The sequence below is a fragment of the Myxocyprinus asiaticus genome, chromosome 12 (genome assembly GCF_019703515.2).
Source record: "Myxocyprinus asiaticus isolate MX2 ecotype Aquarium Trade chromosome 12, UBuf_Myxa_2, whole genome shotgun sequence".
Classification (NCBI taxonomy): domain Eukaryota; kingdom Metazoa; phylum Chordata; class Actinopteri; order Cypriniformes; family Catostomidae; genus Myxocyprinus; species Myxocyprinus asiaticus.
Window position 1 is genome coordinate 402,761 of NC_059355.1, and position 143,911 is coordinate 546,671.

The 143,911-nt window shown below is 39.2% G+C and overlaps 5 protein-coding genes across 6 annotated transcripts; 3 read left to right on the forward strand and 2 right to left on the reverse strand.

Annotated features, from left to right (window-relative positions):
• Positions 1 to 2,713: 2,713 nt before the first annotated feature.
• Positions 2,714 to 18,420, reverse strand: rae1 (ribonucleic acid export 1). 2 transcript variants are annotated; one of them, XM_051712581.1, is made up of 13 exons: positions 18,335 to 18,420; positions 18,051 to 18,156; positions 17,864 to 17,968; positions 14,630 to 14,722; positions 11,614 to 11,700; positions 11,376 to 11,462; positions 9,049 to 9,120; positions 8,814 to 8,921; positions 7,362 to 7,468; positions 7,087 to 7,162; positions 6,657 to 6,851; positions 3,714 to 3,799; positions 2,714 to 3,093 (listed from the first exon to the last, which is right to left on the reverse strand). In XM_051712581.1, coding segments are annotated over exons 2-13 (1,107 nt in total). In that variant the 5' UTR covers positions 18,141 to 18,156; positions 18,335 to 18,420; the 3' UTR covers positions 2,714 to 3,092. The 2 variants fall into 2 exon arrangements, with proteins under 2 accessions (XP_051568541.1, XP_051568540.1); XM_051712580.1 differs by lacking the exon at positions 2,714 to 3,093 and having other exon boundaries at positions 3,710 to 3,799.
• A 1,943-nt stretch (positions 18,421 to 20,363) lies between these two features.
• Positions 20,364 to 42,665, forward strand: nprl2 (NPR2 like, GATOR1 complex subunit). The gene is made up of 11 exons (XM_051712579.1): positions 20,364 to 20,455; positions 20,572 to 20,663; positions 21,802 to 21,970; positions 22,064 to 22,172; positions 30,602 to 30,738; positions 36,292 to 36,389; positions 39,971 to 40,007; positions 40,088 to 40,181; positions 40,353 to 40,467; positions 40,702 to 40,844; positions 40,933 to 42,665. Exons 1-11 carry the CDS (start codon positions 20,378 to 20,380, stop codon positions 40,998 to 41,000), a joined length of 1,140 nt encoding a protein of 379 aa, XP_051568539.1. The 5' UTR covers positions 20,364 to 20,377; the 3' UTR covers positions 41,001 to 42,665.
• A 945-nt stretch (positions 42,666 to 43,610) lies between these two features.
• On the forward strand, positions 43,611 to 66,885 carry cidec (cell death inducing DFFA like effector c). The gene is made up of 6 exons (XM_051712585.1): positions 43,611 to 43,687; positions 48,302 to 48,381; positions 48,831 to 48,972; positions 51,796 to 51,945; positions 55,055 to 55,245; positions 64,577 to 66,885. Exons 2-6 carry the CDS (start codon positions 48,329 to 48,331, stop codon positions 64,713 to 64,715), a joined length of 675 nt encoding a protein of 224 aa, XP_051568545.1. The 5' UTR covers positions 43,611 to 43,687; positions 48,302 to 48,328; the 3' UTR covers positions 64,716 to 66,885.
• Positions 66,886 to 71,262: 4,377 nt separating this feature from the next.
• Positions 71,263 to 88,766, reverse strand: LOC127449265 (GTP-binding protein Rheb-like). Its single transcript, XM_051712586.1, has 8 exons — positions 88,264 to 88,766; positions 87,589 to 87,660; positions 83,617 to 83,684; positions 83,444 to 83,526; positions 78,928 to 78,984; positions 78,778 to 78,825; positions 73,967 to 74,048; positions 71,263 to 73,801 (listed from the first exon to the last, which is right to left on the reverse strand). The coding sequence occupies exons 1-8, from the start codon at positions 88,313 to 88,315 to the stop codon at positions 73,709 to 73,711; spliced, it is 555 nt and encodes a 184-aa protein (XP_051568546.1). The 5' UTR covers positions 88,316 to 88,766; the 3' UTR covers positions 71,263 to 73,708.
• Positions 88,767 to 119,471: 30,705 nt separating this feature from the next.
• LOC127449261 (potassium voltage-gated channel subfamily S member 2-like) lies at positions 119,472 to 122,425 on the forward strand. Its single transcript, XM_051712583.1, has 2 exons — positions 119,472 to 120,443; positions 121,943 to 122,425. The coding sequence occupies exons 1-2, from the start codon at positions 119,478 to 119,480 to the stop codon at positions 122,423 to 122,425; spliced, it is 1,449 nt and encodes a 482-aa protein (XP_051568543.1). The 5' UTR covers positions 119,472 to 119,477.
• The last annotated feature ends 21,486 nt before the right edge of the window (positions 122,426 to 143,911 follow it).

The window sequence follows — 143,911 nt, forward strand, 5'->3', positions numbered from 1 at the left end:
TTAAAAAAATACCTCAGAATGTCCTCCGGGTCAATTTGTGTCTGCTAAACTTTTGTCACCCACACCCCAATAAACCCACAAGTACACACAAACATACTCGCATACAAACAAACAAACAAACACACATAAGTTGTGCCTCGAGCTTGCGATAGCAGATCCCTCCTCAAGAAATTTCCCATGGGGGAGCATCCATAAGCTCCACCAACTCTGGCAACCAAAGGCTATTGGATAAGCAACATGGGTTTCCCTGTCCTCCCGAACCTTGCACACCACTTGGTGTGGTAAGCAGAAAGGAGGGAACACATATTAGCGTTTCACTGGCCATTTGTGTGCTAGGGCGACCAAGCCTAGCTGAGCCTGCCCTGCACATCTAAGTGAAAAGCTTTAAGAGCCAGGAGGACTGCAAGCAGTTCTAGGCAATTTAATGTATGTGCCAAGTAGTTTGCGCACCTGTCCAGGTGCCAAAGGCCGGATGACCATCTCATAAAGCTCCTCAGCAGTGTTGGATGCGTCCATCGTGACAACTTTGCATCTGGCCACTTGGCTGTGCCCAATGTCTTTCTGATAGAACACAGGCGTTTTCCCTCATAGCTAGCACGATTAAATAACGGCGAGTCTCTAGGGGACATAAACTACCATGTCGCCATATGAGATGGACTTTCAGTTCACCCAACATTGGAGAGGCCTCATATGTAACAAGATGAGAGGGGTAACGGCCGCTGCAGAGGCCATCAAACCCAAAGCCCACTGGAACGGTCACAATGGTAAGGAAACCCCCAACTTGAAACTCATCAAGCACCGGAGGACAGATTGAGTGTGTTCAGTCAGATGCGCCGTCAAGGCCATAAAGTTGTGTTTCATTCCCAAGAAGGAAACTTGACGACTGGGCACCAACATGCTTTTTGCCCAATTGACTTTGAGGCTCAAATGCTCCAGATGTTCAAGCAGCAGATCCAGGTGTTTGTACATTTGTTCCTCGGATTGAGCTAAAAGCAACCAATCACCAAGGGAGTTCAATACAGACACCACTCAGCCTCAGCGGAGTGATTTTTTTTAAATGGGCAGGGAGCCAGGGAGAAACTGCAGGGCAGGGCTTTTAACTGGTATGCAGTCCCCTCAAAGGCAAATCTCAAGAATGGCCTGTGGCAAGGGGCTATTTGCATATACAAATTTACAATCAGAGAGATTGACACGAATCAGTCCAACGACTGTGCGCAAGACAAAATCTGTATCTGAGTGACAATCTTGAACAGAGACTTCCTGTCCAAAATCGGCACGTCTCGCACTGTGATGGGGAGGACAAGACGTCACTGAAGAGACTGCCTTGCAAACTGAAGCACATAGCTGTGTATGAATGTTGTGGCGGAACGACCCGACCCTCACTCTCTTCATCATCGCCCCACCTCTAAGGGCTGTCCTTCAGCCAGGCTCATGATGGAAATGGGCAGGATAGAGAAGAGGTACATAGTTAGTAAACCTCGTTTGGGCAGCGGGGTGGAACGAGGCACACCTGATGTGTGATTGTCCTTATCACCGCTGCCAAAAAACATAAGAGCGAACCTCTTCTCGGGGAGCCGGCTTCTGTACACACTGGCGTCCTCACAGATCCAGGAGCAGGGAGTTAGATGCATGCCGGACCCGGACCCCTAGCGTGAATTAGATGTGACACCGGGGGATTGGATCGCGCGTAGTGGCCGATGGGAATGGATGCCGGACCGCCTTCCCTTCACACTCACCACGGCTCAAGGGAAGACAGGCCACCAATGGAGCCACCACCCCTTGCGCCACGGTCCACGAAGGGGAGCGAGTGTGGCCGTCGGACCCCGGCCACGTCCTCGATCCTCTTTTGGACACTCCCCATTCTACACGACGTCCCCTTTCACCATGCGGACGCCAGATTCCTCTTTTATTTTGGACAATTTCCCCTGGACAATATTTTCCCCATTTTTTAACATTTTATGTGTATCATTAATTTCAATACCTCTTTGGAGGCTTGACACCACACCCACTGTGTCTGTCTCTTGCTCACCCCGCCACACTGTCTTTAGTACCCATCTGGAGATCCTCCAAAGACAACACCATGCCTCCCCATAGCAGGTATGAGGACACAGGGTTCCTGTTGTTGTTTTTTGTTTTCAGAGGCTCAAGCGAAAAACTTCAAACAACTCAGGCTGCTTTGTCATTTTCTTGCCTGAATTTATGGTAAGTGCCTTATCTCAGCAACACAAGTTAATTAACACAGAAGTGTTCAAAGGATACGCTGTTCGTCTGAGCACAAATAGGGAGAATACACTATCAGCTCACTGTTGAGGGCAGAAATTCCAAACGACGAAGCAACAAGTCTGGTTTCCAGACTTTGCTCTAGTTTATAAGTTTGCGATGACGCAAATCGGGGCAGAGTGCCAAGCGCAATCTGCCAATGAGATTCACATGATTGTAAAGGGTTTCAGTGATCAGCACTCCTGCAAGAAGCTCCCATAGGGTCAGCTACTGACGCAGCACCGAAGTGACCGACTAAAAAGGGAACCCTAGGTGATCATCATATGGCCTGCCTCATGTTTTACAATATACCAGTTAGACCAACTCATTTTTCTTAAGATAAAAGATTTCTCCATAATGGAAACTAGTTTCTAAGCGCAATATGTTTATATTCCTTTTTAAAATAAAACTTTTTTTTTCTGCCTTTAAGATAATAAGACGAGAAATGTCAATATGCAGTGAAAGCTTTGGATACATTTATTATAATTGTTTTCACAAGCAATCTGATTCTAGACCAAGCAGAGAAAGCAAAATCGAGGTGAAAATGCATTTTGTTTGGAAGGTGGTATAAAAAAAACAGCTGCAAGTAATAACTTCAAGAAGAAAGAAAAAGGTACATTAAATTACAACAAGAACACCAAAGCATAGTTTCCTTAGTCATCTGAAAAGCCACTGCTCACGTCACCATTGCTTATTAGCAGTTGGCCCCTTCTGATTGGTCCATAAAATATATTCATTGCCACGCCATTGGTCCAGGTGTTAGCCAAATGGGGTCTCTCTTTCTTTTTTACCCACTAATGCAGGTCTTCCAAGATGTGATGAAGCTTGACGGTTCTAAAGACAGGAGGGTCAGGAGTCAGTCAATATGATTTATTTTATGTTTTCCCATGAGCAAAAGTATACACATAACAGATGCATGATGGTTAACATTAATGAAATCTTTATTCTCTAACATTTTTCCGTAGGCTTATTCCAATACTCCAAGTTTTTAAGGTGATTTTCCTGTATTGGAGATTTATCTAAGAGATCGAATTATGAAACTGAATGGAAACTTATCTAAATTTATTAACATAACAGCTACTAAAAGCACTTTAAACAGAAACATTCATTCCTAGCAAAGAGTGACTTATTGAAAGCTGACTATTCATAATATGGTGTTTTTTCACCAGTTCAAAAGTTAAAACATTTACTTTTTAACTGAATCTGAGTCACCTTATCCTAACCCTTTCTATATATCATTTTAGAAACGTAGTTTATTTGATCTTCCATAATATAATCCCTGCAAGCTATCTAAGAGCAAAAACAACCAGCCTCCCTGCATTATGAGATACCAAAAAAGGCCTCAGACAGAATCAAAATTGCACAAGGAGGAAAGTCAGGGCAAGGCAGGCAGCACACCTGCCCCTGCCCGATGTAAGACACCATCTTCACCGTAATGGATAGCCCGATCTCACCATTTCTTATTTCGTGGCTTCAGCTCCTCAGCCGCGTTCCTCAAGAAGATGTAATTCTTTTTCTGGGAATTGTAGTACTCGTGTCCCTGTTACCAAAGAAGAAAAGATAAAAGTGAGCACTAACCAGACTGTCAATGTGTTCACTAGGAAGATACAAATACAATTCCACTAGAGATTAACTTCATGAACTTCAGCCAAATATTTTTACTACCAAAGATTAAACGTTTTAATCCTCTAAAGCTGGCGTTACACTAGCAGACTCTAAACAACTGGATTTTGGCTGAGGGTGTCAGACATACAGACTGTTTTGCTGAGATCTCGGTCTCTTCAGTCGGAGGTATGACACACTTGCCGATACTAAATGGTGGGGTGGTGACAGACATACCAACTCACCGAAATACACTCTCTCTCTCTCTCTCTCTCTCTCTCTCTCTCTCTCTCTCTCTCTTAATTCCTGTCACATGGAGCTTGCCGAAATAACATGAGTACCACGTGAGCATAAACAGAGTGATTTAGGGCATTTTCAGACCTGTGCCTTGTTTGATTTCTTCCGAAACAGGGGATAAAATAGTTACAATGTTGCATTTTCTTCATGGTTCAGTGTGCTTTCAAAAGGTTATATTTTAAATTTAAATTTTTTAATTTTTTTTTTTTTTTTTTAAAGTTACTGAGATTGGGGGGCTTGGGTAGCTCAGCGAGTATTGATGCTGACTACCATCCCTGGAGCCGTGAGTTCGAATCCAGGGTGTGCTGAGTGACTCCAGCCAGGTCTCCTAAGCAACCAAATTGGCCCAGTTGCTAGGGAGGGTAGAGTCACATGGGGTAACCTCCTCGTGGTCGTGATTAGTGGTTCTCGCTCTCAATGGGGCGTGTGGTGAGTTGTGTGTGGATCGTGGAGAGTAGTGTGAGTCTCCACATGCTGTGAGTCTCCGCGGTGTCATGCACAATGAGTCACGTGATAAGATGCACGGATTGACGGTCTCAGAAGCGGAGGCAACTGAGACTTGTCCTCCGCCACCCGGATTGAGGTGAGTAACCGCGCCACCACGAGGACCTACTAAGAAGTGGAAATTGGGCATTCCAAATTGGGAGAAAAGGGGATAAAAATAATTTAAAAAAAAAAAAGTTACTGAGACTACTCATGTGAATGATTTTATACATATGTTTGAACATTAGAATTGATTTCTTTAGGAGCAAAACTTTTTAATGAGGAAAAAAAAATGACTGATTGCACCTTTAACCATGATATTTGTAGTAAACCACAGTAACCACAAACTTAACCATAGTTACTACAGACATGGTTACTTCAACTCTACTGCAGAGCGATGACATCTCAGATTATTACCTCATCTCTTGTATGCTGCGCTTAGCAAGTCATTCAATGTACACCACACTGTCGTTCAGGTAGAACTTTACTTTCGACCACTAAAGATAGCTTCACTAATAATCTTCCAGACTTGTCTCAAATACTCAGTATGCCAAAAAGTTCAGAAGAACTTCATTTAGTCACAGAAAATATGGATACATTTTCTCTAGCACTCTAGATAGTGTCGCCCCCTTCAATTTAAAGTTTAAGAGAAAAGCCCCACACCGTGGTACACTGATCACACTCATGATCTCAAGAGAGCAGCACGGAAAATGGAGCGCAATTGAAAGAATACAAAATAAGAGGTATTTTGTGGTGCATGGAAGGATGGTATCTCTAGCTACACATAGGCAATAAAATCTGTCAGGTCAGCATATGAGCAAACTCATACTGTAGGTGTTTATTCAGTACAGTGGCTAAATTGACAAGAAACAAAGCTTCTACTGAACCAGATATTCGATCGCAGCACAGTAGTAATGACTTCATGAATTTCTTTACTGATAAAATTAAAACCATCAGAAACAAAATTACAATTATGCAACTGTCTGCCACAGCACCTCAGAAGAGTGTCTCATATTATTCCCTATGAGCAAATTCAGTCCTTTGCGGTCATAGGTCAGGAAGAGCTAACAAAACTTAAAGCATCAAAAGTAACAACATGTACGTTAGACCACATATCTACTAAGCTCTTAAAAGAGGTGTTTCCTGTAATCTTAGAACCTCTTCTTCCACCTCAGAAATATTGCTAAATTATGACACATGCACTCTGTTGCTGATGCTGAAAAACTAATTCATGCGTTCATGACCTCAAGACTAGATTATTGTAATGCATTACTGGGAGGATGTCCAGCAAGATCAATAAATTAACTTCAATTAGTTAAAAATGCTGCAGCCAGAGTGCTGACTAGAACTAAGAAATATGATCATATCAGTTCCATTTTATCATCATTGGATACCTGTTGATTTTCGTATTCATTTAAAATTCAGTTAATTACTAACAAAGCTTTGGATGGTCTAGCTCCACAGTGCTTAAGTGATCTTCTAACACACTATAATCCATCACTTTCACTAAGACCGCAAAATTCCGGCCTGATATTACAAACTAGAATATCAAAATCCACAAAAAGAGGTAGATCCTGGCTCGATCCTAGATTTGGCTCTTAAACTATGGAATAGTCTCCCTAACACTGTTCGGGATGCAGACACACTCAGTTTAAGTCTAGACTAAAGACTCATCTATTTAGCCAGACATACATCTAATTTATCCTTCAACTCACAGTTATGCTGCTTTGATTAGGTCTGCCGAAACCGGAAACACTTCTCATATTTTATAACTCAGCTATAAAGTTATACGCTAATACAGTGGTTCCCAACCCTGTTTCCTGGAGGCCTACTAACTCTGCACATTTTGCATATCTCCCTTATCTGACAGACCCAGTTCAGGTCGTGGAGTCTCCACTAACGAGCTGATGAGTTGAACCAGGTGTGTTTGATTAGGGAGATATCCAAAATGTGTAGTGTCGCTATTTTATTCTATTAAACAAAATTCTCTAAGCTAAATGTATTCAAAATTGTACCTTAGACCAGTCATAACTGGAGGCATAGGCAAATATGTTCCCATTGTTATTGAAGCAACATGCTGTTATTGGTTGATCCAATTGTTCAGAGGTCTTCAGCTTAGTGCGAGCATCTTTATCCCAGAAACTAAAGCGCCCATCAGAGCCTACTGTCGCCAGAGTGCCATGGACAGGGTGGAAGGAGATAGCGTTTACCTAAAAGAGACAAGACAAATTCTGTGAAACAAACACAGAGAAGACTGTAAATTCTGCTTATTCGACTGTTAACTCTGGTTATTGGAGAACAGGTAGAGAATGCACAGAGTTCGTCTCCCCTTCTTTGACAATGAAACACTGGCCAAATTTAGACCAGACTAGATGTTATAGATGATATGCAATCAATTGCATTTAAAAAATATGAACATTTCTCCACAGTAACAAGAACACTCACAGCATAAATATCTTGGGGTGTGGCAGTGTTGGTTCCATTGGACCTGTGGCACTTAAAGGTGAAATTGTCCTTGGCTCTGGGTTAAAAAAAAATTGCATATTATATATATATATATATATATATATATATATATATATATATATATATATATATATACACACACCATGTTACTTCATTAGACATAATGACTTTAAAATTAGCAACAAAAAGAAACAACAACAAAAAAACAGCTGAACTAACTGTGGATCGGATAAAGTGATCGAAGAGAGACTCACGGGTTAGGTGGGTTTATGTAGTGAATGGCAACTCGTCCTTCAATGCTGCCCAGTGCAAAACCAGTAGGTTTACTCTGCTTGTCCTTAAAGATAGCCACACAGCGGTGCTGTTAAACAGAAGACACACAAGTTAAAACACACCAAGAGTGTTTGCAATAGTATCTGCAAATGAAAAAAACAACAACTGATTAACAAGAGGTGAAATGGACCATCTCTCACAAGTTCATGCAGGGCAAATACATAAGTCCCTTTCCGACATGTAGTTTGGGTACTCCCAAAGAGGGATTTTATGAAAGGAGACCTTTTAAGAGGATCTACAACAGGGTATGATATTAGCACTTGCCACCCGCAAAATGTGGGTGTTTCATGCGCAGTGGCGGGTAATGTTGCTAATGTATATGCCACTGTTGCAGATGACCTGTGAGACGTCTCTGAGTGACAAATGACAAGAAATGCTGTTAGACACAAAGACGTGCATTTGAGGAAACACACTTGATTATATTTTGAAGAACAGACGAAAGAAAAGCCATCGGTGCACGTGTCTTATTCGCTGTATGTTCAGAGGTTTATTGGTACTTTGGCACTCACGCACATACGACGATCTCTCACTATTTCTTCTCTGTCAGTCATCTGGGAACAATTTGCAAGAATAGTGTTGTCTATGAGAATGCTGCATATTGGGACTAAAAGTGAATTGTAATATGTGTCAGAGTAATTGAGTACAACCTCAGAAATGGTTCTTGAACAAGAAGTTTCTCTTCTGTGCATGTGTACTCTTTAGCCTCCATTAGAATGTTGCAAAATTATCACTATGATAATAATAATAGCCTGTTAATATATGTTATACTGTATTTTATTCTAAAACAACATTGTTAAAATAAACATTACACGGCTGTCTGGAATACTCTATTTTGATTGGTCACTGGTGCTATCCAGTGGTCAGATATTGCTCTGTAACAACTGCACATCTGGGGAATTTAGACGTATCTGATGCTCATCTGGGTTCTGTGAGCCGTCTCTCCTGCTTCTCGGATCACTGTGCAATCTCTACAAGTAAGCTAATAAAATAATTTCAACTCAAATCAATGTTTCATGTGCATTTATTTGTTTATTTGGCAAGCAGTCTTGTAATAGGTGGAATAACGAGAAGTCAGACAGTCCTATTTACAAAATAAACACCAACAGAACTCTGTTGATTCCAGGTTGATTCCAGCTGTTCTGCGATTTCTATCTTCTCAAATTACATAATTTCAACGCAAACCAATATTTTATGTCCATGTATTTATTTATTTGGTTAGTAGACTTGTAATAAGCAGGATAATGTACAGTCAGCCGGTTGTTATCGCAAAATAAATCTATAATATCTTCCCGTGACAAAAATGATGCAGTTTGGTAAATTCTTGAATTTATTTACTTCGAAGAGGGAGTGTTAAGAAATGAACCAACACCGACCTGATGCTTCAGTGGCGAATCTATGCGGCGAAACTCTGAGGGCTGATTTTCCAACTGGTAAACGATAAGGCCTCGTTCTGCAGTGGCCACTACAGCCATAGGATATACCTATAAAATTGAGAAAACATATTTCTATATTTTTTTAACCACTCTCCTCTACCTACACAATTGTCAATTACACTTTGCGAAAGAGAGGGGCAGTCAACCCTTCAATATAATCACACTCCTCCTTTACCACATCTGCACAGTAACACCTCTCTGGCATCTGCAGTGACATCATTGGGTTTGGGGAACGCGTATCCCAAAACTGTCAAAACAAGAAAATGAAAGGAAGACACACTGTGATAATCTAGACTCCATACATTATGTGGAAAGCAGCAGTGCAGGTACAGTCTTAAAAGCAGTAATTAACCCGAAAATAGAAAAAAAGAAAATCATTATTTACTCACCCTCATGTTGTTCCAAACCCAGATAATCCAAACAATGGCAATGGATAGTGACACACTTTAAAGCTAAAGGCATGATAAAAGTAGTGCATATGACTCATGTGTCATATTCCAAACAGTGAAAATCTGGAGCTCCCCTGCGCGTTACCTTGAGTGTATGAGAGCAGCTATGGCGGGTGTATGCTGTATGCCTTCAGAGACTTGGAATTTTTTTATTATTATTATTTATTTTAATATTCTATTTCATAATGATTGTAAATTTTAGCACTCAGTTTCTCAATGTGGAGTGCAAACCACATCTCCCAATGGGTTCAATAAAGTATATCTATTCCACTTACAGTACTGTTCAAATGTTTTTGTGAAAAAGTTGTGAAAAATGTTTTATAGTGAGGATTCTCTCAAAAATAATGGCATGAATAGTTTTAATTTATCAATTAATTTCATACAAACCTTCATATAAAACCTTAATATTTGGTGTGACCACCCTTAGCATTTAAAACAGCAACAATTCTCCTATGTACATTTGCGCACAGTTTTTCAACGTTGTTGGCAAATACATTGTTCCTGGCATCTTGGATAACTTGCCACAGTTCTAAGTATTTTAGGCTGTCTCCATTGAGTCAGTCTGGGTTTACATAAAGAGACAGAAGCAATGATGTTGAGATCCGGGCTCTGTGGGGGCCAAACCATCTGTTGCAGGACTCCTTGTTTTACTTCTATTCTATTCCATTTGCATAAGGAATGATTTAAATAAAATTTATATTTCCTAACAACAAACTAAAGCAGAAGATAAAAAAAAAGAACAATCTTAAAGGGATAGTTCTCAAAAATGAAAATTCTCTCATCATTTACTCACCCTCATGCTATCCCAGATGTGTATGACTTACTTTCTTCTGCAGAACACAGATGAAGATTTTTAGAAGAATATTTCAGCTCTGTAGGTCCATACAATGCAAGTGAATGGGTGCCAACATTTTGACGCTGCATAAAGCACATAAGGGCAGCATAAAAGTAATCCATATGACTCCAGTGGTTTAATCCATGTCTTCCGAAGTATTATGATAGGTGTGGGTGAGAAACAGATCACTTTCATATTCTTCTTTTTTTTTTTTGGTGATTCACATTCTTTGTGCATATCGCCCCCTACTGGGAAGGGAGAACAATTTCTAGCAAAAAGTGACTTAAATATTGATCTGTTTCTCACCCACACCTATCATATCTCTTCTGAAGACATGGATTAAACCACTGGAGTCTTATGGATTACTTTTATGCTGCCCTTATGTGCTTTTTGGAGCTTCAAAGTTCTGGTCACCATTCACTTGCATTGTATGGACCTACAGAGCTGAAATATTCTTCTAAAAATCTTCATTTGTGTTCTGCAGAAGAAAGAAAGTCATATACATCTGGGATGGCATGAGAGTGAGTAAATGATGAGAGAATTTTCATTTTTGAGAACTATCCCTTTAAGACAAATGTTTTTGTGAAACATCCAATGTGCCTAAGAATTTTGCACAGTACTGTATATTGACCTGTTTCAGTGACGTCACTTTTTCCCTGCAGCCGCCATATTTGTGACCATCAGTGAGAGGAAACAATTGCAAGTTCCAGGAAAAGTTTATATAGGTCTAAAGACAGCACAAATATAGCCAAATTAGACCCTCAGGGACATTTAAATATATTTAATCCATGATTCATCTCGTACACTAGTGAGTCTGATATGTGACCAGTGAGTACACACCCTGTAAACATCTCTCACTCAGAAGTTACAAATGTTTTGTTGTTTTCATGTCTGATTTGGTCACAATATTACAAAACATCTGTGATGATCCTGTCTGTATGAATGTAAGAGCTGCTTTTAACTCCTGATGAAGGCTTTTGTCACATCACACAGTGCAGCACATTGAAGTTATATTGAAATTTTGGACACAAACATGGCAGCGTGGTCATACAGTAATGTCACATGAAACAGGTCAATAGAGATTCTTTTCTTTCCATCCCCACTTTTGCGTTCCACAGAAGTCAGTCATATGTGTTTGGAACAACAGGAGGGTGAGTAAATGACAATTTTTACTCACTATGAACTATTCCTATATGGGTAGTTAAGATGTTTCGGTACCTTCAGTGTTTTGTCCCAGCTGCCACTCATTATACAGCTGTAGTTTGGGGCTTTTATCCAGTGAATTGTCCTGATTGGGCCATCATGCTGGTAGAAGAAAAAGGTTGTGGGACCAGTTTATCATATTGAAACTCAATACAAATGGTACTAAAATCAGCATGTTTTGCATATGATCTAATACATTAATCGTCATGCTATACTGAATGGAAGCACATGAACTTAAAAATGATCAGCTTACCTGTGCTATCTGGATAGCCTGATTGCTGTTCAGATCCCACATCTTAGCAGTTTTATCACATGAGGCTGTAAAGACTTTACTTCCATCCTGTTTATACAAAACACCAACACCACACGCTAGGTAAGACAATGTATCACAATTTGAACAGGTAAATTACATGCAGATCTCTTTTTTATCATGAACATTACTAATGGAATATAAGCACCTATGTGCCTAAGACTTATCCAAGGAAATTAGAACTATTAAATGAGGCAGCTTCACTTCAAAGTGCCCTTCAGAGGGGGATTTATGCCATTTAGGACACAGGGTCTGATGTCCCATTTCAGAATTTATACAAATATGAGAGATTAAATATTATATATTTTTTTAATTAAGTAATGCCCTAGAGAAGCTACATAACAGATATTTACATATATCCCAAGTAGGGCTGCCCCCTAATAGTCGACCAAATGTTAGTCGATGAGAAGAGTCTTGGTCGACCAAGTTTTGATTGGTCGGTTGGTCGCAGAAAAAACTCCACAGGAAACCGACGAACACCGGTATTTCCGCTGGTTGGATGCTAGGTGGTACTATGGGGTAATTTTTGTTAAGCAGGGTTAGGGTTAAGCCTACACAATAAAGCAAGACACCTTGATTTCAAACTTTGAACTTTTATTTTTTATTTATTTTAACTAAAAATTCAAATGAAACTGGAAAAAACAAAGTGCAATTAAAATGTGTGTTTTACAACAGTAGTGAAGGGCAACATCTCTATGGCAATGAACCTACTTCATCTGTGCATTCTCTACTGGACGGGTATTTCGTTATCTGGGAAAATACATCATGTGTGTGAATACATTTCTTTTGTTCCCTCCTTCACATTATATATATATCTATCACAATATCCAATTACATCGGCAACCCCCGGGCTGAGGGATCGGTGAATATTCTTGCTTTGGTGATTTTGCATTGAAAACTAAATTATTTAAAAAATGAAAAACTTAAATCAAATACATTTCTAAATTCAAATTGCTCTCCAAACAAAACAAAATGCAATTAAAATAATGAAGTGATAAAAGAATAATATATATATAAGTAACCACCTTTCCATTTACCGTCAGGCAAGTATCCGTCTAAACACACAGGTGGAAAATTACTTACACAAATGAAGACATAAAAACAATTCTGAATGTAAAAATAACAATTATAATGATGATAATAATCACTGAAATATAAATCATGGTTGGAGGTGTTTTTGTATTATTTTATGTTTAATCACAGATGTATAGGCTGCAGAGTTGCGTTCACAATGAACTGTTCTGTGGAAATAAAGTGAACTGAACTCAAAGCACCTCCTGAGATGAGATGTCTGAGGTCATTTACAGCTCTCGTAGACGATACTGTTCTTGCAAAAAAAATAAAAATTCAGAAGACAGAAACAAAGAAAGAGTGAGAACCTTTTACATGCGTGTTCCACGAGACTGCACGCCTCTGTATCAGCGTGTCATACATGCACATAGATGGCTTTCTGTCATCTGTTCTTAATAATATAATAAAGTGTGTTTCTTCAAGAGCATGTTTGTGTGTCTACGGGTAAATTATTTGTAATATTAATTTGATAATAATAATAGCCTAATAATAATAATAATAACTGTATACATGTGAAAACGAGCCAAATATCGTCTTGACATCATCAAAGGCATCAGCTATTGATCACTCTGACCATCATCGATCCCCGAGATCATCGTCTGTCGGCACAATCCTAATGTGCATTTCTCTCTATAAATTAAGGAAATGTTCAGACAGTCTCCTTGCTGGTTTTTCGGACACATTCAGGATCATTACCGCTTTTGCCGGTGTCGCTGCGGCTCACTTCGTGCGTGCACTTGTAAAATGTGTATTTTAAAGGCTCATTATTACGGTTTAGTATTTCTCTGTAATGTAGAACAGTGTTAGCAATGTTACTGATAACATTCTCAGCACTGGAACTCAAACCATTTTCTGATGCCCCCCAAAATATATATATTTAAGTAATTAAATTAATATCTTAAACGTGCAACTAGTCAACTAATGGCTTAAATTAACACCTACAGGTCGACTAGGAAAATCTTTGGTCAGGGGCAGCCCTATTCCCAAGACAAAATAATAATGTATGCAAATCAACCTGTTTAAAATTTACTTCCCTTTGGTTCTTTATATAGTTTGTTGCCTTTTTGAGCATCAATGATCTTTTGCACTTTTTGCAATTTTTGTGTATGAGTCCCTAAATTGTCCTAAGTGTCAAAAGCTGGATGTCAACATCATATAGTTGGGAAGAAATCAAATGTGCAGGAAATGTTGAGAAATAAAAGAACGTGGGGTTCTCTTAAGAACAGTGGACCACTGCACTACTCAGGATAAAACAGAGACTCGTGCATTTGTCATCACAAAAGACAAAAACAAGGAAGCAAAACACCATATTAAGAATCAAGGGGATGTAGACCTTTGAACAGGATGTGTGTAAATTAAGTTATTATTTTGTCTTGTGGAATAAACTCATTGACCACTTTATAAAGAACACCTGTACATCTACTTATTCATGTGATTATCTAATCAGCCAATCATGTGGCAGCAGTGCAGTGCATAAAATCATACAGATACGGGTCAGGAGCTTCAGTTAATGTTCATGTCAACCATCAGAATGGGAAAAAATAGATGGGCTACAACAGTAGAAGACCATGTCGGATTCCACTTCTGTCAGCCAAGAACAGAAAGCTGAAGCTGTAAAAGTGTACAGGTATACCTAATAACATGGTCGATGAGTGTATATATACACCAGTGAAATGTATGGTATACCAGTAACAATACATCCCATTTTAAATCATTTGAAGCCATCTTGAGGACCCCTTGGAAGTTTGAGCCCCCTTAATTGAGAACCACTGGCGTTCATAACAGCTACAGAAACAATGGATTGCCTTTGGATCCTTTCATTCCAGGCCAAACAAAAAAAATCTCATTATTTTTGTTTTTACACTGCGTGTCTGAGATGATTACTTACATCACTCCAGCACACATCCAGCACTGGGCCTGTGTGCATCTGCTGGGCTTTTGGGACAGTTTGCCCATTATCTTGAACCTCCCAGCACCGCACCTGTGTTCAGACAGAAACAATACTTTACATGCAAATGTATCTGTTAAAGCGGGGGTCGGCAACCTATGGCACGCATATATTTTATTCATATGAAGTCCCTTGTACCTGCATGCCAATCTACCTCTTTATGTAATCCTCATTCACAAAGCGTGTTTTCTGTTCTAATGTGAAGCTAAACAATTAATTCAAAGCCATTAAGCCAGACTACATTACATGGAAGGCCAACTGACAAATAAAAATGCCTCAAAAACATTAAGAAAACAACGTCCTTATCAATAATCGATGTATCGACATTTTATGACATTCCTAGGCAGCGCTTTAATTGCAGTGAATCGCCAAGTAAACGTGCCTGCTTTTGGTCAGTGGCGATGCGAGGTTAAGTGGATGATAGGCTACATTTCTGTGGTTTATTTGTTGCTCACATAACACTTGATGTAAATAACAAGTCATCACTATCACTGCTTGAGATTTTCAACCCAGCATATTCCCTCTTAAACCACAATGGTTTGAAGTCAGCACAACCGTTCACAAGGAAAATAAAAATGACACTCAGTGTCAAAAAGGTTACCAAACAGCCTGGGTAGCTTAGTGGTAAAACATGCTGGCTACCACCCCTGGAGTTCACTAGTTTGCATCCCAGGGTGTGCTGAGTGACTCCAGCCAGGTCTCCTGAGCAACCAAATTGGCCCGGTTGCTAGGGAGGGTAGAGTCACATGAGGTAATCTCCTCATGGTCGCTATAATGTGGTTCGTTCTCGGTGGGGCGCGTGGTGAGTTGAGCGTGGTTGCCACAGTGGATGGTGTGAAGCCTCCAAACGTGCTATGTCTCTGCAGTAATGCGCTCAACAAGCCACGTGATAAGATGCGCGGGTTGATGGTCTCAGACGTGGAGGAAACCGAGATTCATCCTCCTCCACCCAGATTGAGGCGTGTTCCTACACGACCACGAGGACTTAAAAGCGCATTGGGAATTGGGCATTCCAAATTGGGAGAAAAAATTTTTTTTTTTAAATTACCGACCCCTGTGTTAAAGGAACAGTTCACCCAAAAATATAAATTAGGGCAGGGTATCGCCAGCCACCTCACGACACTATACATATTGCGACAGATACACACCACGATTCGATACATCACAATATCATGATTTGATTCTGATTCACAAGCTTTCAATTCAAATTAATTTGGGTATATTTCAGTTATAATGTCCATTTTGCTTATAGCGTGAAATAGGGGCGGGCGATACTGGTAGACACTTTTAACCGGTATACTTTTTGGATTATTGTCTTTTTCATGTTAATGCAAAATCACCACCGCGTGGCAAGAAATGTGCACCTCATTTTATTAATGTAACACGTCTGTGGTACACATTCTGTCGGATAAATGGAGGAGGAAGGCGGAGAGGCTTCAAGTGAGACAGAGAATTGATGAAACAGAATTTTCAGATACTGACAATGTTGTTTCAGCAGCTTCTCATCTGACACACAGCTGTGTTTCACGTGATTGTCATGCGAGGTATCACTGAAAGATGAAAGTGCACGCGAGACAAGCAGGCTTCCCACAGAGACAGGAGAACGCAGAACGGGATCACTCTCGCGCAGCTCAACCCAGTTTCTCTATCACGGCACAAAATTCTGAACTTGCGTGACCCATTCGAATTCTACTGTGTTGTGAGTTTAAACTTAAAGCACTATGGAGGAAGTAAAACATCTCAAACCGCGAGAGACTTGACATTCTGATCAACACTGACGAGGAAAACAGCAACAATGTGTCATGAGCCAACAATATTGTCATCTGTCATGCAGATTTTTTAAACTACACTTCATCACCCTTAATAAAATTCAGTTCAAATGATGTTAGACATTAGAAAACAAACTGGCTTTGCTTTCAGATGGCATGAGGGTGAGTAAATGATGAGAGAATTTACAGTTTTGGGTGTACTATCCCTTTAATACCAGCGGCAGTGTCTATGACAGAAGTGTTTGTTTGGTCGAATGGCTTCTTGACAGCATCCGTGCTGATTATTAATAAATGTTTCTTTTGTTGTTTTTGATCAACACCTGACTGCTGAGAACAGAAAGGATATTAAAAGATACATTCAATGACAAATAGATTGTGTGGATTTCATCTCTGGACTAACATTGCACGGAAAGAGTCAAAACTTTTACTCACAGCACGCAGTGAATAGATCACACTACTCAATGAGTGGTGAGTGAAATCTACAAAATTACCAGCCAGTGGCTAAACAGACATTTGTAGTCACATTTGGGATGAATTCATGCACATATGATTGTAGAGGGTTGCTGATAGAAAGAACGATCTTGATATTTTAAAAATCTACATCGGAATTGTTCAAATTAAGATCACAATTAAGCAGAAAACCAATATTTTTTGCCCGGCACTAGATCCAAACGTGTGAGTGTCAGTCACTCTCATGCCTCATAGAAGTGTCTCTGACTGCACTGAGGAACACCGCTTTCAGAGTTTGCACTTACATAGACGACCTGATTCTTTTTTTATTGAAATGCTGGACATACACTGATCAGCCACAACATTAAAACCACCTGCCTAATATTGTGTAGGTCCCCCTCGTGCCACCAAAATAGCGCCAACCCGCATCTCAGAATAGCATTCTGAGATGATATTCTTCTCAACACAATTGTACAGAGTGGTTATCTGAGTTACCGTAGACTTTGTCAGTTCGAACCTGTCTGGCCATTCTCTGTTGACCTCTCTCATCAACAAGATGTTTCCATCCACAGAACTGTCGCTCACTGAATGTTTTTTGTTTTTGGCACCATTCTGAGTAAATTCTAGAGACTGTTGTGTGTGAAAATCCCAAGAGATCAGCAGTTACAGAAATACTCAAACCAGCCTGTCTGGCACCAACAATCATCCATGTGATTAATCAGCCAATTGTGTGGCAGCAGTGCATATAATCATGCAGATACAGGTCAGGAGCTTCAGTTAATGTTCATATCAACCATCAGAATGGGGAAAAAATGTGATCTCAGTGATTTGGACCTTGGCATGATTGGGATGAGAGTAAGAGAGAGATTGTGTGTGTGTGTGTGTGTGTGTGTGTGTGAGAGAGAGAGAGAGAGAGAGAGAGAGAAAGAAGAGTAATTGTGATATCAACGCTTACGTCATTGGCCCAAGAGCCTCCGATGAGAAAGTTTCCAGGCATTGTAGGAGGACTGAACGCCAAACAGCTAATGCTGTCATCGGGTGGTGATGTTACTTCAACATCCTGTTGTGGAAGATGACATCTCTAATTGATTATCAGGCACAGAGTCTCATATGGAAGGACATAATATTAGTGTTCATAATACCTTCATTGGGTTATGACTATCTGTGGTGGTGCTGCCAAATACACCTGTTCCCCCGGGCCCAAAACCCGTATTCGTCCCGAATAAACTCATGTCCGTCAGTTAAGAGCTGAATAAACAACAATAAAATCACCACAAACACCAACAAATGGCCTTACGGTCTTTCTTTCACGTTAATTTATTTAATAGACATATTAAACTTATATTTTAAAATCGTTCAACAATAATTACGTAATGATTACAATAATCACATTATGTAACGGAATACTTTAATCAGATAAACTCACTATTGTCGTGCAGATATTTGATTTGCTCCCGCTGTAGCAAAAGCGGATCACGCTGAGGAAAAGCACTTCCGGCGCTCAGTTCATCCGGACGCGCTTTCATGACGTAAATTTCCGTTATCATGACAAATATTTTTATTTTTGTTAGCAACACAAATAATGACCCTTCACGCAAATAATACTATTTTCAAGGCATGCAAACTTTAAAAAATAATAATAATAAAAATAAATAAAAAGAATTGTGTCAAATTGCTGATGACAACCTTATTCTTCAAAGATAGGATTACTACAGTACGAAGCCCCTTAGAGGACACGCGGGATTTTTTTTCAATAAAGTATATGGTTTTAAATGTCATTTTAATAACACCATACTGCCATTATTTGTAAGGAATTGGGTTCGGGAGCATGCGTGAGAATTATTATTATTATTATTATTATTATTATTATATTTGAATACTGTATACATATTATTAGACTTATTGCAAAATGAGATCTTGAAGGGATAGTTCACCCAAAAAAGACAATTCTCTCATCATTTACTCACCCTCATACCATCCCAGATGTGTATGACTTTCTTTCTTCTGAAGAACACAAATTAAGATTTTTAGAAGAATATTTTAGCTCTGTAGGTCCATACAATGCAAGTGAATGGTGACCAAAACTTTGAGCTCACAAAAGCACATAAAGGAAACATAAAAGTACTCCAAAAACTTTAGTGGTTAAATCCATGTCTTTAGAAGCGATGTGATAGGTGTGGGTGAGAAACAGATCAATATTTAAGTCTTTGTTTACTATAAATTCTCCTCCCTGCCCAGGCGATATGCATAAGGAATGTGAATTGCTAAAAATAAATGAAAGTGTGAAAGTGAAAATGGAGATTTATAGTAAAAATTGACTTAAACATTGGTCTGTTTCTCACCCACACCTATCATATCACTTTTGAAGACATGGATTAAACCACTGGAGTCTTATAGATGCTGCATTTGCTGAATTTATGCTGCATTTATGTGATTTGTTGAGCTAAAAAATTCTAGTCACCATTCACTTGCATGGTATGGATCTACAGAGCTGAAATATTCTTCTAAAAATCTTCATTTGTGTTCTGCTGAAGAAAGAAAGTCATACACATCTGGGATATCATGAGGGTGAGTAAATGAGAGAATTTCATTTTTGGGTGAACGATCGCTTTAACCATGAGTGGAAGAGACGCCCCCTTTTGGAGTAACCCCGCCCTATTTTGGAGACTCCGCTCCCATTTGTAGGTCTCCGGCCTCCAGCTATACCTATTTGGAGAGTGTGGAGTCCAACACGATCAGTTATATGCCCTTCGCCAAGGCGAGGCTAACGTCAGGGACTTTGTGTGTGTTCCTCATCGCCGCTGATGGGCTTGACTATAATGAATACATTTTAAAGGACATTTTTAACACCTGCCTTAAAGGGGTCATGACATGAGGAATCAAATATTCCTTGATCTTTTGACATATAAGAGTTCATTGTACTATAAAAACATACTGTACATTTCAGAACAGAAAACTTCCTTCATAATAGAAAAAATAACATTTATTTAAACCAGACTCCAGAAACGGGCCGTTTGGAATTAGTGAAACTTGTGATGTCACAAGAACCGAATACATCTGCATATGACTCCCTCTTCAGCAAGACATCAACACCTTTGGTGCTCAGTCAGTCACACAGATAAAGAGGAGAGAGATAAGCCTGTCATGACTGTTTGAACGTTGCTGTGCTTTAGGGCCAGATAGCTTTAAACCGAGCTTTTAGACAGAGGGCCAGAGACAGGGTGGTTTTGGTGCAAAAAAAAAAAAAAAAAACTTTACTGACATTATAAGTGGAAAGATAATAAAATTATAAAAAAGAGTATGTCATGACCCCTTTAAATAGGCCATCAACCACTGTGAGATGAGAGGAGTGAGATTTGTCCTTTGCCATGCAACATTCATGTTTTTAATCCCCGCCCCCCCCGCAGGTGGCGCTATGTGCTTCTGGTGCTGTCCCGCATTAACCTATAGAAGAAGAACACAGCTCGACATGGGGACATACAGAAGAATCGAATGTATATTTTTTAGTGAATTCCACCCTACGTTGGGCCCAAAGATCACATATCAGGTAAGAACATACAGAACAGAGAACTTAATAAGTCATGTTTTTATGTCGTTATAACCAGTGGGACAGAAGACCGAAACAAACTGTGTCTAAAGTCGATTTATTGTTTTTGATTTAAGGTTCCGGAAGAATATATTTCGAGGGAGTTGTTTGATACTGTGCAAGTGTACATCATCACCAAACCGGAACTGCAGAACAAGCTCATAACAGTGTACGTACTGAACTTTACCTTACTAATGATTCATTGCTGCTGTGTTTTCTGTATTTGTGTGTATTTGCACTGCTGTACTCCTTACAGTTCCTATTTGCACATGTTTACATACTCTTTCCAAAACTATTTAATCCTTGTGCACCAAGTTACTCGGAGGACCTTAGAGGACAAAAAAGTCCACGTCAAAAAGCTGTCATAAAATATCATATATGAATATTAATAATATTTTCCCCTTTCTGTGACTTAGATTTTTTAACCAACATCAGTCCTGATCATAACAACCAAATATTCATTCATTTTCAGGATTTTAACCCTTTAAATGCCAGTTTTTTTTACATAATGCCACACACACACACACACACACACACACACACACACAGACATACACACATACAAAACACACTCTGACATCCATACCAACACACACAATTTCAGCTTTATCATTTATTCAATTGTCCTGCAGTGCTCTATAATACAGTGAATAACAGAGAATAGGGGAAAAGCATGTATTTGCTCCATAGGCTAAACATGAGAAAAATGGCGCCATCTGGTGGAAAATATTAAAAATGTAAATTTTGAAGCCAGGGCTCCGGAATGAAAGCATAATATCATAGAATTCATGATTTTATGCTTTAATGGCACTGGGATCAAATATTGCAGTTTTAATGGGTTTCAATGGGGACATTTTTGTCCTAAAGGTCCTGAGTGTAACTATTTTGTGTATTATAGATGTATTATAGATGTATTATAGATGTATTATAGGAACTGAGCTTGAAATATCAAAATTCCCCCCAAAAATACACACCTTTGGCAAAAATGTATGCTGTTGACATTAACAGCCAAAATGATCGAAAAAACAAAAATGAAAAAGACAAAAATGTTCCGAAGGTCACACAAGGGTTAGGGTTAGGGTAAGTCAGTGTGACAATATTTCACCTAGGGTTGTCTTGTCATGATTATGAAATTTGGCTGATGGTCATTTGTCGTAATTTGGAGATGCTGTTTCCAGTAAATGTGAAGAGAGTTTACAGATGACGCCTGTCGAACGCACATACTTTTGCACGTAAATGTATTTTTTTCTGTGTATTAAATCATAGTTTGATGATGAAGTTGTGTTTTATCTGTGTAATTGTTTAAGGACTGCCATGGAGAAGAAACTGATTGGCTGTCCAGTGTGCATTGAGCATAAAAAGTACAGCCGGAATGCTTTACTCTTCAACTTGGGTTTAGTCTGTGATGCCAGAACAAAAACATGTGCTTTAGAACCTATTGTCAAAAAACTGTCTGGCTACCTCACAACTCTGGAGGTAAACATTCCTCTATTCAGTCTTGGAACTTAAAAATAGGTATCAAATACATAAGAACATTTTTCATAAAATGAATATGTTTGTGTTTAATAGCTTGAGAGTGGATTCATATCAAATGAGGAGAGCAAACAGAAGCTCTTGCCGATCCTATCCACACTTCTGGAAGAACTTAATGTTACAGGAGCCTGCACCCTACCTATTGGTGTGTATCTCTCTGTCTCCTCTGTCAGTAGCCTAGTTTCCATCCACTTTTCGCACTATTTTGTTATCGACAAAGTGAAAATGTGTAAAACAAATTTTGCGAAATTTGCCGTCTTCTGCCTGTTTCCATTCAAATGGCCTTTTATCGATAAAAATGGTGTGCGTGATGACGTCATGCCTAAAAAAAACACATTGTCGCATATGTTTTGGTTTATCGCAAAAGAAATGTGCCCTGAAGCCATTTCCAAACAGAAACGTGTGTTTATCGCTAATTCGCCTCCCAGATGTCCCTAATGTTTTTCCTCTGAAGTTTTAGTAAAATGGGGAGAGTATTGAGACAATTCATTGAAATTATCCAGTTTACTGTCATTTTAATTTCACAAATAAAAGCAATCAGAAGAGGAGGAACTGCAATCAAAAGGGAGCAGTTGCCCTTCTGATAGGACTGTAATATCGGTCCTGATGTTGCGTCTATCGCAGGTTGCCACCGGTTCCGACCCGAAAGTGAATCGTCATGACCCTGTTCAAGCTGGTAACCTGCACCAAGTAGTGGAGAAACTTTCAGTCTTAGTATAAGGAGCATCCATCGACGTGTATATGCGGTGTGCACAACTATTAAAGAAACATTGATGCTGTGTAATATCAGTGTTTACATATATGATACATTCCTGATATTCAATAGGTTATTTTGAACAATCATCTAATCTAAAGCATCGCCATCACAACTGCATTATGTCCCGCATATTGTCCAGCAACTTCTAACGACCAACTGAACTTGATTATCATCTAAAATTAATTTTAGTGTCATAATTCAATTTACATTTTCTGAAGAAGCTCAGCAAATGCGATCTGAGGTAAACAAGGTTAGATTTAAAATATTTAAAAGTTTTAAAATGTTCAAAAACTCATTTTCTGAAAGTGAACTCAGCATTGGACAAATAGTTCAGATGGTTTATTCTTGATAAAAGTCTAGAACATTCTGAGAATGTCATTCAGATGACTTTATTCATCTACAGAACAGGGTACGGCTCATTTAAGTTTGTGTAAAGAAAAGGCATATATAGGTCTAAAAATATTATTTTTTAAAAATATGTATTTTTTTTTTATTTAATGCTTTTTTCATTTGGTAATTTATTTAATTTAATACAGGGAATTTTGCCAGCATTTTTTCAAAAGCTAAACAATAATTTAATAGAATTGGGCTGTTCATGTTCCAAAAAGACACACTGAAGCTTTTCTCCTAGTATTGTGTATTTATTTTTAATTTAAAACATCTTTGTGCACAGAAATTATATGTTTTTTGTATTGTGGGCTAATTTCTTGACTGCCGTCTATTATTTTGAACAGTGTGGAAAAGCAACTTTAATAAATAAACGGATGTCTACCGCGATTAAATTAAGTGCACTTGTCAATGTGCATGATACGAGATATTTGTGTTGGCACTCCTGGAAGTGTCATGTTATGATATTAGGTTATGTTAGGGTTATAGGGTTAGGTTATGTTAGGGTTATAGGGTTAGGGTTATAGGGTTAGGGTGTGTTAGGGTTATAGGGTTAGGGTCATAGGGTTATAGGGTTATAGGGTTAGGGTGTGTTAGGGTTATAGGGTTAGGGTGTGTTAGGGTTATAGGGTTAGGGTTATAGGGTTATGTTATGTTAGTGTTATAGGGTTAGGGTATGTTAGGGTTATAGGGTTAGGATTATAGGGTTAGGTTATGTTAGGGTTATAGGGTTAGGGTTATGTTATTTTAGGGTTAGGGTTATGTTATTTTAGGGTTATAGGGTTAGGGTGTGTTAGGGTTATAGGGTTAGGTTATAGGGTTAGGTTATGTTAGGGTTTTAGGGTTAGGGTTATAGGGTTAGGTTATGTTAGGGTTATAGGGTTAGGGTTATGTTATGTTAGGGTTATAGGGTTAGGGTGTGTTAGGGTTATAGGGTTAGGTTATAGGGTTAGGTTATGTTAGGGTTATAGGGTTAGGGTGTGTTAGGGTTATAGGTTTAGGGTGTGTTAGTGTTATAGGGTTAGGGTGTGTTAGGGTTATAGGGTTATGGTATGTTAGGGTTATATGGTTAGGATTATAGGGTTAGGTTATGTTAGGGTTATAGGGTTAGAGTGTGTTAGTGTTATAGGGTTAGGGTGTGTTAGGGTTATAGGGTTAGGATTATAGGGTTAGGGTGTGTTAGTGTTATAGGGTTAGGGTGTGTTAGGGTTATAGGGTTAGGGTATGTTAGGGTTATAGGGTTAGGGTTATAGGGTTAGGGTGTGTTAGCGTTATAGTGTTAGGGTGTGTTAGTGTTATAGGGTTAGGGTGTGTTAGGGTTATAGGGTTAGGGTATGTTAGGGTTATAGGGTTAGGGTGTGTTAGGGTGTGTTAGTGTTATAGGGTTAGGGTGTGTTAGTGTTATAGGGTTAGGGTGTGTTAGGGTTATAGGGTTAGGTTATGTTAGGGTTATAGGGTTAGGGTTATGTTATGTTAGTGTTATAGGGTTAGGGTATGTTAGGGTTATAGGGTTAGGGTATGTTAGGGTTATAGGGTTAGGATTATAGGGTTAGGTTATGTTAGGGTTATAGGGTTAGGGTTATGTTATGTTAGGGTTATAGGGTTAGGGTGTGTTAGGGTTATAGGGTTAGGGTGTGTTAGTGTTATAGGGTTAGGGTGTGTTAGGGTTATAGGGTTAGGTTATGTTAGGGTTATAGGGTTAGGGTTATGTTAGGGTTATAGGGTTAGGGTGTGTTAGGGTTATAGGGTTAGGGTGTGTTAGTGTTATAGGGTTAGGGTGTGTTAGGGTTATAGGGTTAGGTTATGTTAGGGTTATAGGGTTAGGGTTATGTTAGGGTTATAGGGTTAGGGTGTGTTAGGGTTATAGGGTTAGGGTGTGTTAGTGTTATAGGGTTAGGGTGTGTTAGGGTTATAGGGTTAGGTTATGTTAGGGTTATAGGGTTAGTGTTATGTTATGTTAGTGTTATAGGGTTAGGGTATGTTAGGGTTATAGGGTTAGGATTATAGGGTTAGGTTATGTTAGGGTTATAGGGTTAGGGTTATGTTATGTTAGGGTTATAGGGTTAGGGTGTGTTAGGGTTATAGGGTTAGGGTATGTTAGTGTTATAGGGTTAGGGTATGTTAGGGTTATAGGGTTAGGTTATGTTAGGGTTATAGGGTTAGGGTTATAGGGTTAGGTTATGTTAGGGTTTTAGGGTTAGGGTTATAGGGTTAGGGTGTGTTAGTGTTATAGGGTTAGGGTATGTTAGGGTTATAGGGTTAGGGTATGTTAGGGTTATAGGGTTAGGATTATAGGGTTAGGTTATGTTAGGGTTATAGGGTTAGGGTTATGTTATGTTAGGGTTATAGGGTTAGGGTGTGTTAGGGTTATAGGGTTAGGGTATGTTAGTGTTATAGGGTTAGGGTATGTTAGGGTTATAGGGTTAGGTTATGTTAGGGTTATAGGGTTAGGGTTATAGGGTGAGGTTATGTTAGGGTTTTAGGGTTAGGGTTATAGGGTTAGGGTGTGTTAGGGTTATAGGGTTAGGGTTATAGGGTTAGGGTGTGTTAGGGTTATAGGGTTAGGGTCATAGGGTTATAGGGTTATAGGGTTAGGGTGTGTTAGGGTTATAGGGTTAGGGTGTGTTAGGGTTATAGGGTTAGGGTTATAGGGTTATGTTATGTTAGTGTTATAGGGTTAGGGTATGTTAGGGTTATAGGGTTAGGATTATAGGGTTAGGTTATGTTAGGGTTATAGGGTTAGGGTTATGTTATTTTAGGGTTAGGGTTATGTTATTTTAGGGTTATAGGGTTAGGGTGTGTTAGGGTTATAGGGTTAGGTTATAGGGTTAGGTTATGTTAGGGTTTTAGGGTTAGGGTTATAGGGTTAGGTTATGTTAGGGTTATAGGGTTAGGGTTATGTTATGTTAGGGTTATAGGGTTAGGGTGTGTTAGGGTTATAGGGTTAGGTTATAGGGTTAGGTTATGTTAGGGTTATAGGGTTAGGGTGTGTTAGGGTTATAGGTTTAGGGTGTGTTAGTGTTATAGGGTTAGGGTGTGTTAGGGTTATAGGGTTATGGTATGTTAGGGTTATATGGTTAGGATTATAGGGTTAGGTTATGTTAGGGTTATAGGGTTAGAGTGTGTTAGTGTTATAGGGTTAGGGTGTGTTAGGGTTATAGGGTTAGGATTATAGGGTTAGGGTGTGTTAGTGTTATAGGGTTAGGGTGTGTTAGGGTTATAGGGTTAGGGTATGTTAGGGTTATAGGGTTAGGGTTATAGGGTTAGGGTGTGTTAGCGTTATAGTGTTAGGGTGTGTTAGTGTTATAGGGTTAGGGTGTGTTAGGGTTATAGGGTTAGGGTATGTTAGGGTTATAGGGTTAGGGTGTGTTAGGGTGTGTTAGTGTTATAGGGTTAGGGTGTGTTAGTGTTATAGGGTTAGGGTGTGTTAGGGTTATAGGGTTAGGTTATGTTAGGGTTATAGGGTTAGGGTTATGTTATGTTAGTGTTATAGGGTTAGGGTATGTTAGGGTTATAGGGTTAGGGTATGTTAGGGTTATAGGGTTAGGATTATAGGGTTAGGTTATGTTAGGGTTATAGGGTTAGGGTTATGTTATGTTAGGGTTATAGGGTTAGGGTGTGTTAGGGTTATAGGGTTAGGGTGTGTTAGTGTTATAGGGTTAGGGTGTGTTAGGGTTATAGGGTTAGGTTATGTTAGGGTTATAGGGTTAGGGTTATGTTAGGGTTATAGGGTTAGGGTGTGTTAGGGTTATAGGGTTAGGGTGTGTTAGTGTTATAGGGTTAGGGTGTGTTAGGGTTATAGGGTTAGGTTATGTTAGGGTTATAGGGTTAGGGTTATGTTAGGGTTATAGGGTTAGGGTGTGTTAGGGTTATAGGGTTAGGGTGTGTTAGTGTTATAGGGTTAGGGTGTGTTAGGGTTATAGGGTTAGGTTATGTTAGGGTTATAGGGTTAGTGTTATGTTATGTTAGTGTTATAGGGTTAGGGTATGTTAGGGTTATAGGGTTAGGATTATAGGGTTAGGTTATGTTAGGGTTATAGGGTTAGGGTTATGTTATGTTAGGGTTATAGGGTTAGGGTGTGTTAGGGTTATAGGGTTAGGGTATGTTAGTGTTATAGGGTTAGGGTATGTTAGGGTTATAGGGTTAGGTTATGTTAGGGTTATAGGGTTAGGGTTATAGGGTTAGGTTATGTTAGGGTTTTAGGGTTAGGGTTATAGGGTTAGGGTGTGTTAGTGTTATAGGGTTAGGGTATGTTAGGGTTATAGGGTTAGGGTATGTTAGGGTTATAGGGTTAGGATTATAGGGTTAGGTTATGTTAGGGTTATAGGGTTAGGGTTATGTTATGTTAGGGTTATAGGGTTAGGGTGTGTTAGGGTTATAGGGTTAGGGTATGTTAGTGTTATAGGGTTAGGGTATGTTAGGGTTATAGGGTTAGGTTATGTTAGGGTTATAGGGTTAGGGTTATAGGGTGAGGTTATGTTAGGGTTTTAGGGTTAGGGTTATAGGGTTAGGGTGTGTTAGTGTTATAGGGTTAGGGTATGTTAGGGTTATAGGGTTAGGTTATGTTAGGGTTATAGGGTTAGGGTTATAGGGTTAGGTTATGTTAGGGTTATAGGGTTAGGGTTATAGGGTTAGGTTATGTTAGGGTTATAGGTTTAGGTTATGTTAGGGTTTTAGGGTTAGGGTTATAGGGTTAGGGTATGTTAGGGTTATAGGGTTAGGTTATGTTAGGGTTATAGGGTTAGGGTTATAGGGTTAGGTTATGTTAGGGTTATAGGGTTAGGGTTATAGGGTTAGGTTATGTTAGGGTTATAGGGTTAGGTTATGTTAGGGTTATAGGGTTAGGGTGTGTTAGGGTTATAGGGTTAGGGTGTGTTAGTGTTATAGGGTTAGGGTGTGTTAGGGTTATAGGGTTAGGTTATGTTAGGGTTATAGGGTTAGGGTTAGGTTATGTTAGGGTTATAGGGTTAGGGTATGTTAGGGTTATAGGGTTAGGGTATGTTAGGGTTATAGGGTTAGGATTATAGGGTTAGGTTATGTTAGGGTTATAGGGTTAGGGTTATGTTATGTTAGGGTTATAGGGTTAGGGTGTGTTAGGGTTATAGGGTTAGGGTATGTTAGTGTTATAGGGTTAGGGTATGTTAGGGTTATAGGGTTAGGTTATGTTAGGGTTATAGGGTTAGGGTTATAGGGTTAGGTTATGTTAGGGTTTTAGGGTTAGGGTTATAGGGTTAGGGTGTGTTAGTGTTATAGGGTTAGGGTGTGTTAGGGTTATAGGGTTAGGGTATGTTAGGGTTATAGGGTTAGGATTATAGGGTTAGGTTATGTTAGGGTTATAGGGTTAGGGTTATGTTATGTTAGGGTTATAGGGTTAGGGTGTGTTAGGGTTATAGGGTTAGGTTATGTTAGGGTTTTAGGGTTAGGGTTATAGGGTTAGGGTGTGTTAGGGTTATAGCGTTAGGGTGTGTTAGGGTTATAGGGTTAGGTTATGTTAGGGTTTTAGGGTTACGTTATAATGTTAGGGTGTGTTAGGGTTATAGGGTTATAGGGTTAGGTTTATAGGGTTAGGGTTATAGGGTTAGGGTTATAGGGTTAGGGTGTGTTAGGGTTATAGGGTTAGGTTATGTTAGGGTTTTAGGGTTACGTTATAATGTTAGGGTGTGTTAGGGTTATAGGGTTATAGGGTTAGGGTTATAGGGTTAGGTTATGTTAGGGTTATAGGGTTAGGGTTATAGGGTTAGGTTATGTTAGGGTTATAGGGTTAGGTTATGTTAGGGTTATAGGGTTAGGGTGTGTTAGGGTTATAGGGTTAGGGTGTGTTAGTGTTATAGGGTTAGGGTGTGTTAGGGTTATAGGGTTAGGTTATGTTAGGGTTATAGGGTTAGGGTTATGTTATGTTAGTGTTATAGGGTTAGGGTATGTTAGGGTTATAGGGTTAGGGTATGTTAGGGTTATAGGGTTAGGATTATAGGGTTAGGTTATGTTAGGTTTATAGGGTTAGGGTTATGTTATGTTAGGGTTATAGGTTTAGGGTGTGTTAGGGTTATAGGGTTAGGGTATGTTAGTGTTATAGGGTTAGGGTATGTTAGGGTTATAGGGTTAGGTTATGTTAGGGTTATAGGGTTAGGGTTATAGGGTTAGGTAATGTTAGGGTTTTAGGGTTAGGGTTATAGGGTTAGGGTGTGTTAGTGTTATAGGGTTAGGGTATGTTAGGGTTATAGGGTTAGGGTGTGTTAGTGTTATAGGGTTAGGGTGTGTTATGGTTATAGGGTTAGGGTATGTTAGGGTTATAGGGTTAGGATTATAGGGTTTGGTTATGTTAGGGTTATAGGGTTAGGGTTATGTTATGTTAGGGTTATAGGGTTAGGGTGTGTTAGGGTTATAGGGTTAGGTTATGTTAGGGTTTTAGGGTTAGGGTTATAGGGTTAGGGTGTGTTAGGGTTATAGCGTTAGGGTGTGTTAGGGTTATAGGGTTAGGTTATGTTAGGGTTTTAGGGTTACGTTATAATGTTAGGGTGTGTTAGGGTTATAGGGTTATAGGGTTAGGTTTATAGGGTTAGGGTTATAGGGTTAGGGTGTGTTAGGGTTATAGGGTTAGGGTGTGTTAGGGTTATAGGGTTAGGTTATGTTAGGGTTTTAGGGTTACGTTATAATGTTAGGGTGTGTTAGGGTTATAGGGTTATAGGGTTAGGGTTATAGGGTTAGGTTATGTTAGGGTTATAGGGTTAGGTTATGTTAGGGTTTTAGGGTTAGGGTTATAGGGTTATGTTATTCTAGGGTTATAGGGTTATGTTATGTTAGGGTTATAAGGTTAGGTTATGTTAGGGTTATAGGGTTAGGGTGTGTTAGGGTTATAGGGTTAGGTTATGTTAGGGTTATAGAGTTAGGATGTGTTAGGGTTATAGGGTTAGGTTAGGGTTATATGGTTAGGGTTTTAGGGTGGGGGTTTTAGGGTTAGGGTCATAGGGTTAGGGTTATGTTATTTTAGTGTTATAGGGTTAGGGTTATAGGGTCATTTGGCACTCCTGGAAGTGTCATGTTTGCAATTATCGGATAGATATGCTGTAAAGATCAATCAATAATCACGTACAATCAATTGTTTTTCCGGGATGTATACTTTCATCATGATTAACACAGGCTAATGATTGGGGTAAATTCTGTCATGTGACACTACTTTTTTGCGTTAATGTCAATTTTCTCAACAAAAAGTGTTTCCAAACCAGTTTTTCGCGACATTTGAAGTTTCGACAGAGTTAATGCTCTAGAGTTAAACAGAGAAATATTATATCGAAACTTGTGAAATTTTAGTTATAATTGCCGTTTCCATCCGCTTTATTCTGATGCTCTAAAACTTTTTTAGCAAAAAATCCTTGTTTGAAAATGTAGTTAGTGTTTCTCAATGTTTTTAAAATCTCCCTCTCTCATGACAGATGACTCCAACACCATCCACCTGAAGCTGATTGAACAAAGGAAAGATCCTCTTGTTGTTCAGGAGTATGATGTGCCAGTATTTACACAGAATAAGGACTACTATATAAAGTCACAGTGGGACCTCACCACACAGCAGGTCTGCAAATGTCTAACAGTTTCCTTATTCTGTTTTCAGTTATTTTACATTTTATTAGCTTGGAATTGGCAAGTCATTTATGTTTACTGCATTTTTCCTGGATGTGATTCAGAGAAAAATAAAATAATTTCTCCAAACTATTCGATATTAAAATGATTTGATATGTACTGCAATTTTTAAAGTATTGCGATTCGGTAAGTATTGTGATTTGATGTTTTGAAATATTTAGCTGTTAACTTGTTGTTCTCAGAAAGAAATAACTATTGAAGAACAGTTGTGTCTGAAATGACAATTGTTTTTCTCTGTAATACAGAATTTGCAGGTAGGGATGTGCAAAACTACCAATGTAAAACGACCTATTGTTCTCTGAGCTATTAGTGGACTAGTCAATGTTAAGAATATATAATGGGCTGCATTATGTCTGTTACCCAATCAGATGTGTTTCAAAGGGATATATGGATGCTATGCTCAGCCCTTTAAAAGGGTATAAAATGGATATTCTACAGATAAATAGGCGAATAACTATAAACTCTTACCTCACAAAACTATGAAAGTAAGAAACACGAAAAGCTAAAATACAGAGCGCCACAAAACCATTTATGTGTAACCTGGATGCAATATGTGTGTTCAGTGTGCTTCAGTGGGCAGGGCTTCACATGAGACTGAGAGAATTTAATTCAATTACATTCATCTCGTTTTGCGTTTCGTTAGCGCTTTATATGCTTCTGATGTGACGCACCCATCTGTGTTTCATGTGAATATCTCTGGAGCACGCAAGTGTGCACGAGTCCGGCATGCTTCCTGATGTTTACCGGAGAGTGCAGAGCGGGATCACTCATGCTACTCAATCATTTCTGACCCAGGAAAAACCCTGAGAAAAACATCTCCACAGAACGGGACAACTCCCAAACAAGTCAAGAAAATGAAGAGGAGCTTGTTATTAAAACAGATGCGACATCTGTGGATCACAAAACCCAACACAGAGCAGAAAAATATAATATACAAACGGTGTCGCACGATGATAATCACTCGTAATAAATGCAATCTGTTTTACCTCAAAATGAATCAAGCAAAAGAATATTATAAAAGCCAAAAGATGCACTCCACATTAAATCGGCTATAATTGAAAGAATTTTTTTATATTTATTTGAAATAAATTTTCTGCAAGAAGTGTTTATTTTCGTTGCATTATTTATTTTCTTTTTTACTTTTGTATTCTCTATATTGTATTGCTTTGGGAAGATCTCGAGTTTATTGAGGAAAGTTTATAATAATATTGGTCAACAACATATCTGAAATGTGGCATAATGTGAAATTAAGCAATATGGTAAGAATGATTTAAAACCAAACTTTTTTTTTATTACTTTTGAGTTTTGTCAAGCTCCAAATAAAGAGAAAATGATATAAGAGGAAATATTTGAAAGAATTTCATTCACTGACAGAATTACCCAAAAATAGACATTACAGTATGATAATTTAAAACATTTACAATAAACATAATAAACATTTTCTTGATTTCCCCCCCCAAAAATCCTATATCGTGATATATATATTATTATCGTGATATAAAATTACTCCTGTCATAATATAAGATTTTGGTCATATCGACACACAGTTCACGGCATTCAACAGTTTGATGAGCCTTTTTACAGATAAACTATTTATTGAAGCAGTGTCAGACAGAATCTGCAGAATGATTCCTGACAAATACTCTCCACAACACCTCACAAATAAACCTGTGTATAATGCATAATAACAGGAACATTGATCACAGCAGAGGATTTTGACGTCCGTCAGTGAACCAATGGCGCTTTGATGGCTGTAGCAGTGGTGCATTAAAGGACTAAATGTAAAGAATTAAATCGACGAATCAGCTGAGCATCTGTATACTGTGCATGGCTCGACAGTAAGGACTGCCTGATGGCCCGGTGTCAGTATGAGAGAGAGATTCGGGCCAGTTGCTAGAACTGTCACTTGCCTGATCGGGTCAGTGCTGCATTTATAACATTAGTGCTAGCAGACAACAAGCAAGAGAGCACAAAAATTACGAACAAAGTCTTCTAACCGACCACTCAGAGACAGGCGAGCGTGATTTATTTAGCTCGCAAAGACGTGCAAGTGCATAATATGGATGTGGTGAGGCACTGTCGCATGAGTGCACGAGCGTGTTCTCCGGGAACTGCCCTCACTCTGAACCAAGTGTCTTAGTAGCAGCCATTACAAAGGAGAAAAAAAACACTTCATGAATTTCAGAGCGGGATTGCACGTCTTGCACAATATTTTAAGGATCCCTGCACATTTCATGTTCACAGTGCGCAAAAGTACCAAATTTTTTCATTTTAACATGTTGGTGAAAATTTGTGATCCACACATTGGAACACAAGAAATCAATAGTTTCTATCAGATTTTAAATCCATCTCTCTCTGTGCATCTATCTCATGTCTTCATGCCGCACAGACTCTTTTTAACGTTCATGTGCTGAATGAAACGTAATACATTTGTTAAACCCCGGTTATACACGTGGCTGGAAATCACGAGCTGCTCAGTATCCAGAATGCAAGTATACATTTAATTAAGTAAAGTTTAAAAGGTAAACATTAATTCAACATGATAATAGCAATTGATATGAAAAGAAGCAAAGTCACTTTGTCTATTATTATAATTATTATTATCAGAACTGATGAGCTGCAGGGTGAAGATGACTTCTGTATTTAAAGCGGTCTTCTTCATCATCCTCATGACACCTGTTACATTTCTCATTTCTGGACTGTACAGGTACTTTTGTTTTTGTGCTTTGTGTATCAATCAGTGTTGGTCTTGTTTGGGTTGTCTGATTTCATGTTTTTATGCGCATTCTTAATTTACAGATTAGGACAAATATCTACCTACTGGACAGTATATTACGATTTAGTAGCAAGCTCTTCTCTCACATGGGTCCTAATGTTTATTACATTCAGCCAATAATCAGATCTTTATCTCAGTGACTAAATCTTTTTTTTCTCCCCTTTTTCTCCCAATTTGGAATGCCCAATTCGCAATGCACTCTTAAGTCCTCGTGGTGGCGTAGTGACTCGCCTCAATCCGGGTGGTGGAGGACGAATCTCAGTTGCCTCTGCGTCTGAGACCGTCAATCCACGCATCTTATCACGTGACTTGTTGAGCGCGTTACCGTGGAGACCTAGCGTGTGGAGGCTTCACGCTATTCTCCGTGGCATCCACACACAACTCACCACACGCCCCACCGAGAGCGAGAACCACATTATAGCGACCACGAGGAGGTTACCCCATGTGACTCTACCCTCCCTAGCAACCACGCCAATTTGGTTGCTTAGGAGACCTGGCTGGAGTCACTCAGCACGCCCTGGATTCAAACTAGCGACTCCAGGTGTGATAGTCAGCGTCTTTACTTGCTGAGATACCCAGGCCTCCGCAGTGTCTAAATCTTTGATCCTTCTTGTGAAAACACTACACATGACCCAAGTTGACTGCATGACTAAACGGGTGACCAAAAACCGATCATTTGCTCCACAGAACACTTCGCTTAAAAACACGTGTAAATGGCAGGCCAGCTGAGGTTTTATGATGTATTTATGAATTTATCTGTAAAGCGCTTTTATGGGATTAATTAATCAATGACTTCATGCCTCATTCTATGAGTAGAATTGACTTGAGATCAGTAAAAGAAGCTGTTTTAACAAGTCGATGATGATTTCAAGTAATGTATTCAGTAGATAATGTGTAATTTGTCATGTTTACATTCTGCATTCATATTGCTAACGTTCTATACGTGCCCATGATATGCACCAGTTACACTGTTATTGTAATTTTTGATGACACTGATACTACTGCAAGTATGGGTTTATAATAGAGTGTTAATGGCTAGAATACAGAGAAATGATTGGCATATTTTACTTTGGGCAGATGTGTGAATGGCTTTCGGCTGCAGACGGCACATGAGTGAAGCAGCATATCTAACAACAGGGTGAATGGGCACTTAAGAGTATTTGAGTATATTTGATTTCTTTTGTAGACTAATTAAACAAAAAAAAAAAAAATCATGTTACATGTTCTTGGAAAATATCTCTATGCTTACAATCATACAGATTAGGGGTGGGTAAAAATATAGATTTTCCGATGCATCGCGATCTTCATTTGAATGATCTCGATATCGATTCTTAAATCCCAAGATCGATCTTTCACTCAGTGTGCAACCCTCGACTACAACGAGAGGAAATCACTCACATTTGCAACCAAATTTCGTGCTATGTGACTAAAATGTAAATGTATGTGGCAACTGGCTGGTAAATGTTCAGATTTCACTCATCAGTAATTGTGTAGTTTAGTGGTGAAGCTTGTACTGCATGTTGAGAGTTTAAAGTTGTTCCATGTAATGCGTGTCCAAAGACAAGATCCACGCGACCCATTTATCATTGAATAATGTCTCTTTTAATACCCTTTCTGTTCTTTACAGTCAGTTGTTGATCAAAAACAACAAACAATAAACATTTAATTCTAATCACGCTTCACACAGATGAGATAAAGCCGTTCGAGTCCTCTCTCCTTAACATGCGCTCATTTAAAGGTGCTGTTTACAGAAGTATTTTTCTTAAAGAGACAGTACCGGTTTTAGCACCTGATCAACAAAGTAATGTAAATAGTACGAATTATACAATTAAACAAAACATGTAACAAAAAATAGATGCAGTATAATATATTTATTGATTGAATACATGGATTTGTTCATTTAAAAAAAGCTCAAATGTGACCCAAAATTATGAAAAACGAATAAAATATAATTAGTAAAATTAATATTTTTGTGATGTACCTAGTCAGTAGGTCCCCTGTATCAGAGTGCGAAATACACTGTGATCATCAGGGCGGGGTGGGGGTTGGTCGCATACGTAACTTCCACGTGCGCTCATGTTTCAGTTTCGGTGTTACTGTAATTTTTTGGTAATTTTTTTTTATTTTAGCTTTAGATGGCTTGTTTCAAGTATGTGATTGATTGATTTGGTTTATCATTCAATTGAACAGTTCACTTACATTTTAGGCACCGCCTACACTAAAACTGTTCTGTGTTCTGTCCATTTTTAGTGCATTACCTTGAACCGCTCAGGCAATGTGTCAATGGAATTACCCATTTCAGGGGTGGCTAAAATTACAACTTAAAATCAAGCAGTGCTATAGAAATATATCTTCATATTTACAATTAAAACTTCATATTACAAGTACTTTCTATGACCCCCCCCCCCCAAGCCTTAATTAAGAGGGTCAGATCCCCTCAAAATTTCACGCTGGCGAGCAGTTACGTAAACTAAAAAGCACCTTCTTTTGGACAGATTTTTTTAGTAACTGGGGCCTTTCTGCACACCGCCATTAAGTTACAGTATGTGCTGTTGTTTGCGTTTAGCTTGATAATTATTTTATTGCAGTCTACACTACTGCAGGAATGATGATTTGGTAAAGTATAAGAATGAGCAGTGTTAGCATTAAACAGTGTCCTCTTTAGGTCATTGTAAATAATTCCAGTATGTTTTGATACATTTTTTGCAGATCCTGCCTTTTGTAGACGGGTATCGACACATTCAGAAGATTTCTGCTGAGGCTGATGTTGAGCTTAATTTGGTGCGGATTGCTGTTCAGAATTTATTGTAAGTATGATTTATCCCTGTTTTGAACTGCTACAGTAATCTCAATATCACGTTCATTTAAAGGAATATTCTGGGTTAAAAATAACTTAACCTTCTACTGTATATGGTTTCCATGAAGCAACACATCATTTTGTCATTTCTTCCACCCCAATTTATAAGGGTGTAAATCTTTGTGTTCAAAGCGAATCAATTCGATTCATAGGTTTTAGATTCAAAACATTTTTTGCAAATTCAGAATGATTCGATGAACAATGAAATTCGATTCTGGATTTTTTAAATGCATTTATAGGATTCTCTAAATACTCCCCTTAATGTGTCTCAGGCAAGACAAAGAAAGAAAAATACTTGAGATAGTTATACTTAATTTATACTTGATTAAAATTTCTTTTCTGTCATTTTTTTTATTGATCGCTGATTAGAGAGTATGTTAATTCATAGAATAAACTCATCAGGGAAGTAGAGATAAATAATCCATTTATTTAACACCTTTACCTTTGCAGAGCAGTACTTCAGGTAACTGCAGAATGGTTCCATCAGTTACGTACCGTACACTTCAGGAAATTGTCTTATGTATTTGAATGAATACACATATTTCTGGCCGTACAAGAAATGAGAAACAGTCATTAGGATCACTGCATTTTAAAAAGAATACAATGTGGCCCCCATGTATTATTTAAAGCCCGATGTATCCCCCGTGCTTAAAGCTTTGCACACAACTGCACTAGGGTTGTAATGAATGAGTCACATTATCTGAATGGAGAAAATGTAAAGTAGTTGCTAATCTTTTATTGTGCCACCCTGCCAAAATCTCTCCAAGAGCAAAGTACAGTAACGTATTTACAGGCGAAATCAGACATTTGGCATCAGGACCAACAAATATACCTCCATAGCATATTCAGTATTTTATATTGTTTAATATACAACTATCATTAAAGGGATAGTTCACCCAAAAAAGAAAATTCTCTCATTATTTACTCATCCTCATGTCATCCCAGATGTGTATGACTTACTTTCTTCTGCAGAACACAAATGAAGATTATTAGAAGAATTTTCAAGTGCTGGATAGCCTATTTTATTTATTTATCCCCTTTTCTCCCAATTTGGAATGCCCAATTCCCACTACTTAGTAGGTCCTCGCGGTGTGGAGGACGAATCTCATTTGCCTCTGCTTCTGAGACCGTCAATCCGTGCATCTTATCACGTGACTCGTTGTGCATGACACCGCGGAGACTCACAGCATGTGGAGGCTCATGCTACTCTCCACAATCCACGCACAATTTACCACACGCCCCATTGAGAGCAAGAACCACTAATCACGACCACGAGGAGGTTACCCCATGTGACTCTACCCTCCCTAGCAACCGGGCCAATTTGGTTGCTTAGGAGACCTGGCTGGAGTCACTCAGCACACCCTGGATTCAAACTCGCGACTCCAGGTGTGGTAGTCAGCGTTAATATTCGCTGAGATACCCAGACCCCTGTTAATTTTGCTCATTAAATAATTTATGCTTTGAGTAACCTAGAAAATGACTGTTTTAGGCAAGGAATGCCAATTTCTTTAATCTGCTGATTAAGAATGCTATTTTCAATGAGGTGCCGACTGCCTAACGGATTAAAAAGTATTTTATTCTGTGTGCACATCATGTTTAGAATACATTAGGTTTATTGTACATTTCTCACAGGCCTATTTTTTTCTATACTATAGTGATTTTCACGACTGCAAGTGGATTTTTTTTCTCTCCCATTGATTTGTCTTGGCTTCATTATTTTCAACTATGTCCTGACTGTTTTAATATATTAAGTAACTTTTACTTGGTGAATTCCTTTTAAAACAGGGTTAGGGATGCTCTATTAGTCCTGCACTATTCATGCAATTGTTTTCAGTAAATAAACCTGTATTCACTGAAGGTGAATGCGTGTCATGTTCTATATTTAATGTACAATGATGATAATGCAGGCGAGCACGTTGCAGATAAACGCCCCTTTTCAGCGGAATTTAGTGTCGGATTTGGAATAGATTAAGTATTTTAAATGGGTCACACAATTTTTTTTTTTTGTGACTTTTTTCTGATGGTTGTTTTTTTTTTATTATTTTTTTTTAGACTAGTCGACTCCAAAAGTTTCGTTTAAATGTCAGTGAAATTAGTTGTTCCGCACGTCCCTAAAGTTAACCAGTTCCAGTGATTCCTTCAAGTCTTCAGCTGTCACTCCTTTTTACTTCATTGAGCATTCTGCGGTGTGCCCTTTGAGTCATCTTGGCTGGATGGCCACTTCTAGAGAGAGTACCCACAGTACTAAATTGTCAGCAGATGCTTCTTTTGAAAAGAAAACTCAACATTTGAGTGCTTTTATAAATCAAAGTAGCTCTAACCCACACCTCCAATCTCGTTTCATTCATTGGATGCCAGGTTTGCCAACTCCTGACTCTAATTAGCTTTTGTTGACGTCATTAGCCTTAGGGTTTACATACTTTTTCCCAACCTACACTGTGAATATTTTAATGATGTATTCAATATGTACAAGAACAATGCAATAATTTGTGTTATTAGTTAAAACAGATTGTGTTTGTTCATTATTGTAACTTAGATGAAGATCAAACCAGATTTTAAGACAAATTTACACATAAATGCAGGTAATTCCAAAGGGTTCACATACTTTTTCTTCCACTGTAAAATAAGATCGTGAACGCTATTGCCGGCTATGCATGCCGCCATATTGTTTACATTGCAGTGCAGCATGGGATTCTGAGTTTGTCACAGCATAGAAGCGGAGAAGGTTGTAAAAACTAGCCCTCCCACTTTCTCAGCCCCGGAAGTGGTGAGAATGAGTGACGGACGGAATGGGAGAAGGCTCAAGTGGACTAACTAGTTTATATTCTTTTCCATAATATTATTTGTTCAGGTAGAAACAGACTGTGTCAGCATCACACAATAAACGTGACTTTAAATTGTGACAATCTCCTTATGAAAAAATCTGCAAACAGTATTTTTCCAAGGTTCTCAGCATGACACGCATTGGTACAGTATGTAAAGAAATACATTTTAAATGTGCTATAGAATAAATTCTTTATATAAATATACAGTATATCTATTAATATCCATGTGAACCATGCTTTCATTTGTAGCGAGAGATACAGGGGGAGATCTGTCACTTTGCTTACAGCTGATTGGTTCAGTATCTGTTTGCGATTGGTTACCTAGAACAAAACCTGGCCCGGAGAAGGCTAGCTGTGTTGTGTTAGTTACTATGGCAATGAACACTGGTAAATAAAATGAGCCACCTTCTTAAATTTGCTAAAACTAAACTCAAACTTGCCTGGTTACCACTTAAACCCGCTTTATGAGACAGGACTCTGGCATAGCAGAATTGGCCAGAGGTGTGTGTTTGGGGTGGCGGGACTATCTGTTTGTGTGACCAATGGAAGACGGGGGAGTGTTCGGGGAACCTGTTTGAAAACGGTCATTATTTTTGCGATTCTGTTTGATGACACTAATGGCACAGAAATGACACACTTCATACATACAATGAATAGAAACAAAAGAGTCACAGGTAATGGACTGAACAACGCTACTTTTTCACAGGTATTATGAAGTTGTAACACTGGTATCCATATTTCAGGTAAAACTGTTTTCTTTTTCCTTGATTCTATTATAGCAAATTTGTTTTCTTACATTGATGTTGTTTTTCATGTTCTACAGTACTCCAATGTTTACTGCACAACACCTAAAGTCCAAAACTTAATAGATAATAAATGCCTTCAGGAAGAGTGTCTGTATTTTGTCAGTAAGCCAGGTAAGCAATTACACAGAGATTCAAAATGCTTTTCTTGCTGCAACAATGATTATGGCATCTTGAATTTACATAGTTGAGGCCATTAGAATATATGCATACGAGCACAAGTGTAAACACAAGTGTTTCGAGTTCATAGTAGACAATTTACTGTCTGTAAACATGTTTCATCAGGCCAGAGGACGAGTCTCAGGGATGTGTTCCTCTTGTACTGTGGTTTGACCCCAGGTACAACTGTACGCGATCTCTGTTCCCGCTATTCTCACCAGCTACAGAGGGTGGATGAAAGGCAAGGCCATCTAAATTTGTGTTGTTAATCAGTCCTCATTGATAATAGGAAGGCATGTTAATCATGTGCTTCATGAACTACAGAAGTATTCTTATTAAAGAATTTGTACTGCATTAAGATTAAGCTTTTGTGTCCTATTAGTTCAGAGGCTTACTAGTGCTTGGTCAATCTGCAGGAAAATGAATGAATATTCTGTTTATGAATGTCTTTTATCTTTTACATCTGTTGCTATAGGAAGTTAGTTCAGTTTGGCTTGATGAAAGGTCTGATTCGACGGCTGCAGAAGTATCCAGTCAAGGTTGTTCGTGATGACAAGAGCCGTCCACCTAGACTTTATACTGGCTGCCATAGTTATGATGAAATCTGTTGCAAAACTGGCAAGTATTGTAATTGTTTTAAACTTTTTTATTTAACATTAATTTAAACCATTTTAAGAAAAGTGACATTCCTTGTCTTTGTTTGCAGGAATGAGTTACAGGGAGTTGGATGAACGCTTGGAGAACGACCCTAACATTGTTGTTTGCTGGAAATAATGTTAAAAATAGACGAGTGATAATGTGTAGACAAGAGTTAGTATTATGATTTTGGAGATTACAATAGTTAAAGCAAAGACTTCATACAGTTCTGAATCTTAATTGTAAATAAACTACGCCTCATAAATATACGATGCTGCTGTCATCAAAATAAGAACACACATGCTTGCCGAGTATCTTAAGAATGCTGAATCTTAATAAATATTTAAATTTGTAATGTGTGGAAAGCCATTGTTACATTATACCTATTGTTATTGGTTTTAAAATGAGAACGTTTCTTATGATTTATTATGTGGCATGGTATGAGTGTGGTCTGATTGTAGACCGAATAAATAAGCAGATCTAAGTTTTTCCACAAATTTAATGAAATGTACTTTTCCATACTCAGAGATGAGGAAAAGTAGATTGTATTAGATCTATTATGTGTTATTATCTATTTTGAACTAGTGTCTAATGCATTTAGTAAGATTTAAAATAAGCTAATATTAACAATTATTAATGAATTAATTATTTAAAAAATCAGGGATGCAAACTTCTCACATTTCTGCAGAATTCATTGCAACACCTGTGAAAGTCTCACCTTTATTTCACTTCGAGTTTACATCCCTGAAGAATGAATGATTACTTTATCCTTTCTTGTATGTTTATCATTTTTTTGTCTTCTAGGAGTGAGTGAGAAATTTGTGAATTTCCTTTCAGTAGACATAGATGGGACATTCATGCTGCAGCATAGGAAAACATAGTTTAAGCATTCAAGGAATAGAATTATTGGCACCTGCCAATATCCTTTTGTGAGGTTCAACTTAGAAATAAACCGGGCAAATCAGGCATTCGATGAGCTCATCCACCTGTCCCTTCATAGTATATCTGTCAAACCAGGAGACCTCATCGAGTTTGCAGAAGTCGTTGCAAAATCTTGAAGTGCCGTTGGGTTTTTGGAACCCAAGGGGACAGACACACCTGTGTGATGAATTGCTGGAATTACCTCTGAGCATCATCAGCATGCCCACACTCTCCACCACTGTAACGATTTAAATGAGGAAAACACAGGTAATGTGAAGACAATGCCAACAGAGTGTGAATGAAGGGAAAGGTTGGTAGAGTGAGTTTGTGGACAGGGAAGTAGAGATGAAGGTCGGTGTTGTCTTTTTGGGTGGTAATGGTCTGTGTGTGAGGATGAGTGGATCGTGTACAGCGTGAGTGGGGACAGCACTGAAAATCAATCAGCTGTGGTTCAGTCTGTGAAGGAGAACATCAGTCAGGCTCTGGAGTTGTCACTCACCTGACTAGATTGGCCACAGTGTTTAAATCCTGCTAAATGCTGATGAGGCTGATTGTTTGCCGATGAGCTGTTTTCATCCCACATGGTGCTGGTTGCTAGAAGCCGGCTTGCCACAACCTGCAACAATTTTTTGCTCGGGAGTACATGCACTTCTATGTCTGATATTGTTATTCCCTCATTTAGTCTGGAACCAACATGGTGCAGTACCTGCTAAAACAGAGGTAGGGAGAACCCTTCCCTTTTGTCTTAGAACTTGTCGTTGCTGAACAGTGTTTTGTGGTAGTGAATGGGGAAGGCCCAGAACAGCTGAAGCTCCTCAAGGCATTGGAGGTTTGTTTCAAGGCGTTCTTTTTTTTTTTTTTTTTTTTTTTTTTTTTTGCTTTGACATCAACTACCCAGAGCAATGTGCCCATGCTTGGGAATTTTTGCAGCAGTTATTTTGAGTTGCCTGGCTCTGAAAATTCAACAATACGCTTTTTGCGAGCCTCCATTTATGCTGCCGAGGTCTAAATTGTTAAATGAATTAATGCATGTGTATTCATGTTGTATGTGTGTATGTATATTTATTAATGTATGTGGTGTATTGTGAAGTGATTAGCTATTACTTTGTAATCCATTAACATCACTGCCTGTTTCAAAAAATGCAACATTTTTTATTTTATTTTATTTTATTTGGTATTCTGTGAAAAGAACCATTGCTATTGTTTTGTAATCCAAAAACATTTTTTGCCTGGCTCAGAATGTTCACTGATCATTTTTGCTGGCTTTCATTTATTCTGCAGAGGATTATAATTAAATGAATAAATGCATTCATGTTGTATACTGTAAATATGTATAGTTTGATTTATTTGGGATTTTGTGAAACAATATTTTCTAATAAATAAGCATTAAATGTGTATTGTTTTTGTTGTTAGTAGCAGTAGTAATAGTATCATTATCTAAAATAAAGAACCTTTAATAAGTAGTCTTTTTTTTAACCCAGCACACTACTTAATGTATTTAACCCAGTATGTTCTGTCCAATAGTTACCCAGCACTGGGTTCCCAAATAACCCAGGAATGGTCATTTTTAACCCAGCATTTTTAGTGTGGTTGTAAAGTAGGCTTGCCACTGTTTCTAAAATAAATAATTTTAATTCAGATTAATCTTTGAAAGAATCATATTTAAAAGATCTCTTAAAGAATCAATGGCATTAAGATGGCAAGCTTTGACAAATCAAATTATTTCATCCTTTTACTCAACATAGCATGACCAAACACCCTGCTGTCATAGTGGAGCAAAGGTGAATAAAAAAAAATATTTTGCAATCACGCTCGGCTATAAAGAAACCAGAAATACAGATGATGCTGTTACAACACTATTCACTGGGTTGAAACAAAACTGGAATCTTAGAACTTGCATCAAGGTATTGTGCGATTATTAGTACAGTCTTATGATTTATTGTGCAGTATTAGATAAAACCAATTTTTCCACAATAGCCGTGTGAAGTATGTATCCTTATGATGTGTTTGACTTAACAAAAGCTTTTTAGTTTCACAGTAGCTTTAAAATCTTTAAAATAATTGATGTCACTAACCTGACAAACTTTGGCAAATCCAATATTTATTTCATCTTAAGTGCTTGTTGTATCAAACCAGTACCTTACAAGAAGATTCTGCTTGTTTTCTTGTGAGATGCCTTAAGTTGAGTGGGTTTCAATGATTCTATGTTAAAATGTGCAAGCACAGAATGCACATGCCTTGTTTGTGTGCTCAAACTTCATTTTAGAAATGAATCCTTTTCTGGAAAATGTTGGCATGCTAGATTTGCAAATAACCACAGCATCGAGGTAACATTAACAAGCATCAATCACAAGCAATCTTAAATGGAAATTTATTGGCAGTACATTCAGATAAGCTCTCATGGTTCAACAGCTAAAGGTACTTCAAAAATATTTGGGCCCTGTCATCTTCACAGTGGGTGAACTGAGGAATTGCAATGTAGATGTCCACAGTTATACTAAGACTAATAAAGTAATTGCTCATATAAGAACCATTTTTTACATAGATTTAGCACCGGTCAGTGAAAACATGTTTTTTTTTTTTTTTTTCAAAGCTGCATGCAATATTTAAGGTACATACTGTATCTGTATGTTCATAAGCATTTCATTTATTCATGTACCTCTGATATATTACTTCTGATAGTGGTGTGAGCTGAGGGGGTATTATATACACTTGGTCACTTTAAAGATGTATCCGCAAAACAAAAATCCTATCTTTAATTCCAGCACTATATTCTATTTCTGTGATGATGCTTGTCGGGCAGTGAAATCTTTGTTTAGTTATTTATTATTTGATTTTTAAGTGACTTTGCACCATGTGTGTCTGATTGTGTGTGTGTGTGTGTAGTGTTTTTCATCTCTGGGCTTGTCAAGATATGTCAGATGCAGTTTCGTCAGCGATCTGCATCAAATTAAGGAAGAATGTTCTGATTCTCCTACAACATGTCTCCATTTCTTATTTAGTAATTATTTAATATTTACGTGGGCCCAATGAAAATACTCGGTAACAGCTGTTATATGTCACATTTTCTGTATGCTGATGTACTGCCGTTTGGGAGGAGTAATTTTTATATGGTTTAGAAAGTTTGCATATGTGACTTGAACAACCAGATGCATTGACAGGACATGCCTAGTATGTGTCCCGGATGCAATCCATCTCGAATGCCTCTTGGAGGGTATTTACACTTTACTGAATGGATAACTATCCATTTATGAAAAAAGAGAGGCTGTCAGACATTATTGCTCAACATGACCAATCACTTTCCCTACTGTCAGAGTGGAGCAAAAGTCAAAAAATTTGTTTTGCAATGACACGCCAAGGCAACAAAGACACCAAACACACATGACGGTTGCAACACTTTGAATGCTGAACAAGAACAGAACAGAAACTTTATAGAACTGGAATTTAAGAGCTTTTATTGAGGTATTGTGTGATTATTAGTACCGTCTAATAATGAATTAGTGTGCAGTATTAGAACCAGTTTTGCAAATTAACGTTTCGCAGTGCCAGACTTAAGGGGTTGGGGGCCCCTGGGCTGGACTCATTGTTGGGGCCATATATACATCATACATTATTGTGCTACCATTTCAGATAGAAAAATCAAGTTATTTCTAAGAAAACTATAGAAGCACTGAATGAGGGATACAGAGAGACACAGAAGCAGTGTATGTGAGCAGAGTGGAACTCCGTTCTGTGTTTTTCATGCCCTGCTCCTCACTTCTCACTGTGTGAGAGAAAACCCGCTCTGAGTTTGCTGAAAGAGACTTGCTCCGAGCAAGGGTAAGAACATTTAAAGTAAGAACATATTGAAACTGACTTAATGTCCAATGCTGAGTTCACTTTAAGGAAGATTAGAAGCCTTGGGCAAATATAGCCTACGTACTTCTTTTTCTTTTTTCTTTATTTTTTTATCCCCTTTTCTCCCAATTTGGAATGCCCAATTCCTACTACTTAGTAGGTCCTCGTGGTGGCGCGGTTACTCACATCAATTCGGGTGGTGGAGGACAAGTCTCAGTTGCCTCCGCTTCTGAGACCGTCAATCCGTGCATCTTATCACGTGACTCGTTGTGCATGACACCGCGGAGACTCACAGCATGTGGAGGCTCATGCTACTCTCCACGATCCACACACAACTCACCACTCGCCCCATTGAGAGCGAGAACCACTAATCACGACAACGAGGAGGTTACCCCATGTGACTCTACCCTCCCTAGCAACCGGGCCAATTTGGTTGCTTAGGAGACCTGGCTGGAGTCACTCAGCACACCCTGGATTCAAACTTGCGATGTGTGGTAGTCAGCATCAATACTCGCTGAGATACCCAGGCCCTGCCTATGTACTTCTAAAAATGCTATTTGGCTTTGAATTTAATTATAAATGTGCATTTGCATTACAAGCATCTACCAGTGTGAACAGGTGTACTTTGGGTAGTTTGTACAGAATATCTTTCAACATTGGCATATGGTAGTGTGACTCAAAGCTTGATTCAGGTGTTTTAGGTTGATGCATATTCGCACTTTATCTGGCTTGACTATGACTACCATGTTACTCATCCATGGAGTGGGTTCTGTTATTTTTGGGATACAAATGTGTCTAGTGTACTTATTAAGCTGCTCTTTCACTTTGGTTTTAAAGGCCACTGGAATGTTCCACAGCATGTTTACTGTACTGTCACACTACTGTTGAGCATTCATCAAACTTCTCCCCTGACTGACTTGACCGGGTCATTGAATACATCCTTGAACTTGCATAACAATTGTTGTCTCGTGATGGGAATATCTGGGCACACATTCAGTCTGTGAAGCTTGTCTGGAATGGTAAATTCCAGTGTCTAGCTGGTTGGTTGAGCATCAAGTTTCCAAACCATTTTGGACCTGGGGATTTGACCCTGCCAATGCCCTCATCAACACTGAAGCCAGCCTTTACTGTCAGGTTCCTGCTCATCGTGTCCATCGTCCATCACTGTGTGCACTCTGCTGAATCAATCAGCCCTCTGCCTGGCTTTACACATTTTGGCAAAATGATTAATCGCTCCATATGACTGACAAGCATTTCCGAATGCAGGGCACTGCTTTTTGCCTTTTTTACGGCCACCCCCACAATACCTACAGCTCATGGACCTAGGCATCAGCTTGTTTATCCGGTCACAATCCTGGTGATTTGGCTTCTGTGCATCATTCACACTGTTATTGAATGTGCTGTCAATTCCTTTCATGCATTGTTCTGTTGCTTCTGCAAGCTGGGATATTTCTGCAGCTTCTGGACGCATTAGCTCACATTCATGCAGCAGACGCCATCTCACACTCTCATTGGCAATTCACAGAGTGAGCCAGCCTCAAATCATTTCATTTTTGTTTTGTTTCTCGTTCAGCACAATGTTGTGACTGTAGATATGTCGACATTCGTTGCCTATAAGTTGAAAAAAATTTGAATTTGCCAATTGTACACCACTTCTTTGAGGTACATAATTTATGTAAATTTCGTTTTGAAAAAAACTCGTTTTGTTTTCTCAGATCAAGCATTATTGCAAAGCCTAAGCATGCAAAAAAGCAAAACAAAATAAGTAATAACTTAAATAATTTAAAAAATGTTTGTGCCTTGATTTCATGTCATTGGTGTTATCAATGTTAAAAACTTGTGGAAAAAACTTCCAAGGTCAAAGTTCAGAGGAAGAAGAGGCTGCTCAAATGTGCATCTAGTGATTTTCCTACCATGTTGAAAAAGTTATTAATTTACATTTTAACACATTTTTTCACATAGTTCTTTTAAACTTGTCATTAGTGTTACAAAATATTGTTATTGAAAACAATTATTTAATGGTAAGATTTATAGATTTGAGTCTGATCAGTGGTCTGTGTGTTGTGATGCTATTGACACCATCTTAAAAAATTCATTTTTAAAGAGAGTTTGTTACCAGTGTCATCGTCATGGCGTTACAACTCTTGATTTATTCGTGAAAATAAAACTAATTAAAATAAAGAACAACAGTCAAGTTTTCCTTTGTGAATTAAAATAATGTTAAGAAAGCTTTTATGGGTGAAAACCGAACTGAACTGAATTGAAAATTTCTATATTTTGTAAGTCGGAAAGTCAACGCTTTTTTGAGAATGACCCAGCCCTTGAATTCCACACTGAAAGTATCCCAGTTCTTCTATATCCCCTGTCTTCTGCATGCCCTCAGGGGCAAGAATGCTGTTTGAAGCTTATTGTCCGCTTCTGACACCATGTTTATGTGGTGTATGTGAATGAAGCAAAAGTTCAATGACTTTGTGTTGTTTATTCACAGCCACATGGAGTATATTAACAGACCAACAACTAGCGTGACCATATGACATCAACAGGAACCATCTATGGCATAACACAGTTTCTTACTAGGGTGGGATATTTCCCACTGCCACTACTGTAAAAATGTTTTAGTTGTTGATGTTATTTATTCAAGTCTTTATCTGTAATTTAATGCTTCATTCATGTTTTTGAAGGTCGCAGGAGCTGTACAGCTGTATACTATGGAATATGCCAAGAAATCTCTGGATGTGTTCTCACCAGCCTCCCTTTCAAAGTAACTGTGTTTACATTATGTTGTCCCTTTATGTGCTGTTTTTTATTTGATGAGTAGGTCATCATTAGATTATACTTCTTTATGTGTGTGTTTGTGTATACAGGTTTTGCTACACTTATGAGGCCAAAATGTCCTCAATATTAAAAAAATGTCTCATTAATGCGGTAAAACGGTCTCACTAGTAAAAAAAAAAAAAAAAAAAAAAAAAAAAAAAAAGCTCATTAATGGACCAGAAGATGTTCAGTTTTAAATCTACTGATGTGCACAGTCAGGTTTGTGTGAGGTTTAGGGGTTGGGTTAGTGCATCAAAATATCATTACCCTGCTATGAAATCAACAGACGTCTATGAGATTTCCTCACTAATATAGTGAAACAAACTGAACTGAAACTGGGAACTGGGCTTTCAAATGAGATGTTCTGTTCCTGTTTGTGTGTGTCACTGCCCACAGACGCATATTAGTCAGTGCTTCAATGACGCAGCAGCTCTTACCAAGTTGGACTCAGCGCTCCAGACCCTTTCGGGTCATCAACAATGATCGCTCCATTAAGAAAGGCATCATGGCAGATGGCCTGAAAGACCTACAGAACAAGGTGAGAACAGGAAATGAAAGAGATTTTATGAACTGTCTTATGCATTGTCTTTTTCCGAGAGTCTACCAAAAAGTACTGTAAGCGTGTCAAATAAATTAATTACAAAACAAATATTTACAGTAATGTGGATCACATAATGCTTCCACAGAACCATGTTTTTACTTTTCTTCTCAGCACAGTAAAGTATGTGACAGAAATCATGCCACACTGAAATGCAATCATAACAGGGAACATTTTTTAAATTCAATATATTCACAGCATTCCTTTTCATTCACAACCTGTGTAAAGCTGTCATTATATATTTTGTAGTGCTGCTTACTTTATTCTTACATTTAAAAAATTAAATGCTGAATTCATGCCAGTAAAAAACATTCACGCCTTGAAATGTAATTCACTCTGCATTGCATTCTACTGTGTGACGCTTTCCATTGGAAAGTTAAATGTTAAGCACATGATTGCAAATCTTTGCTTTCTTTTGCATTTGATTTGAATTTAAAATGTGCAGAAATCATGCCACAATGAAATGTAATCACTGAGCACATTTACATGCACTTTCTTTCACTGATTATGCTTAATAAGCCAACAACACGTGTGGTCATGTAAACGCAATAAACGGCGTTCCTTTATCGGTGTGAAGTCATAAACGGTGTAAGGATAAACCGATCAACACGGGTACATTTTTGCCCATAGTGCAGATTTCGTGTGGCATGTAAACACCTTAACAGGAGTTCTCACCGGCTCATCCAATGTGCGCACGTGTTGAGTGCATGCCTACTCCATGTTTACAACAGTGTCTCCTCCTGCAAACGTCGACTGGAGAGAATGGGGTGGCGGACACCACAAAAGGGTCCTCCCTGGGAGTTATGGGCCCCTGGATTTCAGCTCGTGTGATAATGTGCCCCTGCACACCACAGACTTCAGCTGCTTGACGGGGGGAAATAAAGGTTCAGGCTTTGACATTTCAGTGCGCTCTGTCTGCTGTGCAGTTTGCGTGTGTGGCTTTTAAAATGAAGTGACGGTTGAGTGAAATGGGAGGATGTCGCAATTTAGAAATGCATTTGCTGAAGTTCATATGATCCTGTGTAAATGTAGCAGATTCTCTCTTAATTCCACTGATATTTACAATGGAAATGTATTCCTTTACTTGGATCAAAAAAACAAAAACAAAAAACAAAATCTAAGTAATACCGTGAATGCAACACCGTGAATTATAAATATCAACTGTATGATAACCATCTCTTTTTAAAACTATACTGTGTAACCGTGACACTGTTACATCATTAGTCCTGCCTTATTCCCTGCTGGTGGAGAGAAGCCAGTTCAGTCCTTGCATCTACCCTCTGTCCTGGCCGCTCAGCTTGTGGCCTCCTCCGCAGTCCTTCAGTTTTTACATCCTTCTGCAGCATCTGCTGGTGGAGAGAAGCCAGCTCTGCTCCTTTCAGAGGCTCCGCCCTCCCCCTCGCCTGCTGCGCCACTGGAGCCTTTTCCCTCACCTGTGGTCAGAGGTGGAAAGTAACGAATTACAACTACTCTCATTACAGTACTTGAGTACATTTTAAGTATAAATAAATAATAATAATTTTACTTGAGTTGATTAAAAATGAAGTATTCAACAATTATTTTTCACCACAATTACAAAGTACAAAAAAACAAAAACAAAAAAAACATAATATTTCTGAATTTTTGGGTAGAAGAAAGTTATAAGTGCTAAATCTGTTTATAAAGTAAATCACGCTGTCATTTAATCACTGATCAAACTTCACTTGTTTTTAAGGTAGGCAATGTTTTAACTGTCAAACATTAACACAATGTAGTTTGACATATCTGTGGGGGATATCCTGTTTACTTGCTACTATACGTCTAAAACAAACTGTTTATATAGCTTAGAAAGATACAATGCCAATAGTGTTGGAAATTAACAGGAACACGGAGCAAAAATGCCACTGAAATTAACAAAAATATCCCTGAAATTCAAAATAAAGGGGCAAAAAATCCCCATGCAACGAGATCCCGTGTTTTATTAATATTATCTGATAAAGTTACAATTATATACATTACAATCTACTTTTGACTTTTCACTGAACATTATTTTTATTCCCACCGTCCGGTTCCTCGCACCATTGTGCGCACAGATGGGCTCTCCGCTTCTATCAATACGCATCAGTTCGGTATTATACTCCCGTGTTAAATTCAGTAACTGTTTGCCCCTCTTGTTCAAAATAAACTGTTCTAGCGGGTAACACTCTCGCTCATGGTACTGTACTGTACTTCCCTGTCCTGTGCTGCTGTTTATCTGTCTAAAAAGCCTCACCCGCTAGAGGTCAAAAGTGCACAAGTGATGAATGTTATATAAAGAAGGTATGAGAAATCACAAAACATAATGTAACCAAATACTACAATTTACTGAATAATAATATCTCAATATGTTAAATAACCATAATGTTAATTAAGACTTTATTATTACAACTGTAATACAATAATACATATACAGAACAGCCACTTTCAGTGTTTGAATCAATCATATCTCTCACTAAACACTGTGTGAAATGTTTATTTTTGTCTTATTCTATTCAGTTGGCATGTAGGAGTTGATAACAGTTTGCTTGATAATCTAATTCAACATCTGGATAATTGCTGCAATATCATAGAGGATACATTTCCACCTCAGTGATATTGCATTATATTAGTTTTGTACTTAATATGGTATTATTACACATCAATAAGTTGCATTTTTATTTCCTTGTTTTTCTTGTGTTCCTACCACTTTTGCTACCAGGTTGCTCTAAAGCTGATTGAGGGTAGATTTGGCTTTTTTCCTCATAGGTGATGAGCACATTCCACATGCAGTGTGTCAGTGCTTTAGTGCTGGATGAGGATGGAACTGGAGTGGATACAGATGAATTTTTTCAGACCTTAAAAAACAACACTGTCCTCATGGTCTTAGTGAAAGGACAGAAGTGGACACCACAGAAGGTCAGTGTTTAAATATGAGGTAATTAAATGTACAAATATCTATTTGTTTATCTTGACCCAGAAATGATATCAAAACTTTAATATTTTAAATGACTTTTTATTCAAGATAAAAATGTGTTTATCTTGACAAGCGCTGCTCTGCTCTTAACTACTTCACATGTAGCTTTACATATTTGTGACATTTTTTTTTAAGTGAATTTGTTCAAAAGTTATTTTACTGTTAATTCAGTGTTCATTATATAGTATGTTTATTAAATGTTCGATATGTTCAAATGAGATATAATAAACAAATAAACACCTATTTACAAAAAGGAGAATAAATGCTAATTAAATTTAGTAGTTATTTTATTATTTTGTTCAAATAATCATCAAAAGAATTTCAAAGTGAAAAAAAAATCTCATGTCTGCTCTGATCATCTGTAAACCCCAAATAATAATTAATAATTAATAATTCCTTACATTTATATAGCGCATTTCTAGGCACTCAAAACACTTTACATAGTATAGGGGGAATCTCCTCAACCACCATCAGTGTGCAGCATCCACCTGGATGATGTGATGGCAGCCATAGTGCAGCAGTACACTCACCACACACCAGCTATTGGTGGAGAGGAGAGAGTAGAGTGATACAGCCAATTCATGGATGGGGATTATAAGGAGGCCATGATTGAGAAGGGCCTATAAATAGCCACAAACTCTATATCAGCTCTTACCTTAGGTTGTTATTCTACAAAATTAGTCTATTTTTACTTGTCTTGGTAAATAATCCACTTTTATGTCTCAAATGTCATCCAAATTGGAACATGACAAACACTTGGAATGGAGCCAACAACAGCACAAACAGTATATTGTTGTGAACATCTTCTCATTCCCGGCTCACAATGATGGAAAAAGTGAGAAAATTCCTGATAATGTTGCCAAGAGTGTCAATTCACAGACAGCGGGCGCTCATAGACCTGACAATTTCATGGGCTGAGACCTAGGTGTCCAGAGCACCAATTTGTGGCACGGCACATTTGACTAGCACCTCAAAGGCAGCAAAGCCAGAGACCTGAACGCTTACTGAATAGATAGAACATAGGGAGAGCAGGGGACTGGTGTCAGCTTTCCCAGAATTAAGTTGAGAGTGAAGCATTTAGAGTGTCATGATTGCAATGAACACAATCATTCCCAACAAGTGTGGTGTCAGTGTGGACTCAGCCCAGGCGATAAACAGTGCTGATGACTGATAGGGATAAACGCTAGAAATATAGCATCCGCCTTATCATAGTCTCCGGCGAATGTTATCATATCATGCACGCCAGCACGCAGATGTCACGGCGTACTGAACAGGCAAACCCACTTTAGATGGAGAAGAGGAGAGGTGCCAGGCTCAAGCTAGCAACAAATCATCCTCAAACTGTCTTCATGCTCTATATCCTATTCTCACACACCGCAGAAGGAGTATAGAGGGAGAAGAGGGGAGTGGCTTCGGCTTTCAGAGCGAAAGCAAGCAGAGAGCAAAGCGTCTCGAGTTTCATGCACTCCCAATGAACGCAATCAATCTTAGCGAATGTGGGCTCAGCCCTGGGAATAACAACGCTCGTAGTGAATGGGTGAAGCAGCTGAGCCATCGACAAATCCTGCTAAAATCTCCATGCTCTATTTCACGTTTTGCGTGCCTCCCTTATGTGGTCCCTTGGGACCCGCAGGAGTATAGCGGGAGGAGAGGGGAGCGGCTTCAGCTCTCAGAACAAAAGCAAGCCAAGAGCAAAGCGTCTTGAGTTTCATGCATCCACAATGAACGCAGTTGCTTATAAAAAACAACGCTCGTGTTAAAAGGATACGCTGTTTGTCGAGGCATGAACAGGGAAGTAATCCACTCACTGTGAAGATGTGCAGTATCAACGGCGAAGTGACGATTTGTCCAGCTGTTGGAGCACAGCCGAAGGTGTGCAATATCAACGGTCACTATATTACCACCATATTACTGTACTAACACCATGGTTAATTGCATTAAATCTATTGCTTCTGCCAAAAAAAAACATAGTAACTACAATATTAGTAATACAGTGATGCAGTCTACACACAAATGATGCCGAGCCACGGGAACGAGTGCAATCGACAGGCCCCGCCTCCGGATCAAACCCTTCTCTGCACTCCTCGACATTCACTGAAACCAAATCACTGTGATGAAATCAACATTCATATGAAATTTTATCTATTATTTTAAGTAGTTTTAAAGGAAATATTAAGAGCTGAAAAAGGAAATCGGATGTGAAAAAGAGAGGGACAAAACACGAATTTGAACCACCATCGCTATGACAACACTGCACACTCACACGTCTTTAGACCCCATGCCACAGCAGCAACATATATTGTTTATTTTGTTGTATATATCTGTGGTTCCACCAGAATATTGGGGTGCAAATAGACACTCCGTAAAATAATGCTATCTAATACAGGGCTACCCAGACAGGGATACTGACGTAAATGTTATCAGTTAGCAAGTATGTAATGAATTAGCATTAAGAAAAGGCCTCACTGGCATGTCGGACCCCTGGGCAGGCACCCAGGTCACCCTTTTGGTAGATCTGTTAATGACTGGGGCCAAGAAGTACAATGCAAAGAGATCAAGAACAACAAAAGTGCAACATTAAGACTAGGACATGGTATTTATTATGCTTGAAAAGTTTTGTTTCTTTTAGATCTATTGGTTCGTGATAAATGGTAAAATGGCAAATAAGCAATATGGTCGACCTTGGAAAAATTGCTATCATTGGACTCCATTATTCCAAGGAATAAGACAAGAAATAAACATTTGGAAAGTTATGAGCAGATTTATCTTTTATTATTATTATTATTTTCTGATCAGTATGTGGCTGTCACCAAACAATCTCCTGTCGAACAGGATAGACTTGCATGCCAAACTGTATGAATGACATACAAATTTTCATTTAGTCGATACTGGTTAGCAGATCCTTGTTCATGAACACCATGCCACTTTGCGGGCTAAAAATTTTTTTTCATGTGATTAAAAAAAAAAAAAAAAAAAAAAAATTGATGAAAGTATGAAATACCACATTTAAGTAAAATCTTTATATTTTATCTCCTTACCATGGTTACACAGAAAACTACAACCACAAGTGTTTCTGAATGCTACCTGAAACGGCCAAGGAAAGATGTGGCCAAACTGACCTTTGATCTTTACAAAAACCATCCAAAGGATTTTATTGGATGCCTAAATGTGCATGCAACCTTGTATGGAATATACTCTGTTTCATATGATTTGCAGTGCTATAAGGCAAAAAGGATGCTAAGGTGAGTGTGTGTGGGCATGTATGTATGTGCATATGTGTCAGTGAAAGACCTGAAGATTGATTTAGATAAAAAAGTGATAAGGTCACGCTTAAAGTACAGAAGTTCTCTCAAGATAACAAGAAATATATGTCATGATCTTGAACAAAAGCTGTTTGCTCAAGATTATCCCTTTAAAAATCTAATTGGACTTTTTAAACTGTAGTGCAAGTGTGGTAAATTAGATGCCGTAAAACTCTGGAAAATGTACTTCTACTGCATCTATATCACAGTTGTACTTAGGGTTGCCACCTTCAAAGTTTAAAAATATGGGACACCCATGGGTGGTGTTCCCCTTGAATGATCCTGAAAACTTCAGTAATACTGCATTCAAATGACCATACTTTTACAATATTTACCACACTTATACTACAGAAAAACAGCATCCAAATTTCCACACTTCTCAGTTATTTACTTTTGTACAGCAGTACTAAAAAATTGTGTTCAGATTTCCAATTCCTACATTCCCACACTACTATAGTTGCTACCACGAACTGCACCATGCACTGTACATTGTATGTAGATACTTTAATTATTTTAATGTTGACCAACTACAACACAATCTACACTATAAAAAACAGTAATTTACTGACAGACATGTTGAATAAACAGTAAGAAATTAATAAATGAATGTACCTGACTGTAACAAAAATACATTATATATCAGCAACTCATTGAGCAATTATTAAAATGAACCATTAAGTGGCAAATATTAGAGAGGTTGCATAAAACTGCCACAGTAACTATGGCAAAAACTGTAGATGTTGCACAGTAATGGAAGCCTAATTCACTTTGCAGTGCAGCCTTTACATAAACCTGTTATTTATTGAGCTGAATGCAGATTATTGCAGTTTATAAAAACTGTTTTATTCGATTATTTTAAAACTCGATATCATAACTGATAACATCATATGCCTACTAACAATTTATGCCCAAATTATGTCATAATTTAAACATTGTTTTTAACTGCTGAAATATTGTGAAATATTTTAAATGGCGGTTCTTTCCAGTTCTCTAAGCAGGCCGATACGCACCTGTACACCAAACAGGTTTCGTGTTGATCCCATGAAACAACCGATATCATACACAGAGGTGGGGAGTAACGCGCTATATTTACTCAGTTACATTTACTTGAGTAACTTTTTGGAAAAAATGTACTTTAAGAGTAGGTTTAAAAGTTGGTACTTTTTACTCTCACTCAAGTAAATTTCGAATGAATTTTTTTTACTTTTGCTTCTTTACAATGGGCGATGTTTCTGTCGTTACATTACTGGATTTAAGTTTAGTTAATGATTAATTTATTGAGAGATTATTGAATGGGACTTTTACGACAGCAGAAGTTCACACAGCTGTGCACGCTGTCACAGACTGTCACTCAAGCCGAGTCCATCACTGCTGCAGCATCAAGCTCTTCAAAGTGAAACACTTTCTTCGACCCGCACAGTGAAAAAAGAATAATTTCGTCATGCAATGCCTTCATTTAACACCAAGACAAGCGGATATTTCAAGATTAAAATCTCATCTTAAATTTAAGGCAGCACGTTGAGGTAAATTGTGGCTCTAATGCCACATTTTTTACACATTTACTTACAAAAGTATTTACATATTCACTCCACGGTATGTGTACTGGCAACTATTGCAGTTACTTCGGGCTGATTAACTGTATAAATCCATATAAACATCCAAGTTAAGTGGAAATGCCTTTTGCTCTGCCGTTTGCGTGATCGACAACTGGAGCGCGAACAGACAGCATTTCTGTGCATGCACAGAGAGATCCACGGGGCACGAGGCGATCGTATGGTGAAGAGAGTGGCTGTGTCCGAAATCGTTTACTCATTCACTATTTCCAATATAGTGAATGGAAGTGAGTGCACTATATCTCAGAATTGAGTGAACAAAATGAGTGAGTGAATTCGGACGCTGACGTATACACCGAGCATCAGAGCTCTGTGGCTGTCGCAGAAACAAAGTCACATATGAACTTTTAAAATACTTGGGCCTTACTTGTTATTCTTATTAAATTATATATTAATACAATAAATCTTCATTCTGTAATTTTTAATATATATGTTAATATAAAGAGTAAACACATTTTATGAAATGTACATTATTGTATTTATTTGTTATACTGTAGTATCTTTAAACTCCAATACAAGCGTTTCTGGGCGCATAGCGCCTTCATCCGACCAAATTATCATAACCTACATGTTATAACCGAATATTTAAATCATCCACAGAATTATCATTTCCACTGTGTGCAGTCTCCTGAGTTAAACAGATGCACAGGTAGCTGTAATAACCTGCCAGGCATTATTGCCTGCTGCACCTCCACCAGTGCCTTTAGCCCAGCTGTGGGGTCATCAGCCAGGAGCCACCTATCTTCAGTGTTTCGCCCCATTATTCCCGGAACATCTCCTGGTGGTGGGGCAGCTGGACACCGGATCCCTTCCAACGCCTCTCATCCTTGCCTTCCCATCCAGACATCCTTCCTTCACGAATTACTTGCAACCAGGGTTCTATATGTCATAATACCTCGACACGACCATATGCACCAGCCCATTGGCCAACTGGCACCGAGATAAATACTCTGTGCCCTACTGGCATTGTCACCATATCTCTTGATAACTCAGTGCCACCGGTTCCGTATGGCATACTACCTCAGAACAAGCCCTCACTACATATCACCCAGGTTCCCTATTCCTCAGTTTCATACTTCTGAACCCCCAAATTTTTGTCCTTCTTAACCATAACCAGAAACTCCCTTTCACAGCTTCCTCTGCAAATTCCTTCTAAGACTTTTTTGAAGCTGGTCCAATGATGCAAATGTCTCTAAAAAGGGCCTGCAATGATGTTTCTCAAAAATCCTCGGCACCCAACCTCCACAAGGTAGGTGGCAGTCCTTCATCCATTTTCCCTGCACTCTGCGGCCAGTTCAGCATATTATAGTTTCTTCCTCTCATAGGCTGTCTCCAGGCCCTCTTCCCATGGAACAGTAAGGTCAATCATTGCTGTTTTCCTAGCTGAAGTCGACCACAACACTACATCTGGCCTCAAGGAGGTAATGGCAACCTCAGTAAGAAATTTTAGCTGCTGGCCAAGGTCAACCATCATTGACCAATCACTTCCAGGTGCCAAGACTGATCTGGCTTCCCTCCGTGCTGTGCCTTGTGCAGCACCTCCCTTTAAAAAAAATCAACACCCTGCCTCTGAGGAGCATGGTTGCCTTTGTTTGCCTTCACTCTATGCACCTCTCGGATATCTGCCAGCTTCCGCAGGACCTGATCATGCTGCCACTTGTACAGTCCTTGTGCCAGGGCTGTCTTGCACCCAATCAATGTGTGCTGCAAGTTTGCTCTTGGGGCCTCACAGAGGGGGCAACTCTCCTCTTTGCCATACCACAGAGACAAATTCCCAGGGCTTGGTAGGGTATCGTAGGTGGATCTTATTAGAAAACTTAGCCTGGCCTGGGGCACCTTCCACACGTCAGCCCTTCATAACACTCTATCAGATGTCCCCTCCCATATGGTTCAGCGCCCTGGCTGCTGCTGGCTGACTGCCCTAACCTTATACCCTTCCTCTTCCATCCTAGTTACTTCCATAACTACCATTGCTTTCCTCTGTTTTTGGGAGGCTGCTGACCACAGTTTAGGAGCCACTCCCATCCAAGGCCTGTTCTTTCTGACTGTGTTCTTCCAACAATATCTTGATGCTTCAGTCTTGAAACCGCCTGGTTTACGACCTCCTCTGCCTTCCAAGTTCTGCCTGTTTGGACTTGGACTTGGACTGCCTGGTCTGGTCTGGTGATTCCAGTAGCTCCAAAACAAGCCTGGTCTTTTCCTGTTTGTAGCCCAGAGTGAGTGATTTTAGAGGCAGTTGTAAAGCATTTCTTCCAAACAATGCTACATCTGAGAGACAACGTGGCAAGCCTAGCCACTTCCTGATATAACAAATGGCCTTGGCATCCATCCTTGCCACTGCTGCTGCAGAAATCCCACACATTTTTAGCGGCCACATCAGGCGATGTTAGAGTGTAAATTGGTAACACCAAACCATGAATTTGAATGGGAGATAACAATTGTCTGTCTTAACTCTGCCATGTGTTTGTTTGAAAGATCTGCTGTGTATTCTCTCCCTAATCTTTGAATAGGTTGCTTGCCACAACCAGGATTCTTTCCCCCTCCACCTCAAATTAAATCTGATCATCCCTCACCCCCTTTCCAATAGAAAGACTATGTGATTTTGTTGGCTGTGATGAGGAGGAAGGCGTGGCCAGGCCGTGATGGAGCAGCTGAATAAGCTGATCAGAGGGAGAGCGAGATAAGGGCCGGCCGGAGGTGCCGGTTTGAGAGAGAGAGAGAGAAGCATGCAGCCACACTGCATGTTTGTTTATGGTGGTTTTAGGTTGAGTTTGACATTAAAACTTTATGTTGACTGCTCAGCCTGTTCCCACCTCCTTCTTGCCCATCTGTTACAGTGGTTCCAAAACCCAGGAGGTAGGAGGGATGTGCTGTCACGGAGTCCTCGCCGCTGCCATCCGCCAGGGGAGCAGCCGAGCCCATCTGCCTGGGGTCGCTGCCAGCCTCCGTGAGCCAGAGGAACCATCTGCCGAGAAGGGGAGGAGCGAGCTGGCGTCTGCCAGAGGGCAGAGGAGCAGTTGAGGACCAGTTGATAGCGTGTCCGGGAGCCAGCAAGCAAGTTCTTCTCTCTCTCTCCTCTCTCTCTCTCTCTGTGTGTCTCCGATTGCCCTTTTCCTCTCCCACGCCTCCCCTCATCTCTCCCCAGATTCACAGAAGTAGGGTGGGCCACTGGCTGACAGAATGGCTGGAAGCATCCCCCCTGTGGTATAGGGGGGAGTTAGTCAGACCAGTGGTGCCCTGGCCTGAATCTGGCGGGGGAGGAGTGTGACGAGGAGGAGGGCATGGCCGGGCCGTGATGGAGCACGGCCGGCGCTGAATCAGCTGATCAGCGGGAAAGCGAGATAAGGGGCAGCCGGAGGTGCAGGTTCGAGAGAGAGAGACGCACGCGGCCACGCATGTTTGTTTTTGTTGGTTTTAGGTTGAGTTTGACATTAAAACTTTATGTTGACTGTTCAGCCGGTTCCTGCCTCCTCCTCGCCCTTCTTTTATCTGTTAAATTGGCTTAATCTTCATTCTGGCCCATGCCAATAGCTCTTCCAGCCTTCTCAAGAGCCGGTTTGTACATGCAGCAGTCTGGAGGATGCTTGTGATATCATCCATACAACTGCGCAGAGCTGGCAATCTCACCTCAGTGCACGGATTCCTCTGACCATTTTTCTTGCACCAATTAGGATGATCTCGAATGCAGCCATGAACAGGATGGGAGAGACTGAACATCCCATCGCTATTCCTTTTTCCAGTTCCTGCCATCGCGTTATGTAGTCCTGTGTTGCATGACATATCTTCAAGTCCCCATAGTAGCTGTCTACCAAGCTCCTAATACACTCTGGTACATGGAAAAACTCCAGTGCATAGCTAACAAGCTGGTGTGGAACTGATCCATAGGCATTTGCCAGTCCAGCCAGACTACGTGGATGTTTTTCTTATCTTTCTTGGCAGACTGCATCTGCTCCCATATTACTGACGCATGTTCCACGCACCCAAGAAAACCTGGTACACCTGCCTTCTGGCAGCTTGTGTCTATGCATCCATTCTTCAGGAGGTAGTCAGACATCCTCCTTGCTGCCATCGAAAAAATCTTTCCCTTCACGTTCAATAGTGCAATGCTCCTAAACTGACTAATGTTGGTGGATCCCTGCTCTTTGGGTGTGAAGATGGCCACCGCCCTTTGCTACTCCACAGGCATGCACTGCTTTTTCAAGGCAACTCTCAACAGTCTCCACAACATTTTGAGAACCATGGGGCACTTCTTATACTGCTTGTATGGTATCCCATTCGGGACTGGAGCTGAAGTTGCCCTGGCTTTTTCTACTACTCGCCTCACCACTGTGTGGAGTCTCGTGTGTTAAAATAATATCACCTCCATGAATTATTTATTAAATAAAGAATTCTTCATCTTAATGGCAAAATTATGTATAAATATAAATAAAGAGTACATTTTAAAATGTATCTGTATGTTTTGCCTCTCTATATGTTATATGTTATTTTAATTTGTAATGATTTGTCAAAAAGTAATTTATAGTGCATTGTGGGTAAGAATGAGTGAACAAAAGTAGGGAATGAGTGGCTCACTCAGAATTCAGACACTCCTACAAAATGACGGACACCCGAAATAGTGCACTATATAGTGGCTAGAGGGCGGTTTCAGACACAGCGATTGTTCCATGACCAGAGTTGGTGCCCTACGCAGGCTGCGTACTCTGTGTTTAGGGAGCGGCAGTATTGCTGTACAGAACTAATGATCTAAATTCTTTCAAGACTGAAAACTGTAACTACACTAAAATAAGAATCCACGCAGGACTTTAAAAGCTATGAAATAGCGGAAGTAGGCATTAATAAAACATGATCTTGCTTTGGTTTATATTTCAGCATTATATATAATGTCCCTGTGGGATATTTTCACATTTTCCCATAATAATTACTAGAAAGGTTTCCAAATCTCTCTTCTTATTGACAAATTCATCCAGATCTGACAAGAAATCTTAAAGGAATAATTCACCCAAAAAATTAAATTCCCTCATCATTTACTCACCCTCATACCATCACAGATGTGTATGACTTTCTTTCATCTGCTGAACACAAATGAAGATTTTTAAAGGAATTTCTCAGCTCTTTTGGTCCATACAATGCAAGTGAATGGGTGTCAAAAATTTAAAGCAAAAAAATACAAATAAATAAATAAAAATAAGTCAGCATAAAAGTAATCCATAAGACTCCAGTGGTTAAATCAATATCTTCAGAAGCGAAGTGATATGAGAATGTGTGGATGAGGAACATAGAAACAGCTCACTTTCACATTCTTCTTCTTGTGTTTTTGGTGATTCAGATTCCCCTCTGCATATCGCCCCCTGCTGGGCTGGGAGAAGAATTTCTAGCAAAAAATTACAAATATTGATCTGTTTCTCACCTACACCTATCATATCACTTCTGAAGATATGGATTTACACTGGTGGCCAAATGTTTGGAATAATGTACAGATTTTGCTGTTTCGGAAAGAAATTGGTACTTTAATTCACCAAAGTGGCATTCAACTGATTACAAAGTATAGTCAGGACATTACTGATGTAAAACAGCACCATCACTATTTGAAAAAAGTTATTTTTGATAAAATCTAGACAGCAGCCATCACTCCAACACCTTATCCTTGAGTAATCATGCTAAATTGCTAATTTGGTACTAGAAAATCACTTGCCATTATATCAAACACAGCTGAAAGATATTTGGTTCATTAAATGAAGCTTAACGTTGTCTTTGTGTTTGTTTTTGAGTTGCCACAGTATGCAATAGACTGGCATGTCTTGAGGTCAATATTAGGTCAAAAATGGCAAAAAAGAAACAGCTTTCTCTAGAAACTCATCAGTCAATCATTGTTTTGAGGAATGAAGGCTATACAATGCAAAGATTTCATACAAAGGTGTACACTACAGTCTTCAAAGACAAAGGACAACTGGCTCTAACAAGGACAGAAAGAGATGTGGAAGACCAGATGTACAACTAAACAAGAGGATAAGTACATCAGAGTCTCTAGTTTGAGAAATAGACACCTCACATGTCCTCAGCTGACAGCTTCATTGAATTCTACCCGCTCAACACCAGTTTCATGTACAACAGTAAAGAGAAGACTCAGGGGTGCAGGCCTTATGGGAAAAAGAAAAGGTTCGAGTGGGCAAAGAAACACAGACATTGGACAACAGATAATTGGAAAATAATGAAATGTCACCTGAGTATCTGGACAAACTGACAGCTAGAATAACAAGGATCTGCAAAGCTGTCATTGCTGCACGTGGAGGATTTTTTGATGAGAACTCTTTGAAGTAGTTTAAGAAGTTCTGAACATTTCTTTCCAATTATAATAGTAATTTGTCACATTATTAATGTCCTGACTATACATTGTGATCAGTTGAATGCCACTTTGGTGAATAAAAGTACCAATTTCTTTCCATAAGAGCAAAATCTGTACATTATTCCACACTTTTTGCCACCAGTGTAACTACTGGAGTCGTATGTATTACTTTTATGCTGCCTTTATGTGCTTTTTGGAGCATCAACATTTTGGCACCCATTCACTTGCATTGTATGGACTTACAGAGCTGATTTCTAAAAATCTTCATTTGTGTTCTGCAGATGAAAGAAAGACATACATATCTGCGATGGCATGAGGGTGATTAAATGATGAGAGAATTTCATTTTTGGGTGAACTATCCATTTAAAGTGATAGCTCAGCCATAATTTAATATTCTGCCATCATTTCCCTACCCTCATGTTGTTCCAAACCCATGTGACCTTCTGTATTCTGTGGAACACAAAAGATGTTAGACAGAATGTTAGGGACTGACAGTCTCAGTCACCATTCACTTTCAAAATATGGAGAAAAAAAAAATTCACTGAAAGTAAATAGTGACTCAGACAAACATTCTGTCTAATATCTCCTTATTGTGTTTCATGGAAGAAAGAAAGTCATATGGGTTTGGAAAAACATGATGGTGAATGATGACAGAATTTCCATTAATAATAATAATAATTCTGTAATACATGTTAAATGTGTATTATGTGATGGAATATAGGGGAGTTAACATATATTATGTCATTTGTGAAAGTAACGAGTTACTACTTGAGTATTCTCTTAATTGGATACTTTTAGTTGAGTACAGTTTTTGGCTACTCTACCCACCTCTGATCATACAATCCTATAAATAAACAAATACATGCCATACTGAATAAAAATAAAATGGTAATTAGTGAGAGCTGTCCTGTAATTGCATTTGGTGCAGGTATCACATGCAAAAGCCTTCTTTTGGAGGGTGTGTCCAACACATTTGCACGTGTAGTTATTTGCACGATTTTTCTTAGTAAATCACCCACAAAACGCCCATGACACGCACATGCAATTTCATAGATTGCATAAGCAAATTAGCACCCGTTATTTGAGATCTTAGTAAAACGGGCCTAAGTGTTGAGGTCTGTGCGTGTTGCTTTGTTTATTGACTCTTATACTAATAATAATGCAAGGTGATGCTGTCTCACAAACCAGTCATGCATAAAGCCTTCTAGAGAAAGGTGTCACATTCAATATTAATAGATTTTAATTAATGTTATACCACAGTATAAACATGAAAGGCTTCTGTGATTTTGTCTTTTCTCTATCTCTTTGTAAACAGGGAGGCCTTAAGATGGATTGTCTTCACTATGCAGACCACTGGCCATGTTTTAATGGGTACTTCCTGTTATATTCAGCATCTTCTTGATGAGGATGAGAAAATTGAGGCACAAAAATTATCACACATTTTACGCAGTTAGAGTAGCCATTAAATGAAAGATTGCAGAAAAGATTAATCAACCTATTTAATCCTTCTGTTGTGTTCCGGTCATTTTGACCCGAACAACTTTTGCTTTTTGTTTGGTTTTTACATTTTCTTTATTTTTTTTATTATTAATCCAATTGGAATTAAATTCTTTGACTTTGTTCACATATGGTATCTGAAAACATACACAAAGAAAAAAATTGCACAATTTTCTTTACATTTTATTGGTTTTATTTAACTTTGTTACAACTGTCAAAAATGACCGGCCATTGGAAATTAATGGGCAGGGTTACAAAATAAAAAATAAAAAAATAAAAAATGAGTGTTCAGGAGTCTGTCCAACTATCTGATGAGCATATATGTGCATGTGTACTTGCACACATAAAGTCCACGGAGGTGTATACACACTGATACACACGCACACCGACACACACACATACAAACACACACACACACAAACACACACCCTTTGGTTTCCTAGACAAGTTCTGAAATGTTGTATGATTTTTACCAACGCAGCAACATTTCAGAGGTTGCCAGGGAATCCAAAGGGCATGTGGGGGTGAGTGGGTGAGGGTGTGTGTGCTCAGACATGCACACACACACACACACACACACACACACCTGTGATGTTCCCGGTCAGAAATGACCGGCCATTTGGAATGAATGAATGAGTGTTCAGGAGCCTGTCCAACTATTAGATGAGCACATCTGTCTTCAAACATAAAAACAGACACACAGCCTTTAATCCTTTGACATCCCAGGCAACTTCTAAACCTTCTTCACTCCATAGGAACAAAAGAACATTAGAACAAATATTATGACGTGTTTTGGGAACTTTCACACTCACACACACACACACACACACACACACGCACACGCACACGCACACGCACACGCACACGCACACGCACACGCACACACGCACACGCACACACACGAGTATATGTTCTATGTGAAATATGTAGAAATAACTATAAAAAGTGAGAAATGATTTTGCAGGTCATTATGGATAACAGTAGGACACTCTCATAAGGTAAATGTCTTTGTACCTGTACCATAGAAACATCACTGTTATAACATTCTCACATCAGTTCAGAGGATCCTGTCACATGTTTGGCTATCTAAGGATATTGTTGTATATTATACTTATATTATCAATATATCAGTATAGTTGCATAATACTATTATATTGATATTTTAGATCTCCTACCCCTAAACCTAACCACTTCTATACAATATTATACTTGTATCAGGTAGATAAATGCAAAGTCACAATAATTTTAGTTACATTACACTATTTCATAGATGTCTTGAGTCACAATTTATTCCAAAAAAGCACTATAAGTATTTCAAATGACTATGTGCTGCATTCCAAGTCATCTGAAGACATATGATAGCTTGTGTGAGGAATAAAGTGATACTTTAGGTCCATGAAGTCACATCTCATTCAAAAAGATACATCCAAACGTTAATTGTCGCAGTTGGTCACAAGACGCAAGAGCCAATGGCATATGACATCACTGACGTCAAACCTGTCATGACACATCTTAAGGCGGCAGTTTTTTAATGTCTAAATAAGTGCAGTATTTGAATGCTATGGTAGTTGGGGACAGTGATCACTGAATAAAGACTAACTTGTTTCTGTTCCTTATACCAAAGAATACTTGGAATATACAGTAGCACATGAAGAGCTGATTCTTTTATGATAACTTTATTTCTGAGCTGCTCGCACATTCTGAAAACTCATAATTTCATTCAAATCATTTCAATATTTAGCCTTTAGTAAAGTAATGGAATCCTCCATAATGAGTTGAATACACACCAGAGTGATGTTTAAAATACAGACCACGGGTTAAGTTTTGGTGGTGCAGTCAATAAGTCATTAGGCACAACTTACATATCTGCAGCGTCATCGTTCCTCACACAAGGAAACTAGGCAGTGCCAGATCCTTCTCCGTTTGGTCTTAAATGTTGGGCTATAGAAAGAAACAGGCATAATTTTAGTGTAATTAACCAAAATGGTTACACAAACACAATGTAAATGATATTTGAATAAATTATTTTCACAATGTAGCTGTATTTATTCCTATCCGCTTAACACATATCATAACATATACCCCTGGCATGATTGTTGAATAACAATTTGAATTGTTATATATGTACTCCTGTTTGTAACATTTGAATTGTTTTCAATAAAAATAAATAAATAAAAAAATAATAATAATAAAGAGACTGATGTTGGTGGTTGATTGAGCTTGTACAAGCATAGTTATTTGTTTTCACTATGCAGTTCTGTTTACATTATGCCATGCATCTCTGTGCACCTCTATAATTACACTAGTCTTTTGTCTAATGTTTTAATTATTTGATTAACATTAGTTACATTAATGTTAGCTAGCGGTGATAGTATCTTTCGCCATTAAAAGTGCACTCAGTAATTTTTGAAGTATGTCTAAGTATGACACCTAGTGGCCTGGAAGCTGCATCATTCAAACACAGAAGTTTTCAGTTACCAATGCCATCATGCCCTTTCCCACCTACAGTTCCCTTAGTAATGTTCTTGATGAAAACTCTTAAGAGGAAAGGGACACCTGTGGAGACTTTTCCCCTACTGCATTCCGACCGACAAAAGTAACCCTTGGGATAGTTCACCCAAAAATTCAACTAAGTAACTAATGACTTGCTCATTGCTGCTGATTCTGCTAAACTTACACTGCTTGTCCTGTTAGATCTTTGTGCAGGCTTTGACACTGTCTCACATCGCACACTCCTTTTCTACCTGTCTACTATTGGTGTTTCTGGTTCTGTCTTAACCTAGTTTACTTCATACCTTTCTGACCGCCAGCATTATATATCAATCAAACAGTCGAAGTCCCCCACCACTCCAGTTTCCCAAGGTGTTCCTCAAGGTTCTGTCCTTGGCCCTTTACTCTTTATAATCTATATGCTCCCACTTGGCAAAATTATTCGTCAGCATGGGCTTGACTTCCACTGCTATGCTGACGATACACAACTGTATGTCAGCACCAAACCCACTGTCCCACTTCCCCCCCACTTCCTTAATAGCATGCATTGTTGATATCAAGGCCTGGATGACCCACTACTTCCTAAAACTCAATGCTGATAAAACAGACATATTACTAGTTGGTTCCAATAATGTCACCGGCGTGCATTCAAATCTGTCTATTGACATTGACTGAGTCTTGGTCAGACCGTCCGTCACTGTACACAATTTAGGTGTCACTTTTGATTCTACCCTCTCTTTCACGTCTCACATTTCCTCTCTCACTAAAGTTGCCTTCTTCCATCTCTGCAATATTGCTAGGCTCTGTCCCATACTCAGATTCAAAGATGCCAAGACCCTTGTTCATGCATTCATCATCTCACGACTTGATTACTATTATGCTTTTTTTTCCGGTCTCACCAAGAATTTACTCAACAAACTCCAGTATTCAAAACTCAGCTGCCGGGGTTCTTACTTATTCAAAAAAGTACTCTCACATTACCCCACATTGGAGTGGTGGTGGCGCACTGAACTGGTAACCAGGTTGCTGGTTCAATCCCCACAGCCACCACCATTGTGTCCTTGAGCAAGACACTTAACGCCAGGTTGCTCCCGGGGGATTGTCCCTGTAATAAGTGCACTGTAAGTCGCTTTGGATAAAAGCATCTGCCAAATACTCTGCTATACTCCATAACCTCCACTGGCTACCTGTTTCATATCATATACAATATAAAATATTACTCATCACCTTAAAAGCACAACATGGTCTTACTCCCCACTATATCACTGACCTTGTCCTTCCTTACTCCCCAGTTCGCACACTTATGTCTTCTGGCTCTGGTTTACTCGTCACTCCTTTAAAGCTGACATAATTTGGGGGTAGGGCATTTAGTGTGACTGCCCCCAAATTATTGTGTCACCACCATTTCATCATGTGACACCACCACAATCTCTGATTTCGCGTAGGGCACCATACAAGCTAGAACTGCCACTGCTTTAAGTAAATATTTCCACATAGACCACTTAAAAAGTGCACCTTGTTTTATCAAGATTTATTAGGAATGTCTTCATTGAAAAAAGTTCCAACAACATTATGGCAGATCCTTTAAAGTTCAGTGGTAATGCATTCTGTGCAAAATCATAAATGATTGACGTCACTCAAAATTGATACTTGAGAGAGCGAAGATAATCCATTTTACACATATATTACTGCTTTGATTTTATGATTCTGCATTTGCACAGCACGTGTTGCAACTATTCTGTCTTACTCTGCTGCAAATCCAGACACATTCAATATTCTGCTACAAGTACAGATTTATCCAGCTGGATCTGATTGGTGATTTTTATTCCCCATGCCTATAAATGGGTGGAAACTTTGGGTGGGCAGAGCTTCCACTATGTTTTGTGACCATGCAATAATAAACTTCTTCCTTAAAATTCTCTTCATTTATTTAAATTCTTAAATAATAATGATACACATTTAAAGAAATAAGAAGCACCCCATAATGGAGTGATTTTAAACATGCATTGATGTGTTGTCGACCATGTGATCACCTCATCTGGAAAAGACCAACCTGTGCCTCACATCTGTGGAGTTATACAGTGCATCCGGAAAATATTCACAGCGCTTCACTTTTTCCACATTTTGTTATGTTACAGCCTTATTCCAGAATGGATTAAATTCATTATTTTCCTCAAAATTCTACAAACAATACCCCATAATAACAACGTGAAAGAAGTTTGTTTGAAATCTTTGCAAATTTATAAATAAAAGAAGAAAAAAAAAAAAACACATGTACATAAGTATTCACAGCCTTTGCTCAATACTTTGTTGAAGCACCTTTGGCACCAATTACAGCCTCAAGTCTTTTTGAGTATGATGCTACAAGCTTGGCACACCTATTTTTGGGCAGTTTCTCCCATTCTTCTTTGCAGGACCTCTCAAGCTCCATCAGGTTGGATGGGGAGCGTCGGTGCACAGCCATTTTCAGATCTCTCCAGAGATGTTCAATCAGGTTCAAGTCTGGGCTCTGGCTGGGCCACTCAAGGACATTCACAGAGTTGTCCCGGAGCCACTCCTTTGTTATTTTGGCTGTGTGCTTAGGGTCGTTGTCCTGTTGGAAGATGAACCTTCGCCCCAGTCTGAGGTCCAGAGCGCTCTGGAGCAGGTTTTCATCAAGGATGTCTCTGTACATTGCTGCATTGTGTGTGCCTTTCCAAATCATGTCCAATCAACTGAATTTACCACAGGTGGACTCCAATCAAGTTGTAGAAACATCTCAAGGATGATCAGTGGAAACAGGATGCACCTGAGCTCAATTTTGAGTGTCATGGCAAAGGCTGTGAATACTTATGTACATGTGATTTTTTTCGTTATTTATTTTTAATAAATTTTCAAAGATTTCAAACAAACTTCTTTCACGTTGTCATTATGGGGTATTGTTTGTAGAATTTTGAGGAAAATAATGAATTTAATCCATTTTTGAATAAGGCTGAAACATAACAAAATGTGGAAAAAGTGAAGCGCTGTGAATACTTTCCAGATGCACTGTATCAGGTAAGGAAAGGACTGAATTTGCATTACAATGTTTCAGTGATGGACTGTGGCAAACTGATTATTGAATAGTTTTATAACAGTTTGTTTATGCCCTGCATTGTGTGAATGAACATAAAATACCAAAATGATGTGGTGACTAGGTGCTATTGATAGGTGAGCTAGCCAACTTTAAGTGAATTTTCGAGCTGACTTTCATGTAGAGCTGCAAATAATGATTATTTTGATAACTGACAATCTAGACATTTTTAGAAAGAACTTTTGAGCATTTAATGCAACTTTCAACCAACAGCTGTGACAAAATACGTAGGTGATCTCACGTGGATTCTCTCAACAGAATGAGGTAGAAAATATATCAGACACTATCAAAAGAATCTAGAAAAACATATATTTTCAATTGTCTGTTGCCACACTGCACATTTTGGATGTTTTACTTTTCTGACAACAAATCAGGTCATGGAGCCTCTACTAAGGAGATGAGTGGAATCAGGTGTGTTCAATAAGGGAAATGTCCAAAATGTGCAGGGTTAGGGTTGGTTACATATCCCTAACCCAAAGGGTCCCTAAGACCAGACTAGCCTACAAGATCAATTGTCAAAAGTGTCACTACTGGACTTTACATGCTAAATTTCCATTCTGTTCCAGTGATCTTAATCTTACATTTGTTTTTTCTCCTCTTTGATCTATTCTGTTTTAGTAACCCAACTCTTAATGTAAAGCCCCCACTAACTAAACACCTTATAGAGTTTCTCTCCGCTAACTAACATTTACATTTTTTTTTTTTTCTTTTTCCCTTGACACAGTTGCTTTTGGTTTGCTCACAGGGGTTATTAAGGCATGGTTATCTATAAAGAGGTTCACTGGGGACATTATGACCTTTTGTTAACCTGCTTTGAAACTAAGTATATTGTGAAAAGCACTATACATGTGAATTGCCTTGACATATGAGATTGTCAACTAAGAAAACAAACAGAACACACATTAACACTTTTATGAATGTTTATTTTTTTTTCCATAAAAGAAAAATTCCATATACAGAAGTCCCTAAAAACTGATGATGGTTGCAAAACTGTTAAACATGAAAAGCCTGGCAGGATGCAAGGACCCTTGGACTTCAGTAGTGCTGCTGACTCGATATAGTATGGGGCAGGAAATCCCTGGAGGGTATTTCTGTCATGTTGCTATTGATGCATCTATTACTTTTAAGGGGTAACTAAATAGAAAGCAGGGAGGTTAATTAAAGATATTAAAAGGGAACACTTTCAGTTGCCTATGTATTATCACTATTAGTCAGAGATATTGTTTGTGGCACTGCTTTTAAATGAAAATCAAGCTCATATGCAGCTCCATAGGGAAAAGTTATTCATCATTAATTAACTGGTCCTTTGCCTATAAAGTATCAGACTATATGCCATCAAAGGTGACACATACAAATACTTATTTCATGAACATTTTCAAATAGTGAGTAAAGGTAAACCTGAAAGAGATTTGAATACTAGTGGAGGAGGACGGGGCTCCATTATAGGATAACCAGGTTATTTTCAGATCCATCAAAGCAAAACAATTCCAGTAAATTAAAAACGGCTGAATCTCACAAAGCTTTAAAGTTGTAAAGACCTGATAATGACATTGTACTGAAGAGGGGTTCACAGGAATACAGTTCTTGTAGGCACTCAGCAGTGTAAAAAACACTCTTAAAGGTGCTGTTTACATCACCATGCAGTACATATACACATTGTTCACACACTCCACTAAAGGGGAATGTTGTGTATAGTGCTATGTCAAATGTACTGGATTTTATGACAGCATCTAAATAAACTTAATTTACATGGACTATTGAATCACATTTTATCCAGATGGTTCCTGAAGAGAAGATGAGTAAGATTTTGGAAGAGGACAAGCTAAAAAAAAAGAAAGATGATAAGCTTGTGTACTGGCTGAAGTCCAGAATTAATCTGAGAAAGTAGGTGATGTTTACAGGTAAGTACCAGTAAGATTAATCATTAAATGTGTCAACATGTTAAAGGGATAGTTCATCCAAAAATGATCATTTTCTCACCCTCATGCCGTCAAAACTTGTATGACATTCTTTCTTCTGCAGAACACAAATATATTTATAAAGATGTATGAGGTGTTTTGTCCATACAATGCAAGTCAGTGAGGTCCAAAACAAAACTCTAAGACTCGAGTGGTTTGATCCATGTCTTCTGAAGCGATACGATCGCTTTGTCACATCTTGACATACGGCTCATTTGGAATACAGGCTAAAACATCCCTAAAACGACCCGAGACAAGCATTTCATCTTGCGCCTGAGTGTGGAAACATCTAACCTGGTAACGTTGTGTCTGGTTTGTGTACAGCGCTCTCTGTATGCGTCAAGCGCAAGAAAGTGTGTCAACGAGCTTCTCTCAGCTGGGCCAAGGAGACTGTGAATTTTAAGACTTATATTCTTATATGGTCCTTAGAAATGTTTGTCTGTTGGCTACCACCCCTGGAGTTCGCTAGTTCGAATCCCAGGGCGTGCCGAGTGACTCCAGCCATGTCTCCTAAGCAACCAAATTGGCCCGGTTGCTAGGGAGGGAAGAGTCACATTGGGTAACCTCCTCGTGGTCGCTATAATGTGGTTTGTTCTCGGTGGGGCGCATGGTGAATTGAGCGTGGTTGCCGCGGTGGATGGCATGAAGCCTCCACATGCGCTATGTCTCCGTGGCAACGCGCTCAACGAGCCACGTGATAAGATGCGCGGGTTTACCGTCTCAGACACGGAGGCAACTGGAATTCGTCCTCCGCCACCCAGACTGAGGCGAATCACTATGCGACCACGAGGACTTAGAGCGCATCGGGAATTGGGCATTCCAAATTGGAAGAAAAAGGGGAAAAATCCCCCCCCCAAAAAAAAGAAAAAAAAAAAGAAATGTTTGTCTGTTTCTCACCCAAAGTGGTTGTCTCACTTCAGAAGACATGGATTAAACCACTCGAGTTGTGTGGACTATGTTCCATTGGCAAAAATACCACATACATCTTTCAAAATGTCAAGATATGTGCTTAGCAGAAGAGAGAATGTCATATGAGTTTGAGACAACATGAGGGTGAGTAAATGATGAGGGAATTTTTATTTTTGAGTGAACTATTCCTTTAAGGTTGAAGGTAACTGAGATGGGATTTTTTTTTTTTTTTTTTAAGTCATACAGTGACATTTGACAGTATTTTAACCTTAAAACGCAAAGCAGCATTTATATTTAATTCACAATACTGACAATATTTGATTTTTGGAATATTTTTTGTTGTTGAAATTAATCTTGAAGAGCATGTGACTGTTCAGGAGGATAAGGTCTGTTACTAAACTGCTGATCCATCAGAATTCATTGCATGGCATCGGGTGGTGATGTTGTCATCTGACTTCGGCCAATAAGTTCACTGCATGTTTTACATCACAGCACACTTCTTTTCCTCAGATGGGGCATTTCCATCTACTTTTTCCATTTCCAGAATAATCCGCTTGAAAACCTCTACAGCGGTCTGTAAAATAAATGAGAATGTATACACTAATATTCACATATGTAACTAATACATGCAGAAATACTGAGAAATAATTAATACGTGCACTAATATTGCAGAAACTTAAGAAACATTAACTCCATGTCTAAGCAGACATTCCTGATCTATGCTACAAAACAATATTACCTGGTTTTCTTTAGCAGATGACTCCATAAAAGCAGCACCCCAAGAGTCTGCTAATTTCTTGCCTTCTTCTGGTTTAATCACTCTAGAAGAAAAATAAAGGAAAAGTAAAAGAGAACATGAGTGGAAAAACGTTGCCTTACTGCCAGTTGCAATCACTGACCTTGATGTTAGAATAAATTGTTCGAGTTACTACATCACGCTTCAACTTTAACATGGCATGTTTTGCAGAGCATGTCAGTCTGATCAATGTATCTTGGCTTAAATTACAATTATGCAACAGTTAGTTCTGGTCCTTTAATCTGCTTGGGTAAGCAGTGTTCCAAGTATGCTAATATTCAGTACAACAGCACTGAGACGCTTCACTGTTTGTATCACTCTGCTCGTATGAATGTAGTGCAGCCAGTTAGAAGTGGGGATTTCGATTCATCCTAGTGAATCAAATCTTTTGAAACCATTCACCAAAAAGATTCTTTGAGATTAGTTCAGTGACCATTTCTGAACATTACATCTTTGCAGCAGCAGGTGGCAACAAATGGCCAATATGCAAAGTTTTTGAATGAATAATTTTTTTGTTCATTCACATTGCTCATGAAGTTTCAGGTTTCTGATTAGTTTAAGTCAAATGAAAGATTTGTTAAAAAAAAACACAATTAATTAAGGAACGCCAATACAGAAATCAGAGTTTAGTCTGAAGCAAACAGAAGTGTTCTGCGCCAGTATTTCCACACTGCAGGATTGCTTAGAGGGGAAGTTTCTCTCACCAGCGAGGGGTTATTTGAAAGTCCAAGCATCTGCAATGTCCCTCATGGAGTGAGTTTCATGAAAGTAGGGTTAGGGTTAGCCCTGTTGGTGTTCTTTCTCTTCTTAATATTACTCTCCTTCTGCCCACAGTCTTATTCGTTTAATTTTTTTGAAACATGCTTTTGTCTATGTTCTGTCCACAGAATGATCCAAAACACTTTAAACAACAGTGCAAACCATTGAAAAGACTGTAAGTCTGTTCCTTTACAGTTTTGCCCATGTCAAAAATCAAATATGGCGCTATAGTGAATACGGTCCATGTGCGTTTGGCCCCCGATGATTGCTGCTTGCGGCTACATTTAGGGATCCAAGCACAGAAGGTGCTGGAACCCTAGTTTATTTGTTAGGAGATTTTTCTTATTATTACTACTTTCTCTTTCTGCCCTAGAGACACCAAACTTGGCAGGACGGTCCCAAACCCCCCAAACTACTCAGGTGGCCCTAGGTGGCACTATAATAAGGCCATTTACAGTTTTTCCTCTGATTCTATGAGTCAAGTGGAACAAAACGTAAGACTTTAATTTCATTTCACTCTATAAAGTTGTTCTGTCATTTTGAGTTTTATGGGAGAAAAAAAAATTGGGTTTCCTTTAAGGAAATTTAGCTTTTTTTACTTAGGGTAAAAGGCCCACTAAGCAATAGTTACAGGGCAACTAATGCAAATAATTTTGAGACAGCAAGATGCTTTTCTAACAAATTAAGATGATGCTCCCTCAAAATAACCACTTCAGAAAAAGTCAATCATTTCCTGTTAATTTCAAACACATTTGGCATTTTATTACATCTCAAGTATTCTATAAACTAATCTCTATTGTGATTAGATGAGTCAATGTGAGCGCACTTTCAACATTTTTATAACAAATCTATTCCCCCACTTTAGAAAAACAATGTGTTTAATTTAGGGCCATTTAGCACCTGCAACAGGGGGACTTTTACCCCAAATACTGTCCTTGCACTTATTGGACAGTTATTGAAAAATGTTTGATTTAATGACTTTAAAACTCAAAATGATAAATAAGTATCTTGTTTCAAAAGGAATGTATTAATTTCAGGGATTTTCATTAGCTACACAGATTTGCAACATTTAAAAAAATATTTACAAAAATTCAATCAAACTGCCTCAAAATCATCCTTTAGACACCACACACAAAGATCTCATGGAAGAGGACAAATGTGCAGTGTAAAGTGACAAACAGGTGTTTAGGAAAGTGCTGCGGTAGTGTTTGTTGCTATTTAGTGTTTTGGGAGAAAATAAAATCAATGGAGCCTTTTACCCCGCAAAGCCTTTAGCCCCGTTGTACCCTACATTTTTGAACTCCTCCCTAGAATGTTGGCAAAATAAATGGCAAAAAAGTACTGTATGTAGTGATGAAATGTCCTGACTGATCTGTTCTTTCATGTTTGCCAGTTTTGGTTGTTCCTCCCCTTTGCTTTCCTCCCCAAACTGCTTGGACCCAGATAATCGCTGCTTGCGGCTATATTTTCTATGTATGTTGTATTGATCCTGTAATATTGTAAAATAAATCATTCTGTTTTGTTGCTGCTACTCCTACAAATCTTCTCCAGTTTTCCCAAATTTGTCTCAAATCATCTTCAGACTAAGCCACACAAAAGTTATATGATGGATTTTTGATTTTGTTAAGGAATTATGTCATAACTAATTTGACAAAGTTGACAAAAAGCAGGAAGTCAGGCCATATCTCTGCAACGCTTTGTCCTATCACAATGGAACTTGGTATGCATCATTACAACTATGTTCTGTGCATACAGGCCATGTTTAGTGACAGCGCCACCTACTTGTCAAGAAATCCCCAAAATTGACTTTTTTAATTCTGAAAACAAAATTGTTTATTTATTTTTTGTATTTCAAACACTTTGGCTGCAGCATTGACAGCACTTTCTCAGACCTTATTCACGCTAGTGACATCTTTGATTTTTAATGGGAATGACAATGAGGCTGTAATTGAAAGACTTACAGTCTCTTCAATGGGCTGTACTGCAGTTTAAAGTGTTTTTAGATTGTTCCGTGGACAAAACATTGAAAAAATATCATTCTAAGTACATTCAGTATACATAGAACTCCAGACAACATGAGTTGTGGAAGATTAGATGTGATCTAGGAGCTTTTTAGGTTTATACCATTTGTGCCATTGAAGAGACTGTAAGTCTTTCCCTCACTGCCTTGTTTTCATTCCCATTAAAAATCAAAGATGGCTCTAGCATGAATAAGGTCTATACTTCGGTGTGCTGACTCTCAACGTGTTAAGTCTCTTTGGCACCATCTGACACTATCGACTCAATGGTGTAGTGTGTAAAGCTGTAGGCTAGAATCCCAAAGGTTGAGAGTTTGAATTCTGCTTGATTGAGTACAATATAGCCAGTTCTGCTGGGCTAAATATTGACCAAGCTGTTTTTGATTTTCACCACCGTTACCGAATAATGCCCTTAAGACAGGCAATTCAATTGCATTCCTAGAGGGCCACGTCCTACAAAGCTTACTTTCTAACTCTGCTCTTACACACCAGCAATTTTCAAGTAATCCTGAAGACCTTGATTAGCTGGTTCAGATGTATTTGATTAGGGTTGGAGCTGAACTCTTCAGGACGTGGCCCTAAGATATCATACCCTTCAGTTAGCTAGCCCAGCATGCTGTCTGTAGATTATTGCTATTTTAGCAGGCAGCAGACTCCAAATTTGGTATGTATCTATGGCTATGTTCATATTTGTAGGCACAGTAGGTAAAGCGCTAGACTGTTGGAAAAGCACCAGGAAAGTGACAATTAGCATAGGCTAGAGACTCTTATGATTGTAACACTGGCCTTTGTCTAGATGGATTGTAACTTGTTTCATTTAAGTTACACAGGTCATTTCAATGTTCTTTAAGGGCAAAATTGCAAAAGATTTGGGCCAACCATTTACTAAAATGACATGCTCTCCCTGTACACAAACTTTAAACAAAATACTCTGTGTGCATGCACATGTCACTTGAGGTACAAAAAAGATGCATTGGCTGTCTTAGCTAATCAGCTGTAAAATAATGCATTGCAGATTTGTTTGTATCTTAAGCAATTCATTTTGGCATTCATATTTTTTTGTAAAACTCACTGATGCGGTGATTTAATAATATTAAATATTAGGCAGATTTTTTTATTTATTTTTGGATTGTTTTAGCTGCAAAATTATAAAGTATCTGCATCATCTGATTATATTGAGCATTTAAATTAAACTTGTCTCGTTTCCCACACATACACCCACTAATTTCAAGACATTGATGTCACGGCTGTGTCATTCACGCTCTCTCAAGACACGCAAAGCACAGGACATTCAGTCTGACTTTCGATTAGTCTGGTTTTTGAGACTGAGTTCTTGCCATACTCACGCCGTGCTGCTGTAGTCAAGTACACGATCGGCCAAGCAATAGACTTGTTCACATAACTCTGACGTTTACCAAAGTGTTTACATTTAATTTCCCCTGCCACCCCATGAGCCCTACACATGCTCTTAGTTTTGCTCATACATGGCACGGTCTAGGGAAAATGCCTCTAGATGTAGGTAAATTTGTGCCACCTTGGTAACTCTGCACGCTGGTGTGTACATGTTGACTGATCTTAACTGACTGAAGAACGTTACTGGAATTATCTGTCCGCCTCAAAGTAGGTGGGGTCTGGGTCAAACCCACCGATGATGTGGACCAATGGCAGTATGCTGGTTCCTAGCTGGTACTAAGTTTTCTTGAGAGTTTGTGCTGGTTTTGAACCACTGAAACAAATGCAAAAAAACACTTCTCTTGGGCCAGATTTAGTTCGAAATTCCATCACACTAGTTTGTTCTTCGATTTCTCTAGGAGTATGTCGCAGCCTTTAGGAGTGTGGGTGAATACATTTGTAAATCTGAAATCTATGTTTTCCTCATTTCACTATGGAAAAAATTAAGGTTCCTGAATAAAATACATTTTTCATTCATAAAGTAGTTTGTTGTATTATTGAACAGTCACTATATAATATTCTTACCTTTCCATGTGAAGATCTTTTTTGTTCCCAACTAGTACAGTAGGTACCCTAGGTAAATATAAGTAACATTTATGACCACATGTATAATATTTATGACAACATTTTTGAGACACTAAAAAAAAGTGTAGCACAGATATTAACCACACTTACTGTATCTTTCCAACCATATCAAGAAGCTTGTCATGTAGAACCTGCACAACTTCAAAACTGAAAGCAGATTAAGTGATGTTTAGTCTTTAAATCAGCATCTAGGCCCTTACACAGTACACAGTCATATCACAATCTCAGACAGCACTACTCCAAATGCATTTTTTGCGGCCTGAGTCATGTAGTCATCAGACATTTAGGATATTTATCAATATCAAATGTGTATGAATTATGAGGTGTCCAATTGCAAGAGTATTTATGGCAGTTCTCTATATCGCTGAATCACGAGTTCAGTTAGAAAGAAAAAAACTGCAAAAGGATGTAACGGATGAATAAAACAAAGAATATATGATTATAGCTGATGCTTCATGAGAGCAGCGGTCAGTCTGCATTCGTGTTCATAGAAACAGTATGTACGCAGCCGCGGTCTGTGACAAACATTTGTGCTCTCAATCTCTCCTGAGTCACTCATCACAGCATGGATCTGTGCCGAACCCATTTTAATAGCTCAGAGATATATGCAAACCATGATATCAGTTGGCCTACTAACAGAAAAAATAGTTTATGCTGAAATAGCAGCATTGTGCCTCAGCTTTCTGATCAGCAGTTATAGAAATACTCAAACCAGCCCGACTGGCACCAACAATCATGCCACGCTCACATTTTTTCCCCATTCTGATGGTTGATGTGAACATTAACTGAAGCTCCTGACCTGTATCTGCATGATTTTATGCACTGCACTGCTGCCACACGATTGGCTGATTAGATAATCGTATGGATGATTGTTGGTGCCAGATGGGCTGGTTTGAGTATTTCTGGGATTTTCACACACAACAGTCTCTAGAATTTACTCAGAATGGTGTCAAAAACAAAAAACATCCAGTGAGTGGCAGTTCTGTGTATGGAAACACTTGTTGATGAGAGAGGTCAACAGAGAATGGCCAGACTGGTTTGAACTGATAAAGTCTACGGTAACTCAGATAACCTCTCTGTACAATTGTGTTGAGAAGAATATCATCTCTGAATGCTGTTCTGAGATGCGGGTTGGCGCTGTTTTGGCGGCACGAGGGGGACCTACACATTATTAGACAGGTGCTTTTAATGTTGTGGCTGATCGGTGTATATTCAACAGTTAGTTGTGGTCCTCGAATCTGACTGGACGAGAGATGTTCCATGAATACTGATGGTCTCACACCATCATCACTCGGGCGCTTCACTTGTGTATCCCTCCGCTTGTGTTCGTGCCATTCTAAACTACAGTGTAAGAGCAGTGCAGATGTGAAAAGAGCTAAATATGTCTCTTTACATTTATTTTTGTGACATCACAGATTTTAGCCAGCAGGTGGAGGCAAAAGACCATTTGTGTGTGTAAATTAGCCAGCTGAGTTGGTGTGCATTTAGTCAGTGGCAGCGCTGTCAGTCAGTCAGTATTTTTATTCATTGGCACTCTTTGATTTCTCTGATTACTACTACACTACTAAAGCTGGGAAATAGCTTTAAACAGCTTTAAACGAACAACTTAAGCATTAAGGCTCTTCACAGCTGAGAGACACAACAGACTGATTACTTACAAAAATTCAAGGCGCTTACCTCTTACCGGAGTTTCCACTTCGGAGAGAAAATACTGTTCAAAATGGCGGAGGAGATTGCGGTTTCTATAGTGAAAGACTCTTGCGCACTGGCTACCGCGAAATAGGGAGGAATACCCCGGTTGGACGGCTATTTTTCCACTGAGAAAATAGGAAAATAGTCAGAAAGCTGACTAACACACTACAACATTTCAGCTTGGGAGTAGCAGCAGACAGACACAGATAATTGCACACGGTCTCTCTTGCTCTCTCTCACTCACACATTCACACACACACACACACACACACACACACACACACACACACACACACACACATCCTTGTTTCTCCAATAACTTGTTATAAACAGCCCAAGCAGTGATACTAGTTCTAAAGTGACGTTTTTGAGAGGCCAGGATAATTTACCCGAGGGGGCATTTGAAATTTTGAAGGGGGCACAGATTTGTCACTTTACCCTAAGATGTAACACTGCTGAAAATGAAGTTTTTTTTCCCCCCAATACCTTCGCTGTCATCCGAAACAGCGCGCGTCATGGCTTTGATAGATTTGCACATGCATAAGCTCAACTGAAACATCACCAAACATTCGAAATAAATAAAATCTGTAAAAATGAAAACGATTTGACAGTTACAATTTTTATGCTCATTTTCTCACAAGGCAAATGTTAAATAAAAAACTAACAGTAACTAATATGACTAATAAGAGAACTATAACATTACATTGAATAAAAACTGGATTGAGGCTTGCGAACCACAATAACCTAAACACCTCCTAAAGCAGAGCGCATGATATATGTTCACTTCCTGGTGTTGTGAAGCAGAGGCCGCAGCCAGAAGACGCTTCTTTATCCCTTGCCTGTACATGTGTCTGAAATCGTGGCATGACAGCACTTTAAAATATGGCAAAAATATACAAAATAAACAAAGTGAAATCCAAAAATGTTTGTCTAATAAATATCTAATCAAATGATCCTCTGGAGCGCACACTCCAAAAAATTGCCTATATTTAAGATTTATATGTTTCAATGTCATAACAAATTAAATAAATAAAAACTTTTTTTTTTTTTTACTTAATTCAATCTGATGGAATTTGTTATGATTTTTTTTTTGAGTGCATGAAATTTCTATCCGTTTATCAACCTAAATAAAACAAGACAACTTCACTTATATTCATAAACAGAACACAACAATAGGTCTAGTAAACGGCTGGACTCACAATTAGAAGAATTGAATGCGCCTCTTGTACTTATGCTTGCACTTTTTTATTACATCATTTAGTTAAATCCTTATTCTAGTTAAATTCCTTTTCTTAAATCCATTTCCTTCTTTTATCCTTTGAGCTCTGACTGAATTATATGGCAGACAATATTTTTCTAATTAAGAGAGCAGTCAATTGATAGTCACCTTTCACCTGTTTACATTCTGAATTCATGATGCTATTGAGCTAAGAACACGCTACACGCGAACATAATATGTGCCGATCACATTATAGCTAGCGATAGTCACCTTTCACCTGAAACGTTCAAGTACTCACCACAAATAATTTAAGAATTAGTTTGCTTTATTTAATTTATTTTACAGTCGAGTTGAATATTCAGGCTGTCAAAAAAAGTCTAATTTAAAAGATAATAACAGAACAGTGGTCTGGCTGAGCGGGCACTGCCATCACCTCCTTTGCTGTGATACTGTGTCATGTTTTACATTTGTATAATAACTTGCAGAGGTTACAAATGTTTAGAATTGCACGAATGTGAAAACATGGAACGCTTGGTTTCTCAATGTATGTGAAACGTTCTGAGACAGGCTACCCGTATGTACCCATTAGATAACATTTCAGTCTTTTGCAGTTAATAAAGGCAACATCTTTTATTTTGAGCCTTACGAGGAAGGATCGGGAAATTAGTCTGATGACACACTCTTAAGGTAACTTACTGGCCAAATAAAAAGCACATTAAAATCATTGCTATATTCACGATATTGCTACATTCTATATTGCCAGCAAAACGTTGTGAATATATTATGAATATCCTATATATCGCCCAGCCCTCATCAATTCCATTCTAAATCAAAGAGAGTCCCCAGAGAAGGATGCGCTCTCATGAATAATGTGGAGATGTACAAAGACATGTACGTACCAATAACAACTGAACTCACATTTAGTCACATTAGTGACGTTCCTTCAAATGTATGCATGCTATGAGCTTTTCCCACAATGTGAAAAACATGTATATCTGGGTAGTGACAAAAAACGTGTTTTGGTGTTTCATGACCCATTAAACAACTAAATATTTCCTGATGACCACAGTGGGGACTCTGACTAGCCCAAGAATCGGAGTCGACTCTAGTAGATGAGTCGACTCTTGTTTAAATGACTTTGAGCAAATCACAATGTCCTGTTTAAAAAGACACAAACTAGTGAATTAGTGTTCTCAAGAACCAATCACATATCTAAGATCGTAAACCTGCAGGTGTGACACTCATTCATTATATAGTGTGTCTGATGCTGCGTATGGCCTTTTAACATGTTGTTTTTTATAGATTTTTTTGCAGATGCACACAGCAAACAATCTGGTATTTGAGTATGTCACTTGGGAGGACACTACCCCCTAATGCCCACTCCTGGCAATGGACCCAAATCTTGACCCTGTCCTGATCAAAAATAACTGACAATCTGAGTCGACCTTTGGAATCAAACACCCCTACTTACTGACGGTAATGGTAAATAATTTAATTTTTTTTTGGCAGATTTCCTTCTGCGAGTATTAATTCAGAAAAATGAGACAACCATTCAAGTTCATGTTTATTTGCATTATTACAACATTAACCTGTCAACAATGAAAATGAAATGACCAAAATAGTCATGTAACTGAAATGTTTAAATGTGTGGTATAACAACAATTAAAATAAAATAAGGGGGATATAAAAACTGACCTTTTCATTGAAGTGACTGAGTACACCAAAACGTAGCCATGAATATCCATAGAATGAGATTGAGGAAAGATGGAATACTCATCCTAAAGGGGGGGTTCAGAGAAAATCACTCATTAAAATTAAATGACAAAGAAAACTTTAACTCCATAATCCAGACTGATCTGCTGTCTTACCTGCCCAGCAGTGTCAACTAACTGGAGATTGAAGTCCTGGCCATTGATGGACACCATTTTATTAAAAGCTTAAAAGACAAACAGAAATGTATGAGCTATAAATATTCAATATGGCATTGTATGCAAAACATCAACTAATATGACATTAAAATGTACTATCAATGACTGTATGCCTCATTGTATGAGTAGAATTCACATGAGGTCAGTAAAAGAAAATGTTTTAACCAATCGATGATGATATAAAGTAATATATATGCAGATTAAAATGTTTTGTCATGTTTACATTCTGAATTCATGATGCTATTGAGCTAACAACACGCTATACGCGGACATATTACACTCTGTTATTGTAATTTATGATGATGTTTAAATTGGGTGTATAAAAGAGTGTTAATGGGGGAAAACACAAAAGAATGATGATAAGAGACGCAGATGTGTGAATGGCTTTCGCTGCAGATATTTAAGTAGGTTTGATTCCTTTTGTAGACATGACATGTTCTTGTAAAATGTCTCTACGTGAACGATCGTACAGATGTAGGTAAATTGGCACCAGCTTGCTAATAACGCTACACGCCGATGTGCTCATGTTGACTGGTCTTAACTGACTGAAGAACATAAACAGTGTTGCTAGATCTTAAAAGAGAAACAAGCCACCAGGTCAGGAAATACAAGCCCAAAATAAGCAACTTGCCTCACCAAATCGAGCGAAAATAGGTGACTTGAATTTTGTGGCATGGGGCATTGGGGGGGGGGGGGGGTGGTATGTTCATAGGGTTAGGTAGATCAGCATTAGGTAGCCTGTTTGGACTAAATGCCACATGTGGGCAGATTATATTTGGTTAAACCTTGTTTTTTTCTTGGTGGTGCTGGGGCTTGAACCCCTGACCTTCTGATCAGTAACCCAGAGCCTTAACCACTGAGCCACCACTGCCAAGGTGGGCAAATAATTTAAATTACAGGTCTGCTTCCCCGCCAAACTCCAGTCAAATCAAATCTGTATTAATGCATCATATCTAGCATTAGCTAAGAGAGATTCTTCATCGAAAAGAGGTCACACACCTTATGTAGGGTTAAATCCTAAATTGAGTATACTTCTTGAAGTTCAAATTAAAAGGTAGCTTATCCTGTGGAGTTTAACAAGTTGTTTACATTCTTGAGGTTTAATAAACATGTGAAATGCTATTGTATATTGTGATAAACATTGATATCAAACAATATGAAAAAAACAAACAAAAAAACAATCATGCTATGTTTGGCCATATTGCCATAGAGTGGCTTCTTTCTTTTTTCTTTTTATTTTTTTTAAATAAATCTTTCTTTTTCTCCCCAATTTGGAATGCCCAATTCCCAATGCACTCCAAGTCCTCATGGTGATGTAGTGACTCGCCTCAATCCGGGTGGCGGAGGATGAATCTCAGTTGCCTCTGCGTCTGAGACCGTCAATCTGCGCATCTTATCACGTGGCTTGTTGAGCACGTTACTGCGGAGACGTAGCGCGTGTGGAGGCTTCACGCTATTCTCCACGATCCACACACAACTCACCACGCGCCCCACCGAGAGCGAACCACATTATAGTGACCACGAGGAGGTTACCCCATGTGACTCTACCCTCCCTAGCAACCGGGCCAATTTAGTTGCTTAGGAGACCTGACTGGAGTCACTCAGCACACTCTGGGATTCGAACTAGCGACTCCAGGTGTGACAGTCAGCCTCAATACTGACTGAGCTGCTCGAGAGTGGCTTCTTTACCGCATTTGTGCTATGTGTAATTTAGAATTAAAAGTAAAACTAAATTTTTTGATGTTTTTGATCAACAATTGAATGTAAAGAGTACAAAGGATATTAAAAGTCATTATTCAATGACAAATGGATTGCGCCAACGATCTCGTCTTTGGACACACATCACACAGAATGATTCTAACCAAACTTTTACTCTTTTAAGTTCACTGGGCTCCAAAAAAATTTTTTTTAAAAAAATGATGATGATGATGATGAATAGTGGACCCAATATAGACCCTATCACAAAGTGGACAATAACAGGTGCAAAGTGGACAGGTACAATGTGAATACAAAGACAACAAAAAAGCAGTGTTTTTCCTCTCTCTGTTTCACTATATTATTTATTTATTTATTTGTTTGTTTGTGGCTTAAGTGAAAAAAGGTCTGAGTTTGGTTATTTCTAAAAGGACTCAAGTGTGAACCCTCAAAGAGTGGCCCATAACTATTTATTGCATTTACATTTATTCATCTGGCAGACGCATTTATCCAAAGCGACTTACAAAAGAGGAATATTATAACATAAGTAAATCACCTAAAGGAGATGTGGTACAAAAAATGCTGCATTACAAAGTTTCAATTTCATCAGAAAAATACTAACCAAGACAGATTAGATTGCAACAAGACATATATTAGGGTGGGGTGGAATAATAGGGTTCAAAACAGTTACTATGAATGAAAACTTTAATACAGTGAAAAAGACTCTATTAGCTAATGTGTGCTTCTGAATCGCTTGCACCTTTATTAGCAACTGACACATAAGTGCCAGCTTTACATGTCATACATTCTGCTTCCCACGGATCTCGACCTGGACGAAAGCATGGGAATTGTTTGTGCAAATCTTCTGTAAATGTGCACTTTCGTTTGGGCATCGTTTCCACTCCGCTGTCATTTGCTGCTGCTGTCAAGCAACTGTTTGACGCCGAACACAACAGCGCTTTGCACGTTCGCGGCGAGATTGACAGGCAGGAATTTGGCCAATAGTTGCAGCAAGCCTCTTATAATCGACCAATTGGTGTGCGAGAAGGCGGGACTTACAAAGAGGGGTTAAAGCGATGCAAATATGCGCGCACACACAATGAAGTATTAGACCAGATGCACATCATAACACAACTGAAGCCGAATCCCGGACATTTTCGCAAATTTAGAAATCCTGGCCGGATGCTTTTTTAAGGTCCGAAAAAGAGGACATGACCGGGAAAAAGAGGACGTATGGTCACCCTACATATATACACCGATCGGCCACAACATTAAAAGCTCCTGCCTAATATTGTGTAGGTCCCCCTTGTGCCGCCAAAACAGCGCCAACCCGCATCTCAGAATAGAGATGATATTCTTCTCATCGCAATTGTACAGAGCGGTTATCTGAGTTACCGTAGACATTATCAGTTCAAATCAGTCTGGCCATTCTCTGTTGATCTCTCTCATCAACAAGGTGTTTCCATCCACAGAACTGCCGCTCACTGGATGTTTTGTGTTTTTGGCACCATTCAGAGTAAATTCTAGAGACTGTTGTGTGTGAAAATCCCAGAAATACTCAAACCAGCCCGTCTGGCACCAACAATCATCTAACGGTGCACTTTCCTGTGTACGGTGTCAAGTTTCAACATTTACGAAATAGATATTAAAATGAATAAATGTCTATTTTTCCAGACTGTTGTATTAGTATTTATTTATTAATCACCTTATTAATTGTAGATACAGTTATTGAATATTGTCATTTACATAAGCTAAATATATCATTAATGAAATCTTGTTTTATTACGTATCTTATTTCAGGGGGGATATCATTTATTACAGCTGACAGTTACGAGCAAACAAGGTTTGAACAAGATCAAATTGAAGTTCACGGCTTTTTAACACTTCTGTGTACAAATGTGAAGGCTGCTTATTGGCTCAATACAGGTAAACGTTATATTATGCGACTATGCATTACGTTACGGAAAGCTTACGACCTACTAGTTAAGTCTTGCCTTAAGAACAGGTGGTGCAACCAAATTAAGCACTGACTTAGTTATAAACTAACTAACTAGTAGTTACTAAGCCCTTAGTGAGAACTTTACGTCTCAACTTAAGTGAGACTTTACGCACAGCTGGTGCAACCCTACCCAGGAGGTTAAAACAGGGTTTCATCTTAGAAACATGCAAATCATGAATTATAATAATAGAGTGTAAATAAAGTATTCTAGTACTCACTGTTTTCAATGGTAGGGTCGTAGGAATCTACAAACTGTCCTTCTACAAACTGTATTGTAAGAGAGGATTTTCCTGTTGTAAAAACATAAACAACAACAACCAGATCATTAAAATACTACAGTCAATTATTATAAATAGCAATTAAACAACAACAACTGTGGCAACTACTTAATGGTGCTATTGTACAGCATAAAATACATTCAGGCATAATTTCATCTAAGTATGTTATTATTAGTACCCCATGAAGATATGTAATACTTAAAGTGACCAAGAGTACTTATTTATACAGCAAAGTGTGCATGTTATATCTGAAAAGGGAAGATTTTCAACACTACAAATAGTCCACATGGGCCTGAAATAGGACGAGTCACTCCTGTGCCCTTTTACTGTGACTCCTGCTTAAGCAGCTGTTAAATACAGTTTAAAAAGGATCAGGGATGAAACTAAAAAAAATAGAGATTACATTTTGGTAAATGACTATGTAGAACACGTGCGTTATTCATGAACTTCCCCGTTATAGAAATGCACGTGCATGTAAGGAACTTTTGAAATGGATCATCGATATAAACGCTAGAATTAAATTAATTAAATAACTGGAAATAAAAAAAATATCTTAAAAGCTCAAATAAATGTGACGACACAGCGGAAATAACTCCAAACGCTTTAAACACTCACCGACTGAACGGTATCCCAATACAGCAATCTTCCTGTATTTAGGCTGAGGCATTATTATAATAATTATTATTATTATTCTTTGAGTTGAATCTTTGAACACCTGAAGGTTAAGAAACGCTTATGTGAAACTATAGTGGCCTATCACGTGATGACAACAAACTTCTCCAGAAACACCGTCATTATAGTTTCGGGCTAAAAAAAACGAACTTTTCGATTAGTATGATCAAAATACTTTTCTTTAGTACTTTACAAGTACACTTTTAAGCATATAGTAACGTCTTAAAACTACCATGAACGAGTTTAATAGCGTATTTCCTGCGGTGGCGTGTCGGAGAGCGACAAACAAAGAAGTTTCGCGACACTGATGACGAAGCTCGACCACTCGGGAATGTGTTCTCGCGGGTCACATCGGAAGCGAATCGACTGGTAGCAATTTAATTTAGTAGCCGTTCATTATTACATCCACGACTAATTTAATCCTCCGATTAAGGTTTTCCGTGTTCGTCAACTTTGTCCAGTTAAGAAAGCATTAATAATCACTGTTGTAAAGAGTGGGATGGCTAATGTAGGAAGATGACTGAGCAAGTTCTTCACGGTTTAGTGACGTCATGCACAATAAATACAATGCAGAGAACATGTGAACCTGTGAGAAATCGCACATACCAGTTAAAAATATGCTCACGCATGTTTAAAAGTGAGTTTATAAATCATCAATGCTAACAGTGGATGTACATCTGTTAAGGAAGCCCTATTATTGCTATGAGGTATATTGACCTTATTCACGCTAGCGCCATCTTTGTAATGGGAATGACAATGAGGCTGTGAGGGAAAGACTTGCAGTCTCTTCAATGAGCTGTACTGCAGTTTAACCCTTGTGCGTCGATTAAACAAAGTTACTCAGAGGTCCTTCGAGGACAAAAATGTCCGCGTCAAAAAACTGCCATAATAATATTATATATTAATATTATTTTCCACTTTCACTGACTTAGATTTTTTTTAACCAACATCAGTCCTGATCATGACTACAAAATATTCATTAATTTAACCCTTTAAATGCCAGTTTGGTTATATAATGCCACTGTTGTTTTTACACACACACATACAAAACACACTCTGACATCCATACCAACACACCCACACAATTTTAGCTGCATCATTTATTCAATTGTCCTGCAGTGCTCTATAATACAGCAAACAGAGAATAGGGAAAAAGCTTGTATTTGCTCCATAGGATAAACATGAGAAAAATGGCGCCATCTGGTGGAAAATATAAAAAATTTAAATTTTGAAGCCAGGGCTCCAGAATGAAAGCATAATATCATAGAATTCATGATTTTATGCTTTAATGGCACTGGGATCAAATATTGCAGTTTTAATGGGTTTCAGTGGGGACATTTTTGTCCTGAAGGTCCTGAGTGTAACTATTGTGTGTACACAGTGTATTATAGATGTATTATAGGAACTGAGCTTGAAATATCAAAATTCCCCCCAAAAATACACACCTTTGCCAAAATGTATGCTGTTGGCATTAACACAGAGAAAATGATCGAAAAAACAAAAATGAAAAAGACAAAAATGTCTCGAAGGTTGCACAAGGGTTAAAGTGTTTTTAGATTGTTCCGCAGACAAATCATTGATAAAATATCTGTCCAACAACATTCAGTATACATAGAACTCCAGACAACATGAGTTGTGGAAGATCAGATGTGATCAAGGAGTTTTTTACAGCTTTATACCATTTGTGCCATTGAAGAGACTGTAAGACTTTCCCTCACAGCCTCGTTTTCATTCCCATTAAAAATCAAAGATGCCGCTAGCGTGAATAAGGTCTATTGGGTTTAAAATAAGTAGTTTTTTATTGAATAACAATATGTAGACAGAAAATGTATAAACTCACATTATAAAGCGTTTTCATTTACTGTAATATTTATTGCATACCATTGTTGCATTGGTGTTGAGCCTAGGAGGAATTAATGTAACATCATACTTTTAACTTAACTGTTTGAATTTCAAATGGGTTTATATTTAATTCACACAGGTATTAACTACTGTTTGACAAATATTTAGTCATTTTTAGGCTTAATGTTTTCTGAATAAATGAGAAAAGATTAAAAAAGCATTATTATTATTCCTGTTCTTCCCAAATAATCTGCCTAAATTTTATGCAACATATATATCCTTATAAAACATAAGTAAATGATAATATACAGTCAGCTGGTTGTTATCGTACAATAAACCCCGATGGGAAGTGGACAAATAAATAAATACATGGACATAAAATATTGGTTTGCGTTGAAATTATGTAATTTGAGAAGATAGAAATCGCTGAACAGCTGGAATCAACCTGGAATCAACAGAGTTCTGTTGGTGTTTATTTTGTAAATAGGACTGTCTGACTTCTCGTTATTCCACCTATTATAAGAATACTTGCCGAATAAACAAATAAATGCACATGAAACATTGATTTGAGTTGAAATTATTTTATTAGCTTACTTGTAGAGATTGCACAGTGATCCGAGAAGCAGGAGAGACGGCTCACAGAACCCAGATGAGCATCAGATACGTCTAAATTCCCCAGATGTGCGGTTGTTACAGAGCAATATCTGACCACTGGATAGCACCAGTGACCAATCAGAATAGAGTATTCCAGACAGCCGTGTAATAAGAATAATTAATTAATAAGCAAACCAAAAGATATGTTGTTATGGTGAACTTATAGTAGATACAGTATAATAGCAAATATAGTTAAGTGCAAATATATTACTACTATTAAATTCTCAGGTCATTACATTTTAAAGCAGTTGGCCCTTTTCAATTTTGACATGTTACAATATTCGTAAGAATAAGTTTGTGGAAAACTAAAGATGTGGGGTATATTGCCAAAAATGGACGAGGCTGTCAGAATGTGGTACGCATTTAAAGACCCCATGAAATTAAAATGAAAGTTTTGCTGGTTTTAGTCTATATCAACTAGATTTAAAGTCATCTACGTATTTCCACCAGAAATACTCATAAACGTTAATGAGTTTAACGTATTTATATAGATTAATATAAATGTCCATTGGTGTAGATAAGACGGAAGATGGCAGGGGGCGAGGAGCCTGCCCCCTGGACTGCGGACAGGGACCTAGCTGGTGGTGGTGGGGCGGTGGAGTCAGCGTACATGTCAACACAGGTAAGGTTGAGAAGATCTGTGGAACGAATGCAGTAATGTGACAGGATGATGCAAATGAATGAATGGGTGACGCAACCACTTACTACTGTGAGTCTTCATGGTCCTAAATGTTGACACAATTATTGGTCAGAAAATATAAGGAAATTGTTAAGGAAATAAATCAAAAAAGCAAATGTTACTAAATCAGGAGAAGTGTTTGAAAATGTTCATATTTGTTAGAGAGATAATAAACAGAGAATGGGAAGAGCAGGGTGGAAAGGCTACAGAAAACAGCAGAGAAGAGATTCCAGGTGAGAAAGAGAACACAGCGGATTGTGGCAAAACAACTACAATCCTTTGAGGAAGGACGTCCCATTCAGTTGCTTTTAATATGATTTGCCATTGTCTATAAGTTCCAAGGTAAACAAATATGCATGGAGTTTGTCATTGCCATCAACCGAACAGTAAAGCATGCCCCCAGACCATGTCAAAATGTGTTTTTTATTACTATGTTATCTTCCAAAGCTAAGGGTTTACCAACAACATCCCATCAAACTACATTTGAAAAACTTTGTTTTATCCAACGTACTTTAAACGGCAGCTGTCAGTTTTTTTCAACGTTGCAGAAACATGACTTTTTCTAACCCTTACTTAAGAAAAATCCTCCAGATAGTGCAAGATGTTTGATTTCTCAACATCTACACATTTGAGTTCTTCCCAACATTGACTGTATGATGCTGAAAAAATATGATCTTTTATCTCTTATATTTGTATAGATTCGGAAAAGGGTGTGTAAACTTAGGAGACAAAATGCTATGCAAACTCATGCACTTAACGGTATATCTTAGTCTGAGGAGAACATAATCTGCAAGTCGACAGTCGTAGAGAAGTCTGGTGTGGTCAAGGTGGAGCTGGAACAGGCTTCTGTCCAGGCTGACACAACATCTCCTGTGTTTTCTATGTCCTCGTGTACTGGAGGCTTACAGCACTCCTGAAATACAGCCAATAAAATCCAACCCTAACCCTAAACATCAATAACGATTATTATGAATTTAACCCAAGGCTTTAACATTTATAATATGCTCGTTTTTAGCCCCTGTGGTGAACATTAGTGCAGAACTTCAGGATTGAAATTTAAATGGTGAAGAGTCTCAGGAAGGCTACATTTATTACAGTTACCAAATTCATGTTTGCCAGTAATGTAAAGAGAATGATTGAGTGCAGACTGTGCAATACTGATTCAAGATATAACTGTATTATTTCTTCTCTTGCCATAATTAATCCTCTCATTACAAACTTGTCTTTGAGTATTTTTGAGATGATGTCCCATTTTTCCTTGTCTTACCTCTCTTGTCACATCCCCTTAACAACCCCTTTAATTAATTCTTTGACTTCTGATTGACTCAGTAATGCATTGATGTCCATTTTTTAATGTTTAAGAGCCTGCTTAGCCATTTTATCCACCTCATTTCCCTTCACTATGAGCAGGTACCCATAAAAAGACAAGTATTATTCTAAGCTGAATACAGTATTCAGAATAGAATATCTTGCCAAGATAAGGATTTACTACTTAATAAACTTGTAAGTGCTAAATATAAGTTGAAACAAATCAGATTCATTTCACCCACTGAAGAGCCAACGGAATAGCTACAGTATAATGTATGTTGTATAAACTGATTAATGATTTGTTGTCCTTATAGCAATTTCATACTGAAGATGGGGAATGAACACTGCTGCAACTGTATGCCCAGAATCAGGGTCTTTTGAACCATCAGTGTAAACTTGCAATCAAAAAAGCTGAATTTCTTGTCCAAATACTGCTGCACTATTATATCCTTAGTTTATCATTAATAAAATTCAACAGCTGGAGATCAACTGATGGCATTGGGAAAAGCCAAGGGGGTGAAACTGACACAGACACAGTTGGGCAAATATATCAGTGTTATACTGTGCAGTATATTGCTACATGTTGAGCCTCTTTATTTGCAGTCCATCCAAAGCTAACGAATTGAGTGTACTCATACTCCCAGCACTCCTTCAATACCTTCTTAACAGAATGATTATTACCTTTTATAGAAGTCAAATATAAAATTTTTAATCAGAGTCTATGAATGTCCGAAGGCATTTCTCCCATTTCCACTTGTAATACTGATACAGGTGACAACCTGAAAGCACCACAGCATATTCTCAAAGCTTCAGATTGAATAATATTGACCTTTTTAACCAATGATTTTGATACTGAGCTAAATATACAACTGTAGATCTAATCAAAACTCAATAAATTCTCCTTAGAGAATGACGTTTAGGATGCCAGCCCACCCCTGCCAAGCACTGCAAGACATTTATTCCTTTCTTATATTTGTCTGCAATCTGCTGAATATGTATACAAAATGTCAGTTTAGAATCCATCCACACCCTCAAAAAACCAAATCACTGATACTCGTTCGAATATCTGATCATATCAATTTAACAGCTGTTCTGCTGATATGATTTATTCTTTTCCTTTATTTATTGCTTTATACCTCCCTTTTTTCTTTCTCCTCTCTGCCCAGTAGGTGGCGATATGCACGAACAATGTGGATTGCAAAAAAGAAGGTCTCTGCGGAACAATAATGGGCATTAGGGATGGGCGGATCGATCCTAAAGTATCGATACTTCTGATACTGATGTTGTATCAGATATATCGATCCTCACACAAAAATATGGATAAAAAAAAAAGAAAAGTTTTTTAAATAGGGATATTATTATTTGGTTACCATGAACATGAACAATAATCATAAGCTTCAAAGTGAAATAAAAAGGATTAGGCAATATTAGCAAATACTTGTGCAGGATGGGAACTATTTCTTCATCTTAACATGCTGAAAGACACACAAGCGCTTGCACCATCACCTGACTCGTTCAAACAAGAGGGATCAGTGCCTTGTAGAGTAATGAGAGAAAATCAGAGAAACAGCTTCTGGAGTAAATTCACGCTAAAATAACAACATATCTAAAGGTGACATTTCTTATTCCTTATAATTTTATAATTGTGTGTAATTGTTGTTAATAAGTAATTAAAAATAACCATGGTTTTACTATAGTAATATTGTAGTAGTAACCATGGTTAATTGTGTGGTAACTATGGTTTAACTAAATCTCATGGTTAAACTATAGTTACTGTAGTGAAACCATGATTAATATTTGTAAGGGTAAACAAAACAGAAGATTAATAATTTTCTATTTAGGCTCACAATGTAAAAAAAAAAAAAAAATTAATAAAAAATAATGTGAATTATGACTAAAAATTGTATTTTAAATGACCCATTTTATCCCAAGGAATTGTAAAACATGTAATAGAGGTATTGGTGTTAGTATCGGTATCAACGATATTGGACTTGACATTATTGGTATCGGATCGAAAAGAAAATAAGTGGTATCGCCCATCCCTACTGGGCATTTCTCAGTCTGTGGGTGTTTTCAAATCACGATGGGTGTTTTTCAACTATCCAATGAAAGTAGGGAATCTCAGTGTAATAGCCCATCCCGGTTTGAAAATGCCCACTGATATGAAAATGCCTATTTTTGCTCTGTCTCGCAAAAAGCAGCAGCAGAAGAATTCCTCTCGTGAATGTGCACAGGAGATTAGTGGAGGATTGGTGTTGGAGTGCTGACATGAAATACAAGAGTTTACTTAAAAACAAATAAAAAAAAAAAAAAAAACAAGTATTAAAAGGATCAGTTGTTGCTGAAATGGTAAACTGAGGCTGTTGTGCAATCATAGAGGATGATTCTGATGGATCAATAATAGAAGACAGCATAGGATTTATGGAGGTATACACAAAAAAGAAAAAATACAAAACGTAAGAAGTCTGGATCTATGAAGGATCAGGAAGATAGCGAAGATATGGTGCCAGCTGAAAAAAAACAACCAAACAAAAACTAAAACAAGTCAGAAAACTACAAGAGAAGATTGTACATGAAATGGTGAGTTGAATGGATACAAGGTAATGATGACATTTAAGAATATTTCAGGAAAACACATGCATCTAAGGCCAAAGACAAAACGACTGGACCGGTTAACATGGCAAGATGTTTGGGACAGGGGAGAATATTGGTTACAGATAAAGAAATGAATTTCTCAGGATTAAAGTACTGAATGGGGAAAAGATCTCAACCAAGGAGCTTGGAGTAACTAGGACGGAAAAGGGAGTAATAACGGGAATTCCAACACATATAACCAAAGAAATCCAGGAAAATCTAAAAGGAGATAAAGTTATGAATGTAAGAAGACTGTTCAACAGTGAGGGACAATGCCAAGAGAGTCTGAGTATACTGTTGACATCTGAAGAAATAATTCCTGAAAAAGTGCAAATGGGATAGATTAGCTATCCAGTGACAGAATATGTTCCAATGCCAATGAGATGTTTTAAATGTCAGCGAATAGGACACAAGATGCTTCTCAGATATCTGATTAGCCTGATGGTATTAAATGTACTGCAGTGGAATGCAAGAAGCCTTATAGCAAATGATCAAGAGTTTAAAAAATGTGTATTAGAATTAGAACATAAGTCAAGTATAGGATGTATTCAAGAATCATGGCTTAAGCAAAACCTGCAGTTTGTCTTACCAGGATATAATTCAGTTCAAATGGACAGAGTGGGCATACAAGGTGGAGGGGTAGTAACATTTATAAGAGAAGGAACAGCATATAGGGCTGTTCCAGAGGTGAATATGGTAGAATGTGTTATTATAGAACTATTCTATCAAGAGGGATTACTTGTTATATATAATTTCTATAATCCACGTTTAAATATTTCACATTTTCTTGAAAAGGGGTAGTAAAAAGATAGATTACAAGGGGGAAATAATAGAGCAATTCATGGATGATAGGTCATTAGTATGCTTAAACACAGGGGAAGGCACTAGATTTAATATAATAGGGAACACGATATCAAGTATAGATTTAACACTAATCTCAAATAAGATGGAGTTATATGAGTGGAATGTGATTAGTGAGAACACCACTGGAAGGGATCACTTTCCAATAGTTTGTAAATATTCATATTTGTAATATCTACAAAGAAAATGGATGTATGAGAAAGTGGATTGGATCTTCATTTAACAATTATTGTGAAATAAATAAAGTAAAATAAAGTGATAAAAATAGAGGCAGCAACACTATATATTCCTCAAAGAACAGCAGGTCAGAAAGTGAAAAACATGCCAAGGTGGACAGAAGAGTGTAACAAAGCAATTAAAGAAAGGAACGAGGCATTCAAACAACTCATGAGAAATATGAATGTGAGCAATTAGCTGGAATACAAGAAAGCAAAAGCTAATGCAAGAAGAATTAGAAATACTGTTAAGAGAACAGGGTGGGTAAATATGGACAAAATATGGAATATGATAAGAAGTATGAGTGGAAGAGGGAAAAAGTCCATTCAAATACCAGAATGATATAGTAGCTGTAATAGATATAGATAAAGCAAACACTTGAGGAAAGATTAGAATCCCACAGTACAGAATTTGAAGAAGAGTATGAATTAAGAAGAAGAGTTGTTTTAGAAAACAATCCATATATTATGAAGAAGAGAAGTAGTAATAGATGCAGAGTTTACAATTACTAAACAGTGCCAATACTGCTCCTGGGCAAGTTATATAATGTTTAAACATCTGTCAGATAATGTATTACCATTAATTCTTAAATTATGTAAGTGGTGGCATAATGGGCTAAAGCACAGAACTGGTAAGCAGAAGGTTGCTGGTTCAATCCCCACAGCCACCACCATTGTGTCCTTGAGCAAGACACTTAACTCCAGGTTGCTCCGTGGGGACTGTCCCTGTAATAAGTGCACTGTCTGCCAAATGCATAAATGTCAGTGTATAATAAGATATGGAAAGAAGGAATAATTCAAAGGTATGGAAAAAGGCAGTAATAATCCCAATCGTGAAACCAGGGAAAGATCCCATTAAACCAGGAAGCTATCAACCAATAGCATAACTTCAAACTTTTGTAAATGAATGGAGAAAATGATAATACAAAGGTTATATTATGATCTAGAAAGAAAGTTTATATATAGTAAATATCGATGTGGATTCAGAAGTGGAAGATCAACAATAGATGCATTAATCAAGATCAGTGTAATGGAAAAGTCGATCAATATGAAAGAAACCATGGCGGTGGTATGTTTTGATATGGAGAGAAAGTCTTTTAATTAAAGCATCAAAGAAAGGAATAGAAAGTAAAATGTACAATTGGCTATAACCGTTTTTATTCGATTGAATGTGTGGTTCTGGTGGGTTCATGTCAGTCATCTGTTTTTTAATGCAACAGATGTTCTTGCACAAGGGAGTGTCATTAGCTCAATACTTTTTAACGCTGACAGTACAGCTTAATGCTCTTAATGTCTTAAACCACTATGATTTTTGTTCTTGCCTAAAGTGTTTGTGCATTAAGCTCTGATATCAAACTCATTTTTATGTGTTGGCTATGAATTATGTGTAAACATTCTGTACTGCAGTCTGTATGGGATGATTGTTATCATTAGGGGTGTGCAGTGAAGCCATTATCTGTATTTGTATCTGTATCGTTCATATGACAAAAATGATCTGTATCTGTCTCGGTTAGAACTGGCAGTGGGCGGGGCTTAATCCGGAAGTGCATCCACACTAAATGAAATGCCCATCTTTAAATGTTACTTGTTATTATACAACAATTATTTTTTTAAAAAAAATATGATTTTATTCTTTTTTTTTTTCTTACCAGATGAAGCTGAATTTGTGGGCTACATTAACTGTGGAATATGTTGTGGTTTCTCCTGGTATTTCAGATATTAATATCTGCATGAAACATAATTTGGTTTGTCTGTGCATGTATAACAACATTATTCTGCAGGAGGTGTCAAGCACACATTTTGCAGTGAATAATAAATACAAATTCAAACATTAAAAGAAATGAAAATAAAATCAATATAGCCTACAAACAGCTGAAAGTCCCATATAATTTTATCAGGAATGTTTATGATAGGACACCATTATTTAGTTAATAATAATTTAAAATGTATATAGCGCCTTACCAGAGGTTGCACAGTGTAAAGAAGAAGAAAAAAGGATGGTGTATGTTTCAGTTTCTTCATTTTACATAAGGAGGAATATTCCTAATAGATGAATACTCTATGGAGCATTTAAACATTTATGGAGCATTTTAACTTTTTTTCAGAATAAAATCTTAACTAAAAAATAATAATAATAATTAATCGCTGATGTGAATATAAATGTTGTCAACTTTAAGAGACGGATAGACGAGCTCCGACGTGAAATCACTTCAGGTCAGGAATTAAACGTCATGCTCAGGTTTAGGCTTTAAATACATGGGAATTACCAGGGGCAGATTTAGGCATGGGCGACATGGGCAGTTGCCCAGGGCGACATCTTGTGGGGGAGGCGGCATGAGGCACCACCACCCCCATGGTCAACAACTCCAGGGCGTTCTCATTTACAATCGCAACTTCACCACAAACCCCCCCCCCACACACACAAACTAGAACCGCTACTGGGAATCAGGTGTGAATCGTGAGATACTTTAACATAGACATTTCAAGAAGTGGAAAGTGTATATGATGTTTTATCTTAATGTTACACTTGATAAGCTCCTGATGCGCATAATTAACAGAGACCGCAAACGGACTCGAGATCTGAAATCACAACGTGTGCATTTCCATTCATAAGATTTACACTTTAGAAATATTAGCTGCACAGATTCATAAATTCTTTGTAATGTTGTATATGTTTATTTAAAATGTTGCTTTATCCTTGTGCTTCTTGGATAATCAGTCATATGAATATGTTTTATATTATTCGGATGAATCTGTTATTCGTTTGAAGTCATTATTTGTGCCACATAAGGTATTCGGCTTCCTAACCCTATCCCTAGTTATTATATTTGAAAATATCTAAAATAATAGTCTTTATTCAACTATAATGGATGAAAAAAAGTACGGCTTTTGGGGAATTAAATAACAGGGACATGCTGTAGGCTTCATATGTTGATATCGGCATATCAATTGGTGCAATGGCGAATTAACAGCTTTCCTTCTCTGTAAAAGATACCAAAGACGATAGCTAAAAGGATATTGATTTTTGGAGGATATTCGATTTCAAAGATAAAATCTGAGCCTCGATCAGCTAAAACCAGGAGATTATTTTTAGAGAATTGTGGGGACACTGGGCACACCTTGTGAAACTGGGACCACCGCTCCCTATATGTATATTACGCAGTCTTCGTAGGGCACCCACTCCCTAGGGGGGGCACCAGCAACTCCACCGGATACCCTTCCTCACACGTTATACTTTATTCAAGGACCTGATAGCAGTTGCCGTAAACAGATGATAGGCTTGCACAACGTCAGATTTTCACATCGCAAAACAAACAAACAAACAAACAAACAAACAAACAAACAAACCAAAAGAGTAAGCACTGAGGAAATCACTTTAGAAGACTTAAATGCAGAGATTCACATAAATGTTTCATTTAGATATTCACATTGCGATGAGCTGTGGTGTTAGGCTGCTTGTGTGTGTGTGTGTGTGTGAGAGAGAGAGAAAGTGTGTGTGTTTGTGTGTGTGTGTGTGTGTGAGAGAGAGAGAGAGAGAGAGAGAGAGAGAGAGTGTGAGAGAGAGAGAGAGAGAGTGTGTGTGTGTGTGTGTGTGTGAGAGAGAGAGAGAGAGAGAGTGTGTGTGTGTGTGTGTGTGTGTGAGAGAGAGAGAGAGAGAGAGAGAGAGAGTGTGTGTGTGTGTGTGTGTGTGAGAGAGAGAGAGAGAGAGAAAGAGAGAGAGAGAGAGAGAAAGAGAGTGTGTGTGTGAGAGAGAGAGAGAGAGAGAAAGAGAGAGAGAGAGAGAGTGTGTGTGTGAGAGAGAGAGAGAGAGAAAGAGAGAGAGAGAGTGTGTTTGTGTGTGTGTGTGTGTGAGAGAGAGAGAGAGAGAGAGAGAGTGTGTGTGTGTGTGTGAGAGAGAGAGAGAGAAAGAGATAGAGAGTGTGTTTGTGTGTGAGAGAGAGAGAGAGAGAGAAAGAGAGAGAGTGTGTTTGTGTGTGAGAGAGAGAGAGAGAGAGAAAGAGAGAGAGTGTGTTTGTGTGTGTGTGTGTGTGAGAGAGAGAGAGAGAGAGAGTGTGTGTGTGTGTGTGTGTGTTGAGGCAGCAGAAGCGGAGGGTGAGCAAGTCACGGCTATCAGTTTGTCGTGAAGAGAAAACACCGATTTTTATAAGAGGAAAATATATTTTTCATAAAAAGTTAATATATATTTACTTTTTGACTCTGATTTGCATCATATGAGCGTCTTTATCAAAAGTTTAATCATACGAAAGAAAAACGAGTCGAGAACAAACAGTGGCATCTCTGGTAAGTGCCCTTTAAATTATACACCCTTAAAATGATATCTAAGAATAATATTAAAGTGAAAATTATTTCCTGTGAAAATTATAGTTTTGGTTTTACTTTCAATAATAGGCTACATAAACTTTTTTCAGTAAGCCCATAATATACTCTGACAAGAGAAATACGCTGTAAAACATTTAAAAATAGCTCACTGGAGAGAGAAACAAAATCCATTTCAGCATATCAAGTTATTTAAAGAGGAGTCATACGTTTATTATCAAGTTTTATAGCAATTATTATGATGAAATGAGTTTAGTGCAGTTCAGTGCACAATGTGGTGTATTTACATGCAATGAAATGAAAATGAATATTTAATTTGTGGTCTGTATCATGTCATTTTTAGGGAGCATGAATAGGAAATACAAATGAATGTAGTCCTTTTTTGCCCTTTTGAGGATTTGTTTCATTTGTGCACCTCCACCTTTGTGTTGTGAATGTGCATGCCGTCTGGTATTTTATAGTCATTTCTGAGCGTATATTATTTTTTGAGCCTATACACTGTTGTGAGCAAAATTATAATACAGTATATTTAAGTATTGAACTGTATCTTTTTCAAAGAGTAATTTCCCTGTGTTAACAAAATGTTTTACACTACTGTGATAGTTCTGTCAAATTGTAAATAATTATAAAAAATAATTTACACAAGCTAAAGTTGTCATTAATAAAAACGATTAAGTAGTCCTAATTAAACCGTACTTGAAATGTCACATTTTAGAATCATAACTCAAATATATATGTTGTTTAAACTTTGGCTTCAAGTACTACGAACACAAAATGATCCCCATAAGCCCTTGTGCTTGAATAAATTATGTTTGTTTGGTCAAGACAAGAGAACTTATGTAGAAATATAATCATTGTTATTAAATTTTTTTGACTATTTTTGTTGTTTTGTTGTAGCTGGTTGAGAGTTGTGAATTATTTAAGTAAAGTCACCATGAGGGTGATAAGTGTTAACTCTGGTGAACTTGGAGCCTGTTATATTTCAGCCAGTCTTTTCTACTTAATTGTACTTTATAAAAGTGCAGATTAATGTGCACTAAGAAGTACTGAGGAGAATCCAATGTGCCACATGGCAAACTTAGAGTCCAGTCATAATTTCCCTTATTCTGTATAAGACCTGCTATAACTCAATTTAAAAATAAAAACAATGCTACTTGGGGGTCTGGGTATCTCAGCGAGTATTGACTTTGACTATCACCGCTGGAGTCGCAAGTTTGAATCCAGGGCGTGCTGAGTGACTCCAGCCAGGTCTCCTAAGCAACCAAATTGGCGCGGTTGCTAGGGAGGGTAGAGTCACATGGGGTAACCTCCTCGTGGTCGTGATTAGTGGTTCTCGCTCTCAATGGGGCGTGTGGTAAGTTGTGCGTGGATCGTGGAGAGTAGCATGAGCCTCCACATGCTGTGAGTCTCCGCGGTGTCATGCACAATGAGTCACGTGATAAGATGCGCGGATTGACGGTCTCAGAAGCGGAGGCAACTGAGATTCGTCCTCCACCACCCGAATTGAGGTGAGTAACCGCGCCACCACGAGGACCTACTAAGTAGTGGGAATTGGGCATTCCAAATTGGGAGAAAAGGGGATAAAAATAAAAAAATAAAAAAAATAAAAACTCAATGATTCTTTCATCGCAGATGAGTTAAGTTTACTTGCAACTAGTTAACTGTACTTAAATAATTAAGATCATTTTACTTGAGCCTAATAAGTTTGTTTACTTTGCAAAAGCAAGCAAACTGATTACCTTAAAAATCTAAATAGATTTTAGTTTAAAAAACATTACAAATGGTTCTGTTCCTCTTTAAACTCTTGAGACCCGAGTGCAACTGCTGTGTGCATTTCTTTTTTTTCTTTTTGATTTGTAACTTGTAGCACCTAATCAAAAATTGAAGAGCAAATAATTTTCCTAAAAACTGATGTCCTCATATGTGGACAGTGGGACTAAGTTGTGACATTTGAAGTAATGCCAAGCTATAGAAAGTCAGTTTTTTTTTTCTAGTCAAATAATTTATTATGTGTCCAGGAGTGTTAGTTATTCATGTTTTTAAGATGTTACAGACATTACAGCTGATTTTCTATATTTGGATCAATGTGTACTGGGAAAAGCACAAATAAAAACTATAGAAATAACAATTATTTGACTTGATTTTATTTTATTTTCCAATGTTTTTTCTACTTTGGCAACAAAATCTCAAGGTTATCTCTATGCACTGTCAAACAAACAAACAAACAAACAGGTAATAGTGAGTGGTGAAACAGTTTACCAATCAAAAATGAGCATAATTTATTTTGATTCAAAGTAATGACCAGCATCATCCAATCACTGCCAACCATGTTAAAATACAATTATTCATTATACATTTTGAATCTAAGTGATTATCATTGTCCCATGTCTGCCAAACATGTAGATTGGTGCAAACATCATCTGCAGCCTGAAACTGAACTTTTAACTGGGTGTTTGGAGTGAATGCACTTGGCAGCATAGGAAAGCTATAGGATGCTCCCTTTTCCCCCCTGCTCCCTAATTAGTGAATGACAAAACCTCCAGTATGTTGTCTGACTGCTCTGGTCTCAGAGCAGCTTAAAATGCAAATATTTATTTTCATCCTAACTTTGTACACACAGCCTCTAAAAGCAACATTTTCCAGCTTTTGGACCCTGTATATGCCTGATATTAAGATCTCGGGTGATCCATTCACATGTGGTCAGGTGAGACACATCGCTGTTTACACCTGGTTGCTTAAATGTGTTTCCTGTGACCACTTGTGATCGGATTTGGAGGGGACGGACTCTGTTTCATGAAAATACATCAATCAATATATCAGTGTGTTACTATACTATTTATGATATTAAAGTGCAACAAATTCAGAAAAGACAAAGAAACTGCAAAAAAGGTGTGCTATTTCTCCCTAATGCAGCTGCAATTTAAGCGCAAATGCAACATTTCTAGCAGAATCGACTGTTATTTTAGTGAATTACCTGTGTTAACCTGAGCTGCAGATGTTCGTGCTTCTCATAAGTGTCCCTGCATGTTGATTTCAGACACTTGAAGAAGATCCATGATGTTCTCATGCTTGTGTATATATCCACTTTATTTTATTTTTCCGTTCGGACGGTTATTTCTTTTTATTACTCGGCTCTCTGGAATACATGATTCTGATTGGCCAATGGCGCCATCCAGTGGTCAGATATTGCTCTGTAACAACCGCACATCCGGGGAATTTAGACGTATCAGACCGCTCATCCGGGATCTGCGAGCCGTCTCTCCTGCTTCTTAGATCACTGTGTGATCTTTACAAGTAAGCAAATAAAATAATTTCAACTCAGATCAATGTTTCATGTGCATTTATTTATTTATTTGGCAAGCAGTCTTGTAATAGGCTGAATATTGAGGAATCAGACGGCCCTTTTCACAAAAAAACACCAACAGAACTCTGATGCAAACTGGAGGTTGATTCCAGCTGTTCAGCAATTTATTTTTTTTCTCATAATTACATAATTTCAGCACAAATCAATGTTTCATGTCCATTTATTTACTTGTTTGGCAAGTAGTCTTGTTATAGGCTGAATATTGAGGAGTCAGACAGTGATTTTCACAAAATAAGCATTTGATTCCAGCTGTTCAGCGATTTCTTTCTTCTCAAATTACATACTGTAATTTCAATGCAAATTGATATTTTATGTCCATGTATTTATTTATTTGGTTAGTAGCCGTGTAATAAGCAGGATAATGTACAGTCAGTCGGTTGTTATCACAAAATAAATCCCTTCAGAGTGAACCTGTCTGTGTTTATTGTGCGATAACAACCGGCTACAGACGCTCATAACTGGCAAAGTTTAAACTCTTGTTTTAGCGCAGCAGTTGATTGACAGGTGAGGGGAGGTGCCGCTGCTGCTGGGACTCATTCAGGATGGATCAGCATTTACACATCAAATGCGGTGCGGTCATATATTCGTATGTGGTTTTTGTGATCGAATCACAAAACATTTTAGACCCCGTTTAGGCCTGATTTAGCGCTGACCACCATGTGATCGGATCACCAAAAACACATCTTAATACCAGGGGTCTTGAATGCACCCATTGATTCTTAATGTTGATAACGCACAGTGGATTTAGGATTTCTAAGGTAAGTCAGGCCCATTGTCCATGCAGGTCATCATGTTTAACAGTGTACTGAATGGTGCTGTGTGATTTTGGTTCAGACATAGGCTCTGAGAATATGCTGCGGGGCATCAGAATCTCCCCTATAGCTGCCCTATAAGTAGAGACTGGGGAAATGCCTTTGAAAGAGAACGCACATCTAAAAGTCAGTGTTTGAAGAAAGCTGGGAGCATGCACGTGGTAACATCAAAAGCATAGGATGGACAACAGATAGCTAGATGTCTTGATAAAACAAATAGTTATAGTGTACTATAGACCATTTCAAGGATGTAAAATATTACAAAAGAATTAGAACACTACTGACCCTGAAGCATTTCCGTTACCATTACCAGACCCTTTAATATGGCTCTGAGTTAACAATCCAGATGTGTTGTTGATACTGAGCATCTATGCAGGAGAGGCGATTAAACTTTTTTTCACAATTATTTCCTCAGCAGAAAGATCGGAAATATTGGATTGCTCCTATTATAATAAATGAAGCCGACAAGGTAAGGATTTCTTTTTTAAATTATAAAAATACTCTTGTCTCTTTCTGCTACTCCAGCTACTCTGAGAACTTAGCAGTTATATATCTGATACTGCAGATATTTTTGACCTATGTCTGACATATTTCTTGTTATGTTCCTCATTTGAAAGTCTTTTTGGATAAAAGAGTCTGCTAAATTACTAAATGTAAAAGTAAACAACTTGCAAAGCTTCATTCATTATAATGGTAGCGATCTAAAGTCATTTTTAAAGCTCTGCCTCTCAAACTTACAATTAGTTGGCATGCATTTTGTTCACCTACCAGAGATGAGATGTGTGCTACAGCTGTTAGTACTGCACGTATATAGCCGTCTTGCTTCACTGCAGCGGTTCATGCGTCCATTTGTGGTTGCTTATTCTGAGATCTAAACACTTTAATTTCCATTAGTTCCAGGCATGAATACCCTCCAAAAGATGGCAGAAAACGGGACAGCAAGCTGTTGTCTACGGAGCCTTGTATTTGAGACGAGACAAAGTATTTTATGATGCCTCTTGTACCCCCCCAAAAAGGAGCATGAAACGATGAAGTGAATTTGAGGGAGGGGGAGGTGCTTGCTGAGCCCTGTGAGAGGTGGGCAGAGGTGCCAAAATATGATAGAACGAGCAGGGGCTGCTAGTGAAGGCAGCCTCGCACTAGGGTCTGCTCAGGGGATAGGAAACTGGAATGTGTAGAATAGGTAGAGATGGAGAATGAAAATAGGCAGAAGCACTGAAGAGACAGTGGCGGTTGTGGCTGATAAGAGCTGGAGGGATCGTTACACCCGAATGCGGGGACCGCCCTCTCGGAGGTGTGAATCCTAGCCGGCCAGACTGACCTTAAGTCTCTCTCCAGGCTTGGTGAATTCGACGGAAGGGCCATGCAGCGAACGGGGGAAGGGACACTGCGGCCGCTCGAGCAGGCGATCCCAACCTGTGATCGAATGGGGGCCCTTGCTGCATTTGACCAGGAGAGTCCTCCCGAGCTTCGAATGGGAGAGCCCACAATAAAAATAAACGTGAATAGCTCAATCTGCATTCGGATGGGAGAACCCTCGCTGCAGTTTGAACAGGAGAGCCCTTGATGAAATGTGCTGGAGTCTGCCATGCCCGATCAGAGGCATGAATCCTAGCCGCTCGGGCAGATCGTCCCGAGTGTAGGCGTGAATCTTAGCTGCTCGGATCGACCTAAGCCCTTCCTCTGGACAATGGGGGGCCCTCACAGCATTCAAACAGGGGAGTCCTCACTGCGCTTAGAACGGGGGAGCCCACGATACAACTAAAACGTGAGTTAGCTCGCACTGCATTCGAGCGGGAGAACCCCCACTGCGATTCGAATGGAAGAGCCCTTGAGTGCTTAAGGTGGGCCCGTCCTGCATTGTGGGATGGGGGGCTTCCGGACTGGCCGGGGTGGACCCCAGCTGCATCCGAAAGGTGGGACCGGCCTATTGGAAAGACGAAGATGAAGCAAGCGTCCCCCTGACCCCGAATGTGAATGTTTGTGAGTAGATAATTAGGGCTTGATGTGCTTTCCTGATATAAAGACAGTTGGTGCGGATGTAGCCGACATATGCGTCGGATGACCAGCGGCCCAGTAATTGTATTTGATGTTCGGGCAGGCCTTTGTGGGCTGCTGTTGTTGGGGTGCCGATGCAAATGTAATGGCTTGAGTATAGTTTATCTGAGATTCTGGAATTGAGCAGGACAGATTTGAGGTGTTTTTGGAACTAGAATCGGGATACTGCTTGATTTTTGTCATCGACGAAGAGGGTATATAGAGGGTTTTTTGTTTGGGATCCTCTGTAATGTAGGTAGTGTGCTAGTGACTGGAAGGGCTGGATGGGAGTAGGAAAATTGGATGTCCTCTTTGGGTTTGGTCTGTTTTGCTTTGTGTGGCAGACAAGCCTTCCTATGGAGGTGAGGGCATGGTCGAGCGCCCGTCTGAGGAGAAAGAAAGTGGTAAGGACATCCACTTGAGATTAATTGTGACTAATTACCATCTTTATGTTCACAGTGAGAGTCGGGGGAGATAAAAAGACGGCCAGTTCACAGAGAGAGGAGAGAGACAGTCAGACCAGAGTCTTCATGTCTGTCCCCTGAGAGAGTCTTGTGTTGTGTGAAGCTGAAAAGCAGACTGTTTATTTGAGTGACGCTGAAAAGCCTCTTATGTTTTTAGTGAAGCTGTACAGTGATTGCTGGTTATTTGTGAATAAAACGGACTCATGTGAACTGTGGAAACCGGTTCCCGCTTTCTCCTTTATCACACTCTACATCACCTCCATGTCAGGATGACGTAAGGGAGGGGGAAGCCTCGGCTTCCTCAGCCCTTAGGGGAATTCCCGCTGGGGATTTCCCTCTAGAGCAGATGTGAGAGGAGACTCTTAAGCACACGTTTGACCAAGTGAAAGTAATTGATGGTCAGCGCCTTCAGCCGCGCATTATACTCACATATCTGTATTTTTCAGTTATAAATGATTGGTTGTATCGAGTGACGCAGGATGCTCAGACAAAAGAAGATACAACCCAGTTGTTAGTACCAAGGAGCCGTCAGGAGATGTTGTTCCAGGCGGCTCATCATAGTCCGATGGCAGGTCACTTGGGACAGGTGAAAACACTAAGCCGTCTCATGGCCCGTTTTTATTGGCCGGGCATTCACAGGGATGTTAGCCGGTGGTGTACGACATGCCGCGAATGTCAGCTGGTGAATCCGCCGGCCACTCCAAAAGTGCCATTGCGCACTCTTCCATTGATCGAGAGTTGGCATGGACCCCATCGGGCCATTAGAGTGGTCAGCACGCGGGCATCGCTTTGAGTTGGTTCTGGTGGACTATGCAACACGATACCCGGAAGCAGTGCCTCTTTGCAACATCTCAGCAAGTAGTGTTGCGGAGGCACTCTTCAGAATAATCTCCCAAGTGGGGATTCTGAAAGAAATCCTCACTGACCTGGGCACTACTTTCATGTCACGTACACTACGTGAGCTGTACGAATTATTAGGTATTAAATCAATTCAGACAAGCATGTTCCATCCACAAACAGATGGCTTGGTCGAACGATTTAATAAGACTTTTATAAATATGATTTGTAAGTTCGTGCACGAAGATGCTTGGAATTGGGATAGGTGGCTTGAGCCCCTGTTATTTGCGGTACGAGAAGTCCCACAAGCCTCCACGGGGTTTTCCCCATTTGAATTATTAGGGTGTGGTCGAGCACCCGTCTGGGGAGAGAGAAAGCGGTAAGGACATCCACCAGAAATTAATTGTGACTAATTACCATCTCTATGTTCACAGTGAGAGTTGGGGGAGATAAAAAGACAGCCAGTACACAGAGAGAGAAGAGAGACAATCAGACTAGAGTCTTCATGTCTGTCCCCTGTCTTGTGTTGTGTAAAGCTGAAAAGTGGACTGTTTATTTTCATCTTATGCTTTGAGTGAAGCTATACAGTGATTGGTTATTTGTGAATTAAACGGACATACGTGAACTGTGGAAACCGGTTCCCACTTCCTCCTTTATCTGCCCAACCTGAACCTTTGTTATACTCTTGTTCGTCGGTATAGGAGGAAGCAGGAACCGGATTGACACTCAACAAGAATTTAATTACATCATAAAACAATGAACTGGAACATAATATCATGATCACACACACACACACACACACACACACACACAGTTCCGTGTGTGTCTCTCTCTCTCTCCAGCATTCCCGACTCCTCCTCTTATCTCTTTCCCAAATGATTGGGCCGCTCAGCACCAGGCGCGCACACTCACAGCCGGCCACGCCCTCCTATATATATATATACTCCTGCTCAGTGATACTCAGAGTTCAACTGAATGACACACAAACGTGCCATTGATGGCATTTATGTATTCGCTAGGGCAGGGGTAGATTGAGTGATCTGGGGGCCTTAAGCAAAGTACAGGAATGGGGCCCTCTTCAATGACACACATTTACGTCAATTTTCTCTTATGGATGCTGTCAGCCTTATTATTATTATTATTATTATTATTTATGGAATAGTATAGAGAAAAAAATCCCTACGTCTTGAAAGATATCACTGAAATACAGTAAATGTCCTGAGATACCTCATCAGTCTCATCACTAGACTGTGCAAACAGCAACCAAAAATGTTTCCATGGTAGTGTCTATGCCCCTGGTTGTGCCAACTTTCTGAAAAGGAGTGAATAATAATTTATATAAACATTATATAAAACATTATATAAAAAACACAATCTGGCTACTATGAACTACAATATACCACTACAATACCTTTTCTCTTTCTCACTCTCCCTCTTTCTTAATGCACTTTTCCCCCATCAACTTGACCTTGAATTAACTATATCCAAATTATTAGTCTAAAAGTTGACTTTGCATGTTTCCAGAAGGCTTTGATCAACGTTTACATAAAAAAGTTTGCTGGATTTACACTGCTAAATAAGGCAAAAACATGTCAACAGTCTGATAATTATTATTATTATTATTTTTTTTTTATATAGCCCGATGCAGGCTGTGCAGCAATCTGATCCATTTGGAAAGACAGTGTTACCTTAGGTAGTCTCGATTCCATTTAATTATTTCTCTCCACAAATTAAACCAAACTGAACTAGCAACAATGTAGCTTAACTTGTAACTTGCAACAGAGTATACGGCGAAATCACACAAAACTGTGCGAGCGGTTTGCCTCACTTTCACCTGTTTATGAACTTGTGTAGACACATAAAACCTTTGGAATATTCTATTTCAGCCTGAATTGAGGGGGGAGGGGTTGCTTCCATTGATGGTGCTGAAAATAACAGCGATATCAATCATATTGGTGTTTCAATAGTGATATTTAAAATTTTAGCACGTTATTTAGCATTAATGATAATAAAAAAAACATATTATTTGAATTTTTAGGGGGCCTTTGGCTTCTGGGGGCCCTGGCGGATGCCTACCTTTGCCTAGTGCTAAATCCACCCCTACGCTTGGGTGAACTATCCCTTTAAATTCAGCATGCAAAAAGAGGCAGATTATTTGTATTTTTTTAGTTCAGTCAGACAGTTAATACTATTGATCATGAAATTTAACAATAACATGATTAATCTTGAAATTTGTAATGGTGGCACACCTGAAATAATTTTAAATAAATTACTCAATTAAATAATAATAATTTAATGAATGATATTCAGGTGCCAGACAGGTTTAACCCGTCAAAAATACATTATTTGCCCAGTATAGCTCTAACAAAACTAAAAACCACCTATTACAAATGAAAAAGTATATAGGCCTATATTTAAACAAAAAACATTAAGATTTATCTGCATGAAGTTTTCTCTGTTCCTGTTAATGATTAAGAAAAAACAGTCACATCAAAATGACTGAGTTATGGAAAGTGTATTTTCACATAATGGAACAATTTAACTTAATAAATGGAATTCCAAAATTAACATTGAAACATAATACATTTTCACCAACATCACAAGTACAACTATTAATAAACGTGTGTTTCAGCCAGGACCACTTCAGTCAAATAATTACTTGACTTGAATGCTTCAATGAATAAATATTTATAGACAATTAAAGCAATCTGTTGGTGTTGGCGGTATGATTCTGTTCTGGGCAAACTCTTTTATTGGTCAATAATCGATTTAAAATGCTAAAAATCTAGTGACTCACAATTTGGCAAAACAGTGTACAATATTTTAAAATGTAGAAATATTAAATTATTTACATGTGTGATTTAAAGGAGACATGTGCCACGTCGTTCTCTAGCATGCCTCGGAGTATGTGCCCTCACAGCTCTCCCCTCACAGATATTCTGCACTCTTCTATCGCTTTTCACAGGATTGCATCCGCTCTCCTTTCCATTTGTAAACCCTTTTTGAGCAGCATTCCGAGGCTTTTGAGCACCCTGTTTCTGATCTCTCCTTTGCACAGCCACTTACTATCACATGAGCAAATGACAGCTCACTACCATTGATACAGCCAGAGGTTGCGCTAGAACAAATATTTATTCGTCAGTCCGGAACTGAATTGTAAAATTTATGTCATGGCATATTTTTATCCGTCATACCTGATTTCATTTCATAAGTAGCTGCTAGGGCTACATACATGGATGTGACATCCATTACAATGGGATATACAGTACATGACAGTGGATATATTATTGATTTTTAACTCCCAAGCGCGAGTCTGGTGAAATCAATGAGTTCTAGGGTTCTACCTGTCAATCAACCGCTTTGCTAAAACTATTTTTTTAAACTTTGCAGTTATGTGCAGCTTTAAAAAGAAATAACCGTCCGATAGGAAAATTTTAAAAGCGTATAAATACTCTAGGTGCATAAGGCTTCTCAGTATTCAGTGTGCTTAATATCAACATAAATTGACACAAATGAGAAGCAAACACATCTAAAGTTAATACAGGTACTCCACTAAAATAACAGAGAAGTCTGCTCTAATTCTGCTCACAATGTCAGTGTTTAATTGAAGTATAACTGGCAGAATTGGCAATTTTTTTAAGGCTCTCTTTTTGTTGGTATACTTCTTTATGCACTTTATTATCATGCAGTAACACATCAGCGTATTGATTGATGTATGCAGTCATGAAGTCAGAGACACTCTCCTCGAAATCCGAACACAAGTGGTCAAAAGAGATGCATTTTACAATCAGGTGCAAATGGAGATGGTGCCTGTGCACTTGTGATTGGATTTCCCAAAACGCATCTTAATGCCAGGCAACAGGGCACACACACACACACACACACACACACACACACACACACACACACACACACACACACACACATACACACCATGTGAGTGAGTAAGAGTGAAGTTAAAACTGATGCACTAAGTTTAAATGGTTTTCTTCTTTTTTTTATCTGTCAAAGTGACTGAAAGCATTTGGAATTATCCATCAAAAAAATGGTAAATGACAAATAATTTTCATTAAAGAAACCCCAAGCTTAAGTAGGGAGAGGGTGATTGGGAACAGGTGCCAGAGATGATTAGATGAGAGGTGTGAATGAGCATTTTCAAGGCAACAGAGCAAGTGTTCTCCACATGGCACCTGAAAAACACAAAAGGGAAAGGAAAACACACAGACACATGCACCACATTTTGGATGTCTCCCTTATTTGACACACCCATTTCAGATCAAAGAACACTCTACTAATTAGCTAATCATTAGAATCAGGTGTGTTAGTTAAAAGAGACATCCAAAATGTGAAGTGTTAGTGGTTCTCCAATAAAGGACTGAGAAACACTGCACTAGAGGAAACAACCATGGGAGGGAGTGTGGGGGTGAATAGGAGGATGGCACAATAGAGCTGGAGACTACAGGAAAACTGGCAGCATAGGAGACCAAGACTGATCTGCTGGTTGGCCAGGAAATCAGGACAGACCAGGCGGGCGGCCAATGAACCAGGACAGACCAGGTGGATGGCCAGGGAACCAGGACAGACCAGGTGGATGGCCAGGGAACCAGGATAGGCCAGGCGGACAGCCCGGAGACCACCAGTTATACAGCAGACACATGGAGGTTGGCCGTGCAGAAAATGAAGATGATCTGGACAGGGAAATAGGACTAAGGGGAACAGACTGGACAGGCCAAGGTTCAGGAATGGGCAAGGGACCAAAGGGATGACTGCTAGTGTGAGGAATGAGTCAGTGATGGGGGAAGATAGAGCTAGAGACAGGATGAGGAGGGACAGAAGCTTTCAGTGTACAAACAATACAACAACAAGACAGAGATAATAAAAAAATAATACAAATAAAAAGCAAATAGAAAATATAAGTATATATAGAAATACACAATAAGACAAAAAAATATATATACTTATGTACAAATAAAAATCTGTTTGTGATGAGGAGGAGGGCGTGAATCAGAACAATCAGCAAGGAGAGGAATAAAGAGGAGCTAGGGACGCCGGTTCAAAAGAGAGGGAGAAACGCACGCAGCCGCTGTGTGTGTGCATCAGTGTTTATGTTGTATATAAGTTGTAATTAAAGTCCGTTTAGTTGATAACCCAGTTCCTGATTCCTCCTTTCCCGATGAACGAGGCTTGTCTGCCACACTGGTGCCGAAACCCGGAATTGGAGGAAGCCATGCTGTCATGGAGTCCTCGCCGCTGCCGTCCGCCAGGAGGTGGAGGAACCTGCTGCCATCTGCCAGGGGCCAGAGGAGCCACTGCCGTCCGCCAGAAGGCAGAGGAGCCCGCTGCCATCCACCAGGGGGCAATGCAGCTGGCTGAGACCAAGTGGCAGCGTGGTCGGGAACCTGAGTTTTTTTTTTCTCTCTCTCTCTCCCCTCTCTCTCTCTTTGGCTCTCATGCTCTCTCTTTCCCTCTCCCTCCCCTTGTCCTACTCTGATTCTCAGGAGCGGGGAAGACAGGCTGGTGGGAGGATGACTGAAAGGGCAACGCCTCCCCTCCAGGAAGGGGGTGGGGGAGTAAGTCAGGCCGGAGGTTTCCCCGGCCTGAATTGGGTGTTGGTGGTATGTGATGAAGAGGAGGGCATGGCCGGGCCGTAATGATGGACGCTCAACGCTGAATCAGCTCAATCAGCCAGGAGAGGGATAAAGAAGAGCCGGGGATGCCAGTTCGAGTGAGAAGGAGAGACGCACGCAGCCGCTTTGTGTGTGCATCAGTGTTTGTATTGTGTTTAAGTTGTAATTAAAGTATTTTTGGTTGATAACCCAGTTCCTGCTTTCTCCTTTCCCAATGAACAATAGGCTTGTCTGCCACACTGTTATATACAGATAGTGCAAGGCAATGTAATGGCAGAAGAGGTAGGATATGTTTGATCATATAAATAGACTAAGCTGTGTATTGCACATAATTATTGCTCAATGGTGCAGTTTTAACTGCTCATGATAGCCTGAGGGAAAAAATTGTTCTTGTGCCTGACGGTTCTGGTGCTCAGTGCTCTGTAGCGCCATCCAGAAAAGGGAAATAGGACTAAGGGGAACAGTTCAAAAAGGTAAGGTGCTGAGTGAGTGGAGTCTAGAGTGATTTTTCCAGCCCTTTTCCTCAATCTGGAAGTGTACAGTTCTTGAAGGAACGGCAGGGGGCAACCAATAATCTGCCCAACAGTCCGAACTGCCCTTTGTTGTCTTCTGATATTTGATTTCATAGCTGAACCAAACCAGACTGTTATTGGAGTGCAGAGGACAGACTCAATGACTGCTGAGTAGAACTGGATTAGCAGCGCCTGTGGTAGGTTGAACCTCCTCATCTGGCGAAGGAAGTACAACCTCTGCTGTGCCTTTTTCACATTGGAGTCTATGTGGGTCTCCCACTTCAGGTCCTGTGAGATGGTAGAGCCCAGGAACCTGAATGACTCCACTGCTGCCACAGTGATGTTCAGAATGGTGAGTGGGGTCAATGTTGGGGTGTTCTTCCTGAAGTCCACAATCATCTCCGCTGGTATGAGCGTGTTCAGCTCCAGGTTGTTTTGACTGCACCAGACAGACAGCTGTTCAACCTCTCTTCTGTATGCAGACTCATTGTCATCTTGGATGAGGCTGATGACAGTAGTGTCATCTGCAAACTTCAGGAGCTTGACAGAGACGTCCTTGGCGGTGCAGTCATTTGTGTACAGGGAGAAGAGTAATGGGGAGAGCACACATCCCTGGGGGGCACCAGTGCTGATCGTACAGGTGCTGGAAGTGAATTTCCCCAGTCTCACTAGCTGCTGCCTGTCCGTCAGTAAGCTGGTGATCCACTGACAGATAGAGGTGGAAACAGACAGCTGGGTTAATTTAGTCTGGATAATAGCTGGGATGATGGTGTTGAAAGCAGAACAGAAGTTTACAAAAAGGATCCTTGCAAATGTCCCTGGTCTGTCCAGATGTTGCAGGATATGATGCAATCCCATGTTGACTACATCATCCACAGACCGGTTTGCTCGATAAGCAAATTGAAGGAGATCCAGAAAGGGTCCAGAGATGTCCTTCAGGTGGGCCAACAGCAGTCTCTCAAATGACTTCATGACCACAGACTTCAGAGCGATGGGTCTGTAGTCATTAAGTCCTGCGATCTTGGGTTTCTTTGGGACAGGGATGATGGTGGAACATTTGAAGCAGCTGGGAACTTCACAGTGCTCCAATGATGTGTTGAAGATCTTTGTGAAGATGGGGGCCAGCTGGTTGGCACAGGCTTTTAGACAAGTGGGTGAAACTCTGTCTGGGCCCTGTGCTTTCCTTGTCTTTTGTTTCTGGAAGACCCAGCACACCTCTTCTTCACAGATCTTAAGTGCAGGCTGAGTAGCAGGAGGGGGGGGGAGGGGGGTTGCAGGAGGTGTTTGTGTTTGTCTGAAGTGAAGGTCAGAGCAGGTGTGGGTTGTGAGACTGGGCTTTTCAAATCTACAGTAAAACACATTTGGGTTCGTCAGCCAGTTGTTGATTCCCTACAGTGTTGGAGGATGGTGTCTTGTAGTTAGTAATGTCTTTCAGGTCTCTCCACACTGATGCAGAGTCGATAGCTGAAAACTTCTTTTTAGCCACTCCAATTTTCTTTTGTCAGTGTGTTTTTGGTGTGATTGTACAAGATTTTATCCCCACTACTGTAAGCATCCTCTTTGGCCTGATGAAGCTACCTGAGTTTTGCTGTAAACAATAGTTTATCGTTGTTGAACATTAAATACAGTAAGTCCTAATAGGGATGCACATATCCTCACATAAACTGATATATGATGTTACAGTATCTGTGAGCTCATCCAGATTGGTGTCTGCAGCTCCAAAAACACTCCAATCAGTGCAGTCAAAGCAGGTTTGTAGTTCCAGCTATGATTCATTGGTCCATATTTCTACTGTCATTACTACAGGTTTAGCTGATTTAAGTTTCTGCCTGTAGATCGAAGAAGATGAACCAGACAGTGATCAGAGAGTCCCAAAGCAGCTCTAGGGGCATAGAGCGATATGCATCCTTTAATGTTGTGTAGCAGTGATCCAGTATATTTCTGTCTCTGGTGGGGCATGTAATGTGCTGTCTGCATTTTGGCAGTTCACGAGTGAGACTGGCTCTGTTAAAATCACAGAGAATAATAACAAGTGAGTCCAAGTATTGCTGTTGCGTGTCTGTGATCTGATCAGCCAGTTGATTCAGTGCTGCACTCACACACACTTGTGGAGGAATGAAAACACTCACCAGAATAAATGAGGAAAACTCCCGTGGCGAGTAGAAAGGCTTACAGTTGATAAAGAGCACTTCCAATTTAGGACAGCACATCTTCTTTAATGTTGTTACATCTGTGCACCAACTTTCATTGATGTAAAAGCATGTTCCACCGCTTCACGTTTTCCCAGTTATATCCGCAATGCGATCTGCTCTGAACAGCTGGAAGCTCGGCAGATGTAATGCGCTGTCCGGAATGGCTTCACTCAGCCAGGTTTCTGTGAAGCACAAGGCAGCAGAGTTTGAAAAGTCCTTGTTTGTATGGGTGAGGAGATGTAATTCATCAATTTTGTTAGGAAGAGAGCGGAGATTTGCTAGATGAATACTCGGCAGCGCTATTCGAAAACCACGCTGTCGGAGCTTGACCAGCGTGCCAGCTCGCTTCCCTCGCTTGTGTCTCATAGTGTGCTTGAACAACACAGCTGCACCTCTGACTGGGAAAAGATTGTCTGGTATATGCTGCCGAATGTTCAGCAGTTCATCCTTGGTAAAATTGTTTGGAAAAAAATTACTAAACACAGGACCTACAAACAAAAACCACACAAGAATTTGAGAGCTCCACACCGAGGCAGCCATCCATGGCACCATCTTGTTATTCTATGTTATTACGTTATTAGTTCTGTTTTGTCATTGGTTATCTTGTTATCAGTTCAGTCTTGTCATTGGTTATTTTGTTATGTTGCTACCCCTCAGTCTATGTATTTAAGCCCTCATGTTTGCCATTGTCCTTTGTCGAGTATTGTTATTGTGACGTTGTAGTCTAGTCCAGTCTGTATTATTTTCTAGTCAAGTCAAAACAATTCTAGTCTGGTCTTTTAGTCTTTTGGTTTTTGATTTCTCCCTCTGAGTCCCCAGACGCCTTGACCTCCAAGCCCTCCGAGTCCCCAGCAGCCTTGACCTTTGAGCCCTCTGAGTGCCCGGCCGCCTTGACCTCCAAGCCCTCAGAGTTCCCGGCCGCCTTGACCTCCGAGCCCTATGAGTCCCAGGCCATATTCACCTCCGAGCCCTCTGAGTCCCCGGCTGCCTCGACCTCTTGAGCACTCTGAGCCTCCGCCTCCAGTGGCTTCGCCCACTGAGTCTCCAGTGGCTCCACCCCCTGAGAGTCTACCATGCCATGCTGCCTCGTCAGCCTTGCCATGCCATGCTGCCTTGTCAGGCCCTGCTCCCTGGCCCATGTCTGTCTTTTATGGCCATCTGCCAGACCCGCCCTGGTCTCCTGGCCTCTCACTGGCTTCACCCTGGTCTCCTGGTCCACGCCTGTCTCTGGGCCCTCCGTCAGCTCTGCCTTGATCAGAGATATACTGAAGTTGTCAACCATTAACTGCTTGTAAAATCTGGAAAGGCACAGAACTTAAATTGCTTTTATCGATGCGCTTTCCAGTGGGCTTTCCCCACTGGTGCTCGAGCGTCTGAGCAAGAGATGGGCACCTATGATTATTTAAGCATTATTCAAAAAGTAGCCTTAATTGTAGGGTACAACGGGGCTAAAGGCACCCCTTAAAGAAATTTTGCTTTTTCCTGGTCACAAAATGTATCAAAGCAAAAAAATTATTATTTGTGGAGTGAGACATGGTCGTGTGTCTGTCAGTGGGGAGAGAGGAAGCGGTAAGGTCCATCACCTGGTGACTGTTGATATTAAACACCTGTGTCTCATTTCAGTGATGGCCGAGACGGGCTTTAAAAGGCCGGCAGAATGACAGACTGGCAGAGAGAGTCCCAGCACACCCAACATTACGAGGAGCTGAATGCTGCAAAGCTGTTGTCTTAGAATTTTTGAGTTTATGTTGACTATTATCACTGAAGCTGATGAGTGTAAACTAAAGTGATTCTGAAAAGGCAAAAGTGTGACTGGAAACCTGAGAATAAAAGCAAACTTACATGGACTGCAATGCAGACTCCCACGTTCTCCTTTCCTCCTTGTGACTGAGAACTTTACATTATTATTTTTATTTTTATATATATTGATGGAGCAACATAATTTGTGTGAAAAGAAATAACAATGGAAGGTTGTTTCGATCAAAATTAAGTTTTAAAAAAAAGGTGGGGAGGGAGCCTTTTACCCCAAATACTGTCCTTGCACTTATTCGACAGTTATTACAAAATGTTTGATTTAATGACTTTAAGCAAAACTGAAAATGATATATAAGTATTTTGTTTCAAAAGGAATGTATTAATTTCAGGGATTTTCATTAGCTACATAAATTTGCAACATAAAAAAAAAATAAATAAAAAAAAAAAAAAAAAAAAAAAAAAATATATATATATATATATATATATATATATATATATATAACAAATTAGATCAAACTGCCTTAAAATCATCCTTTAGACACCACAAGCAAAGATCTCATGGAAGAGGACAAATGTGCAGCGTAAAGTGACAAACAGGTGTTTAGGAAAGTGCTGTGGTATTTTTTGTTGCTGTTTAGTGTTTTGGGAGAAAATAAAATCAATGGAGCCTTTTACCCCGCAAAGCCTTTAGCCCCATTGTACCCTACTTTTGCCCTTATAATATATTATAAGACAATGAAGAACAAGCAGATACTATCTCTGAACTGTAGCCAAGTAACAGCAGTTAGATTACAACAACAGCAATTAGTAATAGGCCGGCTAACAGCTCTAATGGCTAGAACAGACGCACAGGCCTATAACAGACCATTACTATAGATGAAAAACTATAGGGATACAATTAATTCCTACAGGACAGTACATCTGTACCCTGTGGATACAATTACTATATGCACACTGATGTCATTTTGGATAGATGATTCATTAATTAGATGCATGAAATGTATGAAAACTGTTTTCTGTTTCTCACTCTGCTGTATAGTTGGAAGCATGGTGAAGGAAAAACACCCTTGGTGGATTTTGGATCCTGAGGACTACCTTGTGCAGATCAACGTGGGTGGCATGAGGCACAAACTATGCTCAAGCATGCTGAAGAAATTTCCAGACACCCGCCTTGGCCGACTCTTGTCCTGTTACTCAGAGAATGATATTCTACAGGTCTGTGATGACTTTGATGGACAGCTGAAAGAGTTTTACTTTGACCGGAACCCTGGTCTTTTCCATTATGTCCTTCACTTTTACCAGACTGGCAAGCTGCATATTATGGAGGAGCTGTGCATTTTCTCGTTCGCTCAGGAAATAGAGTACTGGGGCATCAGTGAATTTTTTCTGGACAGTTGTTGTAGTTATCGGTACCTTGATCGTAAACTAGAGAACCGTCATAAATGCTGGGATGAGGAGAGTGATGTAAGCAGTGTGGATACGTCTGTTGATGAGATATCTGACCTTAACAAGGATATGCAGCACTTTTATGAAAGGCGTTTTGGGAACATTCTTAAATGTCTTTGGCTAACATTAGAAAATCCAGGTTATTCAATCCCTAGCAAGCTCTTCAGCTTACTTTCCATTTGTGTGGTGTTAATATCAATTGCCACCATGTGTATTAATAGCATTCCAGAATACCAGAAATTTGATGAAAATGATAATCCAACTGAGGACCCAACGATGCAAGCTTTGGAAGTGTTCTGCATCTGCTGGTTTACTTTTGAGGTAGTGACACGTATGCTTCTTGCTCCAAACCGTCGTAAGTTTTTCCTGCTACCACTAAACTTGATTGATATTGTCTCAGTGATACCCATCTACATAACACTTTTTATTGATCTGGTCATTGGGAGTGAGTCGGAGCTGGGCATCTTGGGAAAACTGGTCCAGGTTCTGCGGCTGATGAGAATCTTCAGGGTGCTGAAATTGGCCAGACATTCAACAGGGTTAAGGTCACTAGGCGCTACACTACGGGTGAGATTACACATGCATTTACAGGAAATGCCTATGTTTGGTTTATGGAATGCTAATAAACATAGGCTATCAGCAACTGCAAGTTTCAAATTGAAAAGTACTGAGGGAAAGCAGTTGATTTTAAATGTTTAACATTGAATTCCAGTCATGTTTATTTTAACAATAGAATCCTTTTACTATCATCATGGTCGTTTCAGTAGGGATGCACCAAAATTTCCACCATTGGTCATTTTTGGCTGAAAATGCACAAAAATAAATAAATAAATAAATAAATAATAAAAAATAATAATATTTAAAGAATAAATGCAATTTGCAAAATGCAAAGAAAAACGCATCACTTTTAAATTCTGAGAAAAAAAAAATTACGTGGGGAAAAAGAAGATACGGCAATTACAACCTAGTCTCATACAATGAATATTACTGTAACTACATTTTTACAAATTGACTTTTGTGTGCTGCTTTCTACGTTTCTCTACAGTTTCCTGGTGAAATGAACACTAGAGGCACTACAACAACTGTGCGTTTTACTTACTTTCACACACATCTCATGTACAACGGCTGATTATGACTTTATAAACACTTATTTTTTTTGTACTATTACTCACACACTGCTATGTTATGATACCGAAACACTCTTATTCTAATGCACCTCTTGTAAAATTATAAATTTTAATGCTTGTATTACAGACTGATTTAGATTTACACACTTAGTCCAGTGTAATTACATTCTGTGCACCTGATAGAGTGTTGGACTTCAAACTTAGAAGACTGTGGTTTGAAACCAGTCAAGCATGCAAGCTGATGCTTGAGACAAGAGTATTATAGAAGTGACATAAAATGACATTCTTGCTTGAAATGTGCTTTTTATTTCTTATTTTGTTTTTGGACACTAATGGTTAGGTTAAAGCATTGGTTTAGAGTAAGGATGTCTGTTTTGAGTAACTCTCAGTTTATTTTAGATCACTATTGGTTAGGTTTAGGTTAAAGTTTTAGGTTAGGGAAATATGTTTTACTCATTTAAACCTCAATCTAATACTGTATTTACCTTGAGACCTTGTCTGATTATGACATCATTTCACTCGCATTTGGCGCCCCCCGTTGGACATTCCACTGGGAAACTGCAGCCAAACATATAATGAAGCATGTAATTAAATTTTTGCAAAAATTTTGCCACGGTCACATAATGTTCATGAAACCAGACTGGGCAATAATGACAATATAGATGATGGACAGTTACAAGGAAAAATGTAAGAAATGGAAAATATTATAATGTGTAGTATTTGTTTAGCTATTCCAAATAAAGCGTAATTTTCTGTTTCAGTTTTTAGCACAGTGTGTCAATAATTTTCAGATTCTGCCAAGAATTTTCATTTCGGTGCATCACTATTTTTAAGATTTATATAATCAGCTTTTACCCATTGCTTGTCTACCTAGCTAAAGTTTTCCATGTGAAAGAAAATCATTCAACCAAAAAATCCTGTCTTTGTCTCCTTGTATAGCACAGTTACAGAGAGGTTGGCATCTTATTGCTGTACCTGGCAGTGGGTGTGTCAGTGTTCTCTGGAATGGCTTACACTGCAGAATATGAGGAGAATGTTGGTTTGGACACAATCCCAGCTTGCTGGTGGTGGGGCACAGTCAGTATGACAACAGTGGGATATGGAGATGTAGTGCCAGTGACAGTAGCAGGAAAGCTGGCAGCATCTGGCTGCATCTTGGGTGGCACATTAGTCGTGGCACTACCCATCACCATCATTTTCAACAAGTTTTCACATTTTTACCGCAAGCAAAAAGCTCTTGAGGCTTCAGTGAGAAATAGCAACAAGAAGAGGCTTAAGATTAGACAGCAGGAAATGGATGCAGACAGAGCAATACATGGACACTGTTTGGAGGATGACCAGAAGGAGGATGAAGATGTGAATTATGAGGAAGGAGTTGTGAACTACTGCTATGAAGACCATCCACTGCCAAATACAGTCTGATGTGTCAACTGTGTGAGAAAACTGATTATAAGGTTTTGCCAAGCATGTGTCAGTATTAACATCATATTCTAACTCCCTGTGCTGGTGTATGAGAGCTGTGGTTGTACATTGGTTCTGCAATGATTATTACATGTAACTGGTAACAGGGCCCAGGTGGTACTTTGATATCGTCAAAGTAACCCAAAAATCTCTACACATGTTATTAACATCATGGTTATTAGGTGTGTGTGATCTAAGTTCAGCTGATCAATGAAATCTCAGCTATGGACTAAAATTGCACAAAATGAGACTCATCATGGTCCTAAAGACTGACTTCATTAAAGGTGCACTCACTCCACATGTAGTGGTGTGGAAGCAGCATCATTCCAACACAATAGTTTTAGTTACTGATACCATTGTAGAAATTCGCTATTCACAGAGAGACTAATTTTAATCCATCAGTAAAAGTGTCCAGTAACAGAGTTTAAGCGAGTTAAGATTAAGCGAGTAGAATTCGGCCGGTCATGTGATTCTAACATGGCAGCCCCCATGAGGCGCCCCTGCTCCACGTAGAACAAAACTGCTTTATAATGTAACTGATATGAGTCTTCATCTTATGTAAATGTTTCAAAATTACAGTTCCTTTCTTTAGAAGTAAAACTTTTTAAGTAAGTAAAAATGACTGAGGTGCACCTTTAAGCATACATTTGCTGTATTCATTTGTCCTGGCAAATCTTTTCCTATCATTACAAATAAAGCACTTTTTATAAGTGCTTTTTAGTAATTTAATAGTCAACAGCATTGTTCGCAGCAGTTGGCCACAGCAATGACTATTTGCAATTTATTTGCAACAGATCTCAACATGGAGGAGTAAAGGAGACACTGAGGGAGTAATTCACTAAACTGCTATGCCACTTTTGTGCTTTGGATTTATCACTGCTAAAACTTGCATTTTATTCACCAACCACCCACAACCCAGTTTAAGCCGGTGCAGTCAGCCCTGAAATTGTCGCACCTTAAGTATTTGCATTCTCCACCATGCAGTGCTCTGAACCAGCCAGCAAAATTGGAATTGCTCTGTGCAAATTGCATTCAGCTCAGATTTTGTGGCCATGTTTGAACTGTCTGATCTGCATAATTCCTTTAGTAAATCGTACAGCGCATGCACATAAACGGCTCTTTTACCAGGCACAACTCATACTTAGTTAGTGAAGCTGTCAGCACAAACAATCAAAATCAAACAGCATTGAGAACTGAGGGGAGGGGCATCTGTGAACTTCTACCTGCGAACATCACAGAACTCAAATACATCCAACTCTCAGACCAATACAAGAGGTTTCCCACATATAAAGCTGGAGATGGAGAGGTGGAGAGATGCTGGAAGACTTGTCACAGTAGTGAGGGAAGCAGCCACTTATATATCCTCAATATGATCGGCAGGACTAGGTGAACAAGCTCCTCCCGAACTTTTGCTTTGAACTTCATTTATCATTATGGAAAAAGATTCCTTGTTATTATGAGATTCTAAGTCATTATTACGAGAAAGTATCTCATTATAATGTGAAACTAAGTCATTAATATGAGAAAGTTTCTCATTATGAGATACAAAGTCATTATTATGAGATACTAGGTCATTTGGATAAGATGAGTTATGTCACTATGGTGAGATACTTAGTCATCATTACTAGAAGGTTTCTTAATATTATGAGACTGAAGATGGGGTTAGAAGGAAGTCATTATTATGAGAAAGTTCCATTATTTCCATCATAAAAAAATTGAAAGCACAGTTATAATCTATAATAATATATTTTTCTTCATATGCTTATTTTTCTTTTAAGAATAATTTTAAATGGATTTATAAGCATTCAGATGGGTTTCTTTATCTTGACTAGATGCCTGTAGCTTATTCTGCAACAGCTTGGCAGCACACTTACATTGTTTCACATCGTTCCACTCTGCAGGTAACCCCTGAAGCAAACTTTAAGACACAAACCATTTGTGAAACTCTTTTATTATAAGATAAACCTTGCAATAATTTTTTTGTATTCATTTTTAATCAGCCTGCTAACTTAAACTTAAAAACCGCCGGACCACTGAATTGAATGGGCCTGTACAAACACCCATTGGTACGTTCTTTGTACTTGCCTACTTACCTACTTGTGTTTTGCAGTTTATTAGTTACCATTGTGGTCACATTTCTGACAACTGTGAATGTGCAGAGGACTTTTGATTGCATGTTGGGACTCACTTGTAGACTTACAAGTTATTTTAACATACGCCATAAAAACATATAGTACATATATCACTTTATTCTCACTTTCATGTAATTCCAAACATTCTACTAATGTATTAACATGTCACTGGGGTAGTAGCAGCTTCTGAGCACAGATATAGGTGAGGCAGATTCTTGCTCTGAGTACTAGGTTATTCAGTCAGTCATAACAGAGGGCATCAAAGTCTTGATGGAGAAGTAGCACAAAAACCGAGTGTTTCAGTCAGAGAGCCAGAGACAGGAAACGGTCATATAATACTATGACATTATAAGTGAACCTAAAGTAAAATGATCAAATAAAATAAATCCACATCATGACTCCATCAAGTTGGTCACAGTTGCAGCAGCTGTTTTGGTAGTTTTCCTCCTCAGAAGACTGTTTCTCTAACAGTGCTGACTGTTAACTACTTAAAATAATCACGAACTGGATAATTTACATATCTATTCATTTATCACTACACTACAGATTATAAGTGTATTGTGTTATTTTAAGTATGTTTGTACAGTGTTTATTGTGTAATTTTGTGAAATGTATGGAAAAAGTTCATTATTTTTCATCACGTTGATTTTAAATACTTTGCAAATATGTTCAACTGTAAAACTGTGCCACCCATAATTTCTGTAAAATGTAAACTATACTGCACAAATGATGTATTATGTAAACCTCTGTTGTCCATACATACTAATACAAACCATTTAAATGTACTGCTACTAATACTACTATAACTAAACTGCAATATGCTGGGTTCGTACAGAGTTTGGAAAGTTTGGAAAATGTTTGATTGTTACAGTTATTTATTAAAGGTTTGAAATGTGCTTGAATTTTAAATATGTTCTTTGATTTTTTCTTTAGCTCTAGTGTTTTAAAAGAACAAAAATCATTTTGAATTTGAAATAGATATTATCCATTTAGTGTCTTGTGAGGGCACCTGCTGTAACATAGCTGCTGGCACTGGCAATGATGAAGACGAAGACCAATTGAGTGAAGAACCCAAGTGCAATTTATTTAACAAAAGTGAGATCCAAAAAACCCAAACTACAAATGTGAAACATAAACATGAACTAGACTTGACCTGACGTAAACTTGACGACATAAACTTGACTTGGCATGGCATGGCATGGCATGGCATGGCATGGCATGGCATGGCATGGCATGGCATGGCATGGCAACGTTACCAAACACACATAATACTTCCCCAAGGACAATGGAAAACATGAGGGTTTAAAAACATGGACAAGGGAGAACAAACCAATGAACAAACAGAACTCTAAACAAGATAATTAAATAATAAACCAATGAAAACAAGACACATGAACATGGAGGGAAAACAGGAATCACATGACATGAACTAGACATTTCAAAATAAAAGACATGAAATACAAGAATACACATGACACCTGCCACTCTGCATCTTGCTTTGATGTTGTGCATTCACACACAGCAGCACTGCACGTCTCAGATTGGCGCCCAAGAAATCATATCTGCATGGCCTGCTTCCATCAACATGATGGCTATGCCAAGGAGAGATCAACAACAAGGATTTCATACTGCTAAATAAAAGACATTGATGGATGTTTGCATTTATCAGCCCTCACTGGCTATTCAAAAGGTATAAGCTAAGTTCAAGATTTCATCGAAACTTTATTTTGGAATAACTTTACTATAAATGTGTAAAGTTTCATTAATAGGCTACTTATACATAGTGCAGAAAGTTAACACATGCAGTAATAAAAATGTTCAGTTTATGGCTGTGCAGTTATTTGAAAAACGAAATCGCAAAACAGCCTAGTGCAATTATTTAAACCCAAAGGGCTGTAATTTCATTATACTAATGTTTATATAGTCTGCATACAAACTACACATACTCCAAGCACACATGGGGCTCATGATGCGGTGTTTTCAGCTGCTTCAGAGTGGCCTGGAAAACAGTGAACCACCCGCATAAACTCCATCCATCTCAGGAGGTGTTCTGAGTTTGATACACTTCAGCTTGTGGTGCGTTTTGTTCATATCGTGCATTGAAAACACAGAGTGCTCAATATCCGAATACTCCTTGCAGCCTTCCAGTAGCCTCTGAGCAGCACTTACGAACTTTGCTATTTACTGCAGCAATCAATAAGGTAAAAATAGCTCCAAGAAAAGGAACCATCACTGATCAAGGAGCCAGTAAAAGTGATATGTGCAGTTCAGAATTTAGAAAAATCGATATAAAAGATCCTTACATTTATAAAATATTTATTACATTTTGGTTGGTAATGGCAAAGCAATATAAAAGGGGGTATGTAGAAGAGGGAGTCTTGTAAAAATATTAAAAGTTATAGAACATGTAGAGTTCCCTTTCGATTCAGTTCACTCGACATTGTTGTGAGCACTATGGGGAATGTCCTTCACACAACCTTGTTGAAACCCTTATACAATCATGCCAATTTTCTGATTGGCAATGGCGTCTGAGCCCTGCCCCTTGAGGCACACAGTAGGCTTATATAAGCAGCAGAGGTGGGTAGAGTAGCAAACAACTGTACTCAAGTAAAAGTACAATTACTTTAAAAAAATTATTACTCAAGTAGAAGTAAAAGTACTAACATAAATAATTACTTGAGTAATAGTGAGAAAGTATCCAATTAAAAGAGTACTCAAGTAGTGAGTAACTCTTTACTTTCACAAATGACATAATATTCCATCACATAATACACATTTAACATGTGTTACAGAATTATTATTATTATTAATGGAAATTCTGTCATCATTCACCATCATGTTGTTCCAAACCCATATGACTTTCTTTCTTCCATGAAACACAATAAGGAGATATTAGACAGAATGAGTCACTATTTATTTTTAGTGAATTATTTTTTTTTAATATATATATATATATATATATATATATATATATATATATATATATTTTGAAAGTGAATGGTGACTGAGACTGTCAGTCCCTAACATTCTAACATCTTTTGTGTTCCACAGAATACAGAAGGTCACACGGGTTTGGAACAACATGAGGGTAGGGAAATGATGGCAGAATATTAAATTATCACTTTAAAGGGATAGTTCACCCAAAAATGAAATTCTCTCATCATTTACTCACCCTCATGCCATCCCAGATATGTATGTCTTCTTTTTTTCTGCAGAACACAAATGAAGATTTTTAGAAGAACATTTCAGCTCTGAAGGTTAGTAATACTGCCATGGGATGGAAATGCCGCCCCACCCACCCCTCCAAGCCATGACGACTGATGTCCGCACTGGCTGGGAGAGCTTATATGGCAGTGGGCCAAGCTGGTTCAGCACTCCACAGCATGTCGGTGCTCCAGGTTTTTCAAGCTAAGCTCCTCAAACAAATGGATGAGCAAGGCCCCAATCCAGAGCTGTTCAAAGAGCACCACTACAGATCAGGCGCTGTGAGCCACGAAAGCTACCGCTCAGGCCATCGGCAAAGCGATGAGCAGCCTGGTGGTTCTGGACCGGCATATTTGGCTAACTCTCACGGAGATGCCCAGGTTCACCCAGGCTCTCCCTATGGCCAGTCCGCCCTGGGCTAGGGTTAGGGGCTGCGTTAAGGGGGTCTCGCCTATGGCACCAAGTAAGCCAGAACAGCCACTGACATAGAGCGACAATTAAAAAAATAGCGCAGACGGAACGCAAGAACACGTACTGTGAGATCTGGACACACTGACGAACTCAATGCACAACAGATTGCTCTCAACTATAGGCTTGTTCAGTGATATAAGAATAATCATTGCACATGGACCCAAACCATTTTTCTGAATGTTAACACATTAACAGTGATATAATTTACATTTAAATTGCAAAGTTCGGTTTATTTTTTAATTATGCTTTATTTTACAATCGTCATTTTCAAGGTCCATAAGTGTGTGTACATCCACACCAATACGCTGATAACAGTGGCATCTAAAATTTAGCTCATTAAAAAAGTCAGACAACGAGAAAACCGTGAAATTTAAAATCATTGTGTTATTCTCTGCTTTTGATATAAAAACCTAAACAATCATGTGCATGACACTTTCGCACATCTCCTGCTTACATTTGCACTTCGGTATAACTCAGTTACTCGCGTCACTTCACGGACATTTAACACCAACACTTTTGCACAATCATACTGTTCAATGTACTACCTCTTACCATATCGCTGCTACATTTATCATTTAACTTACCGCTATTATTCAATATGTAAATTCTTGAATATGATATAATATATATCATCTATATATCAATATATATATATATATATATATATATATATATATAACTTGTCTTATATTACATACAGCACTGGATTCACTTTATATACTTTATGCATATGTTTATATTGCATTTACTTAATGCATAAGTTTAAGTTCTTTAGTTAACTTTGTTCTCTGTGTAAATATGTTCACTCGGTGTCTGTGGATATTGCACATTTTATGTTGTCGCTCTGTGAGAAGCACCCAAGTAAGAATTTCATTGTAAATATGACAATAAATGCTTTGACTTGACTTGACATTGGGCAAGTTGGTAAGAACATATATAAAGATGTTGGCAAAAATCTACATGTGCGATCGTTTTTTGCTTAAAATGTATAGGACCTAACATTATTTAAGCTTTTTACATGACCCTGCATGTAATCGGCTTATAAAGCATAATTTGTGTAGGAATGTGCATGTAAACATGCTCAATGTGTAAATTCTATGTTAATGAGAGGGTAGTGAAGATACTTTGAATCTTTTTAAACTTTTTAATAAGACTCCCCATTCTACATGTCCCCATTCATATTGTTTTGCCATTACCAACTGAAATGTAATAAATATTTAATAAATATCAATGTTAGGGTCTTTTATATTGATTTTTTAATCTCCACATATCACTTTTCCTGCCACCTTGAAAAGAGATGGTTCCTATTCTAGGAGCTATTTTTACTTTATTGATTGCTGCAGTAAATAGCAAAGGGCGTAAGTGCTGCTCAGAGGCTACTGGAAGGTCACAGGGAGTGTCACGGTTCCGGCATGTGTGCCGGCTCTAACTGTTGTTTCAATGGGAACGCTGATCAATCTCGTGGAGACACTGCTCACGGTGATGAGTTAAATGCCCACTGCCACCTGCTTTCCTCTAATTGCACTCCCTTCTTATTCATCGTGTTTCCCCTCATTCTTTGCCAGTTTATTGTTCTCTATTACTGTTCATATGTGCACTGTTTACGGTGAAGTCCAACTCTTCTCTCTTGTTTAGTTGGAACGAGCTCGAGTATCTGTTAGTTGCCTGTCTACTGAGGTGCGGTGACCTGTCTGCTTGCATTCACTCTCACCAGTTGGTGCCCAGGACTGTAGAAGAGGATTCCTCGATTTCTGCCCGCGTCTCGGGAGATTCATCTGGGCTTCGCTTGCACCTCACCAGCTTCTACGAACATTCTTCACGAGCTCGTGTATCTGTTGGTTGCCGGTCGATTGAAATAATATTCGCTTCTGGTAAAACAGTTCTGTTGAAGCTACAGTCAAATGTTTTTGAGGACATGGCCTCCATAGCTAGAAATGTCACCAGCAAAAATGTGCTGCCTCTTTGTCCTTGTAATCCTGAAATTGAGAGGTTGGTGTGGGTGAGAAACAGATCAATATTTAAGTCCTTTTTACTATAAATTCTCCTCCCTGCTCAGTCAATTTCCACTTCAGTTTCACTTACACATTCTTCTGTTTTTGGTCATTCACATATTTCTTGCATATCGCCCCCTAAGGGGCATGAAGAAGAATTTATGAAAAAAAAGGTCTTAAATGTTCATTTGTTTCTCACCCACACCTATCATATCACTTCAAAAAATATGGATTAAATCACTGGAGTGTTATGGATTACTTTTATGTTTCCTTTATGTGATTTTTGGAGCTACAAAGTTCTGGTCATCATTCACTTGCATTGTATGGACCAACAGAGCTGAAATATTCTTCTAAAAATCATAATTTGTGTTCTGCAGAAGAAAGAAAGTCATACATATCTGGGATGGCATGAGAGTGAGTAAATGAAGAGAGAATTTTCATTTTTGAGTGAACTATCTGTAAAAGAGGAGGCGAGAAGCAGCTTTCCTTGTTAAGGTAAGGATTTATTTTTCCCTCTTCGCAGCACAAATTTACAGTTTCCCCCTGAGGGGGAGAGCGGCGGGGCATTGGAGTAGGGGAAGGTGTCGCCTCCCACACCCTGGGAACTGGTCTCAGGGGCTGAGGTCCTCCTCGTCTGCGTGGAGCAGGAACGGGACCTGGAGAGAGAGCAGAACAAGAGGAGAGAGGAGAGAGGGGAGGGGGAAGAAACAGAGGGAGGAGGGAAAATGTAGGAGGGCTCTTCTGCCCTCGGGATCACCGCCATGTGGTCCTCCGCAAGTCGGATAGCTTCCTCCAAGGACGCCGGGCGGTGGCACTGGACCCACTCCGCCATCCCTTTTGGCAGTCGATCTGTGAACTGTTCCAGTACCACCTGGTCGATAATTCCCTGGACGTCCCGCTGCCACATAACCCACCGCCCGACTCAGGCCGGGGCGGCATCCGGCCTGCCTACCACTCCCCCCCATTCCTGGAAAGGAAGTCGGCGACAGCCATCTGCGCCCCCGGTCTGTGGACCACCTTGAACTTAAACGGCTGAAGAGCCAGATACCAACGGGTGATCCGGGCGTTAGTATCTTTCATGCGGTGGAGCCACTGGAGTGGGGCGTGATCCGAGCAGAGGGTGAACGCCCGCCCCAGCAGGTAGTATCGGAGAGTGAGGACCACCCACTTGATGGCAAGACACTCCTTTTCTATGGTGCTGTACTTAGTTTCCCTTAACGAGAGCTTACGGCTAATGTACAGCACCGGGCGCTCCTCCCCCTCCACCACCTGTGAGAGTACAGCCCCCAGGCCCCTGTCTGAAGCATCTGTCTGTAAAACAAAAGGGAGAGAGAAGTCAGGTGAATGCAAAAGCGGCCCCCCGCAAAGTGCAGCTTTAACTTTTGTGAACGCCCGCTGACACTGCTCCGTCCACTGGACTGGATCTGGAGCTCCCTTTTTAGTGAGATCAGTCAGTGGGCTGGTGACGTCCGAATAATTAGGTACGAACCTTCTATAATAGCCAGCCAGCCCCAGGAACTGTCTCACCCCCTTTTTGGTCTTGGGTCTCGGGCAGGTCGCAATCGCTGCTGTCTGCCCATGGCCCAAGTGGAACCCCAGATACTGTACCTCCACCCATCCAATCGCGCACTTCTTCAGATTCACTGTGAGTCCCACTCGGCGCAGCGATCTCAGAACCGCCCTCAGATGTTGCATATGCCGCTGCCAATCATTGCTATAAATGATGATGTCATCTAAATAGGCAGCGGCGTAAGCTGAATGCGGTCTGAGGATTCAGTCCATGAGACGCTGAAACGTAGCCGGGGCTCCAAACCACCCGAACGGAAGTGTCACAAATTGGTGTAATCCAAACGGTGTGGAGAAGGCGGTTTTCTCACGGGAAATTGGTGTCAAGGGGATCTGCCAATAACCCTTCGTCAAATCCAATGTCGAATAAAAACGAGCAGTGCCCAACCAATCGAGCAACTCATCAACACGAGGCATTGGATATGCATCAAATTTAGACACCGCGTTGACTTTTCTATAATCCACACAGAATCGCACAGACCCATCGCTCTTAGGCACTAGAACAACTGGGCTGAGTTGGCTCGGTGAGAGGTGGTCTCCGCAAATGACTGGGGTGAACTGTTTATGTTTTGAACTCACCTCCGGTCCGAGCTCCGCCTTCTCGGGAACTACCGTAGCCAACGTCACGGGAACCGCCTCCCTCCACAATTTCAGGAGATTTAGGTGGTATATTTGACGAGCGTCCCCTCTATCGGTTCGTTTAACCTCATAATCGAGATCCCCCACTCGTCGTGTGACCTCAAAGGGTCCTTGCCACTTGGCGAGTAATTTAGAGCTTGATGTGGGAAGCAATACAAGTACTTTATCTCCCGGTGCAAATTCCCTTAGCTGAGTTCCCCTGTCATACAGTCGGCGCTGTCGTTCTTGAGCTTGGAGCAAATTCTCCTGTGTTAGTTGCCCCAAAGTGTGGAGTTTTGCTCGAAGATCAAGAACGTACTGAATTTCATTTTTCCTGTTTGAAGGTCCCTCCTCCCAGGCCTTTCGCAATATATCAAGCACGCCGCGTGGGCATCCCCATACAGCAGCTCGAATGGGGAGAAGCCAGTGGAGGCTTGCGGGACTTCTCGTAATGCAAATAACAGGGGGTCGAGCCATTTATCCCAATTTCTAGAATCATTGTGCACGAACTTACGAATCATGTTTTTGAGGGTTTTATTAAATCGTTCCACCAGGCCATCCATTTGAGGATGGTATACACTGGTGCGAATCGATTTAATATTTAACAACTCGTACAGTTCGCGTAGTGTCCGTGACATAAATGTTGTGCCCTGATCGGTGAGGATTTCTTTCGGAATCCCCACTCGGGAGATTATTTTGAAGAGTGCCTCCACAACACTGCATGCTGAGATGTTGCGAAGAGGCACTGCTTCCGGATATCGTGTTGCATAGTCCACTAGGACCAATACAAAGCGTGTCCGCGTGCTGACCGTTCTAATGCCCCGACGAGGTCCGTTCCAATTCTCTCAAAGGGAACCTCGATCAGAGGGAGAGGGCGCAATGGCACTTTTGGGGTGGCCGGTGGGTTAGCCAGCTGGCATTCACGGCATGCCGCACACCACATGTGGACATCGCCGCCAATGCCCGGCCAATAGAAATGGGCTATTAGACGGTTCAGTGTTTTCCTTTCTCCTAGGTGACCCGCCATGTGATTATAATGAGCCGCCTGGAATACCATTTCCTGACGGCTCCTTGGAATCAAAAGTTGGGTTGTATCCTCTTTGGTCCGAGTGTCCTGTGTCACTCGATACAACCGCTCATTTATAATTGCAAAATAGGGGTATGAAAGGGCGATGTCACGCTGGAGTCGTTGACCATCGATGACTCTCACTTGGTCAAAGGCGTGTTTGAGGGTTTCGTCTCGCGACTGCTCCAAAGGGAAATCCCCGTCAGGGAATTCCCTGAGAAGGGGAGGGGCTGCAGCCTCTCCCCCTTTCTCGTCATTATGACGTGGTGCTGTCGAGGACGGCCCCGGCTCCGCCTCCCCTGCCAGAGCATCGCACATCACACATCTCCCTATTTTCGTACAGGACCCATCCGCGCAAATTCCCTTTAATAAAACTCTAAAATCAGGCCAATCAGTCCCCAAAATCAGCGGATGGGTGAGGCGGGAACTAACCGCGGCCTCCACTCTATGCTTTTTCCCCCGAAATGTAATTGTCAGGGTCACCACCGGATACTTGTGAATATCCCCGTGTACACATTTCACCTTCACCGTTTTAGTTGTGACCAATGCCTCGGGTTGAACCAGGCATTGGAGGATAGTGGTTTGATTACAACCGGTGTCCACCAACGCTTGGTGAGTACCCCCCTTGACACTTACCGGTATCCGGTATGCTCCGGCCCGGTCGGGGGTAGCCTGTGGGAGGTCAGAGACCCACACCACCGTCCCCAGCTCCATCAGAGGGCACTGATCTCGGAAGTGGCTCAGGTCTCCGCACCTCCAGCAGGCCGGCCCAGGAGCTATGCCCGCACTTGCGTCGGTTGGCGCCCCCCCCCCTGAGGGGGAGAGCAGCGGGGCATTGGAGTAGGGGAAGGTGTCGCCTCCCACACCCTGGGAACTGGTCTCAGGGGCTGAGGTCCTCCTCGTCTGCGTGGAGCAGGAACGGGACCTGGAGAGAGAGCAGAACAAGAGGAGAGAGGAGAGAGGGGAGGGGGAAGAAACAGAGGGAGGAGGGAAAATGTAGGAGGGCTCTTCTGCCCTCGGGATCACCGCCATGTGGTCCTCCGCAAGTCGGATAGCTTCCTCCAAGGACGCCGGGTGGTGGCACTGGACCCACTCCGCCATCCCTTTTGGCAGTCGATCTGTGAACTGTTCCAGTACCACCTGGTCGATAATTCCCTGGACGTCGCGATCCCCCGCTAGCAGCCATCTTCAGCAGGCGTCACGGAGCCACTGGGCAGAGGCAAACTGGCAGTCGGAGCTCTCCAACTTCAAGCTCCGGAAGAGTTGACAACTTTCCTCCGGAGTGCGACCAACCCGTTGCAAGATGGCTCTTTTTAAATCTCCGTAGGCCAGGAGGCTCGTCGCTGGCAGTTGTTGAGCCGCAAGCTGGGTTTCCCCAGACAATAGTGGGATCAGTCGGGCTGCCCATTGGCCGAGCGGCCAGCCCCAGATCTCGGCGGTCCGCTCAAACAAATCCAGGAAGGCCTCAGGGTCGTCTGCCGCCCCCATTTTCTGTAATGCTTGCAGGGGTAACGGCGTGGGAGTGTCCGGGGTCGCGGCTGAGGACGCCTCCTGGCTGAGGAGGCTCCGGATCGCCTGCCGGTCCTCAGCTTGAGCTTGCAGGAGCTCGACAAACCGGCGGTCTTGATCTTGTCGGAGCTCAAGTAGCGTCTGTTGGTGGCTCTGATGTAGGCTGGCGAGGGCTTGGAGGATCTCCGCCAACTGGGAAGACTCTACGGGACGACCTCCATCCATCTTCGACCCAAACTTCAATCCCGGGTTTCGGCACCAGTGTAAAAGAGGAGGCGAGAAGCAGCTTTCCTTGTTAAGGTAAGGATTTATTTTTCCCTCTTCGCAGCACAAATTTACAGTTTCACTTTAAGCACTAAGTTAAAGAACTATCACACATTGCTTCACAAATAAACTCTCATTACTAAAAATCTTTGCTCTGGCTCGGCTCTGTCGTGTCCAGTCTCTCTCCCCGACTAAGTGCTGTGTGGCTCTATTTATGCCGCTCTCCCCGTGCTCACTGAAATTAGAGACAGGTGTTAGACATAATTTAGCTCAGGTGTAGCGCCCTTACCGCTTTCTCTCTCTCCGGAGAGATGCTTGACCACGCCCCCGCTGCCACACTATCCCTTTAACTCTGCTGTGCAAAGACGCCTTTATAGACATATTGCAGATGAGCAAACAATCTTAAAAATAGTGTAAGTTAGGGAGTCACATGACACCATGTGAGAAACGGACGTGTGAACGGCGAGCTCTGTGCACTTTGCTAGTTTTAATACTTTTAATGATATAAACTGGTGAGATTCAATACACTCTGTTCCATAACTGTTCTAGGAGGACAATATGTCAAAGAATTCAAAATCCCTCGGGCTCTGGAGTCATTAAAAGACACTTACGTGCTCAAGCTGACATCTCCGAGCAGGCCGCAAGCCTGGGAGTCCACTTAGTCGGGGATGTGCGGGAAATGCAGCGAGAGATGCTGAACATTTTGGCAATTCTGACAAAGGTCGTTGCTGACTTGGAGGATCTTGCTGTGATACATTGATCGATCACTGCCATAGAGGTGAAGTTCACTGATGTGGTTACAAGAAACGGATTGATTACCTGAAGTCATTGGAGAGGGAATTATCTGCTAATCCGCTAGCGACCAAGGTGAATTTGGAGTGTGTTTGGGAGAAGCTGGAGGACATGGAGAACTGAAGTCGGCGGAATAACGTCCGTATCATCTGAGTTCCTGAGGGAGTAGAGGGACAGGATGCGGTGAAATTCCTGGATGGGCTCCTTCCGAATCTGCTTGAAATAACAGGCCATAAACTGGAAATCGAGCGAGCTCACAGGGTTCCTGCTCAGCAATCCGTGGAGAGAGACAGGCCCCCATCAATTCTGGCCAAATTTCTGAGATCATCCGATAAAGATCTTGTGTTATACCAGGCGAGGAGTAAAGGAAGGCTTTCTTGGAAGAACCACAGCATTTTCTTTTTCCCAGACTTTGCGAATTCGACAAGAGAGAAACGCAATCGATTCAAGGAATGCAAGAAGCTTTTGCATCAACAGAAGGTCGCTTTTGCACTGATATTCCTGGCCAAATTAAGAATAGATGCTAAGGATGGCCATAAAACATTCACATGCCCACAGCAAACAATGTCCTTCATAAAGTCAATTGAGTAAGTCATCTTGTTGTACTCACGTTGCAGCTGAGTGGACCGACTCACTGAACATTCGTTGACTGTTTGAGGAATCTGTGCACTCTTTTTGTGCTGTTTCCGCCTAGCGGCTGGAGTTTATTTTGTAGAGTAACACACCTTCAGGACAGTTTTATGGATGAATCTACATGCTCTTTGTGCTTATTCCTCCTATGGGCTGGAGTATGTTTTGTGGAGTATTTCTTGCAAAGTCACTGGAGTGAGTAAGTCATTTGGTTGCACTCATGTTGCAGCCGAGTGGACCGACTCACTGAACATTCCCTTGACTGTTTGAGGAATCTGTGCGCTCTTTTTGTGCTGGTTCCACCTATCGGCTGAAGTTTATTTTAGTAGAGTATCACACCTTCAGGAAAGTTTTATGGATGAATCTACACACTCTTTGTGCTTATTACGCCTATTGGCTGGAGTTTGTTTTATAGATTATCTTTTGCTGAGTTATTCTGTCTCACAAAATTTGTATAGAAATACAGGACTTGAGCAATCCGATGGCAAGGTTGTCGCAGGAGTTCTCGTGGGAGCGTGCATGGACTGTTTGAGTTTGGAGGGATGGATGCCAATTGCCGCTGTCGTGCGCGGGGTTAATGCACACGTTTTTCTTTTGTCTGTTTGTTTTGTTCTGGGGGATGTTCGGGTTTTAATGGTTGCACTAATGTTGGAATGTGGTCTTTATAATCTTGTTTTTGACACACAATCTATTTTTTCTTATATGTCAAAATGTCAAATGTTAATATGAGTGGATTGTCTCTCTCCACGTGGAATGTGAATGGGTTGGGGCACCCCATAAAAAGAAGGAAGGTTATTTCTCTTCTTAAACGTAAGAAATATGATATAGTGTTTCTTCAAGAAACGCACATTTCAGAGGAACATGGACGCCATGCGAGGCTCGGACATGTGAACGGCGAGCTCTGTGCACTTTGCTAATTTTAATACTATTAATGTCATAAACCGGTGAGATTTGATACACTCTGTTCCATAACTGTTCTAGGAGGACAATATGTCAAAGAATTCAAAATCCTCGGGCTCTGGAGCCATTAAAAGACACTTACTTGCTCAAGCTGACACCCCAGAGCAGCAGGCCGTGGACCAGCGAGAACATGTCGGCAATGCTGACGAAGGTCATTGCTGACTTGGAGGATGTTGCTGTCATATGTCGATCGATCACTGCCATGAAGACAAAATTCACTGAGATGGTTACAAGAGTGGGGATATCGAGAAACAGATCGATTATCTAGAGTAATCGGAGAGGGAATTATCTGCTAATCCGCTAGCGACTAAGGTGGATTTGGAGCATGTCTGGGAGAAGTTGGAGGACTTGGAGAACCGTAGCCGGCGGAATATCATCTGTATTGTTGGAATTACTGAGGCTGAACAAGTCAGGATATGGTTAAATTCCTGGACAGGCTCTTTCTGAGTCTGCTCGACATAACTGGCCATAAGCTGGAAATCGAGTGAGCTCACAGGGTTCCGGCTCGGCGATCTGCTGAGGGAGACAGGCCCTGATCAATTCTGGCCAAATTTCTGAGATCATCCGATAAAGATCTCATGTTACGCAAGGCGAGGTGTAAAGGAAGGCTTTCTTGGAAGAACCAAAGCATTTTCCTGTTCCCAGACTTTGCTAATTCAACAAGAGAGAAACGTGATCGATTCAAGGAATGCAAGAAACTCTTAAATCAACGGAAGGTCGCTTTTGCACTGATGTTCCCGGCCAAATTCAGAATAGATGCTAAGGATGGCAGTAAAATATTCACATGTCCCCAGCAAGCAATTGCCTCCATAAAGTCAATGGAGTAAGTTATTTTGTGATACTCATGTTGCGGCCAAGTGCTCCGACTCACTAAACATTCACTTGACTGTCCGAGGAAACTGAGTGCCTTTTTAGTTTCTTTTTGTGCTGGTTCCGCCTAGCGGCTGGAGTTTGTTTTGTGTAGTGACTCTCCTTCGGGACAGTGTTGTGGATGAATCTGCATGTTCTTTGTGCTTATGCCTCCTATTGGTTGGAGTTTGTTTTGTGGAGTATATCTTGCAGGACATTGGAATGATTAGGTCATCTGTTGCACTCATTGTTGCGGCTCACTGAACATTTGATTGACTGCCTAAGGAAACTGAATGGCTTTTATTTTTTTTGTGCTGGTTCCACTTAGCGGCTAGAGTTTGTTTTGTGGAGGAACACACCTTCGGGACAGTTATGTGGATGAATCTACATGTTCTTTGTGTTTATTCCGCCTATTGGCTGGAGTTTGTTTTATAGATTATAATTTGTTGTGTAATTCTGTCTCACAAAATTTGTATAGAAACACCAGACTTGAGCAATCCGACGGCAAAGTTGTCACTGGGGCTCTCGTAGGCATACACGGACTGTTTGAGTTTAGAAGGATGGACGCCAGTTGCCGCTGTCATGTGTGGGGTTAATGCGCATGTTTTTCGTTTTTCTGTTTGTTTGGTTTGGGGGCAAGTTTGGGGTTTGATTGTTGCACAAATGTTAGAATGTGGTCTTTATAATTTTGATTTTTGACACACAACCTATTTTTTATATTATGTCAAAATGTCAAATGTTATTATGAGTGGATTGTCTCTCCCCATGTGGAATGTGAATGGGTTGGGGCACCCCATAAAAAGAAGGAAGGTTATTTCTTTTCTTAAGCGTAAGAAACATGATATAGTCTTTCTTCGAGAAATGCATCTTTCCCCGCAGGAAGCTGAAACATTTGGGGTGGACATGTTTTAGGTAAGATTTAAGATTTATTCTAGAATTGATTTTTTTTTATATCTAAGTCCCTCATTTCATCTGTTGTTGATTGCTCAATTGGAAACATTTAAGTCTCAGATCACACTCTGGTGAGTTTAGAGGTGTTGCCACATATGGAGAAGAGGACATCATGTAGTTGGTGCTTAAATGTATCTCTTTTGCAAAATCCTGAATTCCAACAAATGTTAAAGGCTGAAATCAATGTTTATATGGAGACCAACTGGTCCTCAGAATCCACTGTTGGCGTGGCTTGGAAGGCACTTAAGGCGGTTTTTAGGGGTCGGATCATACAATATGCCTCATTTACCAAAAAAATCCAAAGCACAAGAACTCGTGGAGTTGGAAGAGAATATTAAAAGTGCAGAGGCAGATTTGAAGCGCCGAATGTCATCTGATGGCCTCAGAGAACTGACCCAATTGAAATATAGATATAATACTATTTTGTCACGGAAAGTTTAGTTTTGGTTATTCAGGGAAAGACAGTCATACTTTGAGTCGGGGGACAAGGCAGGAAAACTTTTGGCTAGATATATAAGGCAGAGAGAGTCTTTTTCTACCATTCCCTCAGTGAAATCTGCTGGTGGTGAAATTTATACCTCAGCCATTGATATTAATAATGCTTTTAAAGAATTTTATCTTGATCTTTATAGTTCCACGTCTTCATCTACTGATGAAGATATTAGAAACTTTGTGGAACAATTAGAACTCCCTAAACTGACGACTGAGCAAAACAATTATCTTGATTCTGAGATAAACTTGGAGGAGCTTAGCGAGGTAATTAAGGCCTTACCTACAAGCAAGGCTCCGGGGCCAGATGGTTATGTCACTGAATTTTTTAGATCTTATGCTACAGAACTGGCTCCACTTTTGCTAGAAGTTTATACGGAATTATTAAAGAATGGAAAGCTTCCGCCAACCATGACACAAGCCCAGATCAGTCTGAATCTTAAAAAGGACAAAGATCCAAGCGAGTGTAAGAGTTACCATCCAATTTCCCTGATCCAGCTAGGAAGGACAACTACATGGATATAATTAAAGATTAATCTCTTATTTGAAGTGTTATTTGTCAATTCCAATCATTTCTAATATACGTATACTATATATATAGAAGCATAGAACATCCCATCTGCCAACAAACAAGAAAAACAGTGTCCAGGTGTACCTATGAGAATTGGTGCTGTTTTGAAGGCAAAGGTTGTCCAACAAATATTGATTTAGCTTTTTTTATGTTTACTGGACTATGACGTTAATTGATGAAAACTATTTGTTGCATTATTTTTGAAGATATCCTCACAATGCATCAAATGGTACAACGGGGCTAAAGGCTTTGCGGGGTAAAAGGCTCCATTGATTTTATTTTCCCCCAAAACACTAAATAGCAACAAACACTACCACAGCACTTTCCTAAACACCTGTTTGTCACTTTACACTGCACATTTGTCCTCTTCCATGAGATCTTTGTGTGTGGTGTCTAAAGGATGATTTTGAGGCAGTTTGATTAAATTTTTTTAAATATTTTTTTAAATGTTGCAAATTTGTGTAGCTAATGAAAATCCCTGAAATTAATACATTCCTTTTGAAACAAGATACTTATTTATCATTTTGAGTTTTAAAGTCATTAAATCAAACATTTTTCAATAACTGTCCAATAAGTGCAAGGACAGTATTTGGGGTAAAAGTCCCCCTGTTGCAGGTGCTAAATGGCCCTAAATTAAACACATTGTTTTTCTAAAGTGGGGGAATAGATTTGTTATAAAAATGTTGAAAGTGCGCTCACATTGACTCATCCAATCACAATAGAGATTAGTTTATAGAATACTTGAGATGTAATAAAATGCCAAATGTGTTTGAAATTAACAGGAAATGATTGACTTTTACTGAAGTGGTTATTTTGAGGGAGCATCATCTTAATTTGTTAGAAAAGCATCTTGCTGTCTCAAAATTATTTGCATTAGTTGACAACTATTGCCCCGGCATCTACATGATTATCACTTTACCCCAAGTAAGGGGTAAAAGGCTCCCTCACCACCTTTTTTTAAAACTGAATTTTAATTGAAACAACCTTCTGTTATTATTTCTTTTCACACAGTTATGTTGCTCCATCAATATTCAATCAAAATATATCTATATTTTTTACCTTGATACATTTTGTGACCAGAAATAAAGCCAAATTTCCTTAAGGGGTGCCTTTAGCCCCATTGTACACTACACCAACTCCCTAACCCTATAACTTCCCTTACTAAAATTAACCATGGTTTTACTACAATACTTAACACACACTACTAAATACACAATGTAATACTTACTGTATATTCACAAGCGTATACTAGTATTAACATATTATTTTGCAGTAAAATCATAGTAAACACAAAATAAAAACATGGTTACAATATTAACACCATATTACTTTACTAACACCATGGTTAATTGCATTAAAACTATGGTTTATTATCATATATATATTAAATAAAATATTAAAAGTGGATACAGGAACAGGATGGAAAAACTGTGAGGCAAAAAACTGTTGGCTTTTGATAAGGTATTTTAATAATGACCTAATATGGTGTAATTTCTTCTTATGTTTTATTATGTTATGGTTCTTTTATGTCTGTAGAGCACTTAGGTCTACTACATAGTTTTGAAAGTGCTTTATAAATAAAGTTTGAGTTGAGCTGAATAGTGTGTATTGAACCTGTGTCGTCCGTACGAGGAAAATACAAATTACCACATCAGTATCTTCTCAACACACCACGCCATTGAACAACACCTGAGAGCACTTTTGAGTGCAAATGGACTCACTGTGCGGCAGGTGCTTTTTGCATTATTTGGACACTCCGAAAAGAATTGATGGTTTATTTATGTTATATATAATGAAATACAATAAAATATATAAATAAAGCATGGTTAACATACTTGATGCTTTGGCAGTCCACGATATTATGAAGATATTATTGTCCACTGACAACGCCATGCGGTCTGTTCGCTAGATTAAAAACAAACAACAAAAAAACAAAACAATCTTTTCATTTCAAAATAAAGGGTAAGTAATTATTATTATTATTATTATTAATGTAATTATTATTATCAGACTGATATTTCATTACATGCATTGACAGTTCTAAAATATAAATCATTATTATAGGTTTATCAAAGTGTATTTGGGTAAAGACATGGTTTAGAAGATGGATTTTTGTTGCACTCTCTCATTAATAACATTTTGTTATTTTTTAACAAATAAATAAATAAAAAAAAAATGTTACATAGTGTAGCTTTAAATTATGTAAATTGTGCATAATTACCAAATCATTGATTGGAAATAGATTAAAAATATACTGTATGTTCATATGCAGGATCTCTTCACACTAAAGTTTTTCCTCCACTTATTGTCCTAAACTAAATCTATATTCCTGAAGAAGTGTGGCTGTGTGTAAAAAATAAAAGGATTTTTGCAAGGTAAACTAACATGTTTTCTGATTTCTAATCTGCCTGCAATCATTCAGGTGTCCAAGTTTGATTGGTTCTCAAAATACTTTAAAAAGATGGTGTTTTGTTGTTGCTGTTATATGTGCGCTTTGCTTTTAAGATGCTCGTGAATTCATTTTCAAAAGTTTTATTGTCAGTGTGTTGCTTGGAATTATTTAATATAAACATCTATCAAAGATAAGCTTTATAGTGTGTTCCTTTACTCTTTTTTAATGCCATGACATTTCTAATAATAATTTGTAAAACTCTATGTATATGAAAAACAATGTATAAAAATGCATCATCTCAAGTGGATCCCCATTCTAATGATTTGTAATACAACACTCTCATCTAGCAGGCTCTTACTATAATGGCATGACATGTAATACTTACTGTATATTCACAATATACTACATCCCCCTTTCTTAAAACATTAAACTGATAATGCAACACAAAAAAAAAAAAAAAACACAAAAAAAGAAATATAACACAAGTTTCCAATAAACAAAATGTCACTTCTGTGTATTATCAGTTTGAACTAATAGGCCCTAGAACAGTTTTTACCCTCAGGCCATTTTCCACATGAACAATTAAGCTGCTTCAGGACTCCCCCATAGTGCAATAATGTAAATACATATCTCATGTACACATGTAAATTCACATATTTAATTCAATAACTGTACATACCCCTACTTTACACATACATGACCACTTGCACATGTACATACACCATTCTGTTATATGTCCTATTATTTGTATGTCTATTTATACTCTTACCTTGTTTTATATTCTGTGTCTCACTTGTTTCTCCTATCACCAAAAAAATTCCTTGTGTACGTGAGAACACTTGGCAATAAAGCTCAACTGTATAATAAATATTTCTCTGTATATTGTTTTCAGCATGGACATTAAGGGTGACCGATATGACCAAAATTCTACATAATGGTATGAATAATTTTATATCACGGTAACGGTAGTACAAAATAGTCTTTTTGCTTGT

Coding starts and splice junctions, on each gene's coding strand:
- rae1 (XM_051712580.1), bottom strand. CDS start 18,140: ATGAGTTTATTCGGGACGAATACGGGTTTTGGGCCCGGGGGAACAGGT. Junction 9,121..11,375: donor GCTGGGACAAAACACTGAAG/GTACCGAAACAT, acceptor TTGTTTTGACAG/TTTTGGGATACGCGTTCCCC. Junction 8,922..9,048: donor GGTGTTACTGTGCAGATGTG/GTAAAGGAGGAG, acceptor TCAATTTTATAG/GTATATCCTATGGCTGTAGT.
- nprl2 (XM_051712579.1), top strand. CDS start 20,378: ATGGGGACATACAGAAGAATCGAATGTATATTTTTTAGTGAATTCCAC. Junction 20,456..20,571: donor GCCCAAAGATCACATATCAG/GTAAGAACATAC, acceptor TTTTGATTTAAG/GTTCCGGAAGAATATATTTC. Junction 36,390..39,970: donor ATTGCTGTTCAGAATTTATT/GTAAGTATGATT, acceptor ACTTTTTCACAG/GTATTATGAAGTTGTAACAC.
- cidec (XM_051712585.1), top strand. CDS start 48,329: ATGGAATATGCCAAGAAATCTCTGGATGTGTTCTCACCAGCCTCCCTT. Junction 48,973..51,795: donor TGAAAGACCTACAGAACAAG/GTGAGAACAGGA, acceptor TTTTCCTCATAG/GTGATGAGCACATTCCACAT. Junction 55,246..64,576: donor AAGGCAAAAAGGATGCTAAG/GTGAGTGTGTGT, acceptor CTTTGTAAACAG/GGAGGCCTTAAGATGGATTG.
- LOC127449265 (XM_051712586.1), bottom strand. CDS start 88,315: ATGCCTCAGCCTAAATACAGGAAGATTGCTGTATTGGGATACCGTTCA. Junction 87,661..88,263: donor ATTGGGATACCGTTCAGTCG/GTGAGTGTTTAA, acceptor TTTTTACAACAG/GAAAATCCTCTCTTACAATA. Junction 73,802..73,966: donor CATCTGCTAAAGAAAACCAG/GTAATATTGTTT, acceptor TTTATTTTACAG/ACCGCTGTAGAGGTTTTCAA.
- LOC127449261 (XM_051712583.1), top strand. CDS start 119,478: ATGGTGAAGGAAAAACACCCTTGGTGGATTTTGGATCCTGAGGACTAC. Junction 120,444..121,942: donor CACTAGGCGCTACACTACGG/GTGAGATTACAC, acceptor CTCCTTGTATAG/CACAGTTACAGAGAGGTTGG.